We start from the raw sequence: 144179 nt of genomic DNA, 5'->3' as shown, positions 1-144179 counted from the left end.
ACAGAGGCTTACATTAATTATAAACTAGTTCGCCTATTAGCTCACTCTTCTTATTAACTCTTATATCTTACATTAACCCATAATTCTTGTCTGTGTTAGCCACATGACTTGGTCCCTTTTATTAATGAGGCATTCTCATCCTGCTTCTCCTGTGTCTGGGTGATGACTTCAGTCTGAGCCTTTCCTGACTTACTTCCTGCCTGGCTATTGGCCAATCAGCATTTTATTAGACCAGTACATGTAACAAACCTTTACAGGGTACAAGACCATTGTCCCACAGCACTATTGCTTTTTTGAAGGACTTTCTCTATCCTTTTTCTTTCCTCTCCCAAGCCTATGCATATTTCTAAACACACTGTAAATCATTTAGAGTTTTTTTTTATCATCTGAAACTATCTTTACTGTGTATCTCTCTTTTACTGACATCATAAGTCCTTAATTTATCAAGCAAGATGGCTAGGATTAAAGCTGCTACTTTGATGACTGGATCTACCTCATTCCTTGGTTTCCTGAGAGTCAAGCTTCATGGTGGAGGTACTGACAGAAGTCTAGTGTTTTTAACCATAACTCTGTGGAGTTTCTAGTTCCATGCCACCAACAAGAAGCATTCTGGTGGCTGCTCATCAACACTATTAAAGTGTTTGGTGGCAGGGTCTCGTAAAACAGCTGCAAGGTTTCTTCTAATGCTGAGTCAGGAAGCCTTTCTTAAAATAGCTATGCCTCTGCTCTCCTCTAGCAAACAGAGCCTACCTGAGACAATGCGGCTATCAAGAATCTGTGCTTGAATCTCTTTTTTTGTCTGTCTATAATCCTTTATTTCTAAGGCTTTCTCAGGTTTTATGTGGAAATTCTTGCCAAACATTGGATGTCATTTATAGATGGAAGTTTCTGTCCTGCCCAGTCCCACAGCTGTTCAGTCCCAACAAAACACAGAGAGGCTTACTATAATTATAAACTGGCTAGCTGATTATCTCAGGCTTATCATTTACTAGCTCACACAACTAAAATTAACCCATACTTTTTTTTTATGTATACAATATTCTGTCTGTGTGTATACCTGCAGGCCAGAAGAGGGCACCAGACCCCATTATAGATCGTTGTGAGCCACCATATGGTTGCTGGGACTTGAACTCAGGACCTTTGGAAGAGCAGGCAATGCTCTTAACATCTGAGCCATCTCTCCAGCCCCCCAACCCAAACTTCTTACCAATGTTTAGCCATGTGGCTTAGTATGTTACTCAGCAAGGCATTCTCATCTTGCTTCCTCTGCCTCTGGCTGCTAACTGTAGATTGAACCTTTCCTCTTCCTAGATTTCTCCTAATTGTGTTGCCCCACCTCTACTACCTGCCTGGCTACTTGACCAGTCAGTGTTTTATTAAACCAATTCAAGGGACAAATCTTTACAGAGTACAAGAGTATATCCCACAGCAGTGCTTTCTTATAACATAACAAATGGCATCATCAGCAAATAGTTAAATTGGAAATATAGTTATTGTTTTATTTCATTCCCCGTAATAATAAAAAAATGTATATTATGAAATGGAAGCATTGCTATGCAGCAGTATCCTTCAAATACATCATGAAATATTGCAATGTTTCTTCAACAAAATTAATTGAAATATCTTGTCAATAAATGATTTAAGTTGCACCAATCATATTATTTGTTCTCCATCAGATGTGGATAAATGTGTGAGGTGTCCAGAGGACCAGTATGCCAACAGAGAACAGAACCAGTGCATTCCAAAAGCTGTGGTCTTTCTGAACTACAAAGACCCCATGGGGATGGCTCTTGCCTTAATGGCCTTATTCCTCTCTGCATTCACAGCTGTGGTTCTTGGGGTCTTTGTGAAGCATCATGACACTCCCATTGTGAAGGCCAACAACTGAAATCTCACCTACATCTTGCTCATCTCACTCATCTTTTGTTTCCTCTGTACTTTGCTCTTCATTGGGCATCCCAACTCAGCTACCTGTATCCTACAGCAAGTCACATTTGGAGTTGTATTCACTGTGGCAGTTTCTACTGTGTTGGCCAAAACAGTGACTGTGCTGCTGGCTTTTAAAGTCACAGCCCCTGGAAAAAGGATAAGGTCCTTCCTGCTTCTAGGGGCGCCCAACTACATCATTGCCATCTGTACTTTCATCCAAATTATTCTCTGTGCAATCTGGCTTAGATTTTCTCCTCCCTTTATTGATAATGATGTACACTCTGAGCATGGTCAAATCATCATTGTGTGCAACAAGGGTTCAGAGACTGCATTCTACTGTGTCTTGGGATACCATGGCTCCCTTGCCTTAGCAAGCTTCATTGTGGCTTTCTTGGCCAGGAATCTTCCTGATACATTCAATGAAGCCAACTTGCTGACCTTCAGCATGCTGTTGTTCTGCAGTGTCTGGGTCACATTTATCCCAGTCTACCACAGCACCAAGGGTAAGGTCATGGTGGTTGTGGAGGTCTTATCCATTCTGATTTCCAGTGCAGGCCTACTGGGATGCATCTTTGTCCCCAAGTGCTACATAATTTTGTTAAGGCCAGAGAGAAATTCTCTTCAAAAATTAAGGGAGAAAACATCTTTCTGAACACATATCTCGTAAATTGTAACCGACAGCTGTAGTGTTGATGCAGACCCACATATTTCAATAAAATGCAAGATGCATGCATCAGCTAGTGATGGTCATTGTTTCTTCTTACGAGGATGCACGGACGTATCATGTATACTTCTTTTCTATCTTAATATTTTACTTAGCCTCTAAGACGTAATTCTTGGACATTAGTGCATAGGGGTTGTGTTCCTTACTTTCTCTAATGCACAATAAGAGTTGAAATAAACTCTGAGTAATTCTTTTGGTATCATAATGAAGGTGTGACTTTGAATGTAGGAGAAAACAGAGAAAGCTTGAAGTTGAGTTAATGAATGTTTGTGGATGATGGAACTAATTTCCCTGTGGGGGAAGAAAAGTGAATCCTGTGCATCCTGGGAGTTAGAGGAGTAGAATTTTGGAGAGAGAGAGGAATAGTTTGATAAATAAATAGAAAGAATACTGGGAACAATAAAGATATGTCTCAGAATTTAAAATCATGAATGACTTTTTCAGAGTAGATGAGTTCACTATCCAATTCACATATCTTGAAATTCATAGCTACCTATACCAATGGCTCCAATGAATCAGATGGTGTCTTCTGGTATTCAAGAAACCCCACACTCATATTTTCACATAATAACAAACTCAAAAAGCTCACATTAACATAATTGAAATTAAATGATTTTCTTACAATGAATTTTACAAAACGCGGCAATGGAACATTGGCTTTCTTTCTTTTTTATTGAAAATAGAGTTTCTGCAGACGATATCCCCTGATTATGGTTTTTCTTCTCACTGTTCTTTCCAGCTCCTCTCACTACTTCTCTTATCAGACTCCATTCCATTTCTATTTCAAATTAGAAAACAATTAGGTTTCTATAGGATAATAATAAAAATATAGTAAGGTAAAGAAAAACTAATACATTGGAATTGGTCAAAATGGGGAAACATAAGAAACAGAGCTAAAGAGACGTTATAAGAAAGTAACCATATGCTGAAACACTCACGAAATTTTGACCTGGAACCCATAGTATGCATGCAAAGAGCCATAGGTTAAGAAGTAAGAAATATATAATGATGAACCCAAAAAATTGGGGACAAGGGCTGAACTCTGCCAAAATGTTATGAGACAAGGACCTCCAAAAATTAGGTTGATTGAATTTTCTCTTTCCATCTATTTCTGGGAATGGATGTAACTAAACCTTCATTTGGTGATGAAATGCTCAGCTGAGGCTTTGTCTCCCTTAATAGTTGGTGAATTCATTTACATCTTTTCATATCTATTTATCTAACTAGAGAAACATGTATACTTAAATTATTGTTTTTGCTCCTTTGTTAAAAAGCAGGTGTTTGTAGGTGTGTGTATTGATATCCAAGTTTTCGATACAGTTACATTGGTTCTTCTCTGTGTTTATGCCAATACCTGGCTATTTTCAGAATTGTAGCTCTGTGGTAGAGTTTGAAGTCAGGGATTGTGATGCCTCAAGGAGTTTCTTTGTTGTCCAGCATTATACAAGGAAGAGAAGAGGAGGGGAGTGGAAAAAAATTATAGCTCAGTTAAAAACAACTAAAAAAGGAATAAACATTAAAAAGTTAATGTTTGACAACTTTCATGAAAGTAGAGGAAAATGAGTTTTTTTTTGGAGGGAAATTGCCTCCATCAGATTGGCTTTTAGGCATGTTGGTTGAAGGCTTTTATTGATTGATGACTGATGTATTAGAGCCCAATTCATTGTGGGCAATACCATCTCTGTGCAGATAAACCTGGGTTTATCAGTGTTTTTGATCTTGGCCATTCTTATAGGTGCCAGATGGAATCTCAGAGTTGTTTTGATTTGCATTTCTCTGATGACTAAGGATATTGAACATTTCCTTAAGTGCCTTTCAGCCATTTTAGATTCCTCTGTTGAGAGGTCTCTGTTTAGGTCTGTACTCCATTTTTTAAAATGTATTTTTGTTCTTTTGTTGACCAATTTCTTGAGCTCTTTGTATATTTTGGAAATCAGACCTCTGTCTGATCTGGGGTTGGTGAAGATCTTTTCCCAGTCTGTAGGCCGTCATTTTGTCTTGTTAACCATGTCCTTTGCTTTACAGAAGCTTTTCAGTTTCATGAAGTCCCATTTATTACTTGTTTCTCTAAGTTTCTGTGGTACTTGGATTATATTTAGGAAGAGGTCCTGTGCCAATGTGTTCAAGTGTATTTCCCACTTTCTCTTCTATGAGGTTCAGTGTAGTTGGCTTTATATTGAGGTCTTTGATCTATTTGGACTTGAGTTTTGTGCATGGTGATAGATATGAATCTATTTTTATTCTTCTAATTAAATATGCTTTTTATTCCATTTGATATTTTTTGCTTCTTTGTCAAAAATCAGGTGTTTGAAGGTGTGTGGATTAATATCTGGGTCTTCTATTTGGTTCCACAGATCCTCCTGTCTGTTCTTATGCCAATACCAGGCTGTTTTCAGTACTATAGCTCTGTAGTAGTTTGAAGTCAGGGATTGTGATGCCTCCAGAAGTTCTTTTATTGTACAAGATTTTTTGGCTATCCTGGGTTTTTTGCTTTTCCATATGAAGTTGAGAACCCTGCTCTCTTCAAGACCTTTATTAGGAAGGGATGCTGTATTTTGTCAAAAGCTTTTTCGGCATCTAATGAGATGATCATGTGGCTTTTATTTTTCAGCTTGTTTATATGGCAGATTACATTGATAGATTTTTGTATGTTGAACCATTCCTGCATCTGTGTGATGAAGCCGACTTGATCATGGTGGATGATGGTTCTGATGTGTTCTTGAATTCGATTTGCTAGTATTTTACTTAGTATTTTTGCATCAATGTTCATGAGTAACGTTGCTCTGTCATTCCCTTTCTTAGTAATGTCTTTCTGTGGTTTGGGTATCAGGGTAATTGTAGCCTCATAAAAAGTTTGGCAGTGTTCCTTCTGTTTCTATTGTGTGCAATAATATGAGGAGTATTGGTATTAGTTCTTTGAAAGTCTTGTAGCATTCTGAGCTGAAACCTTCTGGTCCTGGGATTTTTCGGTTGGGAGACTTTTGATGACTCTTTCTATTTCTTTTTTTTTTAAAAAACTTTTTTTCTGATTAATTATGCACACATATCCACATTCACACACAGACAGACACATTCACACAGCATAGACAGACACATTCACACAGACAGTCAGACACATTCACACACACAGACACTTACTTACCCAGGTGGGAATTGAACTTGGGACCTCGGGCACTGCAGGCGGCGCTCCAACCTGTGAGCCAACTCAACTGTTTCTATTTCTTCAGCAGTTATAAGTCTGTTTAATTTGCTTATCTGGTCTTGATTTAATTTTGGTAAGTGATATTTATCCAGAAAGTTTTCCATTTCTTTTATGTTTCCCAATTTTGTGGAGTACAGGTTTTGGAAATATAACCTGATGATTACCTGTATTTCCTTCATATCTGTTGTTATGTCCTCCTTTTCATTTCTGATTTTGTTAATTTGGATATTCTCTCTTTGCCTTTTAGTTAGTTTGGATAAAGGTTTGTCTATTTTGTTGATTTTCTCAAAGAACCAACTCTTTGTTTTACTTATTCTCTTTATTGTTTTCTTTGTTTCTATTTTGTTGATTTCAGATCTCAATTTGATTATTTCCTGCCATCTAGTTTTCTTACATGAGTTTGCTTCTTCTTTTTCCAAAGTTTTCAAATGTTCTGTTAATTCATTAGTGTGGGATTTTTACAGCTTCTTTATGTAGGCGTTTAGTGCTATGAACTTTTAACACTGCTTTCATTGTGTCCCATAAATTTGGGTATGTTGTGTGGTCATTTTCATTGAATTTTAGAAAGTCTTTCATTTCTCCCTTTATTTCTTCCTTGATCCATTGATGATTCTGGTGATTATTGTTTAGTTTCCATGTGTTTGTGGGCTTTCTGGAAGCAGTATTGCTGTTGAATTATAGTTTTAAACCACAGTGATCCGATAAGATACATGGGTTATTCCATTTTTTTTGGAATTTGTTTGTTGAGGTTTGTTTTGGTACTGAGTATGTGGTCAATTTTTGAGAAGGTTGCATGAGGTGCTGAGAAGAAGGTATATTCTTTTATGTTTGGATGGAATATTCCATAGATGTCTCTTAAGTCCAATTGAGTTAGTGCCTTTATTTTTCTGTTAATTTTTTGTCTGACTGACCTGTCCATTGGTGAGAGTGGAGTGTTGAAGTCTCCCACTATTTGTGTGTGGGGTTTAATATATGATTTACGCTGTGGAAGTGTTTCTTTTACATATGAGGGTGCCCTTGTATTAGGGATATAGATGTTCAGGATTGAGATTTCTTCTTGACAGATTTTCCCTGTCATTAACATGAAATGTCCTTCTTTGTCTCTTTTGATTGATTTTAGTTTGAAGTTTATTTTATTAGATATTAGGATAGCAATACTGGCTTGTAATAGGTCCATTTTATTGGAAAATTTTTTTCCAACTTTTTACTCTGAGGCAATGTTCATCTTTGAGGTTGAGGTGTGTTTCTTGTATGCAGAAGAAAGATGAATTCTGTTTTCATATCCAATCTCATAGCCTGTGTCTTCTTAGAGGTGAATTGAGTCCATTTATATTAAAAGATATTAATGACCAGTGATTGCTATCTCTTGTTATTTTAGTTTTCATTGTTGGTGATGTTATTTTGTGTGTTTTTCCATTCTTTGGGATCTGCTGCTGTGAGATCATCTCTTGTCTGTTTTTTTTTTTGTTGATGTAATCAACTTTCTTGAGTTGGAGTTTTCCTTCTTTTTTTTTTTAAATATTTATTTATTTATTTATTATATATACAATGTTCTGTCTGTGTGTATGCCTGCAAGCCAGAAGAGGGCACCAGAACTCATTACAGATGGTTGTGAGCCACCATGTGGTTGCTCGGAATTGAACTCAGGACTTTTGGAAGAGCAGGCAATGCTCTTAACCACGGAGCCATCTCTCCAGCCCGGAGTTTTCCTTCTTGTAGTTTTTGTAGGGCTGGGTTCATGACATAAAGAAAATGGAGAAAGCTCACATTAGTGACAGCAGTACACCTGAAAGCTCTAGAACAAAAACAAGTAAATTCATCAAGGAGGAGGAGAAGACAGGAAATAATAAAATTGAGGGCTGAAATCAACAAAATAGAAACAAAGAAAACAATACAAGAAAATAAATGTTACAAAGAGCTGGTTCTTTGAGAAAAATCAGCAAGATAGACAAACTCTTATTTAAACTAATCAAAAGTCATAGAGACTACATCCAAATTAACAAAATCAGAAATGAAAAGGGGATATAACAACAGACACTGAGGAGATTCAGAGAATAACTAGGTCATACTACAAAAATCTACTCCACAAAATTGGAAAATGTAAAAGAAATGGACAATTTCCTATATAGTAATCATATATCAAAATTAAATCAGAACCAGGTGATCAGTTTAAATAGACCAATAAACTGCAAGGAAATAGAAGCTGTTATCAAAACCACCCAACCACAAAAAGACCAGAGCCAGATGGTTTTAGTGCAGAATTCTACCAAAACTTCAAAGAAGAGTCTAATACCTATACTCCTCAAAGTGTTCCACATAATAGAAACATAAGATATATTGCCCATCTCTTTTTATGTGACTACAGTTACCCTGATACCAAAACCACACAAATACTAAACAAAGAATAATTACATGCCAGTATTTTTTTGTGAACATGGATGCAAAAATACTCAATAAAATACTGGCAAACTGAATCCAAGAACACCTGAAAAGAAATCATCCACCATGATCAAGTTGACTTCAGCCTAGAGATGCAGGCCTGGTTCAACTTATGAAAATCTATCAATGTAATCCAGTCATAAATAAACTGAAAGAAAAAAACCATATGATCATTTCATTAGATGCTGAAAAAAGCATTTGACACAATCCAACATCATTTCATGATAAAGATCTTGGAGACATCAGGGATACATGGAACATATCTAAATATAATAAAACCAACATACAGCAAGTCGACAGCCAACATCAAATTAAATGGAGAGAAACTTAAAGCAATTCCACTAAAATCAGGAACAAGACAAGGCTGTTCACTCTCTTTATATCTCTCAACATAATTCTTGAAGTTTTATTGATAGCAGTAAGACAACATAAGAAGACCAAGGGGATTCAAATCAGAAAAGAAGAAGTCAAAATTTGTTATTTGCAGATAATATGATAGTGTATATAAGTAACCCCCAAAACTCTATCAGAGACCTCCTATAGCTGATAAATAACTTCAATGATGTGGAAGGATGCAAGTTCAACTCAAAAAATCAGTAGCCCTTTTATACACAAAGGATAAAGAAGCTGAGAGGGAAAAAAACATCATATTTCACAATAGCCACAAATAACACAAAGTATTTTGGAGTAACAATAACTGAAGAAGTGAAAGACCTATTTGACAAGAACTAAGCCTTTGAAGAAAAAATTGAAGATACCAGAAAATGGAAAGATCTCCTATGCTCTTGGATAGGTAGGAGCAACATAGTAAAAATGGCAATCCTACCAAAAGCAATCTATAGATTCCATGCAGTCCCCTTAAAAATCCAAGCACAATTCTTCTCAGACCATGAAAGAACAATAATCAACTTCATATGGAAAAACAAAAAACCCAGGATAGTCAAAACTATCCTGTACAATAAAGGAACTTCTGGAGGCATCTCCCTTCCTGATATCAAACTCTATGACAGAGCAACAGTAATGATAACAGTTTGGTATTGGCATTATAACAGAGAGGTTGACCAATGGATGTTAATCAACACACTTATGAACACCTGATTTTCGAAAAGGAAGCTAAAATTATACAACGGAAAAAAGAAAGTATCTTTAGCAAATGGTGCTGTCATAACTGCATGTCAATATGTAGAAGAATGAAAATAGATCCATATCTATTGCCATGAACCAAACTCACTTCCAAAATCATTAAAGACCTGAATGTAAATCTGACTACACTGGTTTCTCAGAAAATTGGGAGTCAACCTACCCTAGGATCCAGCAATACCACTCTTGGGAATATACCCAAGAGATGCTCTATCATACTACAAAAACATTTGTTCAACTATGTTCATAACAGCAGTATTTTAATAGCCAGAGCCTGAAAACAACCTAGATGCCCCTCAATGGAAGAATGGATAAAGAAAGTGGGGCACATCTACACATCTACACACTCAGAGGAAAAAAAACATTGACATCTTGAATTTTGCATGCAAATGGATGAAAATAGAAAACACTATCCTGAGTGAGATAACCCAGACCCCAAAATATGAATATGGTATATAGTCACTCATTTGTGGATACTAGTCATAAACAAAGGACATTGGACCTATAGTTTATGATCCTAGAAAATATAAGTAATAAGGTAAACCCAAAGAAAAACATATATAGATCTTCCTGGAAATGGGTAGCAGACAAAATCATCTGACAAGATTTTGGAACATGGGGGAGGGAGTAGAAGGAAGGGAAGAAGAGGAAGAGAAGGGTAGAAGGAGAGGGTTGGGGAGAGCTTGAGGGAATGGGATAGTTGAGATGGAAGAACGACAGAGATTAGAGCAATGAGAGAGAGATCTTGATTAAGGGAGCCATTATGGGGTTAGCAAGAACCTGGCTCTATAAAAATTCCCAGGAATCCACAAGGATGACACCAGCAAAGACCCTAAGCAGTAGAGTGGATACTAGGTATATACAGAGGACATTGAGCCTATAGTTTGTAATACTAGAGAAGCTAAGTAATAAGGTGAGCCCAAAGAAAAAATATATAGACCCACTTTTGTTGCGGGAGGTCCTCCCACTCCTCCAGCCTATAGCCGCTGAGATACCAGCCCATTGGGGCGTGGTCTCTCTCCCTTTAAAAAAGCGGCCACTTCCCTTTCCTCTCTCTCTTCACTTCCTGCTCCACCGGCGACTAGACTCCCTTCCTGGTTGCGTAGAGGGTTGTTGGACGGTGATCTGTTAGTTTTTTCCCCTTTAAATAAATACCACCCTATTAATCATAACTCCAAACTGGTATGGCATTGTTTGTGACTTACGCCCTCACACCTTGAAATTGAAAATGGACAGGATTGACTGGCAAGGCTGGGAGCATGGTGGTGGGGGAAGAGGAGGAGATTAGGAGGAGAAGATGAGGGGAGAGAGGGAGGGTAGAGGAGAATTTGAAGGAATGTGATGGTCAAAATGGAGGAAGGGCAGAAATGAGAGCAAGGAGAGAGTTATCTTGATTGAGGAAGCCATTATAAGGGTTAGCAGAAACCTGACTCTAGAGAAATTCACAGGAATCCAAAAGGACAACCCCACCTATGACCCTTGGCAATAGAGGAGAGGGGGCCCGATCTTGACTTGCCCTGTAGTCAGACTGATGATTATCTTAAATATCACCATAGAGCCTTCATCCAGCAACTGATGGAGGCAGAAGCAGAAACCCACATTGGAGCACTGGACTAAGCTCCCAAAGTTCAGTTGAAGAGTAGAAGGAATGAGAATATGAATAAGGAAGTCAAGACTGAAACAGTTTGCCTTAGCTAATGGGAGCTCACCAACTCCAGCTGAACTGGGAAAGAGGAAGCCTAAGACCAAGCTAGTTCCTCTGAATGTGATTGACAGTTGCATGGCTTGGGAAGACTGAGGGGTTCCTGGCAGTGGCCTTAGGATTTATCTCCATTGCATGTATTGGCTTTTTTTCATCTTATTTTCTTTGGTTGTATACCTTGCTCAGCCTAGATATAGTAGGGATGGCCTTGGACTTTCACAAGGCAATGTGCCTTATGCGCTTTGAGGATTAGATGGGGGTGGGGAGGGAGGGTGTGTAGAGGGAATTGGAGGAGGGGAGGGAGTGGGTTCTTGGATTTTTGATTTTTTTAAAAAAAATCTAATAAATTAAAAAAAGAATAATGCTATACATACCACCATACCTAATTCCAGAGAGACAATGAACAACAAATGCAGCACCATGCTGGCACACACAAGTTTTTACCTCAGTGGCTCATAATTGTTCAACTTAGAAATGAAATTTGCACACATACAACTTTAGAAAACAATGGTTACTTGAGCTGATGGGATGGCCTAGTGGTCTAAGGTGATGTGTTTGAGAAACAACTGTCAGCATGTTCTCAGAATGAAATGTGTTTAGTGTCCACCTTGGTAAATTACGCAGCCATGTTTAGTGAAATTCCTGAAAGAGATGCAGAGATAAATGTAAGTATCAACGAATAAAGACTAAAGCTTAAAAACAGCAAGCACATACATCTTTTACAGATCTTTGCCAGAGGTGACTCAGTATGCTACCCTGCATCCTAGTTCTCAAATACTGTCAGCTACTACAGGCAGTACCTGCCACTCTAGCCAGTGAGAAGGGGAGCAAGCAGTCACCACAATAAGTGATGTCCTAGATTTCTCAGGACAAAAACATACCCCATGAAGTCTAGACATTCCTTCTTCACATTGAAGATAAAGGCCTGGCCTTTGAAGTCCCTAAAAGCTTGTGTCTGTGCATGTGGTCAAGTGAAGGAAAGGCAAATGGGACACCCAAGTACCTCACAGTAGACAGATCTTATATGTCTAAGTCATTGCACCTTCTGAAGTGTGGAGTGATTACAAGCAGAGTATCTGAAAGCTTAATTAATGGTTACATGGATTCTCTCCCAGTGAAGAGTAGCACAAACCTTATTGACCTTGCATCTGCACTAGGAGTCACACACTGATGGAAGTGACATCAGCAGACTCTGGAAGAGACTTGTGACTACTGAACTCACTGCAGTAGTCTGGGGCTTCTTTTTGTAGGACACCACTGGATAACTTACAATGGCACCTGTGGTAAGGAAGGCTATCTATGATGGATCAAGGTAAAGAATGCTCTTTCCACTTGGCTTTCAGCCTTGTAAATGGAGGCTCATTGGAAGAAAAATGTAAAAGTCTCACTGTTTGATAGTGGAAAAACCATGATTACTAAAATCCAAAATATTTTTTGGGTTGATTCTTGGTCATGAGGTTGGAAGAAAAGGACAGAAGGCTCATTGCATCACTTGGCTCATCCACACACCTCTCATGACATGCACATGAAAGTGCAAATGCACTTACTTCACATCCAGAGCAAAGCTGAAATGCTCTTTCTCCACTGTGCTCGGCACTGCAGAAAGGAAAAAGACACAACCTGTCACCACATCTCCATGCTTATCTTCATTCTGCTTAATTCTCCAAAAGCATTTGGGGTGAGTGAAACTGGACATGAGAAGAGATGTTCAGGAGCCAGAAAAAGAAACTCAAAGTGAGCATCAGGTCCTGCCTCCAAACTCTAAGTTGGTAGTGTGGACTCTGAATGTAGATCAGTTTATCAAATGGATAGACATGTATACACACCTGCTTTTTATGTCTGCTGCCTGCTGGAAAGGTCATCTGTGTGGCTGGGATTCTTTGCTCTACAGCTGGCTCCACTACCCAGAAGAAATGTCAAGCAATCTCTGACTTTGTGCTCTGCATTTGAGGTCCATACTGAGTATTTGAGTTATGAAGCATGAACTCCTTTTCTTTTCTTTTTTTTAAATTTTATTTTGCTTATTTTTTTAGTTGTTGAAAAAAAATTCCTCCTCCTCCCCATTTCCCATTTCCTTCCCCCTCCCCCCATTCCATTCCCCCTCCCTCTCGAGAAGAGCAGTCCAGATTCCCTGCCCTGCAGGAAGTCCAAGGTCCTCCCACTTTTATCCAGGTCCAGGAGGGTGAGCATCCAAACAGGCTAGGCTCCCACAAAGCCAGTTCATGTATTAGGATCGAAACCTAGTGCCATTGTCCTTGGCTTCTCATCAGACTTCATTGTCCGCCATGTTCAGAAAGTTCGGTTTCATTCCATGCTTATTCAGTCCCAGTCCCGCTGGCCTTGGTGAGCTCCCAATAGATCACTTCCACTGTCACAGTGGGTGGTCCTGACTTTCTTGCTCATGTTCTCCCTCCTTCTGCTCCTCATTTGGATCTTAAGAGCTCAGTCCAGTGCTCCTATTTGGGTCTCTGTCTCTATCTCGATCCATCGCCAGATGAAGGTTCTAAGATGATATGCAAGATATTCATCAGTATGGCTATAGGATAGGGTCATTTCAGGTTCCCTCTCCTCAGTTGCCCAAGGTTTTATCTGGGGACATCTCCCTGGACACCTGTGAGCCCCTCTAGAGTCAAGTCTCTTGCCAACCCTAAGGTGGCTCCCTTAATTAGGCTATATATTTCTCTGCTCCCGTGTCCACCCTTCCTTTATCCCAACCATCCCATTCCCTCAAGCTCCCTCAATCCTCCCCTTCTCACGTTTCTCACCCCAATTCCCCTTAACCCCATGCCACCTCACCCCTAAGTTCCCAGTTGTTGCCCGGCAATCTTGTCTACTTCCCATATCCAGGCTAATGACTATATGTTTTTCTTTGGCATGAACTCCTTTTCGGAAGTCAGTTTCTTCTGATGCTCCATTTCAAATTTATCCTTCATTATTTAATCACTGATTCTTATCTTAGAACCCAGTAATGACTCTGAAGCAGCACTGTATTTCGTAGCTTAGAAACCATTAGTGGGAACAAAACCCATGTTCAAAGTGTAAGTTGTTCTTATTCCATTATCCTGCTCATAAATTTTTGGCTGCATCCTAGAACATGCATTGTCAATGGGAGAGTCCACTAATGAGTGTGGGCTTAAGGACTCCTTTAGGTGATATGCACTACAGAGCAAGCAGTGTAAGCGTAGGGCAATTATTTGTTGTGGAAGGTGAGAGATGTTATTTATTATTTGAGATGAGGCACACAGAGCTTATGTTCTCTAAATCTTTTTGAACTTTTAAAAGTCATTTTTTTTAGTTATCAACTTATTGGCACATTAGCTCAGGCTTCTTATTAACTCTTATAACTTATATTATTATATTAGCCCATTATTCTTGTTTATGCTAGCCATATGACTTAGTACCTTATTCAGTCACATCTTGCTTCTTCTGTGGCTGGGTCACAGATTGCAGAAGGAACTTCCTTCCTCCCAGAACTTTCCTGGTCTCATTACCCCACTCTATTTCCTGCACAGTCATCCCACCTATACTTCCTGCCTGGCTACTAGCCAATCAGCATTTATTTAAAATATAATTGACAGAATACAGACCATTGTCCCACACCACTCCCCCCCCCTTTTTTTTTAAAAAAAAAGAACTCTGAATCTAATATTCTTTGTTTAGTTTTACTCCTGACCATTAGCCATAACAACTTGTAACCAACATTCTAAACGAAGGAAAATATCCATTGTCCATTTTTTTGGGAATATGGATGTAGTTTTCCAGGCTACTTCTTGCTGGTTGGGGGTGCTGATAATCTTATAGGGACCTACAGAAAATTTAGAATTATGGTCAAGTCCTGACTAGAGTATCCTGTGAGGCTTGATCATCTCAGGTAGCAGTCTCGAATCTCTATTGGATATAGAACTCAGACATCTGGGCCATCTGTTCCTACCAGAGATTTCTCAGGTGGTTTTCCTTGATCAAACCTGATTTTCATAACTCAGAACAAATCCACAGCCTCTCATTTCCTGTGGAAACAAGCAAATCCCATTCTCCAAAGTAACATACCTTTTCACTTCAATTTTGAAGTCAAAGTATTTTCAAAATACCTATCTTGGATTAATTCAGCAGCATTTATAAGCAAATCTCTTTTAGCAGCTCTTGCTCCTTCCTCAGCATTCAAACAATTTAAAAAGACCATAATAACATACAGTATCCAGACTGTGTATTTTTCATCTTTTTGTGACTTTATTTTAACCTCTATTTCTTTTAATTTTACTTTTAATTTTTGACTTTTTGAGACAGGTTCTCTGTCTATCTTTGACTGTTTTGGAACTCCCTCTGTAGACCAGGCTGTCCTTGAACTCACAGAGATCTGCCTGCTTTCCCTCCCAAGTGCTGGGATTAAAGACCTGTGCCCCCACCACCTTGAACTCACAGAGGTCTTCAAGCCTCTGTCTTCCAAGTTTTGGGATTAAAGGAGTATGCCACCATACCCAACTACTCGTTTTTTCCCAAGCCTACATATATTTTTAAACACACAGTAAATCATTTAGAGGTTTTTTTTTTCATCTTTGAATCTATCTTTACTGTATATCTCTCTTTTTCTGATCACGTGAGTTTTTAATTTGTTAAGCAATATGAAGAGGATTAAAGCTGTGGCTTTGATGGCTGGATCTAGCCCATTTCTTAGCTTTCTGAGATTCCAACCTCATGGCGGAGGTAACGGCTAGAACCATGCTTATTGCTACAACTCTATGGCATTTCAAGGTCCCTACCAGCAAGCAAGCTGTAGCAGTCTACTCACAAACCACACCCAAATGCTCTGTAGCTGTACCACCTGCCTGAAAGAGTCAGAGTTTGCACTGGCAAGACAGCTCAGAAAGCCAGCATTTTAAAATGGCATGGCTTTTTTCCTGGTATTGCTGAAAATCAAAAAGCATGCAGTAGCTTATCATCAACATCATTTACGTGTTTTGTGGCAGCACCTCTTAAAAGAGCTGCAAAAGCTGCAAAAGCTGAGTCAGGAAGCCTCTCTTAAATGAGAGAGTTTACCTCTAGCAAGCAGAACTCACCTGAGAAAATGCTGCTATCAATAAGCCATGCTTAAATCTTTTCTTTTTGTCTAGAATTACTTCCCAAGCTCTCTCAGGCTTTATGTGGATGCAGTTGTCCACATAGGGACCATTTGTTTTCTGAGGTTTCTGTCCCACCAAGTCCCACAGCCATTTAGCCCACCCAAAATTACACCAAGTGCCCTTTTGTCTGTGAGGTCCCTGGCCAGCAAGTGGCCCTGATCCAGTAACAGAAGATCCATCCGGAGGGGTAAGTATGTGCCCACCCTGCTGGCTGGCCACCCTGGAAACAGAGCATAGGCACCCTCCAATCCCCTAAACTTTCTGGCCATTCAGCAGGGCTTCTCCCTGGCTACTGCCTTTCTCTATTAACCCCATCCCAGCTTGTCCCCAAGCACCTCTTTCCATCTGCAGGGTCATTAGGATCCCCCAACTCAGCCTGCTTCAGGGCTAAGGGTCTGGTGACAAAGTAGTGAGTGCAACTGCTACAGGAGTTTCTTTGTTCCAATGAGCCTGCACCTAGAAAACCTGCTCTTTTGTCTGCAAGGTCCCTGGCCAGCAAGTGGCCTGATCCTGTACTCGAAGTTTCATTCCTCAGGAGGGGTAATTGAGGGCCGGACCGGCTGGTCGGACACCCTGGGAACAGAGCACATGCACCCTCCAATCCCCTAAACTTTCTTACCATTCAGTGGGGCTTCTCCTTGGCCACTGCCTTTCTCAACTTACCCCATCCCAGCTTGCCCCCAAGCACTTCTTTCCATCTGCAGGGTCCTTAGATCCACCACCACAGCCTACTCCAGGGTAGAGAGGATCTGAGAGACTCCAGTGCTGAGGGGACCTAAGAGAGGGCAGACCAAGAAAAAACCCCCTAGTACACAGGTAGCCACAGTAAAGAGCGGACCAAGCTGCCATGACTCTCCTAATAGCATTTGAAGGAAGAGATGGACAGGTACCAAAGCAAGAATTCCTCCAGCAATCTGAAAAACAACACAATAACACCAGAATACAGTGAACATACAACAGGAAGACTTGAACACCCTAATCCAGAAAAAGTAGAAGAAATAGACTTTAAATGTAACATTATGAAAGTGATAAAGTCCCTTAAACAGGATGTGAAAAACTCCCTTAAAGAAATGGATGAGAAGAATAACAAAAGGTTTTGAGAAATGAATAAATCCCTCAAAGATACCCTAGGAAACCAAGAAAAAAACAATCAAACAGGTAATGGAAACAGTTCACAACTTGAAGACTGAAATGGAGGTAATGAAGAAAACACAAATCCAGGGATGGCTGGATATGGAAAATCTGGGTAAACAAACAAACAAACAAACTACAGAGACAAGTATAACCAACAGAATACAAAACATAGAAGAAAGAATCTCAGTCACTGAAGATACTATAGAGGAAATAAACCCATTGATCAAAGAAAACAGCAACTACAACAAATACTTAACACAAAATATTCAGGAAATCTGGGACACCATGAAAAGACCAAACCTAAGAATAACAGGGATAGAAGAAGGAGAAGATTACAGCTCAAAGGCCCAGAAAATATATTCAACAAAATTATAGAAGAAAACTTTCCCAATCTAAAGAAGGATATTCCAATGAAGGTACAAGAAGCATACAGAACACCAAATAGACTGGATAAAAAAAAATCCCCTCACTATATACTAATCAAAACACAAAACATACAGAATAAAGAATATTAAGAGCTGCAAAGGAAAAAGGTTAAGTAACATATAAAGGGAAACCTATCAGAATTAGACCTGATTTCTCAATGGAAACCATGAAAGCCAGAAGGTCTTGAATAGATGTGCTGCAGAAACGAAGAGAAGATGGATTCAAGTCCAGACTACTATATTCAGCCAAGCTTTCTTTCACCATCAATGGAGAAAACAAGGTATTCCAGGATAAAAACAAACTTAAACAATACGTAGCCACAAACCCAGCCTTACAAAAAGTAATAGAAGGAAAATCACAACCCAAGGAACCCAACAACACCCACAATAACTTAGACATCTAACAACCCTCCACAAGCACAATCAAAGAAGAGAAACACACAATCTCTACCACCAAAAAAATAACCAGAGTTAAGAACCACTGGTCATTAATATCACTTAATATCAATGGACTCAATTCACCTATAAAAAGGCACAGGTTAAGAGAATGGATGCGAAAGCAGGATCCAACATTCTGCTGCTTACAAGAAACACACGTCAACCACAAAGACAGACATTTACTCAGAGTAAAGGGTTGGGAAATGGTTTTTCAATCAAACGTACCTAAGAAACAAGTGGGTGTGGCTATACTAATATCTAACAAATTTGACTTCAAACTAAAATCAATGAGAAGAGATGGAGATGGACACTTTATACTCATAACAGGAACAATTCATCAGCATGAAGTCTCAATCCTGAATATCTATGCCCCTAATATAAAAGCACCCACATATGTAAAAGAAACATTACTAGAATTCAAAGAACACATCAAACCTCACACACTAATAGTAGGAGACTTCAACACTCCGCTCTCACCAATGGACAGGTCAACCAGACAGAAACCTAACAGAGAAATAAGAAAACTACCAGATGTAATTAATCAAATGGACTTAACAGACATTTATAGAACATTCCACTCAAACAGGAAAGAATCTACCTTCTTCTCAGCACCTATTGGAACCTTCTCAAAAATTGATCACATACTGGATAACAAAGCAAACATCGACAGATACAAAAAAAAATTGGAGAACCACCTGTGTCTTATCAGATCATCACGCAGTAATGTTAGAATTTAATGACAATTCCACCCCCAGAAAGCCTACAAACTCATGAAAGCTGAACAGTCAACTACTAAACCACCCCTGGGTCAAGGAAGACATAAAAAAGAAAGTCTTCCTTGAATTTAGCGTTAATGAAGACACACATACCCAAACCTATGGGACAGTATGAAAGCAGTGCTAAGAAGGTAGTTCATAGCACTAAGTGCCCACATAAAGAAATCTGAGAAAGCACACATTAGAGATTTAACAGCAACCTAAAGGCTCTAGAAAAAAAGAAGCAGACTCACCCAGGAGGGGAAGAAGACTGGAAATAATCAAACTGAGGGCTGAAATCAACAAAATAGAAACATAGAAAACAATCCAAAGAATCAATGAAATGAAGAACTAGTTCTTTGAGAAAATCAACAAGATTGACAAACCCCTATCCAATCCTAAATAATCAAAAGTCAGAGAGAGAACACTCAAATTAACAAGATTAGAAATGAAAAGGGGAACATGACAACAGCCACTGAAGAAATTCAGAGAATCATTAGGTCATACTACAAAAACCTGTACTCTACAAAATTGGAAAATGTAAAACAAATGGTCAAGTTTTTATTTATTTATTTTATTTTATTAAAATTTCCAAATTTCATCCTCCTCCCCTCCTCCCACGTCCCTCCCCTCCCTCCATTCCTCCTCCCCATATCTCTCCAGGCCAAAGAGCAGTCAGTGTTCCCAACCCTATGGGAAGTCCAAGGTCCTCCCTACTCCCCCCATGTCCAGGAAGGTGAGCATCCAAACAGACTATGCTCCCACAAAGCCTGTCCACGAAGTAGAATCAAAGCCCAGTGTCATTGTCTTTGGCTTCTCAGTCAGCCTCCACCATCAGCCACATTCAGAGAGTCCGGTTTGATCATATGTTCCATCAGTCCCATTCCACCTGGACTTGGTGATCTCCCATTAGATCTGTCCCACTGTCTCAGTGGATGGACACACCCCTCGCGGTCCTGACTTCCTTGCTCATGTTCTCCCTCCTTCTGCTCCTCATTAGGACCTTAGGAACTCAGTCCAGTGTTCCAATGTGGGTCTCTGTCTCTATCTCCAGCCATTACCAGATGAAGGGTCTAGGGTAATATGCAAGATATTCATCAGTGTGGCTATAGGTCAAGGCCAGTTCAGGTACCCTTTCCTCTGCTGCCAAAGGAACAAGCTGGGGACATCTCCTCGGGCACCTGGGAACCCCTCTAGAGTCAAGTCTCTTGCCAACCATAAAATGGTTCCCTTAATTAAGATATCTACTTCCCTGCTCCGACATCCATCCCTCCTCCATCCCAACCATCCCATTCCCTCAAGCTCTTCCCATCATCCCTTTTTCCCTTCTCTCCCCCATCTCCCCTTATCAATGCCCCAACCCCACACCAGTGCTCACAACCCCTGCCAAGCAATTTCGTCTACTTCCAATATCCAGGAAGATAACTATACGTTTTTCTTTGGGTTCACCTTCTTACTTAGCTTCTCCAGGACCACAAATTATAGGCCCAATGTCCTTTATTTATGGGAGAAAATCTTCACCAACCCTGCATCAGACAAAGATCTGATCTTCAAAATATATAAAGAACTCAAGAAACTAGACATTAAAACTCTAATTAACCCATTTAAAAAATAGGGTACTGAACTGAACAGAGAATTCTCAACAGAAAAAGTTCAAAAGGCCAAAAGACACTTAAGGTTATGCTCATCCTCCTTGGAAATGAGGGAAATGCAAATCAAAACAACTATGAGATACCATCTTATACCTTTCAGAATGGCTAAAGTCAAAAACACCAATGATAGCCTATTCTAGAGAGGATGTGGAATAAAAGGAACACTCATCCATTGTTGGTGGGAATGCAAACTTGTGCAACCACTTTGGAAATCAGTGTGGCAGTTTCTCAGGAAACTGTGAGTCAACCTACCTCAGGACCCAGCAATTCCACTCTTGGGAATATACCCAAGAGATGCCCAATCATACTATAAAAACATTTGTTCAACTATGTTTATAGCAGCACTATTTGTAATAGCCAGAACCTGGAGACAACCTAGGTGCCCCTCAATAGAAGAATGGATAAAGAAGGTGTGGCAATATACACATTAGAGTTCTACTCATAGGTAAAAAACAATGGACAAGTTTTTAGCTAGATACCATCTACCAAAATTAATTCAAGACCAGGTGAGCAGTTTTTAATAGACCTATAAATTTCAAAGAAATAGAAGCTGTCATCAAAACCTCCCAACCAAAAAAAGCCCAAGGCTAGATGGTTTTAGTGCAGAATTCTACAGGAAGTTCCAAGAAGATCTAATACCTATACTCCTTGATGTGTTCCACATAATAGAAGCAGAAGAGTCATTGCCAAACTCTTTTTATGAATCTATAGCTACTCTGATACCAAAACCACACAAACAGTCAACCAAGAAAGAGAATTACAGACCAGTGTCACTCATGAACATCAATGCAAAAATCATCAATAAAATACTGGCAAACCGAATCCAAGAACACATCAAAAAATCATCCATTATAATCTAGTAGGTTTCATCCCAGAGATGCAGAGGTGGTTCAACATACAAGAATCTATCAATGTAATCTCAAGGTCCAAATCAGGAGCAGATGGAGAGAGAGCACGAGCAAGGAACTCAGGACCGCGAGGGGTGCACCCACACACTAAGACAATGGGGATGTTCTGTCGGGAACTCACCAAGGCCATCTGGCCCGGGTCTGAAAAATCATGGGATAAAACCGGACTCGCTGAACATAGCGGACAATGAGGACTACTGAGAACTCAAGAACAATGGCAATGGGTTTTGATCCTACTGCACGTACTGGCTTTGTGGGAGCCTAGGCAGTTTGGATGCTCACCTTACTAGACCTGGATGGAGGTGGGTGGTCCTTGGACTTCCCACAGGGCAGGGAACCCTGATTGCTCTTTGGGCTGATGAGGGAGGAGGACTTGATCGGGAAGGAGGAGGGAAATGGGAGGCGGTGGCGGGGAGGAGGCAGAAATCCTTAATAACTAACTAAATAAATAAATAAAAAAAGAAAAAATCTATCAATTTAGTCCATCATATAAATAAACTGAAAGAAAAAAACCATATGATCATCTCATTAGATGCCGAAAAAGCATTTGACAAAATTCAACACCCCTTTATGATAAAGGTCTTGGAGAGATTAGGAATACAAGAATCATACCTAAATATAATAAAAGCAATATACAGCAAGCCGACACTAATATCAAGATAAATGGAGAGAAACTCAAAGACATTCCACTTAAATCAGGAACAAGACAAGGTTTCCACTCTCACCATATCTCTTCAACATAGTACTTGAAGTTATAGCAAAAGCAATAAGACAATATAAGGAGATCAAGGGGAGTTGAATTAGAAAAGATATGAGAGTCTACAATAAGTGACCCCAAAAACTTTACCAGAGAGCTCCTAAAGCTCAGTAATGTGGCAGGATACAAGATCAACTAAAAAAAAATCAGTTGCCCCCCACCCATACACAAAAGATAAAGAAGCAGAGAGGGAAATCAGAGAAACTTCACCTTTCATGATAGCCACATTAGCTTAAAGTATCTTGGGGTAACACTAACCAAGGAAGTAAAAGATCTATTTGACAGGAACATTAAGCCTTTGAAGATAGAAATTGAAAAGGATACCCGAAAATGGAAGGATCTCCCATGCTCTTGGATTGGGAGGATCAACAGGAAAAATGGCAATTCTACCAAAGGCAATCTATAGTTCCAATGCAATCCCCATGAAAATCCCAACAAAATCCTTCACAGATGTTGAGAGAACAATAATCAACTTTATATGAAAGATAAAAAATTCAGGATAGCCAAAACAATCCTATACAATAAGGAACTTTCAGAGGCATTACCATCCCTGACATCAAACTCTATTACAGAGCTACAGTAATGAAAACAACTTGGCACTGGCATAAAAACAGAGGCATTGACCAATGGGATTGAATCAAAGACCCGGATATTAATCCACAAACGTACGCCCACCTGATTTTTGACAAAAAAGCTAAAAGTATAGAATGGAAGAAACAAAGCACCTTAACAAATGGTGCTGGCATAACTGGATGTCAACCTGTAGAAGAATAAAAATAATATCTATCACCATGCACAAAACTTAAGTCCAAATGGACTAAAGATCTCAATATAAATCTGACCACACTGAATCTGATAGAAGAGAAATTGGGAAGTCACATGCAATACATGGGCATAGACCACTTCCTATGTATAACCCTAGTAGCACAGAAATAAGAGCAACAATGAATTAATGGGACCTCCTGAAACTGAGAAGCTTCTGTAAAGCAAAGGACACAGTCATTAAGACCAAAAGGCAACCTACTTAATGGGAGAAGATCTTCATCAACCCCACATAAGAAAAAGAACCTATCTCCAAAATATATAAAGAACTCAAGAAACTAGACATTAAAATTCTAAATAACCCAATTAAAAATGGTGTACTGAACTGAACACAGAATTCTCAACAAAAAAATTTCAAAAGGCCAAAAGATATTTAAGGACATGCTCAACCTCCTTCGTGATCAGGGAAATGCAAATCAAAACAACTTTGAGATATCATCTTGCACCTGTCAGAATGGTAAAATCAAAAACACCAATGATAGCCTATGCTAGAGAGGTTGAGGAGTAAGGGATACACTCATCCATTGTTGGTGGGAATGCAAACTTGTGCAACCACTTTGGAAATCAGTGTGTTGGTTTCTCAGAAATTGAGAGTCAATCTACCTCAGGATCCAGCAATACCACTCTTGGGAATATTCCAAGACATGCCAAATCATACTACAAAAAGTATTGGTTCAACTACATTCATAGAAGTACTATTTGTAATAGCCAGAAGCTGGAAACAACATAGATGCCCCTCATTTGAAGAATGGATGAAGAAAATGTGGCACTTCTACACATCAGAGTACTACTCAGTGGTAAGAAATAATAACATCTTGAATTTTGCATGCAAATGGATGGAAATAGAAAACACTATCCTGAGTGAGATAACCCAGATCCAAAAAGATGAATATGCTGTGTACTCACTCATTAGTGGATTCTAGCCATAAACAAAGGCCTATAGTTCGTGATTTTAGAGAAGCTAACAAGAATGTCAACCCAAAGAAAAACATATTAGATCCTTCTGGAAATTGGAAGCAGACAAGTTTACCAGGCAAAAGTTGGGAGCATGAGGGTGGGGGTTCAGTAGGGGGAAGGGGAGAAGGCAAGAGAGAAGGAAAAAAAGAGGGTTAGGGTAAGCTTGGGGGACTGGGATAGTTGAGATGGAGGAAGGACTGATATGGGAGCAGGGAACGCGATATCTTAATTGAGGGAGGCATTTTGGGGTTATCAAGAAGTTTGGCTCTAGAGGGGTCCCCTGGATTCTATGGGGATGACCCCAGCTAGGACCCTGGGCAGTGGAGGAAAGGTGCTGAAACTGGTCTTGTCCCATAGTCAGACTGATTTCTATCTTGAATATCACCATAGAAGCTTCCTCAGGTGATGGAGGGAGATAGAGACAGAGACCCACATCAGAACACTGGACTGAGCTCCCAAGGTCCAGTTGAAGAGCAGAAGAAGGGAGAATATGAGCAAGGAAGTCAGGACCATGAGGGGTTGGTTCACGCACTGAGACAGTGTGCCTGATCTAATGGGAACTTAATAAATCCAGCTGGACTGGGACTGAATGAGCATGGGTTCAACCTGGACCCTCTGACAATGTGGCTGACAATGGGGACTGACTGAGAAGTGAATGATAATGGCACTGGGATTTATCTCTCCTGCATGTACTGGGATTTTGGGATCCTATTCTTTTTGGATGCAAATTTTCCTAGGCCTGGATGGAGGGGGGAGGGCTTTGGACTTCCTAAGAGAGGGCAGGGTACCCTTAGGACTGGATTTAAAGGGGTGGGATGGTGTGTGGGGGAGCTGCAGGGAAGTGGGAGGAGGGGAGGAAGTGGAAAATTTAATAGGTATTTTTTATAAAGTAATAAAAATAGAGAAAAATAATTTTACTTAGGACTGATTAATGGTTCTCAAGACTAGGGAAGCACAAGATTTGGTTAGATATTCTGTTACTGTCAGTCATATAATATAGGTGCCATTGTGCAAGCTGTGTGGAACTCAGTTTTTCTAACCATAGACCTTTTTTTCCCTAACAAGGACTTTGTGAAGGAATTCCCAGTGTGCAGCTAGGGAATTTGACTTTGTGTGTCCTTTCTGAAACATGGCTGCATGTTTCAATGTGGATCAGCTAACAAAATACACTGACATCATTTCCACAGGCATCAACATAAAATGCTTGTTCCGGCAGTCCTGGGACCAAATTTTCTCAAAATAGCATCCTCTACGGAGCCTTAATGTCTACAAAATTAAATGATGTCATGAAACTACCTGAATTATCCTCATATATATTTCTCAACCAAATTTGATCACCTGGATAGCAGGTGCACAGACACAGGGGAGGAAAGTGTCCAAGATTTCTCTAGAGGTGAGGAATCAACTGACAAATAAAGGAATCATGAATACGCAAAAGCCTCTGTTTAGGCTGCAGAAATAAAAGCCGGGGGAATATATGGGTGTTCATATAATGTGCTGATCTGAATAGCACTTCACAACACACACTGCCCAGGCTTCGAGTAAGACAAAGATGTTCAATTTGATTTTCCTCATTTTTTTCCTGTACATTCCACTTCTTGTGCCCAGGTTTACTCATTCCAGGTGCTTTTGGAGAATGAAGCCGAATAAAGAAAATGATGGAGACTTGGTGACAGGTTGTGTCTTCTTTCTTTCAACAGTGCAGTGGCCTGTGGAGAAAGATTATTTCAACCACATTCTGAATATACGGTAAGAACCTTCGAATTTTCTATGTAAATTTCATCATGAATATTTCACAGGGGCCCAGAGGATGAGAATCAGCAGTGCTTTGAATCTGTTGTTCCAATCTGCACACCAAAAAACAACTCAAATTCTTTTAGAGACCCAATGCTATTTTTCTACTTTTAATTTGTCCAGGGAATGTTCTGTTATCCTCCCAGTTACCCTCCTACTTATAAGGCTGGAAGCTCAGTGAAATGGGGACTCTATAACTTGGTCCATCATATATATCCCTCTTTTTGACCGTTTCCACAACAGAGTAGCCAGTGATGTCTTACTGAAAGAAACCCCATACTAGTCAATGAATATCAGCCTAAATAGGTGCAACTCAATTGTTATTGATTAGAGTCCATGATGGCCCTTTGATCACCATGCAGCTTCAAATGCATGTGCCAATGCAATTAATATGTGTGGCACTCCTTGCTCCAGAGTTTTTTCATGGATATTCAATTACTCTCTCAGATGCTCTGCATGTGGTCACACTGTGCCTTCTAAAGCTGCATAAAGCAAGAAAGTAAAAGTCCTGCCCACTGTAAACTTCTTATGTGATTCTGTTTCTCCATACTTCACTTTTATACATGTACAACAACTGGCCTTTATTTCCACAGTACAGTTCCTACTGTCTCTTTAGAATAAAGAAAGAAATACATGGAGTAGAAAAGATATGTTTGCATCTTCGAAAGGTGAGTTGTCACTAATGGTGTAACTGCTTACTTTCCTTACAACTTGCCTTCATGATAGCTGTGGCATGTGATACTTGGCAACACTTGAGAACAGTTACCCACTAGCTCATCTTTACAATTATTTAAGAATCATGTGCCTCTTCTCTTTGTGTTTAATCTGTTTATTTACTGTCAATTATATCTCCTTTATCTCTTACATTCCTCTTGTAATAATTTTACTAATTATAGTTCTTTTTTATTGATTTGGGCATTTTGCACATTTGAATTTGGGTACTGTTGATTGTTGATTTCAAATATAACACTTTAGATTACTAGGCCACCCTAAGAGTTCAAGTAATTGATATTTCTTAATGTTTATCATGCAGGAGTTAGTGTTTCAGTTCCATAAGATGTAATCTCTTATTCCTATATAGTGTTGGTGAAAATTTCAGTGACATTTTCCATATGGTAATAAAGAATATTTTAAGATCTTTTTATTTCAAAATGTATAAATAAGTATCTATATTTGTACATAAATATACAACAGTGGTAAGAAATCTAATTGGGAAATAGATTGTATTTAACCCTGAGTGCATCATTCAGCATGAAAGCATATGTTTGAGTTTGATGTTTATTCTTCAGGTAATACATAATGTGTAAGAAGACATAGGAGTTATTATTCTAACCTTAAACATACACATAACATGGTATTGTTCTATTCCTAGTATCTCAGTGACTATAGTATAGAAATTCATAAATATTTTCCATACATTGTATAATTTATATTATTTTACTTCACAAACATGTAATACTGTCACAAATGAATCTCATTGCAATTTCCAGATATACATAGTTCTCAAATTCATGCCAGCGTTATGAATTTGTAATTGGAAATGTAGACAAAAGGTGCCCTGTATAAGAAAATATATGTTGTTCAGATATACCAGGTACTATTACATTGAACATACCTGTTTGAATATTAAATAGGTTGACAATATCGGGGTACATGCGCTTAATCTCTGCATTGAAATGGAGCAGGTGTATCACTGTGCATTTGAGGCTAAGGCAACTAAAGCCAAGTGCTATTTAAAACCATAAAAAAATCCTTTTTTATGTCCTATGTGAGTATCTCTCATGTCCATACACACTGATTCATACAAATATTTACCAAATGTACACTGGTATTTAAGTATATTTAAAAATAAAGCATTTATAAAGCATTTTGGACCTTCAATAAATAAACTAGAAAGAAGAAAAGAAAAAAGATGAAGATGATAGACATGAGGGAATTTGTTAACTATATTTTCTACTAAATAAGATGAATTATTAGAACAGGAGCCAAACGTTGGCCAGTCATTTTTTTGAATTCCTTACCCAGTTCAGTTTGTTTCATAAAAATTACCAGAATCTTGGCTAATGCATCACATATGTGTTTTATATAGCTGAATAATTTCAAAATGAAAATATGATCATGTTTCCTGTTTCATCAATGCCTGTACCCTTGTATTTACATTCTGTGCACGCACCCAAAAACCGGAGATGGACAGCTCTTTCTTTTTTTTTTAAATTTAAAGATGTTTATTAAACATAGGATTTCTTCTTATATTCAATTTCATATAAATAACACTATGTTCTAAATATCTTCCTTTTGCAACAATCTGTTGTGCTCAAAGCATTGTTTAGCATGTTCTTGTTATTCTGTCTTCTTCAAAAATTTGTGTTTTTTCTGAAAATCCAGTAATAAAAAGCATTAAGCAACATTCCATTAAAAATAATTAATACAATAGAAATAGTGGATAGGTGATTTCACAGTAAATTCTGAACAGTTTGCTGTCTCATTAACTTCTTGTATGAATGGGAATTCTGAGTCTCTATTGATGGCCTTTTCATCAATATTTTACGAAATGAAAGTTTTGTGGATCATTTGACAAAGCCAGATAAAATGAGGTAAGAAACACTGCAATTCCTGATAATGAGTTCTTTAATATGAAATAACTGTTGTTATTCTTTTTTTTAGCTATTTTATTTTTTTTATTAAGAAAAGAAGAAAAAAAAACATAAACAAAAAACAAGTTTCCACCTCCTCCCAGCCTCCCATTTCCCTCCCCATCCTCCCACCCTTCTCCCCCTCCCCCCACTCCTCTCCCCCTCCCTCTCCAGTCCACAGAGCAGTCCGGGTTCCCTGACCTGTGGTAAGTCCTAGGTCCTCCCCCCTCCGTCCATATCTAGGAAGGTGAACATCCAAACTGGCTAGGCTTCCACAAAGCCAGCTCATTAAGTAGGATCAAAACCCCGTGCCATTGTCCTTGGCGTCTCATCAGCCCTCATTGTTCGCCATGTTCAGAGAGTCCGGTTTTATCCCATGCTTTTTCGGTCACAGTCCAGCTGGCCTTGGTGAGCTCCCAGTAGATCAGCTCCACTGTCTCAGTGGGTGGGTGCATGCCTCGTGGTCCCGACTTCTTTGCTCACGTTCTCCCTCCTTCTGCTTCTCATTGGGACCTTGGGAGTTCAGTCCAGTGCTCATGTGTGGGTCTCTGTCTCTATCTCTATCCATCACCAGATGAAGGTTCTATGATGATATGCAAGATATTCGTCAGTATTGCTCTAGGATAGGGTCATTTCAGATTCCCAATCCTCAGCTGCCCAAGGAACTAACTGGGAACCTCATCTTGGGCACTTGGGAGCCCCTCTAGGGTCAAATCTCTTGCCCACCCTAAAGTGGCTCCCTTAACTAAGAATTGTGGTTCCGTGCTCCCCTATCCACCTTTCCTTTATCCCAATTCTCCTGATTCCCCAAGTCCCCCCTCCTTCCCTTCTACCTTTTCTCTCCCCATCTCCCCTTACCCCCATCCCACCCCACCCCCAAGATCCTAATTTTCTCCCCGGCAATTTGGTCTACTTCCCTTAGCCAAGAGGATAACTATATGTTTTTCCTTGGGTTCACCTTCTTACTTAGCTTCTTTAGGTTCACCTATTGTAGACTCCGTGGCCCTTATTTATGGCTAGAAACCAATTATGAGCGAGTACATCCCATGTTCATCTTTTTGGGTCTGGGACACCTCACTCAGGATAGTGTTTTCTATTTCCATCCATTTTCATGCAAAATTCGAGAAGTCATTGTTTTTTACCGCAGCGTAGTACTCTAGCGTGTATATATTCCATACTTTCTTCATCCATTCTTCCATTGAAGGGCATCTAGGTTGTTTCCAGGTTCTGGCTATTACAAATAATACTGCTATGAACATAGTTGAACAAATGCTTTTGTCATATGATAGAGCATCTCTTGGGTATATTCCCAGGAGTGGTATTGCTGGGTCCAGGGGTAAGTTGATCCCGAATTTCCTGAGAAACCGAAACACTGACTTCCACAGTGGTTGCACAAGATTGCATTCCCACCAGCAATGGATGAGGGTACCCGTTCCTCCACAGCCTCTCCAGCAAAGGTTATCCTTGGTGTTTTTGACTTTAGCCATTCTGACAGGTGTAAGATGATATCTCAAAGTTGTTTTGATTTGCATTTCCCTGATTGCTAAGGAAGTTGAGCATGACTTTAAGTGTCTTTTGGCCATTTGAACTTCCTCTGCTGAGAATTCTCTGTTCAGTTCAGTGCCCCATTTTTTAATTGGGTAATTAGCATTTCCTTGAATGCCATATTCAGTTCAGGTTGTTTCATAAAAATTACCAGAATCTAGGCTAATGCATCACATGTATGTTTTATATTGCTTAATGATTTCCAACTGATAATTTGATCATATTTTTTATATTTATGAAAGCCTGTACCCTTGTATTTATGTTCTGTGCATGCACTCAAAAACCAGAGATGGACAGCTCTTTCTAAGAAAGTTGCAAAGGGCTCATCTTACTTGTGTGAGATTTACCCTCATGAATTTTTGAAGCCTTTTCAAACTTCCAGAAACTTCTGTCATCCCAACATCCCAACCCAGGATGTTTGTTTCAATTATTAAGGGAGGTTGGGACTACTGTCCAGTATGCTGTTCACTTTTATAGAGCACTAACTGAAAACTGCCAGTTTGCATTGGTGATTTCAGCAGGAACCCTGGTCTTTTACCAAATATGTCTCTATATGAATTCCCAGCAGAGGTGGTGTAGTCCCGTGTCACAATTACACAGTATCATTCATTTTTTTCTGAACAAAATAAAGAAACTCCCCTAATTAAGTCTATAATTTCAAGATCAGGTGTACTGTGGTGCTTAGAGGACCTTATTGGGCAACATCAGTCATAATAGGGTTAGCCTCGGACCTCTAAAAATGTCAGCAGATGAGTATTATTGGGTGTTTGCAAGAAATCCTTGCCTCTGTTTCTACCATTCCCAGATGCTAAGAAAAGTGTGAAAAGATAATGGTCACACACCTATGTCCAACTTTGTAGTTAGAGGCTACAGAGACTTGATGGGTCTTTTGCATTTTGTTGTTCAAAACAGATAAGGAAAGAAGTAACAAGTGAGAGGCTTTTCTAGAACACTTGGTAGAGCAGTGTTTATAAGTTCTTAAGAGTGCATGTTACTTCATGCTGCTTCCTGTGCCCTAGGTCATTCAGTTCACCTATGGACCCTCTCATCCTATCCTGAGTGATCGTGGTCAATTTCCCTCTCTGTATCAGGTGGTTGTCAAAGAGACATTTCTAGCTTTGGCCATGATTTCTTTCATGTTTCACTTAAATTGGAACTGGATTGGGCTGCCCATTTCAGACAATGAAGATGGTGCTCAATCTCTTCCATAATTTAGAAAAAAAAGATGGAAAAATATAGTCTGCTTTGATTTTGTGAATATAATCTGAGTCAACCTGCATTTATATTTGTCAAGACCTGAAGTATATTATAACCAAATCATGACGTCATACACAAATGTTCTTTTCATTTATGGTGACACAGACAGTACTCTAACAGTGTCCTTTTGAATGTGGAGATCACTAGGTATAGAAGGAATAGGGCTCACCACCTCACAGTGGGATTTCTCTACAAGAAATAGGGACTTCACAACTGTCTTATCCCTTGGGATGCTAGCTTTTGCACACCAACCTGGTAAGATTTCTAGTTTTCAATTTTGACGATACATTGATCCATCTCATATACTCAGATGATTACCTGGCAAGTCCAGGTGAATGAAATTTAGTAGTCCCGGCTTCTTAATGCAGACACTGAAAACTTCTCATTCATTGCCTCATTGGAATAGCTAATGGTAGACTTTTGACATGGCCTTTAGTGAGAGCAGTTATGATGTTTACAATGCTGTGTATGCTGTGGCCCATTCTGTGTATGAGAGGATTCTTCAATGAGATTATAATCAGTCACTGGACAATAGGAAAAAATCTTATATTTACTGCTTGAAGAGATAATGTTTCTTCTATTGGATGACATTTGGTGTCATCAATGTCATAGTGCTTAGAGGCTCTCAGATGCCCACATGTAGTATTTTAAGAAATATTCACCAAATAGAAAGATTTCTGAACATTTTTCTCTTTTTATTTATTTTTTAATTTCTAAAAATTTAGCTATATACTTTTCTATGCACCGCTTCCTTTCTCTCCTCTTCCCTTCTATCTTCTCCCATGGTCCCCATGCTCCAAATTTACTCAAGAAATCTTTTCTTTTTCTTTTTTTTAAATTTATTTATTTATTATGTATACAATATTCCTTCCATGTATGCTTGCATGCCAGAAGAGGGCACCAGATCTCATGGGAACTGAACTCAGGACCTCTGGAAGAGAAGTCAGTGCTCTTAACATCCGAGTCATCTCTCCAGCCCAGAGATCTTTTGTTTTTCTACTTCCCATGTAGATTAAATCCATGTATGGATCTTAGGGTCCTCATTGCTGCTGAAATTCTCTGGGATAGTAAATTGCAGGTTGGTTTTTCTTTGCTTTATGTCTAAAAGCCATTTATGAGTTAGTACATAAGTCTTTCTCGGTTTGGGTTACTTCACTCAATATGATGTTTTCTAGATCCATCCATTTGCCCTGCAAATGTCTAGATGTCATTATTTTTTTCCACTGTGTGTATTCCATTGGGTAAATGTAGCACATGTTTCTTATCCTCTCTTTGGGGAATTTATGTTGTTCCATGTTTTGGCCATGAGAAACAACGCTGCTATGAATGTAGTTGAACACATGTTCTTGTGGAATGATTGAGCATCTTTGGGTATGTATCCAAGCATGGTATTGCTGAGTCTTGAGGTAGATTGTTTTCTAATTTTTTGATAAATTGCCACATTGACATTCAAAAGGGGCAGTATCAGTTTGCATTCCCACCAGCAATAAAGGAGTGTTCCCTTTATCCTACAAGCTCTCCAGCAGAAGTTGTCGTCAGTGTTTTTGATCTTTTCCATTCTTGTAGGTGTAAGATAGAATCTCAATTGTTTTCATTTGCATTACTCTGGTGGTTAAGGATGTTGAGCATTTCCTTAAGTGTCTTTCGGCCATTTTAGATTTTTTAGTTGAGAGTTTTTTGTTTATGTCTGTACTCAATTTTTTTATTGGATAATTTGTTCATTTGATGACCAATTTCTTGAGTTCTTTTAATATTTTGGAGATCAGCCCTCTGTTCGATGTGTGTTTGATGAAAAAAAATTTTGCCATTCTGTACGCTGTCATCTTGTCTTGTTGATTATGTCCTTTGTTTACAGATGTCCTATTTATTAATTGTTTCTCTCAATGTCTGTGCTACTGGGGTTATATTTAGGAAATGATCTCCTGTGTCAATACATTCAAGTATACTTCCCACTTTCTTTTCTATGAGGTTCAGTGTGGCTGGCTTTATGTTGAGGTCTTTGATCCATTTGAACTTGAGTTTTGTGTTTGGCCATAGATATGGTTCTATTTTCATTCTTGTACACGTTGATAGCCACTTACGCTAGCACCCTTGGTTGAATATGCTTTTTTTTCCATTTTATTTTTTTTGTTTCTTTGTCAAAAATCATATGTTTGTAGGTGTGTAGATTGCTATCTGGGTCTTTAATTTAGTTCTATTTGTCTTCCTGTCTGTTTTTCTGTCAATACCAGGCTGTTTTAAGTACTGTAGTTCTGTAGCAGAGTTTGAAGTCAGGGATTGTGATGCCTCCAGAGTTCCTTGACTATCCTGGGTATTTTGCTTTTTCATCTGAAGCTGAGCACTGTTCTTTTACAGTATTTGAAGAATTTTGCTGGAATTTTGCTGGGCATTGTATTGAATCTGTAGATTGCTTTAGGTAAGATTGCCATTTTTACTATGTTAATTCTACCTACTAAGAGCATGGGAGATCTTTTCGATTTGTAGTGTCTTTTTCAATTTCTTTCTTCAAAGATTTAATGTTCTTGTCATGCAGGTCTTGCACTGTTTGGTTAGAGTTACTCTGAGATATTTTATGTTATTTGTGGCTATTGTGAAGGGTGATGTTCCTACGATTTCTTTCTCAGCCCATTTATCATGTGTGTAAAGCAGGGTTACTGATTTTTTTTTGAGTTAATCTTGTATCCTGTTACATTTCTGAAAGTGTGTTTATGTGTAGTAGAAGTTGCTTGGTAGACTTTTTAGGGCCACTTTTGTAAACTATCATGTTATCAGCAAATAGTGAGAGTTTGAATTCTGCTTTCCTGGTGTGTATATCTTTGGTCTCCTTTTGTTGTCTTATTGCTCTAGCTAGAAGCTCTAGAATTATATTGCATAGATATGGAGAGAGTAGACAACCTCACCTTGTTCCTGATTTCAGTGGGATTGCTTTGTGTTTCTCTCCATTTATTTTGATGTTGGTTGTTGGTTTGCAGTATATTCCCTTTATTATGTTTATGTATGTTCCTTGTATCTCTGCTCTCTCCAAGACCTTTAACAAGAAGGGATGTTGTATTTTGTCAAAATTCTTTTGACATCTATTGAGATGATCATGTCCCCCCCCCATTTTGTTCATATGGTGGATTACATTGACAGATTTTCTTTCTTTTTTTTTCAATATTTTTACTCTTTTTTTTCCATTATTTTATTGAGAAAAGGAGAAAAAAAAACAAGTTTCCACCTCCTCCCAGCCTCCCATTTCCCTCCCCCTCCTCCCACCCTTCTCCCCCTCCTCCCACCCTTCTCCCCCACCCCCCACTCCTCTCCCTCTCCCTCTCCAGTCCAAAGAGCAGTCAGGGTTCCCTGCCCTGTGGTAAGTCCTAGGTCCTCCCCTCTCCGTCCATTTCTAGGAAGGTGAACATCCAAACTGGCTAGGCTCCCACAAAGCCAGCACATTACGTAGGTTCAAAACCCCGTGCCATTGTCCTTGGCTTCTCATCAGCCTTCATTGTTCGCCATGCTCAGAGAGTCCAGTTTTATCCCATGCTTTTTCAGTCACAGTCCAGCTGGCCTTGGTGAGCTCCCAATAGATCAGCTCCACTGTCTCAGTGGGTGGGTGCAACCCTCGTGGTCCCGACTTCTTTGCTCATGTTCTCCCTCCTTCTGCTCCTCATTGGGACCTTGGGAGCTCAGTCCAGTGCGCCAGTGTGGGTCTCTGTCTCTACCTCCATCCATCACCAGATGAAGGTTCTATGATGATATGCAGATATTCGTCAGTATTGCTATAAGATAGGGTCATTTCAGGTTCCCTATCCTCAGCTGCCCAAGGAACTAACTGGGGACCTTGGCTTGGGTATCTGGGAGCCACTCTAGGTTCAAGTCTCTTGCCAACTCTAAGGTGGCTCCCTTAACTAAGAATTGTGCTTCCGTGCTCACCTATCCAACCCTCCTTTATCCCAATCCTCCTTTTTCCCCAAGTTCCCCATTCTCCCCTTCTCCCTTTTCTCTCCCCATCTCCCGTTACCCCATCCCACCCCACCCCCAAGATCTCAATTTTCTCCCCGGCCATTTTGTCTACTTCCCATAGCCAAGAGGACAACTATATGTTTTTCCTTTGGTTCACCTTCTTACTTAGCTTCTTTGGGATCACCAATTGTAGACTCCGTGACCCTTGTTTATGGCTAGAAACCAATTATGAGTGAGTACATCCCATATTCATCTTTTTGGGTCTGGGTTACCTCACTCAGGATAGTGTTTTCTATTTCCATCCATTTGCATGCAAAATTTGAGAAGTCATTGTTTTTTACCGCAGCGTAGTACTCTAATGTGTAGATGTTCCACACTTTCTTCATCCATTCTTCCATTGAAGGGCATCTAGGTTGTTTCCAGGTTCTGGTTATTACAAATAATACTGCTATGAACATAGTTGAACAAATGCTCTTGTCATATGATCGGGCATCTCTTGGGTATATTCCCAGGAGTGGTATTGCTGGGTCCAGGGGTAGGTTGATCCCGAATTTCCTGAGAAACCGAAACACCGATTTCCAAAGTGGTTGCACAAGATTGCATTCCCACCAGCAATGCATAAGGGTACCCCTTCCTCCACAGCCTCTCCAGCAAAGGCTATCATTGGAGTTTTTTATTTTAGCCATTCTGACAGGTGTAAGATGATATCTCAAAGTTGTTTTGATTTGCATTTCCCTGATCGCTAAAGAGGTTGAGCATGACCTTAAGTGTCTCTTGGCCATTTAAACTTCCTCTGCTGAAAATTCTCTGTTCAGTTCAGTGCCCCATTTTTTAATTGGGTTAATTAGCATTTTAAAATCTAGTTTCCTGAGTTCTCTATATATTTTGGAGATCAGACCTTTGTCTGTTGCGGGGTTGGTGAAGATCTTCTCCCAGTCAGTAGGTTGCCTTTTTTTCTTGGTGACAGTGTCCTTTGCTTTACAGAAGCTTCTCAGTTTTAGTAGGTCCCATTTATTCAATGTTGCCCTTAATGTCTGTGCTGTTGGGGTTACACATAGGAAGCGATCTCCTGTGCCCATCTGATGTAGGGTACTTCCCACTTTCTCTTCTATCAGGTTCAATGTGTTCTGACTGATAGTAAGGTCTTTAATCCATTTGGACTTGAGTTTTGTGCATGGTGATAGATATGGGTCTATTTTCATTCTTCTACAGGTTGACATCCAGTTATGCCAGCACCATTTGTTGAAGATGCTTTCTTTCTTCCATTGTATACTTTTGGTTCCTTTATCAAAAATGAGGTATTCATAGGTTTGTGGGTTAAAATCCGGGTCTTCTATACGATTCCATTGGTCGACTTCTCTGTTTTTATGCCAGTACCACACTGTTTTCATCACTGTAGCTCTGTAATAGAGTTTTTCTTTGTTAATGATAAACTGATTGGCCCATTAGCTCAGGCGTCTTATCAACTCTTTTTTTTTAAATTTATTTATTTATTAAGGATTTCTGCCTCGTCCCCGCAACTGCTTTCCATTTCCCTCCCCCTCCCCCGATCAAATCCCACTCCCTCATCTGCTCGAAGAGCATCAGGGTTCCCTGACCTGTGGGAAGCCCAAGGACTGCCCACCTCTATCCTGGTCTCATAAGGTGAGCATCCAAACTGCCTAGGCTCCCACAAAGCCAGTACGTGCAGTAGGATAAAAAACCCACTGCGATTGTTCTTGAATTCTCAGTATTCCTCATTGTCCACTATGTTCAGCTAGTCCAGATTTATCCCATGCTTTTTCAGACCTAGGCCAGCTGGCATTGGTGAGTTCCCAATAGAACATCCCCATTGTCTTAGTGTGTGGGTGCACCCCTCGTGGTCTTGAGTTCCTTGCTCGTGCTCCGTCTCCTTCTGCTCCTGATTTGGACCTTGAGATTTCTGTCCGGTGCTCCCATGTGGGTCTCTGTCTCTGTCTCCTTTCATCGCCTGATGAAGGTTAATATTCATGAGGATGCCTATGTGTTTGTCTTTGGATTCACCTTCTTATTTAGCTTCTCTAGGAACATGAATTATAAGTTCAATGTCCTTCATTTATGGCTAGAAACCAAATATGAGTGAGTACATCCCATGTTCCTCTTTTTGGGTCTGGGATACCTCACTCAGGATAGTGTTTTCTATTTCCATCCATTTGTATGCAAAATTCAAGAAGTCCTTGTTTTTTACTGCTGAGTAATACTTTAATATGTATATATTCCATACTTTCTTCATCCATTCTTCTGTTGAAGGGCATCTAGGTTGTTTCCAGGTTCTGGCTATTACAAACAATGCTGCTATGAACATAGTTGAGCATATACTTTTGTTGTATGATAGGGCCTCTCTTCGGTATATTCCCAAGAGTGGTATTGCTGGATCCAGGGGTAGGTTGATCCCGAATTTCCTGAGAAACCGAAACACTGCTTTCCAGAGTGGTTGCACAAGTTTGCATTCCCACCAGCAATGGGTGAGTGTACCCCTTTCTCCACAACCTCTCCAGCAATGGCTATCATTGGTGTTTTTTATTTTAGCCATTCTGACAGGTGTAAGGTGGTATCTTAAAGTTGTCTTGATGTGCATTTCCCTGATCGCTAAGGAAGTTGATCATGACCTTAAGTGTCTTTTGGCCATTTGAAGTTCTTCTGTTGAGAATTCTCTGTTCAGCTCAGTGCCCCATTTTATAATTGGGTTGATTAGCCTTTTGCGGTCTAGTTTCTTGAGTTCTTTATATATTTTGGAGATCAGACCTTTGTCAGTTGCGGGGTTGGTGAAGATCTTCTCCCAGTTAGTTGGTTGCCTTTTAGTCTTAGTGACAGTGTCCTTTGCTTTACAGAAGCTTCTCAGCCTCAGGAGGTCCCATTTATTCAATGATGCCCTTAGTGTCTGTGCTGCTGGGTTTATACATAGGAAGTGGTCTCCTGTGCCCATGTGCTGTAGAGTACTTCCCACTTTCTCTTCTATCAGGTTCAGTGTGTTCTGACTGATATTGAGGTCTTTAATCCATATGGACTTGAGTTTTGTGCATGGTGATAGATATGGATCTATTTTCATTCTTCTACAGATTGACATCCAGTTTTGCCAGCCCAATTTGTTGAGGATGCTTTCTTTTTTTCCATTGTATACTTTTAGCTCCTTTAACAAAAATCAGGTGTTCGTAGGTTTGTGAGTTAAAGTCAGGGTCTTCTATTCGATTCCATTGGTCGACTTCTCTGTTTTTATGCCAATACCAAGCTGTTTTCAATACTGTAGCTCTGTAATAGAGTTTGAAGTCAGGGATGGTAATGCCTCCAGACAATCCTTCATTGTATAAGATTGTTTTGGCTATCCTGGGTTTTTTGTTTTTCCATATAAAGTTGATTATTGTCTTCTCCAGATCTGTGAAGAATTTTGATGGGATTTTGATGGGGATTGCATTGAATCTATAGATTGCTTTTGGTAGAATTGCCATTTTTACTATGTTGATCCTCCCAATCCAAGAGCAAGGGAGGTCTTTCCATTTTCTGTTGTCTTCTTCAATTTCTTTCTTCAAAGACTTATAGTTCTTGTCAAATAGATCTTTCACTTCCTTGGTCAGAGTTACTCCAAGATATTTTACGCTATTTGTGGCTATTGTGAAAGGTGATGCTTCTCTGATTTCCCTCTCTGCTTCCGTATCCTTTGTGTATAAGAGGGCGACTGATTTTTTGGAGTTGATCTTGTATCCTGCCACATTACTAAATGTGTTTATCAGCTGTAAAAGTTCTTTGGTGGAGTTTTGGGGGTCGCTTATGTACACTATCATATCATCTGCAAATAACGAAAGTTTAACTTCTTCCTTTCCAATTCGAATCCCCTTGATCCCCTTATGTTGTCTTACTGCTATTGCTAGAACTTCAAGCACTATATTGAAGAGGTATGGCGAGAGTGGACAGCCTTGTCGTGTTCCTGAGTTTAGTGGGATGGCTTTAAGTTTCTCTCCATTTAATTTGATGTTAGCTGTCGGCTTGCTGTATATAGCTTTTATTATATTTAGGTATGACCCTTGTATCCCTAATCTCTCCAATACTTTTATCATAAATCGATGTTGAATTTTGTCAAAAGCTTTTTCAGCATCTAATGAAATGATCATATGGTTTTTTTCTTTCAGTTTATTTATATGCTGGATTACATTGATAGACTTTCGTATGTTGAACCAGCCCTGCATCCCTGGGATGAAGCCTACTTGATCATAATGGATAATTTTTCTAATGTGTTCTTGGATACGGTTTGCCAGTATTTTGTTGAGGATTTTTGCGTCGATGTTCATGAGTGAGATTGGCCTGTAATTCTCTTTCTTGGTTGAGTGTTTGTGTGGTTTTGGTATCAGAGTGACTGTAGCTTCATAAAAGGAATTTGGCAATGACTCTTCTGTTTCTATATTGTGAAATACATTAAGGAGTATAGGTATTAGTTCTTCTTGGAAGTTCTGGTAGAATTCCGCATTGAAACCATCTGGTCCTGGGCTTTTTTTGGTAGGGAGGTTTTTGATAACCTCTTCCAGTTCTTCGTGACTAACAGGTCTATTTAGATTGTTCACCTGGTCCTGGTTTAACTTTGGTATATGGTATTTATCTAAAAAAGTGTCCATTTCCTTTACATTTTCCAGTTTTGTGGCATATAGGTTTTTGTAGTAAGATCTAATGATTCTCTGAATTTCCTCTGTGTCTGTGGTTATGTCCCCCTTTTCATTTCTGATCTTATTAATTTGCAAATTCTCTCTCTGTCGTTTGATTAGTTTGGATAGGGGTTTATCAACCTTGTTGATTTTCTCCAGGAACCAGCTTTTTGTTTCATTGATTCTTTGGATTGTTTTCTGTGTTTCTATTTCGTTGATTGCAGCACTCAGTTTGATTATTTCCAGTCTTCTACTCCTCCTAGCTGAGTCTGCTTCTTTTTTTTCTAGAGCTTTCAGGTGGGCTGTTAAGTCTCCAATGTGAGCTTTCTCTGTTTTCTTTAAGTGGGCACTTAGTGCTATGAACTTTCCTCTTAGGACTGCTTTCATAGTGTCCCATAAATTTGATTGTGTTGTTTCTTTATTTTCATTGAATTCCAGGAAGACTTTAATTTCTTTCTTAATTTCTTCCTTAATCCAGGTATGGTTCAGTAGTTGACTGTTCAGTTTCCATGAGATTGTAGGCCTTCTGGGGTTAGCATATTTGTTGAATTCTAACTTTAATCCATGGTGATCTGATAAGACACAGGTGGTTACTAATAATTTTTTGTAACTGTGGATGTTTGCTTTGTTACCGACTATGTGGTCGATTTTTGAGAAGGTTCCATGAGCTGCAGAGAAGAAGGTATATTCTTTCCTATTTGGGTGAAAAGTTCTCTAGATGTCTGTTAAGTCCATTTGATTCATTACCTCCATTAATTCTCTTATTTCTCTGTTAGGTTTCTGTCTGATTGACCTGTCCATTGGTGAGAGAGGAGTGTTGAAGTCTCCTACTATTAGTGTGTGTGGTTTGATGGCTGCCTTGAGTTTTAGCAATGTTTCTTTTATGTACGTGGGTGCTTTTATATTAGGGGCATAGATGTTCAGGATTGAGACTTCATCCTGCTGAACTGTTCCTATTATGAGTATAAAATGCCCCTCTCCATCTCTTCTGATTGATTTAAGTTTGAAGTCAACTTTGTTAGAAATTAGTATGGCCACACCTGCTTGTTTCTTAGGTCTATTTGCTTGATAAGCCTTTTCCCAGCCCTTTACTCTGGGTAGGTGCCTGTCTTTGTGGTTGATGTGTGTTTCTTGTAAACAGCAGAATGTTGGATCCTGTTTTCGTATCCAATCTCTTAGCCTGTGCCTTTTAATAGGTGAGTTAAGTCCATTGACATTAAGTGATATTAATGACCAGTGGTTGTTAACGCCGGTCATTTTTTTAGTAGTAGAGTTTGTGTGTTTCCCTTCTTTGATTTGTGTTTGTGAAGGGTCTCTAGATGTCTGAGTTATTGTGGTCATTGTTGGACTCCTTGGTTAGTGATTTTCCTTCTATTACTTTCTGTAAGGCTGTATTTGTGGCTGCATATTGTTTAAATTTGTTTTTATCGTGGAAAATTTTATTTTCTCCATTTATAGTGAATGAAAGCTTGGCTGGGTATAGTAATCTGGGCTTGCATCCATGGTCTCTTAGTTTCTGTAGTACATCTATCCAGGACCTTCTGGCTTTCATGGTTTCCATGGAGAAGTCAGGTGTAAGTCTGATAGGTTTACCTTTATAAGTAATTTGGCCTTTTTCCTTTGCAGCTCTTAATATTCTTTCCTTATTCTGTATGCTTTGTGTTTTGATTATTATATGGCAAGGGGATGTTTTTTTTTGATCCAGCCTATTCGGTGTTCTGTATGCTTCTTGAACCTTCATAGGTATATATTTTTTTAGGTTGGGAAAGTTTTATTCTATAATTTTATTAAATATATTTTCTGGACCATTGAGCTGCACTTCTTCTCCTTCTTCTACTCCTATTATTCTTAGGTTTGGTCTTTTTATTGTATCCCATATTTCCTGAATATTTTATGATGAGAGTTTGTTGGACTTTTGTTTTCTTTGATCAGTGTGTTTATTTTCTCTATGGTATCTTCAGAATCTGAGATTCTTTCTTCTAACTCTTGTATTCTGTTGGTTATGCTTGTTTCTGTAGACTCTGTTTGTTTATTTAAATTTTCCATGTACAGCCGGCCCTCTGTTTGTGTTTTCTTATTTGCCTCCAGTTCAGTTTTCAAGTCTTGAACTGTTTCCATTATTTGTTTGATTGTTTTTCCTTGGTTTTCTAGGGTATCATTCACTGATTTATTCAATTCTTCAAACTTTCCGTTATATTTCTCATCCATTTCTATAAGGGCGTTTTTTACATGCTGTTTAAGGGCATCAATCACTTTCATGAAGTCAATCTTTTCTACTTCTTCTTGATTAAGGTGTTCATGTCCTCCCGTTGTGAGGTCGCTGGTTTCTGGTGGCTTCATGTTGCTTTTCAGCTTGTGGGCGAATTCTTGCCTTGGCGTCTGCCCATCTCTTCTTCCAAATGCTCCCTTATGAATCTTCTTTTACCGGATCAGGTCTCCTTGCCTACCCAACGCTGGCTCTCCCCAACGTTGGCTCTCCTGGCGCCAAGAGATCAGGTTTCCGTGCTGGTTGGGCAGGTTGCAAACAAAGTGCCTACCCCCAACGCTGTCTTTCCTGGTGCCGAGAGATCAGGCCTCCGTGCTGGTGGGCAGGTCGCAAACAAATCGCCTACCCTGCTTGGTGCAGGCAGGCGATAGAAACAAAGGGAGTCCTGCCCGCTTGAGTGCCCCAAGAAGTTGGACCCAGTGCCCAGACAGGCTGGGCTGGGTGATGTTATTTGCAGAAAGAGGACAGTGGGGCTGAAGTGGGGCGGGTTCTGGATGGGAGCTGGGTGGGCTAGGAAGAAAGAGGAGGTATGCAGGGAGTGGAGGCCCTGCAGAGAGCCCAAGAAGGATAGGGGACCAAGGAACCTCTGAGCACCCCTTCGGAGGCTGGCGCCCCGGGGCCAGAAACTCACCCCAACGCTGTCTCTCCTGGTGCCGAGAGATCAGGCCTCCGTGCTGGTGGGCAGGTCGCAAACAAAGCGCCTACCCTGCTTGGTGCAGGCAGGCGATAGAAACAAAGGGAGTCCCCGACAGATTTTCATATGTAGAACTATCCCTGCATCCTTGGAATGAAGCCTACTTGATTATGATCAAGATGGTTCTGATTTGGTCTGCCTGTATTTTATTAAGTGTTTTTGTATAAATGTTCATAAGTGAGATAGGTTTATAATTCTCTTTCATTGTAATTTCTTTAGGTGGTTTGGGTATCAGGGTAATTATAGCCTCATAAAAAGTGTTAGACAATGTTCTTTCTGTTTCTAATGTGTGGTACAATTTAAGGAGTATTGGTATAATACTTATTTGAAAATCTTGTAGTATCCTGTGCTGGAACCATATGGTCCTGGGCTCTTTATGTATCAGAAATTTTATTTAGTTATTTATTTACTTTTTTATTTTTTATTATTACTTAAAAATACCAATCCAAATTCCTACTCCCTTCCCTCCTCCCACTCCCCTTCCACTCCCTCCACAGACAATCCCATCCCACCCCCTCCAATCCTAAGAGAGAGCAATGCACCCCATCCTGTGGAACGTCCAAGGCCCTAACTACAATATCTATGTTGAATGATTTTTGTATGTTGAACCATCCCTGCATCTCTGATATGAAGCATACTTGATTATGATGGATGATTTTTTTTGATGTGTTCTTAGATTTGGTTTGCCAGTATTTTTGAGAACTTTTTCATCCATATTCATGAGTGAAATTGGTCTGTAATTCTCTTTCTTTGTTGAGTCTTTGCGTGGTTTCAATATCACTGTAACTGTAACCTCATAAAGAGTTTGGCAATGGCCCTTCTGTTTCTATTATGTGGAACACTTTGAAGAATATAGGTATTAGCTCTTCTTTGAAGTTCTGGTAGAATTCTGCCGTAAAACCATCTGGCTTAGGGCTTTTTTTGTTTGGGAGTTTTTTTGATGACAGCTTCTAGTTACTTGTGGCTTAGTCTATTTAAATCGCTCACCTAGTCTTGATTTAATTTTGGTAGATGGTATCTATCTAAAAAACTGTCCATATTTTTTTACATTTCTAGTTTTTCTTAGTACAGGTTTTTGTAGTATGATCTAATGATTCTCTGAATTTCCTCAGTGTCTTTCTTATTTCTCCCTTTTCATTTCTGATTTTATTAATTTGGATGTCCTCTCTCTGCTTTTTGATTAGTTTGGATAAGGGTTTGTTTATGTTGTTGATTACTAAAAGAACTCAATCTTTGTCTCATTGATTCTTTGTATTGCTTTCTTTGTTTCTATTTTCTTGATTTCAGCCCTCAATTAGATTATTTTCTGTCTTCTACTTCCCTTGGGTGAGTCTGCTTCTTTTTGTTCTAGAGCTTGCAAGTGTGTTGTTAAGTTACTGGTAAGAGTTGGCTCCTCTTTCTTTATGTGGGCACTTAGTGCTATAAACTTTCCCCTTAGCACTGCTTTTATAGTGTCCTATAGGTTTGGGTACATTGTGCTTTCATTTTCATTGAATTCTAGGAAGTCTATAATTTCTTTCTTCCTTTGTTTCTTGACCAAGGGGTGGTTCAGTTTCCATGAGTTTGTAGGCTTTCTGCAGTTAGTGTTGTTGCTAAATTTTAACTTTAAACCATAGTGATCTGATTAGATACACGGGGTTATTCCAGTTTTTTTTTTTTTGTATCTGTGGAATTTTGCTTTGTTACTGAGTATGTGGTCTATCTTAGAGAAGGTTCCATGAGGTGCTGAGAAGAAGATATATTCTTTTGTGTTTTGGTTCTATAGGTGTCTGTTAAGTTCATTTGAGTCATGACATCTGTTAGTTCTCTTATTTCTTTGTTAAGTTTCTTTCTGGTTGACCTGTCCATTGGCAAGAATGGAGTGTTGAAGTCTCCTACTATTAGTTTGTGTGGTTTGATGAGAGATTTAAGCTTTAGTAATATTTTTTTTTACATATGCGGGTGCTCTTGTATTAGGGGTATAGATGTTCAGGATTGAGACCTCATCTAGATTGATTGTTCCTGTTATGAGTACAAAGTGTCCTTTTCCATGTCTACTGATTGAGCTTAGTTTGAAATCTCTTTTGTTAGATATTAGGATTGCTACACCTGCTTGTTTCTTAGGTCCATTTGATTAGAAAACCTTTTCCCAACCCTTTCCTCTGAGGTCATATCTGTCTTTGCCTAGTCCCCACTGTATATGCTGTGTGGATTCAATTGCTCCAAATATGAAGTTGATTTCCCTGAAATGAACTTTGTGATACTATGCCCAGTGTGTAGTAATGAATTCTAAATTTGTGAATCCTCTTGAACCTGTAATACATATCTCACTTCAGATCACCTGATAAAGTCCCTGACAACATTTCTAAAGACATTAACATAAAAAGGCCAATGCAAATGTCAAGGAACCAAAATTTCCCCAAATGGCATCCTCTCATGGGCCTTAATTTTCACAAAGATGATTGATGTCATAAAACTACCTGAACTTGCCTCATATATGTTTATCATATGGAGTGCAAATATCAGATGCTGAGCCCCAGAGAATAGTTTTAAAGATTTTTCAATGTGTGAGAAAAGACCTTCAATAGAGAAGGAACCAGGATTATGCAAGTATCTATCTTTTTCTATAGACATAAAAGCATATGGGGATACATGGATGCCCATTTGATTTGCTTATATGTATGGCAGCCCACATTGTCCAGATATAAAGCTGGACATGTATTATTTTCTTCTTTTTGCTCCAAAACATTCTACTTCTGTTTGGTCAGTTTCATTCATTCCACGTGCTTTGGGAGAAGAAAGCAGAATGAAGACAAGAATGGAGTCTCGGTGGTGGCTCGTGTCTTCTCGCTTGCAGCAGTGCATTGGCCCATGGATAGAGTTTTTCATCACCATTTTGAATACGTAGTAAGTTCCTTTTTATGTTGTATGAAAATATCATCATAGATATTTCATGAGGGCTAGAAAATGAAGATAAGAACAATGGTTTGAAATTTCTGCCCTGTTTTCCCAATTTGCACATCAATAAGCACCCCAATTCTCTCTTTTAGAGAATTAATGTTATTTTTCTACTTTAATTTGTACTGAGAATGCTCTGTTTTAATACCAGTTACCCTTCAATTTACAAGGCTGAAGCTGACTGAAGAAAGGGCTCTTTAGGGGGCTTGAGAGATGGGTCGGTGGTTAAGAGCATTGACTGCTCTTCTAAAGGTTCTGAGTTTAATTCCCAGCAACCACATGGTGGCTCACAACCATCTGTAATGAGGTCTGGTGCCCTCTTCTGGCCTGCAGACATACACACAGACAGAATATTGTATACATAATAAATAAATATATTTATTTTTTATAAATAAATAAGAAAGGGCTCTCTACATTGTTCTATCCTATATAGCCATCCACTTCATATATTCTATAGCACAGTTGCAGGAGATGACTTATCAAATGAAACCCCATTCTATTTTAAATAGTATCATCCTAAGACATCCCAAGTAAATGGCTATAGATTACAGTCAACTGATGGGCATTAGTCAATGTGTAGGTCTGAATGCACATGCTAGGGCAACTAATATTTGTACCACACCCATGTGTGGAGAGTTTTCACATAGATCTACTCTCTTGAATGCTCTGCATGTGGTCCCATTATTTCTTTTGAAAGTGTATGGAGAATGGAAGTAGGAGACGTGTCCATTGTGACCATCATATGTGTTCCTATTTTTCCATAATTCACTTATAGACAAGTACAACCACTGCCCTTTAATTTCAAAGTTCATTTATTCAACTATTTTTAGTAAACTAGGAATTACAAACTGTAAGTGATATGCTTGCATTCTTTCAAGTGAGACTGTCATTTCACTTGTCACTTACCTGAGTGACAGACAGCCTTGGTGTGTAATATTAGCAACACATGCGAACAGGAATAGAGAAGTTACCTATTAGCCCATCTTTGCCATTATTTAAAAAACATGCAACTTTTCTCTTTGTATCTAAATTGTTTATTATCTGACACATAGTTTTCATTTACCTCTTATATTTGCTTTCAGTAATTTTGCTAATTATAACCACATATTTTACCAATATGGGCACTATCCACATTTTCATTTTATATGTTGTTTATATCTGTTATCAAACACAGCAATTTAGTCCACTGGGCCAATCTACCAGCTTAAGGGATTTATATTTCTTAATGTTTGTGGGGGAAGAAATTAGTGTTTGAACATCACAAGATCTAGTCTCAAATTCCTACTATGTGTTACTAAAATTTTCAATGATATTTTTTCTGTGTGGTAATAAAATTATTCCAAAATTAATTTTATTTTAAAAATGTGTAGTTAAATATATAAAGATATCACAGTGGTGCAATGTGTAAGTGGAAAACAGATTGAATTTTACTCTGAGTGAATCAATCAGAATGAGGAAATATGTTTGATGTTTATTGGTCAGATGATACAAAATGACTAGGAAGAGACAGAAGTTATTGTTCTTCCCGAAAACATAAAAATTGGTATTATTCACTCCCAACTCACTTGTTGCCCATTTTTATTACAAAATACCCCCCAAAACATTTTCCTTACATTTTATATTTTACAGTTTTCTATTTTACAAAGATGTTGTACTAGCATCTACAAATTTATGTAGGATGCAGTTGTTGTGTTATTGTAACTGGAAAGGTAGTAAAATGGTGTTTTCTAGAGTAAAAATTATGTAGCTCAGAAATACCCAGTGTGAGTATATGACATTGTGTGTAAACATAAAGTAGGTGAAAAGTACTTAGTGCATGGCCTTAATTTCTGTACTAAAGACCTGGAGCTGGAGTTTCACTGTACATTTGAGACCAGTCTAGTCTATAGTAAAATCTTGTTCAAAACCTTGGAATCAGCTGGGTGGTGATGGCACATGCCTTTAATCCTAAGACTTGGCAGGGAGATCTCTGTGAGTTCAAGGCCAACATGCTCTACAAAAGCAAGTTCCAGGACAGGCTCCAAAGGCTACAGAGAAAACCATGTCTCAAAAAACAAAAACAAAATGTAAAAAAAAAAGAAACAAAACCCCCAAACCTTGGAATCCATAAACATTAATACTGTTCATACACATGGTGAACACATACAGTTTTACAAAACACATCTCTGGCATTTGAATTCATTTAAAAACAAACATTTAAAAGAAGATTTTACACCTGCCTTATACAAACCAGAAAGAAAAAAGGAGCAACACAAAGACTGATATGATGGTATATGTTAACTGTAGTGCTCACTGATTATAATAATTGAAAGCATAAGAGCCAATCGTTGCCCAGACCATTGTGCACGCATCAGGTATTATTTCACTGCCTTAGCCAACTCAGTTAACTTCATAAGAAAATACCATAAACTCACTGGCTCATACATCACATGAATTTTTCACATTGCTCAATAATTTAAAAAAATACATGAATATATTTACTGTTTAGTTAAAGCCCCTGATGCTGTCTTTATCTTTAGAGTAAGCACTCAAAACCCAAAATGACAACATACTCTTTGGAAGATGCTGACTGCTCATCCTATTTATGGGAGATGCAATCTGATGAACTTTTAAAGCTTTTGCAAGCTTCCAGCTACTTATGTTATTCCGATCTCACAGCATGGGCTATTTCTATGAGTATTGGCAGTAGTTGGGAATACTGTCCAGCTCAGAATAGTCCATCTATTGACTATACAGGATCATATGTAGATTTCCGTCCACACTAACCACCATATCCTTTTACAGAACATCAACTGGAAACAACCAGTTTTCACTGGCCTTAGCTTTTTCCATGGATGAAGTCAACAGGAACCCTGATCTTTTACCAAATACATCATTAGTTTTTGATTTCCCAGGAGATGGTTGTAAGACTGTGCCACAATTATACAGCTTGTTGCATTTTTCTGAAGAAACCCATGATACTCATCCCAATTATAACTGTGATGAAGAGAGTATGTGTATTCTGGCACTTTCAGGACCAAACTGGGCAATATCTGAGATTGTTGGGACATTCCTAAAACTCTTTACGTTTCAAACGGTGAGATTTTGTGTTGTGGGTTTGCAAGAAATTCTTACTCTGTTGTTACAATTCTTTGATGCTAGGAATTGTGATTCAAAGTTACTATTCAGAGAGTTGAGGTGGGATCATTTTCTTCTTTGAAATTGAGATGAGGGAAGAAGCAACAGGAAAGGAGTTTTAAGGAACTCTTTGCTGAAAGTGTGTTTACAAGTTCTTATGATTGAAGGCTACCTAATGCTGTTCCTTGTATCCTAGGTTTTTCAGCTCACCTATGGACCTTTCAATCCCATCCTGAGTGATCGTGAACAGTTTCCTTCTCTTTATCAGATGGCTGCCCAGGACATATATCTAGCCCTGGCCATGGTCTCTTTGATGCTTCACTTCAACTGGAACTGGATTGGACTGGCCATCTCAGACAATGATCAGGGTATTCGATTTCTCTCATATTTGAGAAGAGAGATGGAAAAAAACACAGTCTGCTTTGCTTTTGTGAATATTATCCCAGTCATGATGCCTTCATACTTGTCAAGGGCTGAAGTGTATTATAACCAAATCATGACATCATCCACAAAAGTAGTTGTCATTTATGGTGACACAGACAGTACTCTAGCTATGGCATTTAGAATGTGGGATTCTCGAGGTATACAGAGAATATGGGTCACCACCTCACAGTGGGATGTCATTACATGGAAGAGCGACTTCACACTTAAGTCATTCCATGGGACACTAGCTTTTGCACACCACCACACTGAGATTTCTAGTTTTAAAACATTTGTCCAGACATTGAACCCTCTCAAATACTCAGATGAATACCTGGCAAAGCTGGAGTGGATGAACTTGAAGTGTGAACTCTCAGATTCTAAATGTAAGACCCTAAATAATTGCATATCCAATGCTTCATTGCAATGGCTAAAGGTACAGACTTTTGACATGACTTTTAGTGATGACAGTTATGACTTATATAATGCTGTGTATACTGTGGCTCATGCACTCCATGAGATGATTCTTCAAGAAGTCCATAATCAACCAGTGGATAATGGGGAAGGGCATTATGCTCACTGCTTAAAGGTATGTTTTTTTCTTTTTAATGAAGTTTGCTGTCATCAATGTCATAATCCATGAATTGCCCCAATGTTCTGGATTAAGAAATATTGCATAAATTAGGTATTTCTGGAATTTTTTCCCTGTAAGGATATAAATATAGAATTAGTAGCCCTCTTGTACACAGATGATAAAACCCCTGGGAAGGATATCAGAGAAACAACACCCTTCACAATAGCCACAAACAGCATAAAATATCTCAGAGTAACTCTATCCAAACAGGTGGAAGACCTGTATGATAAGAACTTTAAATCTTTGAAGAAAGAAATTGAAGAAGGAAACAGAAAGTGGAAATATCTCCCATGCTTTTGGGTAGGCAGAATGGGAGGAGGTGGAAACTTTTTTTTTCTCTTTTTCTCAATAAAAAAAAAAGTGGCAATCATACCAACAGCAATCTACAGATTCAATGCAATGCCCATCAAAATCCCAGCAAAATTCTTCACAGAGCTCGAAAGAATGGTATTCAACTTCATAAGGAAAAGCAAAAATCCCAGGAGAGCCAAAACAATCCTGTACAATAAAAGAACTTCTGGAGGCATCACAATCCCTGACTTCAAACTCTATTACAGTGCTACAGTATTGAAAATAACCTGGTATTGGCATAATAACAAACAGGAGGACCAATGGAACCAAATAAAAAGACCAGGATATTTATCCACACACCTTAGAACACCTGAGTTTTGACAAAGAAGTAAAAAATATAAAGTAAAAAAAGAAAGCATATTTGACAAATGGTGCTGGCATAACTGGATGTCAACATGTAAAAGAATTAAAATAGATCTATTACCATGCACAAAACTTAAGTCCAAATGGGTCAAAGACCTCAACATAAAGCCAGCTACACTGAACTTTATAGAATAGAAAGTGGTAAATATACTTGAATGCATTCGCACAGGAAACCACTTCCTAAATATAACCCCAGCAGCAGAGACACTGAGAGAAACAATTAAAAAATGGGGCCTCCTGAAACTAAAAAGCTTCTGTAAAGCAAAAGACATGATCAAAAAGACAAAATGACAGCATACAGAATGGGAAAAGATCTTTACTAACCCCACATCAGACAGAGGTCTGATCTCCAAAATATATAAAGAACTCAAGAAATTGGTCATCAAAAGTACAAATAATCCCTGATTGCTAAGGAAGTTGAACACGACCTTAAGTGTCTTTTGGCCATTTGAACTTCTTCTGTTGAGAATTCTCTGTTCAGTTCAGTGCCCCATTTTTTAATTGGGTTAATTAGCATTTTAAAGTCTAGTTTCTTGAGTTCTCTATATATTTTGGAGATCAAACCTTTGTCTGTTGTGGGGTTGGTGAAAATCTTCTCCCAGTCAGTAGGTTGCCTTTGTGTCTTAGTGACCATGTCCTTTGCTTTACAGAAGCTTCTCAGTTTAAGTAGGTCCCATTTATTCAATGTTGCCCTTAATGTCTGTGCTTCTGGGGTTATACATAGGAAGCGATCTCCTGTGCCCATCTGTTGTAGGGTATTTCCCACTTTCTCTTCTATCAGGTTCAGTGTGTTCAGGCTGATATTGAGGTCTTTAATCCATTTGGACTTGAGTTTTGTGCACGGTGAGAGATATGGGTCTATTTTCATTCTTCTACAGGTTGACATCCAGTTGTGCCAGCACCATTTGTTGAAGATGCTTTCTTTCTTCCATTGTATACTTTTAGCTCCTTTATCGAAATTGAGGTGTTCATAGGTTTGTGGGATAAAATCCGGGTCTTCTATACGATTCCATTGGTCGACTTCTCTGTTTTTTGCTTCCTTAGCAATCAGGGAAATGCAAATCAAAACAACTTTGAGATATCATCTTACACCTGTCAGAATGGCTAAAGTCAAAAACACCAAGGATAACCTTTGCTGGAGAGGCTGTGGAGGAACGAGTACCCTCATCCATTGCTGGTGGGAATGCAATCTTGTGCAACCACTGTGGAAGTCAGTGTTTCGGTTTCTCAGGAAATTCGGGATCAACTTACCCCTGGACCCAGCAATACCACTCTTGGGAATATACCCAAGAGATGCTTTATCAAATGACAAAAGCATTTGTTCAACTATGTTCATAGCAGTATTATTTGTAATAGCCAGAACCTGGAAACAACCTAGATGCCCTTCAATGGAAGAATGGATGAAGAAAGTATGGAATATATACACGCTAGAGTACTACGCTGCGGTAAAAAACAATGACTTCTCGAATTTTGCATGCAAATGGATGGAAATAGAAAACACTATCCTGAGTGAGGTGTCCCAGACCCAAAAAGATGAACATGGGATGTACTCACTCATAATTGGTTTCTAGCCATAAATAAGGACCACGGAGTCTACAAGAGGTGAACCTAAAGAAGCTAAGTAAGAAGGTGAACCCAAGGAAAAACATATAGTTGTCCTCTTGGCTAAGGGAAGTAGACCAAATTTCCGGGGAGAAAATGGGATCTTGGGGATGGGGTGGGATGGGGGTAACGGGAGATGGGGAGAGAAAAGGTAGAAGGGAAGGAGGGGGGACCTGGGAAACAGGAGAATTGGGATAAAGGAAAGGTGGATAGGGGAGCACGGAACCACAATTCTTAGTTAAGGGAGCCAGTTTAGGGTGGGCAAGAGACTTGACCCTAGAGGGGCTCCCTAGTGCCCAAGATGAGGTTCCCAGTTAGTTCCTTGGGCAGCTGAGGATTGGGAACCTGAAATGACCCTATCCTAGAGCAATACTGACGAATATCTTGCATATCATCATAGAATCTTCATCTGGTGATGGATAGAGATAGAGACAGAGACCCACACATGAGCACTGGACTGAGCTCCCAAGGTCCCAAGGAGGAGCAGAAGGAGGGAGAACATGAGCAAAGAAGTCGGGACCACGAGGCGTGCATCCACCCACTGAGACAGTGGAGCTGATCTACGGGGAGCTCACCAAGGCCAGCTGGACTGTGACCGAAAAAGCATGGGATAAAACCGGACTCTCTGAACATAGCGAACAATGAGGGCTGATGAGACACCAAGGACAATGGCAGGGGGTTTTGATCCTACTTAATGTGCTGGCTTTGTGGGAGCCTAGCCAGTTTGGATGTTCACCTTTCTAGATATGGACGGAGGGGGGAAGACCTAGGACTTACCACAGGGCAGGGAACCCGGACTGCTCTGTGGACTGGAGAGGGAGGGGGAGGGGAAGGAGTGGGGGGAGGGAGAGAAGGGTGGGAGGAGGGGGAGAAGGGTGGGAGGAGGGGAAGGGAAATGGGAGGCTGGGAGGAGGTGGAAACTTGTTTTTTGTTTATGTTTTTTTTCTTCTTTTCTCAATAAAAAAAAAATTAAAAAAAAAGTACAAATAATCCAATAAAAAATGGAGTACAGACCTAAACAGAGAACTCTCAATAGAGTACTCTAAAATGGCTGAAGGACACTTAAGAAAATGGCCAACATCCTTAGTCATTAGAGAAATGCAAATCAAAACAATTCTGTGTTGGAATAAGTCTTTTTTGTTGTCCAATTGTTTATTGTATAACTTTTTTTATTATTTCTTAAAAAATATCAATCCAAATTCCCACTCCATCCTACCCTCCCACTCCCCTCGCATTCCTTCTACAGACCCACCCACCCAACCACCCTCCAATCCTAAGAGAGGGCAATGCACCGCGCCCTCCCTGCAATTTCTAGATTGAGCAAGATATCAAAGAGAATAGGATCCCAAGAAGCCAGTACATGTAGTAGAGACAAATCCCAGTGTCACTATCAGTGCCCCCTCAGTCTGCCCCAACTCTCAACCCCCTTCAGAGGGTCTTGTTTGTTCCCATGCTAATTCACTCCCAGTCCAGTTGGAGTTGGTGAGCTCCCATTAGCTCATGCAAACTGTCTCATTGTGTGAACCCCTCATGATCTTCATCTCATTGATCATATTCTCACTCCTTCCACTCTTCAAGTGGACCCTGGGAGCTCAGTCCAGTGCTCCAATGTTGGTCTCTGCCTTTGTTACTATCTGTTATTGTTTGACAAAGTTCTATGGTGATATTTAATATAATCATCAGTCTTATTATAGGGCAACACCAGTTCAGACACCATCTATAGGTTCAATGTCCTTTGTTTTATAGCTAGTATCCACTTATGAGTGAGTACATACAATAATCATCTTTTTGGGTCTGGGTTACCTCACTCAGGATGGTGTTTTTTAATTCCATCCATTTGCATGCAAAATTCAAGATGTCAATTTTTTTTTTTGTGCTGAGTAGTACTCTAATGTGTAGATGTGCCACACTTTCTTATCCGTTCTTCAGTTGAGGGATATCTAGGTTGTTTACAGATCCTGGCTATTACAAATAATGCTGCTATGAACATAGTTGAACAAATGCTTTTGTAGTATTATTGAGCATTTTTTTTGGCATATTCTCAAGAGTGGTATTGCTGTATCCTGAAGTAGGTTGACTCCCAATTTTCTGAGAAACCACCCAACTGTTTTCCAAAGTGGTTGCACAAGTTTGCATTCCCACCAGCAATGGATGAGTGTTACCCTTGCTCCACATCCTCTCCAGTGTAAGCTATCATTGGTGTTTTTGATCTTAGCCATTTTGACTCGTGTAAGATGTTATCCCAGAGTTGTTTGTATTTGCATTTCCTTGTTATCTAATGAAGTTGAACATGTCCTTAAGTATCTTTTGGCAGTTTGAAATTCTTCTGTTTAGAATTATCTGTTTAGTTCAGTACACCACTTTTTAATTGGGTTATTTAGAATTTTAATGTGTAATTTCTTGAGTTATTTATATATTTTGGAGATCAGTCCTTTGTCTGATGTGGGGTTGGTGAAGATTTTTTTTCCCATTTAGTAGGCTGCCTTTTGGTTTTATTGACTGTGTCTTTTGCTTTACAGAAGCTTCTCATTTTCAGGAAGTCCAATTTAATTATTGTTGCTCTTATTGTCTGTGCTACTGGGGTTATATTTAGGAGGTGGTCTCCTGTGTCCCTGCATTGAAGGTTACTTCCCACTATCTCCTCTATCAGGTTCAGTGTGGTTCGGTTCATATTGAGGTCTTTAATCCTTAATCCATTTGGATTTGAGTTTTGTGCATGGTGAGATATGGATCTATTTTCATTCTTCTACAAGTTGACATCCAGTTATGCCAGAACCATGCTTTCTTTTTTCCATTGTATAGTTTTAGCTTCTTTGTAAAAAATCAGGTGTTCATAGGTGTGTGGATTAATATCTAGGTTTTCAATTCAATTCTATTGGTCAATGTTTCTGTTTTTATTCCAATAACAAGCTGTTTTCATTACTCTAGCTCTGTAATAGAGCTTGATTCAGTGATAGTAATGCCTCTGGCCATTCCTTTATTGTACAGGATTGTTTTGTCTATCCTGTTTTTTTTTTTTCCATACGAAGTTGATCATCGTTCTTTCAAGTTCGGAGAATTGTGTTGGGATTTTGAAGGTGATTGCATTTAATCTATAGATTGCTCTTGGCAGCATTGCCATTTTTACTATGTTGATCCGTCCTATTCAAGAACATGGGATAGCTTTCCATTTTCTGGTATCTTCTTCAATTTCTTTCCTCAAAGATTTAAAGTTCTTCTTAAATATGTCTTTCATTTTCTTTCTTTTTTTTATTGAGAAAAAAAAATTTCCGCCTCCTCCCAGCCTCCCACTCCTCCCCCCTCGCCCCACTCCTCTTCCTCTCCCCCCACTCCTCTCCTCCTCCCCCCACTTCTCTCCCCCTCCCTTTCAAGTCTGAAGAGCAGTCAGGGTTCCCTGCCCTGTGGAAAGTCCAAAGTCCTCCCCCCTCCATCCTGGTCTAGGAAGGTGAACATCCAAACTGGCTAGGCTCCCACAAAGCCAGAACATGTAGTAGGATCAAAACCCAGTGCCATTGTCCTTGGCTTCTCAGCAGCCCTCATTGTCCACCATATTCAGAGAGTCCGGTTTTATCCCCTGCTTTTTCAATCACAGTCTAGCGGCCTTGGTGAGCTCCCAATAGATCAGTCCCACTGTCTCAGTGGGTGGGTGCACCCCTCGTGGTCCTGACTTCCTTGATAATGTTCTCCCTCCTTCTGCTCCTCATTTGGACGTTGGGAGCTCAGTCCGGTGCTCTAGTGTGGGTCTCTGTCTCTATCTCCATCCCTAGCCAGATGAAGGTTCTATGGTGATATGCAAAATATTCATCAGTATGGCTATAGGATAGGGTCATTTCAGGTTCCCTATCTTCAGCTGCCCCAGGAACTATCTGGGGACCTCGCCTTGGGCACCTGGAAGCCCCTCTAGGTCCAAGTCTCTTCCCAACCCTAAGATGGCTCCCTTCATTAAGATATGTGCTTCCCTGCTCCCCTATCCAACCTTCCGTTATCCCAATCATCCCGTTGCCCCAAGTCTCCCCATCCTACCCTTCTCACTTTTCTCTCCCCATCTCCCCTTATCCCCCTCCCACACCACCCTTAAGATCCTGATTTTTTGCCTGGCAATCTTGTCTACTTTCCTTACCCAGGAGGATAGCTACATGTTTTTCTTTGGGTTCACCTTCTTATTTAGCTTCTTTAGGATATCAAATTATAGACTCATTGTTCTTTATTTATAGCTAGAAACCAATTATGAGTGAGTACATCCCATGTTCATCTTTTTGGGTCTGGGTTACCTCACTCAAGATAGTATTTTCTATTTCCATCCATTTGAATGCAAAATTTGAGAAGTCATTGTTTTTTACCACAGCGTAGTACTCTAATGTGTATATATTCCACACTTTCTTCATCCATTCTTCCATTGAAGGACATCTAGGTTGTTTCCAGGTTCTGGCTATTACAAATAATACTGCTATGAACATAGTTGAACAAATGCTTTTGTCATATGATCGGGCATCTCTTGGGTATATTCCCAAGAGTGGTATTGCTGGGTCCAGGGGTAGGTTGATCCCGAATTTCCTGAGAAACCGAAACACTGTTTTCCAAAGTGGTTGCACAAGTTTGCATTCCCACCAGCAATGGATGAGGGAACCCCTTCCTTCACAACCTCTCCAGCAAAGGCTATCATTGGTGTTTTTGATTTTAGCCAATCTGACAGGTGTTAGATGATATCTCAAAGTTGTTTTGATTTGCATTTCCCTGATCGCTAAGGAAGTTGAGCATGACCTTAAGTGTCTTTTGGCCATTTGAACTTCTTCTGTTGAGAATTCTCTGTTTAGATCAGTGGCCCATTTTTTAATTGGGTTAATTAGCATTTTAAAGTCTAGTTTCTTGAGTTCTCTATATATTTTGGAGATCAGACCTTTGTCTGTTGCGGGGTTGGTGAAGATTTTCTCCCAGTGAGCGGGTTGCCTTTTTGTCTTAGTGACAGTGTCCTTTGCTTTACAGAAGCTTCTCAGTTTTAGTAGGTCCCATTTATTCAACGTTGCCCTTAATGTCTGTGCTGCTGGGGTTATACATAGGAAGCGATCTCCTGTGCCCATTTGTTGGAGGGTACCTCAGAATTTCTCTTCTATCAGGTTCAGTGTGCTCGGACTGATATTGAGGTCTTTTATCCATTTGGACTTGAGTTTTGTGCATGGTGATAGATATGGGTCAATTTTCATTCTTCTACAGGTTGACATCCAGTTGTGCCAGCACCACTTGGTGAAGAAGCTTTCTTTCTTCCATTGTATACTTTTAGCTCCTTTATCAAAAATCAGGTGTTCATTGGTTTGTGGGTTACAATCTGGGTCTTCTATACGATTCCATTGGTTGACTTCTCTGTTTTTATACCAATACCAAGCTGTTTTCAATACTGTAGCTCTGTATTAGAGTTTGAAGTCAGGGATGGTAATGCCTCCAGAAGTTCCTTTATTATATAAGACTGTTTTGGCTATCCTGGGTTTTTTGTTTTTCCATATAAAGTTGATTATTGTTCTCTCAAGATCTGTGAAGAATTTTGATGGGACCTTGATGGGGATTGCATTGAATCTATAAATTACCTTTGGTAGAATTGCCATTTTTACTATGTTGATCCTCCCAATCCAAGAGCAAGGGCGATCTTTCCACTTTCTGGTATCCTCTTCAATTTCTTTCTTCAATTCCTTAAAGTTCTTGTCAAATAGGTCTTTCACTTCCTTGGTTAGAGTTACCCCAAGATATTTTATGCTATTTGTGGCTATTGTGAAAGGTGATGCTTCTCTGATTTCCCTCTCTGCTTCCATATCCTTTGTGTATAGGAGGGCGACTGATTTTTTAGAGTTGATCTTGTATCCTGTCACATTACTAAAGGTGTTTATCAGCTGTAGGAGTTCTTTGGTAGAGTTTTGGGGGTCACTTATGTACACTATCATATCATCTGCAAATAATGAAAGTTTAACTTCTTCCTTCCCAATTCGAATCCCCTTGATCCCCTTATGTTGTCTTATTGCTATAGCTAAAACTTCAAGCACTATATTGAAGAGGTATGGAGAGAGTGGACAGCCTTGTCGTGTTCCTGAGTTAAGCGGGATGGCTTTGAGTTTCTCTCCATTTAATTTGATGTTAGCTGTCGGCTTGCTGTATATAGCTTTTATTATATTTAGGTATGACCCTTGTATCTCTAATCTCTCCAAGACTTTTATCATAAAGGGATACTGAATTTTGTCAAAAGCTTTTTCAGCATCTAATGAAATGATCATATGATTTTTTTCTTTCAGTTTATTTATATGATGGATTACATTGATAGATTTTTGTATGTTGAACCAGCCCTGCATCTCTGGGATGAAGCCTACTTGATCATAATGGATAATTTTTCTAATGTGTTTTTGGATACGGTTTGCCAGTATTTTGTTGAGTATTTTTGCGTCGATGTTCATGAGTGAAATTGGCCTGTAATTCTCTTTCTTGGTTGAGTGTTTGTGTGGTTTTGGTTTCAGAGTGACTGTAGCTTCATAAAAGGAATTTGGCAATGACTCTTCTGTTTCTATATTGTGAAACACATTAAGAAGTACAGGTATTAGCTCTTCTTGGAAGTTCTGGTAGAATTCCGCATTGAAACCATCTGGTCCTGGGCTTTTTTCGGTAGGGAGGTTTTTTTTTTTGGTTGGTTGGTAATTTTGTTGAAATTTATTTATAAATACACTGATAATGTTATGGTTATGTTTTTTTTTAATTTTTTTTATTGAGAAAATGAGAAAAAAAAACAAGTTTCCACCTCCTCCCAGCCTCCAATTTCCCTCCCCCTCCTCCCACCCTTCTCCCCCTCCTCCCACCCTTCTCCCCTTCCCCCACTCCTTTCCCCCTCCCTCTCCAGACCAAAGAGCAGTCAGGGTTCCCTGCCCTGTGGTAAGTCCTAGGTCCTCCCCCCTCCGTCCATATCTAGGAAGGTGAATATCCAAACTGGCTAGGCTCCCACAAAGCCAGCACATTGCATAGGATCGAAACCCCTTGCCATTGTCCTTGGCGTCTCATCAGCTCTCATTGTTCGCCATGTTCAGAGAGTCCAGTTTTATCCCATGCTTTTTCAGTCACAGTCCAGCTCGCCTTGGTGAGCTCCCAATAGATCAGCTCCACTGTCTCAGTGGGTGGGTGCACCCCTCGTGGTCCCGACTTCTTTGCTCATGCTCTCCCTCCTTCTGCTCCTCATTAGGACCTTGGGAGCTCAGTCCAGTGCTCCAGTGTGGATCTCTGTCTCTATCTCCATCCATCACCAGATGAAGGTTCTATGATGATATGCAAGATATTCGTCAGTATGGCTATAGGATAGGGTCATTTCAGGTTTCCTATCTCCAGCTGCCCAAGGAATTAACTGGGGGCCTTGGCTTGGGCACCTGGGAGCCACTCTAGGTTCAAGTCTCTTGCCAACCCTAAGGTGGTTCCTGTAACTAAGAATTGTGCTTCCATGCTCCCCTATCCAACCTTCCTTTATCCCAATCCTCATTTTTTCCCCAAGTTCCCCCTTCCTCCCCTTCTCCCTTTTCTCTCCCCATCTCCCCTTACCCCCATCCCACCCCACCCCCAAGATCTCAATTTTCTCCCTGGCAACTTTGTCTACTTCCCATTGCCAAGAGGATAACTATATGTTTTTCCTTTGGTTCACCTTCTTACTTAGCTTCTTTAGGATCACCAATCGTAGGCTCCGTGTCCCTTATTTAAGGCTAGAAACCAATTATGAGTGAGTACATCCCATATTCATCTTTTTGGGTCTGGGTTACCTCACTCAGGATAGTGTTTTCTATTTCCATCCATTTGCATGCAAAATTCGAGAAGTCATTGTTTTTTACCGCAGCATAGTACTCTAATGTGTAGATATTCCACACTTTCTTCATCCATTCTTCCATTGAAGGGCATCTAGGTTGTTTCCAGGTTCTGGCTATTATAAATAATACTGCTATGAACATAGTTGAACAAATGCTTTTGTCATATGATAGGGCATCTCTTGGGTATATTCCCAAGAGTGGTATTGTCGGGTCCAGGGGTAGGTTGATCCCGAATTTCCTGAGAAACCGAAACACTGATTTCCAAAGTGGTTGCACAAGATTGCATTCCCACCAGCAATGGATGAGGGAACCCCTTCCTCCACAGCCTCTCCAGCAAAGGCTATCATTGGATTTTTTTATTTTAGCCATTCTGACAGGTGTAAGATGATATCTCAAAGTTGTTTTGATTTGCATTTCCCTGATCGCTAAGGAGGTTGACCATGGCATAAAAACAGAGAAGTCGACCAATGGAATCGTATAGAAGACCCGAATTTTAACCCACAAACCTATGAACACCTCATTTTTGATAAAGGAACCAAAAGTATACAATGGAAGAAAGAAAGCATCTTCAACACATGGTGCTGGCATAACTGGATGTCAACCTGTAGAAGAATGAAAATAGACCCATATCTATCACCATACACAAAACTCAAGTCCAAATGGATTAAAGACCGCACTATCAGTCAGAACACATTGAACCTGATAGAAGAGAAAGTGGGAAGTACCCTACATCAGATGGGCACAGGAGAACGCTTCCTATGTGTAACCCCAACAGCTCAGACATTAAGGGCAACATTGAATAAATGGGACCTACTAAAACCGAGAAGTTTCTGTAAAGCAAAGGACACTGTCACCAAGACAAAAAGGCAACCTACTGACTGGGAGAAGATCTTCACCAACCCCACAACAGACAAAGGTCTGATCTCCAAAATATATAGAGAACTCAGGAACTAGACTTTAAAATGCTAATTAACCCAATTAAAAAATGGGGCACTGAACTGAACAGAGAATTTCAGCCGAGGAAGTTCAAATGGCCAAAAGACACTTAAGGTAAGGAGGTTTTTGATAACATCTTCTAATTCTTTGCGACTAACAGGTCTATTTAGGTTGTTCACCTGGTCCTGGTTTAACTTTGGCACATGGTATTTATCTAAAAACCTGACCATTTCTTTTACATTTTCCAGTTTTGTGGCACACAGGCTTTTGTAGTAAGATCTAATGATTCTTTGAATTTCCTCTGTTTCTGTGGTTACGTCCCCCTTTTCATTTCTGATCTTATTAATTTGCATATTCTCTCTCTGCCGTTTGATTAGTTTGGATAGGGGTTTATCAATTTTGTTGATTTTCTCTAGGAACCAGCTTTTTGTTTCATTGATTCTTTGGATTGTTTTCTGTGTTTCTATTTTGTTGATTTCAGCCCTCAGTTTGATTATTTCCAGTCTTCTACTCCTCCTAGGTGTGTCTGCTTCTTTTTTTTTCTAGAGCTTTCAGGTGGGCTGTTAAGTCTCCAATGTGTGCTTTCTCTGTTTTCTTTAAGTGGGCACTTAGTGCTATGAACTTTCCTCTCCGGACTGCTTTCATAGTGTCTTATAAGTTTGAGTAGGTCGTTTCTTTATTTTCATTGAATTTGAGGAAGACTTTGATTTCTTTCTTTATTTCTTCCTTGATCCAGGTGTGGTTCAGAAGTTGACTGTTCAGTTTCCATGAGTTTGTAGGCTTTCTGGGGGTAGCATTGCTGTTGAATTCTAACTTTAATCCATGGTGATCTGATAAGATGCAGGAGGTTACGAATATTTTTTATGTAACTGTGGAAGCTTGCTTTGTTACCGAATATGTGGTCAATTTTCGAGAAGGTTCCATGAGCTGCAGAGAAGAACGTACATTCTTTCCTATTTGGGTGGAATGTTCTATAGATGTCTGTTAAGTCCACTTGCTTCATTACCTCCATTAATTCTCTAATTTCTCTGTTAGGTTTCTGTTGATTGACCTGTCCATTGGTGAGAGAGGAGTGTTGAAGTCTCCTGCTATTAGTGTGTGCCGTTTGATGGCAGCCTTGAGTTTTAGTAATGTTTCTTTTACGTACGTGGGTGCTTTTATATTAGGGGCATAGATATTCAGGATTGAGACTTCATCCTGATGAATTGTTCCTGTTATGAGTATAAAATGTCCCTCTCTTTCCTTTCTGACTGATTTAAGTTTGAAGTCAACTTTTTTAGAAATTAATATGGCCACACCTGCTTGTTTCTTAGGTCCATTTGCTTGATAAGCCTTTTCCCAGCCCTTTACTCTGAGTAGATGCCTGTCTTTGTGGTTGAGGTGTGTTTCTTGTAAACAGCAGAATGTTGGATCCTGTTTTCTTATCCAATCTTTTAGCCTTTGCCTTTTTATAGGTGAGTTGAGTCCATTGACATTAAGTGATATTAATGACCAGTGGTTGTTAACTCCGGTCACTTTTTTAGTAGTAAAGTTTGTGTGTTTCCCTTCTTCGAGTTGTGCTGGTGAAGGGTTTCTAGATGTTTGAGTTATTGTGGTCATTGTTGGACTCCTTGGTTTGTGATTTTCCTTCTATTACTTTCTGTAAGGCTGGATTTGTGGCTACGTATTGTTTAAATTTGTTTTTATCCTGGAAGATTTTGTTTTCTCCATTTATAGTGAACGAAAGCTTGGCTGGGTATAGTAGTCTGGGCTTGCATCCATGGTCTCTTACTTTCTGAAGTACCACTATCCAGGACCTTCTGGCTTTCATGGTTTCCATAGAGAAGTCAGGTGTAAGTCTGATAGGTTTACCCTTATAAGTAACTTGACCCTTTTCCTTTGCAGTTCTTAATATTCTTTCTTTATTCTGTATGTTTTGTGTTTTGATTATTATATGGCGAGGGGATTTTTTTTTTGTTCAGTCTATTCGGTGTTCTGTATGCTTCTTGAACCTTCAAAAGAATATCTTTCTTTAGGCTGGGAAAGTTTTCTTCTATAGTTTTATTAAATATATTTTCTTGACCATTGAGCTGTACTCTTTCTCCTTCTTCTACCCCTATTATTCTTAGGTTTGGTCTTTTTATTGTGTCACAGATTTCCTGAATGTTTTGTGATGAGAGTTTGTTGGACTAGCTGTTTTCTTTGATCAGTGTGTTTATTTTCTCTATGGTATCTTCAGTGTCTGACATTCTTTCTTCTATCTCTTGTAATCTGTAGTTAGTACTTGTCTCTGTAGTTCCTGTTCGTTTACCCAGATTTTCCATCTCCGTCCTTCCCCGTGTTTGTGTTTTCTTCATTGCTTCCATTTCATTCTTCTTGAACCGCTTCCCTAATCTGTTTGATTGCTTTTTCTTGTTTCTCTTGGTTTTCTTGCGTGTCTTTGAGTGATTTATTCATTTCCTCTACCTTTTTGTTTGTAATCTTTAATTGTTTATGGCAGTTTTTCACCTCCTGTTTAAGGTCCTCTATTTTTTTCATATAGTTCACTTTTGAGTCGATTTCTTCTAATTCTTCTGGAGTAGGGTGTACAATTCTTCTTATTTCGGGATCCCTGGATTCTGGTGGTGTCATGTTGCCTTTCAGGTTGTTGGAGGAATTCTTGCATTGGCGCCTTCCCATCTCTTACTTCAAATGGAGCTAGGAGAGGCCTGGTGTCTTGGTCTAGTCTTTGCTGTGATTGACTCTCTGGGTGTATCTCTTCAGTGTAGAAGCAGGAACCGTTCCCATCCAGATGAACTCCTCAGCACCAAAACATGGACGCCTGGTAGTCCAATGACCCGAGGACAAAAGGGGGAGCTTGGGGGGCAGGGTGGGGATGAGTAGAACACAGGACACCCTGCCGCACAGGCTGAAGGTGCATGTGCTCCCTTACCGGGGGTCCTTGAGGCCTGCCCCTTAGGTAGGCTCTCACCTCTCTGGGTGGGTAGCCTTCGTGTAGGAGCAGAAAACTGTTCCTGAGCAAAGGACCTTGCAGAAAATGTAGACTTGGGGGGGGGGGGCTCGTGTGTAAGAAAGACAGCCCTGCAGAATGAGCTGGGGGAGGGGGGTTTGTGCTCTCTTCTGGGACAATCCGCCCCTGGATAGCACACACTCACCCGTCCAGATGTGATTCCTCAGCAACTAAACAGGGCCGTCCGGTAGCCCAATGATCCGGGGACAAAAGGATGAACAGAGCAGTGGGGGGGCGGTACCCAGAAGAGCACAGGAGAGCCTGGTGCATGCACGAGCTGAAGGTGCCCGGGCTCCCTTACAGGGGACCCCGAGGCCTGCCCGGTAGGCAGGCACTCACTGCTCTGGGTGGGTAGCCTTAGTGTAGGAGCTTAAAACTGTTCTTGAGCACTGGTCCTAGCATACAGCAGGGCAGGGTTGGGCAGGGGTGCTGGGGGGCTGGGTCGTGCAAAAGAAAGACAGCTCTGCAGAAGGAGCTTGGGGAGGGGGGGTTTGTGTTCTCTTCCGGGACAATCCGCCCCTGGATAGCACACACTCACCCGTCCAGAAGGAATTCCTCAGCAACTCTGTCTTTCATTTTCTTGGTTAGTGTTACCCCATGATATTTTATGTAATTTGTGGCTATTGTGAATGGTGATGTTTCTCTGATTTCCCTCTCATTTTCTTTATCCCCTGTGCATAGAAGGACAACTGATTTTTTTGAGTTCATCTTGTATCCTGCCACTTCACTGAATGTATTTATCAGCTGTAGGAGTTCTCTGGTAGAGTTTTTGTGGTTACTTATGTACACTATCATAACATCTGCAAATAAGGAAAGTTGAACTTCTTTCTTTCCAATTTGAATCCCCTTGATCTCCTTATGTTGTCTTATTGCTATTGATAAAACTTCAAGAACTATGCTGAAGAGATATGGAGAGAGTGGATAGCCTTGTCTTCTTGATTTTCATGGAATCCCTTTGAGTTTTCTCCATTTAATTTGATGTTACCCATTGGCTTGTTGTATATTGCATTCATTAAATTTAGATATGATCCTTGTATCTCCAATTTCTCCAATACCTTTATCATGAAGGGGTGTTGAATTTTGGCAAATGCATTTTCAGTATCTAATGAAATGATCATATCGTTTTTTCTTTCAGTTTATTTATAGGATTGATTACATAGATAGATTTTCATATGTTGAACCAGCCCTGTATCTCTGGCATGAAGCCAACTTGGTCATGATGAATGAATTTTTTATGTGTTCTTGGATTCTGTTTGCCAGTATTTTATTGAGAATTTTTTCATCCATGTTCATGAGTGAGACTGGTCTGTAATATTCCTTCTTGTTTGAGCATTTGTGCAGTTTTGGTATTAGGGTAACTATAGCCTCATAAAAAGAGTTGGCAATGACCCTTCTGTTTCTATTATGTGGAACACTTTGAGGAGTATAGGAATTACCTCTTCTTGAAGGTTCTGGTAGAGTTCTATACTAAAGCCATCTTGCTCTGGGCTCTTTTTGTTTATGAGTTTTTTTCCCTCTCTCCTTGTGGCTTATAGGTCTATTTAAGTTGCCTTAATATTACCTGGTCTTGATTTAATTTTGGTAGATGGTATCTATCTAAAAAATTGTCCTTTTTTATTACATTTTCCAATTATGTGGAGTACAGGATTTTTAGTAAGATCTAATGGTTTTCTAAATTTCCCCAATGTTCATTGTTATGTCCCCCTTTTCATTTCTGATTTTGTTAATTTGGATATTCTCACTTCCTTCTGAATAGTTTGGATAAGGGTTTGTCAATCTTGTTGATTTTCTCAAAGAACCAGATTTTTGTTTCATTGTTTCTTTTGATTCTTTCTGTGTTTCTATTTTGTTGATTTCAGCCCTCAATCTGATTTTTTTCCTGTCATCTACTCCTCCTGGGTGACTCTGCTTTTTTTTTTTTTTTTTTTTTTTAGAGCTTTTGGGCATCCTGTAAGGTTGCTGATTTGAGCTTTTTTAATTTTCTTTATGTGGGCACTTTAGTGCCATAAATTTTCCTCTTAGCACTGCTTTCATCATGTCCCATACGTTTGGATATGTTGTGCCTTCATTTTCATTGAATTCAAGGAAGGTTTTAATTTCTTTATTTTTCGTTGACTCAGGGGTGTTTCAGTAACTGACTGTTCAGTTTCTATGAGTTTGTAGGCTTTCTCGGTGTAGTATTGTTGTTGAGTTCTAACTTTAATCCGTGGTGATCCGATAAGACACAGGGTATTACTCCATTTTTTTCTTCATCTGTGGATGTTTGCTTTGTTTTTGAGGAGGTGATCAATTTTAGAGAATGTTCGATGAGGTGCTGAGAAGGTATATTCTTTTTTGTTTGGGTGAAATGTTCTATAGATATCTGTTAAGTCCATTTGATTCATTACATCTGTTAGTTATCTTATTTCTCTTTAAGTTTCTGTCTGTTTGACCTGCCCATTGTTGAGAAAGGAGTATTGAAATCTACTATCAGTGTGTGGGTTTTGTCCTTTTTCCATTGCAGTTCTTATTATTCTTTCTTTGGTCTGTATGTTTTGTGTTTTGATTATTATATGTGATGGGATTTTTTTTATCAATTCTTTTTGGTGTTCTGTAAGCTTCTTGTACCTTTTAGGGATATTTTTCTTTAGTTTGGGAAAGTTTTCTTCTGTAATTTTGTTGAATATATTTTCTGTGCATTTGAGCTGGAGTTATTCTTCTTTTACTACCCCTATTATTCTTAGCTTTGGTCTTTTCATGGTGTCCCAGGATTCCTGAATTTTTGGGGTTAAGAATTTGTTGAATTTAATGTTTTCTTTAACCAGTGAGTCTATTTCCTCTATAGTATGTTCAGAGTCTGAGATTCATTTTTCTATCTCTTGTATTCTGTTGATTATACTTGTCTCTGTAATTCCTTTTCATTTATCCAGATTTTTTATATCCAGAATTTGCTTGATTTGTGTTTTTTTTTATTACCTCTATTTCGGCCTTCAGGATTTGAAATGTTTGCTTTACCTGTTTGATTGTTTTTTCCTGGGCTTCTTTGAAGGATTTATTAATTTCTTCCAACTTTTTGTTTGTCTTCTCTTCCATTTCTTTAAAGAAGTTTTTCACTTCTGCTTTAATTGTTTCCATTATTTTCTTTCTTTCTTTCTTTTTTTTGCTATTTACACATTTATTTTTTTTATTATTTAAAAAACCAATTCAGAGGTGGTTTGTTTACGAGCTACCCAACCAGCACGGAGATCTGATCTCGGCACCAGGAGAGCCATCATTGGGCTACCCAACCAACACGAAGATCTGATCTTGGCACCAGGAGAGATATCACTGGAGCACCAGGAGAGCCATCACTGGGGAATGCCATCACTGGGAAGGTACATCAGTAGGCAAGGAGACCTGATCCTGTAAAAGAAGATCCAGAGGGAAGCATTCACAGAAAGAGATGGGCAGGCACCAATGCAAGAATTCACCCAACAATCTGAAAAACAACATGAAACTACCAGAACTCAGCGACCTCACAACAGGAGGGCATGAACACCTTAATCAAGTAGAAGTAGAAAAAATTGACTTTATGAAAGTGATTGACACTCTTAAACAGCATGTAAAAAATGACCTTATAGAAATGGATGAGAAGTATAACAGAAAGTTTGAAGAATTGAAGAAATCAGTAAATGATACCCTGGGAAACCAAGGAAAAACAATCAAACAGATAATGGAAACAGTTCAAGACTTGAAAACCGAAATGGAGGCAAAGAAGACAACACAAACAGAGGGCCGGCTGGACATGGAAAATCTAGGTAAATGAATAGAGATTACAGAAACAAGCATAACCAACAGCATGCAAGAGATAGAAGAAAGAATCTCAGACTCTGAAGATACCATAGAGAAAATAAACGCACTGATCAAAGAAAACAGCAAGTCCAACAAACTCTCATCACAAAACGTTCAGGAAATCTGGGACACAATAAAAAGACCAAACCCAAGAATGATAGGAGTAGAAGAAGAAGACAAAGTGCAGCTCAATGGTCCAGAAAATATATTTAATAAAACTGTAGAAGAAAACTTTCCCAACCTAAAGAAAGATATACCTATGAAGGTTCAAGAAGCATACAGAACACCAAATAGGCTGGATAAAAAAAAATCCCCTCACCATATAATAATCAAAACACAAAGCATACAGAATAAAGAAAGAATATTAAGAGCTGCAAAGGAAAAAGGCCAAATTACTTATAAAGGTAAACCTATCAGACTTACACCTGACTTCTCTATAGAAACCATGAAAGCCAGAAGGTCCTGGGTAGATGTACTGCAAAAACTAAGAGACCATGGATGCAAGCCCAGACTACTCTACCCAGCCAAGCTTTCGTTCACTATAAATGGAGAAAACAAAATTTTCCAGGATAAAAACAAATTTAAACAATACGTAGCCACAAATCCAGCCTTACAGAAAGTAATAGAAGTAAAAATCACTAACCAAGGAGTCCATCAATGACCACAATAACTCAGACATCTAGAGACCCTTCACCAGCACAACTCAAAGAAGGGAAACACACAAACCCTATTACTAAAAAAGTGACCACAGTTAACAACAACTGGTCATTAATATCACTTAATGTCAATGGGCTCAACTCGCCTATAAAAAGGCACAGGCTAAGAGATTGGATAAGAAAACAGGATCCAACATTCTGCTGTTTACAAGAAACACACCTCAACCACAAAGACAGGCACCTACTCAGAGTAAAGGGATGGAAAAAGTCTTGTCAAGCAAATGGACCTAAGAAACAAGCAGGTGTGGCCATATTAATTTCTACCAAAGTTGACTTCAAACTTAAATCAATTCAAAGAGATGGAGAGGGACATTTTATACTCATAACAGGAACAATTCATCAAGATGAAGTCTCAGGCCTGAATATCTATGCCCCTAATATAAAAGCGCCCACGTACGTAAAAGAAACATTACTAAAACTCAAGGCAGCCATCAAACCACACACACTAATAGTAGGAGACTTCAACACTCCTCTCTCACCAATGGACAGGTCAATCAGACAGAAACCTAACAGAGAAATTAGAGAATTAATGGAGGTAATGAATCAAATGGACTTAACAGACATCAATAGAATATTCCACTCAAATAGGAAAATATATACCTTCTTCTCTGCAGCTCATGAAACCTTCTCGAAAATTGACCACATACTCAATAAAAAAGCAAACTTAAACAGTTACAAAAAAAATTAGTAACGACCTGTGTCTTATCAGATCACCATGGATTAAAGTTAGAATTCAGCAACAATGCTACCCTTAGAAAGTCTACAAACTCATGGAAACTGAACAGTCAACTACGGAATCATACCTGGATTAAGGAAGAAATAAAGAAAGAAATTAAAGTCTTCCTTGAAATCAATGAAAATAAAGAAACAACACAATCAAACTTATGGGACACTATAAATGCAGTACTAAGAGGAAAGTTCATAGCACAAAGTGCACACTTAAAGAAAACGGAGAATACATAGATTGGGGACTTAACAGCCCACCTAAAAGCTCTAGAAAAAAAGAGCAGACTCACCTAGTAAAAGTAGAAGACTGGAAATAATCAAACTGAGGGCTGAAATCAACAAGATAGAAACACAGAAAATAATCCAAAGAATCAATGAAACAAAAAGCTGGTTCCTGGAGAAAATCAACAAGATTGATAAACCCCTATCCAAAGTAATCAAACGGCAGAGAGAGAACATGCAAATTAATAAGATCAGAAATGAAAAGGGGGACATAACCACAGAAACAGAGGAAATTCAAAGAATCATTAGATCTTACTACAAAAGCCTGTGTGCCACAAAACTGGAAAATGTAAAAGAAATGGTCAGGTTTTTAGATAAATACCATGTGCCAAAGTTAAACCAGGACCAGGTGAACAACCTAAATAGACCTGTTAGTCGCAAAGAATTAAAAGCTGTTATCAAAAACCTCCCTACCAAAAAAAGCCCAGGACCAGATGGTTTCAATGCAGAATTCTGCCAGAACTTCCATGAAGACCTAATACCTATACTCCTTAATGTATTTCACAATATAGAAACAGAAGAGTCATTGCCAAATTCCTTTTATGAAGCTACAGTAACTCTGATACCAAAACCACACAAAGACTCAACCAAGAAAGAGAATTACAGGCCAATCTCACTCATGAACATCGAAGTGAAAATTCTCAATAAAATACTGGCAAACCGAATCCAAGAACACATCCAAAAAATTATCCATTATGATCAAGTAGGCTTCATCCCAGAGATGCAGGGTTGGTTCAACATACAAAAATCTATCAATGTATAAATAAACTGAAAGAAAAAAACCATATGATCATTTCATTAGATGCTGAAAAAGCATTTGACAAAATTCAGTATCCCTTTATGATAAAAGTCTTGGAGAGATTAGGGATACAAGGGTCATACCTAAATATAATAAAAGCTATATACAGCATGCTGACAGCTAACATCAAATTAAATGGAGAGAAACTCAAATCCATCCCATTAAAATCAGGAACACTTCAAGGCTGGCTACTCTCTCCATATCTCTTCAATATAGTGCTTGAAGTTCTAGCAATAGCAATAAGACAACATAATGGGATCAAGGGGATTCAAATTGGAAAGGAAGAATTTAAACTTTTGTTATTTGCAGATGATATGATTGTGTACATAAGCGAACCCAAAAACTCCACCCAAGAACTTCTACAGCTGATAAATACCTTTAGTAATGTGGCAGGATACAAGATCAACTCCAAAAAATCAGTTTCCCTCTTACACACAAAGGATATGGAAGCAGAGTGGGAAATCAGAGAAGCATCACCTTTCACGATAGCCACAAACAGCATAAATTATCTTGGGGTAACTCTAACCAAGGAAGTGAAAGATGTGTTTGACAAGACCTTTAAGGCATTGAAGAAAGAAATTGAAGAGGATACCAGAAAATGGAAGGCTCTCCCTTGCTCTTGGATTGGAAGGATCAACATAGTAAAAATGGAAATTCTACCAAAGGCAATTTATAGATTCAGTGCAATCCCCATCAAGGTCCATCAAAATTCTTCACAGATCTTGAGAGAACAATAATCAACTTAATATGGAAAAACAAAAAACCCAGGATAGCCTAAACAATCTTATATTATAAAGGATCTTCTGGAGGCATTACCATCCCTGACTTCAAACTCTATTACAGAGCTACAGTAATGAAAACAGTGTGGTACTGGCATAAAAACAGAGACGTCAACCAATGGAATCTTATAGAAGACCTGGTTTTTAACCCACAAACCTATGAACACCTGATTTTCGATAAAGGAGCTAAAAGTATACAATGGAAGAAAGAAAGCATCTTCAACAAATGGTGCTGGCACAACTGGATGTCAACCTGTAGAAAAATGAAAATAGACCCATATCTATCACCATGCACAAAATTTAAGTCCAAATGGATCAAAGACCTCAATATCAATCTGAACACACTGAACCTGACAGAAGAAAAAGTAGGAAGTACCGTACAACAGGTGGGCACAGGAGATCGCTTCCTGTGTATAACCCCAGCAGCACAGACATGAAGGGCAACATTGAATAAATGGGAACTCCTGAAATGGAGAAGCTTCTGTAAATCAAAGACACTGTCACTAAGACAAAAAGGTAACCTACTGACTAGGAGAAGATCTTCACCAACCCCGCAACAGACAAATGTGTGATCTCCAAAATATATAGAGAACTCAAGAAACTAGACTTTAAAATGCTAATTAACCCAATTAAAAAATGGGGCACTGAGCTGAACAGAGAATTCTCAACAGAAGAAGTTCAAATGGCCAAAAGACACTTAAGGTCATGCTCAACTTCCTTAGCGATCAGGGAAATACAAATCAAAACAACTTTGAGATATCATCTTACACCTGTCAGATTGGCTAAAATCAAAAACACCAATGATAGTCTTTGCTGGAGTGGTTGTGGAATAAGGGGTTCCCTCATCCATTCTTGGTGGGAATGCAAACTTGTGCAACCACTTTGGAAATCAGTGTGGTGTTTTCTCAGGAAATTTTGAATCTACCTACCCCTGGACCCAGCAATACCACTCCTGGGAATATACCCAAGAGATGCCCTATCATAAGACAAAAGCATTTGTTCAACGATGTTCATAGCAGCATTATTTGTAATAGCCAGAACCTGGAAACAACCTAGATGTCCTTCAATGGAAGAATGGACGAAGAAATTGTGGAATATATACACATTAGAGTACTATGCTGCGGTAAAAAACAATGACTTCTCAAATTTTGCATGCAAATGAATGGAAATAGAAAATACTATCCTGAGTGAGGTAACCCAGACCCAAAAAGATGAACATGGGATGTACTCACTCATCATTGATTTCACCATAAATAAAAGTCACGGAGTATATAATTTGTGATCCTAAAGAAGCTCAATAAGAAGGTGAACCCAAAGAAAAACATATAGTTATTTTCCTGGCTATGGGAAATAGACAAAATTGCCGGGCAAAATATTGGGATATTGGGGGTGGGGTCTGAGGGGTGTAAGGGGAGATGGGGAGAGAAAAGTGAGAAGGGGAGGATTGGAGGAACTTGGGGAAACAGGATGATTGGGATAAAGGAAGTTTGAATAGGGGAGCAGGGAAGCACATATCTTAGTTAAGGGAGCCACCTTAGGGTTGGCACGATACTTGAACCTAAAGTGGCTCCCAGGTGCCCAAGGCGATGTCTCCAGTTAGTTCCTGGGGCAACTGAGGATAGGGAACCTGAAATGACCCTATCCTATAGCCATACTGATGAATATTTTGCATATCACCATAGAACCTTCATCTGGCTAGGGATGGAGATAGAGACAGAGACCCACACTAGAGCACCGGACTGAGCTCCCAACATCCAAATGAGGAGCAGAAGGAGGGAGAACATTATCAAGGAAGTCAGGACCACGAGGGGTGCACCCACCCACTGAGACAGTGGGACTGATCTATTGGGAGCTCACCAAGGCCAGCTGGACTGTGACTGAAAAAGCAGGGGATAAAACCGGACTCTCTGAATATGGTGAACAATGAGGGCTGCTGAGAAGCCAAGGACAATGGCACTGGGTTTTGATCCTACTACATGTTCTGGCTTTGTGGGAGCCTAGCCAGTTTGGATGCTCACCTTCTTAGACCAGGACGGAAGGGCGAGGACCTTGGACTTTCCACAGGGCAGGGAACCCTGACTGATCTTTGTACTGGACAGGGAAGGGGAGAGGAGTGCGGTGAGGGGGATAGGGGAGGAAGGAGGGGGCGGGAAATGGGAGGCTGGGAGGAGGTAGAAACTTTTTTTTTCTCAATAAAAAATTAAAAATAAAAAAATAAAATAAAATAAAAAAACAATCCAAATTTCCAGTCCCTTGTTTCTTCCCTGTCCGCTCCCTCTCTTTCCATAGACCCTCCTCCTATCCCTCCAACCCTAAGGGAGTGCCATGCACCTTGCCCTGTGGAAAGTCCAAAGCCCTCCCTACTACATCTAGGTTGAGCATTGTTTACATTCAAAGAGAATAGGATCCTATGATGCCACTATATGCAAGTAGAGACACATCCCAGTGTCACTATTAGTGGCCTCTCAGTCTTCCCCAGCTGTCAACCCCCTTCAGAGGGGCTTGGTTGTTCCCATGCTTGTTTATTCCCAGCCCAGTTGGTGTTGGTGAGCTCCCATTAGCTCTAGCAAACTGTCTCAGTGGATTACCCTCTCATGGTCTTGAATGCCTTGCTCATATTCTCATTCCTTTCTTGCAAACTCAGTCCAGTACTCTGATGTGGGTCATTGCCTCTTTTCCCATCTGTTGTTGGATGAAGGTTCTATGATAATATTTAAAATAGTAATCAATCTAACTACAGGGTAAGACCAGTTCAAACACCCTCTCTCAGATTTCCTGAATGTTTTGTGTTATGAATTTGTTGGATTTAGTGTTTTCTTTGACTAATGAGTCTATTTCCTCAATAGTATCTTCAACACCTGAGATTCTTCTATTTCTTGCATTCTGTTGGTTATACTTGTCTGTGTAGTTCCTGTTTGTTTACCCAGATTTTCCATTTCCCGAGTTCATGTTTTCTTTATTACCTTTATTTTAGTCTTCAAGTCTGTTTGTTTGCTTTTTCTTGGTTTTCTTTGAGGGATTTATTAATTTCTTCCAGCTTTCTGTTTGTCTTCTCTTCTATTTCTTTTAGAAAGTTTTTCGCTTCCTCTTTAAAAGTCTCCATCGTTTTCTCAAAGTTACTTTTTATTTATTTATTTTTTTTTGTTGAAAAAATTTCTGCCTCCTCCCCACCTCCCACTCCTCTCCCCCTCCTCCCACTCCTCTCCCTTCCCCCTACTCCTCTCCCTTCCCCCTACTCCTCTCCCCTCCCCTTTCTCTCCCCCCCTCCCCACTCCTCTCCCCCTCCCACACTCTATTCCCCCTCCCTCTCGAGTCTGAAGAGCAGTCCAGATTTTCTGCCCTGTAGGAAGTCAAATGCAGTAGGATCGAAACCTAGTGCCATTGTCCTTGGCTTCTCATCAGCCCTCATTGTTCGCCATGCTCAGAGAGTACGGTTTTATCCCATGCTTTTTTAGTCATAGTCCAGCTGGCCTTGGTGAGCTCCCAATAGATCAGCCCCACTTTCTCAGTGGGTGGGTGCACCCCTCGTGGTCCTGACTTCCTTGCTCATTTTCTCCCTCCTTCCGCTCCTCATTGGGACCTTGGGAGCTCAGACCAGTGCTCCAGTGTGGGTCTCTGTCTCTGTCTCCATCCATCGCCAGATGAGGGTTCATATCCATGTGGATGACTATATGTTTTTCTCAAAGTTACTTTTAAAGTTGTTTTCTTCTACATCTTCTTGTGTTAGGATGATCAAGTGTTCCTTTTGTGTGTCCACTGGGTTCTGGTATTAGCATTTTGATTTTTATAATGTTGGAGGACTTCATGCATTAGTGCCTTCCCATCTCTTCATTCAAATGAGGCTGGTGGTGTCTTGGCTTCTTGGTCTTTTCCTTGCTGTGGCTGTCTCTTAGGTACATTCAGTATTGGAGCAGGCTCTTAGGTACACTCAGTATTGGTGCAGGTTGTTAGGTCCACCCAGAATTGGTGCAGGCTGTGTAGTGTGATTCAATGGAGCTTGCAGGGAATGGCGAGTTGGGGGCAAGGTGGAAAGAGGGCTTTGTCCAACACTTTACTGAGGTAGTGTCTGTGTTTGAGGTTGAGGTGTGTTTCTTGTAAACAGCATAATGCTGATCCTGTTTATGTATCCATTTTCTTAGCCTGTGTCTTTTTATAGGTGAATTGAGATCATTGATATTAAGCAATATTAATGACCAGTGGTTGTTAACTCTGGTTATCTTTCGGTAGTAGTGTTTGTTTGTTTCTCTTCTTTGAGTTATGCTGGTGGGTGTGGGTTATCAAATGTCTGTGTTATTGTGGGTGTTGTTAGCTTCATTTATTGTCAAATATGCAGTAATTAGTATATGAAATGGTTTTCACAAGTTTTCTCAACTTATTCTGCTCACTCTTTATGCTCTGTGGACCTCATTTCACATACATAGAGTAATTATACATTAAACAGTATTGTTCTTCAGTTAAGGACATACCTGTGTATCCATGAGTGTTAATAGATGTTTCTCAGTGTGTTTGGGTGTATGACTATATTTATGTCAGCCTAAAAGTATGTTTGTGTTGCTCTTTATATATCTGTTTCTGTCTATCTACATATCTGTCTATAAAACTAGGATATATTTGTCTCGTGCCAATGTCTTTCTGTACAGGTGCTTTTTCTGTGAATATCTTCCTGTGTATGTTTTTCTGTGCATGTGTTTTCCTGTGTCTATCTGTGTGTTGTTGTATATTGCTTGCACACACATATATCTTTGTTTCTGTGTCTGTTTATGTTTGTCTGTTTCTCCGTCAATCTGTCTTTGGATGTGAGCATAAATCTGTCTATGTCAATGTCTCCCAGTATGGTTGTTTCTCTCTGTTCATGTCTCCCTGTGTGTGTTTGTTCATGAATGTGTGCATGTGTGTTTGGGATTACATATGTGTTTTGTAGGATTCTGTTTCTGTTTGTCTATTTGGGTGCATACGTCTGTCTATGTTTGACTTTACTTTTATGTGTGTGTCTTGGCATGCATGTATGTCTGTATAAAATATATGTAACTGTATAATATATGTTTATATGGATTTGATTCTCTCTATCTCTCTGTCTCGATCTCACTCTCTATGTCTGCATATATGTCTGTGTTTCTGTTTGGTAATTTAGCCTCAAGATCTTAAATTCTAGGAATATTATGATAATTTTATTAACCTACTTTAATTATTGCTATTTCTTCCCTGGACACTTTCAATAATATTGCCTTTGAGATGAAATCAGAATACATTTTCTGTCTTCATGAAAGGGCACAGACAAGATATAATGGTGTGTCTCTTTCAGCTGCATTCCTTTCTGCGGAAGACCCAGTTCACCAATCCTGTTGGGGGCAGAGTGAATATGAACCAGAAAGAAAATCTGCGGGAAGAGTATGACATTTTCCAGATTTGGAATTTCCCTCATGGTCTTGGACTTAAGGTGAAGATAGGAGAGTTTAGCCCACATTTTCCACAAGGTCAACAGCTGCATTTATATGAAGACATGATAGCGCAGGCAACAGGAAGTAGACAGGTGGGTCTGACTTAACTGTGCTCATTTCCATTATACAGTAGCAACATAGTCAAGGGGGTCTGTTTGTGCTCACTTGTACCCTAGTGCACAGATTGTGAAATTAGAAACCATTTTCTAGCCTACTACTTTATGTTTCCACTTTCATTGTTTGATATAACGTGATATTAATTTTTGAGGGATTCAGACATGCATACTGGGAATTTTTATCATTCAAGAACAGATTACTGATTTTTAATATTAAAGAGAAGACTGTTTCCAACTTCCATATTACTTCCAGTAAAGTGAGCCATATTCTCTTGGTGCTCTTCTGTTAACTGCATATGCAGTAGAATCAAAAGCCAGTGCCATTATCATTGGCTTCTCAGCAGCCCTCATTGTCAGCCACATTCAGAGAGTCCGGTTTCATCAAATGTTTATTCAGTCCCAGTCCACCTGGCCTTGGTGAGCTTCCTTTAGATCAGTCCCACCACCTCCGTGGGTGGGCACACCCCTTGTGATCCTGACTTCCTTGCTCATGTTCTTCCTCCTTCTGCTCTCTATGTGAACCTTGGGAGCTCTGTCCAGTGCTCCAGTGTAGGTCTGACTCTTTCTCCATCCTTCACTGGATGAAGGTTCTATTGGGATATGCAAGATATTTATCAGTGTGGCTATAGGAGAAGACTAGTTCAGGCACCCTCTCTTCTGTTGCCCAAGGACCTAGCTGGGGTCATCTCCTTAAACACCTGGGAACCCCTCTAGAGCCAATTCTCTTGCCAACCCTAAAATGGCTCCCTTAATTAAGATATCTTCTCCCCTGCTCCCATATCTACCCTTTCTCAATCTCAACCATCCCATTTTCCCAAGCTCTCCCCACTCCTCCCCTTCTCCCTTCTCTCTTCCCATTTTCCATTCCCCACTTCATCCCCACCCCCATGCTCCCAACTTTGGCCATCGATCTTGTCTACTTCCAATATCCATTAGGATAACTATATGTTTTCCTTTGGGTTCACCTTTTTATTTAGCTTCTCTAGGATCACGAATTATAGGCTCAATGTTCCTTGTTGATGGCTAGAATCCACTTATGAGTGAGTACATACCATATTCATCTTTTTGAGTCTGGGATACCTCACTCAGTAAAGTGTTTTCTATTTCCATCCATTTGCATGCAAAATTCAAGATGTCATTGTTTTTTTTTTAACCGCTGAGTAGAACTCTAAATGTATATGTGCCACACCTTCTTTATCTATTCTTCTATTGAGGGGCACCTAGGTTGTGTCCAGGTTCTGGCTATTACAAATAGTTCTGCTATGAACATAGTTGAACAAATGCTTTTGTAGTATGATTGGGCATCTCTTGGGTATATTCCCAAGAGTGGTATTGCTGGATTCTGAGGTAGGTTGACTCCCAGTTTTCTGAGAAACCACTACACTGATTTCCAAAGTGGTTGCACAAATTTGCATTCCCACCAACAATGGATGAGTGTTCCCCTTACTCCACATCCTCTCCAGCACAGGACATCATTGGTGTTTTTGATTTTAGCCATTCTGACAGGTGTCAGATGATATCTCAAAGTTGTTTTGATTTGCATTTGAAGTTCTAGCAATAGCAATAAGACAACATAAGGAGATCAAGGGGATTTGAATTGGAAAGGAAGAAGTCAAACTTTTGTTATTTGCAGATGATATGATAGTGTACCTAAGCAACTCCCAAAACTCTACCAAAGAACTCATACAGCTGATAAACACCTTTCGTAACATGGCAGGATACAAGATCAACTCCAAAAAAATCAGTTGCCCTCCTATACACAGAGAACAAAGAAGCAGAGAGGGAAATCAGAGAAACATCACCTTTCATGATAGCCACAAATAGCATAAAGTATCTTGGGGTAACTCTATCCAAGGAAGTGAAAGATCTATTTGACAAGATCTCTGTTTTGTTTATGTGGGCACTTAGTGCTATGAACTTTCCTCTTAGCACTGCTTCCATAGTGTCCCATAGGTTTGGATATGTTGTGCCTTCCTCTTAATTGAATTCAAGGAAGGTTTTAATTTCTTTCTTTATTTCGTCCTTGGCATAGGGTTGTTTCAGTAGTTATCTGTTCAGTTTCCATGAGTTTGTATGCTTCCCGGGAGTAGTATTGTTGTTGAATTCTAACTTTATTCCATAGTGATCTGATAAGACACAGGGGGTTACTCCATTTTTTTGTATCTGTGGATGTTTGCTTTGTTACCGAGAATGTGATCAAGTTTAGAGAAAGTTCCATGAGGTGCTGAGAAGAAGGTTTATTCTTTTTTGTTTGGGTGGAATGTTCTATAGATGTCTGTTAAGTACATTTGATCCATTTTATCTGGTGGTTCTCTTATTTCCCTTTTAAGTTTCTGTCTGACCTGTCCATTGTTGAGTGAGGAGTGTTGAAATCTTGTACTATTAGTGTGTGGGGTTTGATGTGCGATTTAAGTTTTAATAATGTTTCTTTTACATATGTGGGTGCTCTTCTATTAGGGGCATAGATATTCAGGATTGAGACTTCATCTTGATGAATTGTTCCTGTGTATAAAGTGTCCTTCTCCATCTCTTCTGCTTGCTTTTAATTTGAAATCAATTTTGTTATATATCATGATAGCTACCTCCACTTGTTTCTTTTTTTTTTTTTGATTTTTCGAGACAGGGTTTCTCCGTAGCTTTTGGTTCCTGTCCTGGAACTAGCTCTTGTAGACCAGGCTGGCCTCGAACTCACAGAGATCCGCCTGTCTCTGCCTCCCGAGTGCTGGGATTAAAGGCGTGCGCCACAACCGCCCGGCCCTCCACTTGTTTCTTATGTCCATTTGATTGGATAACCTTTTCCCAACCCTTTCCTCTGTGGTGGTGTCTGTCTTTGAGGTTGATGTGTGTTTCTTTTAATCAGGAGAATTCTGGATCCTGTTTTCATATCCACTCTCTTACCCTGTGTCTTTTTATAGGTGAATTGAGCCCATTGATATTAAAAGATATTAATGACCAGTGATTGTTAGTTCCGGTTATCTCACGGTAGTAGTGTTTGTGTATTTCCCTTCTTTGGGTTATTCTGGTGGGGGGTTTATCAGATGTGTGTGTTATTGTGGATGCAGTTAACTTCCTTGGGGTGAGGTTTTCCTCTAGTACTTTCTGTAAGGCTGGGCTTGTGGATGCATATTGTTTAAATCTGTTTTTGTCATTGAATATCTTGTTTTTTCCATCAATGGTGAATGAAAGCTTTGCTGGGTATAGTAGTCTGGGTTTGTATACATTGTCTCTTAGTGACATCAACACATCTATCCAGGACCTTCTTGCTTTCATGTTTTCCATTGAGAAGTCAGGTGCAATTCTGATAGGTTTACCTTTATATGTTACTTGACCTTTTTTCTTTGCAGCTCTAATATTCTTTCTTTGTTTTGTATGTTTTGTGTTTTGATTATTACATGACGAGAGGATTTTGTTTTGATCCTGCCCCATTGTTGTTCTGTAGGCTTCTTTTACCTTCATTGGGTATCCTTCTGTAGGTTGGGAAAGTTTTCTCCCATAATATAGCTGAATATATTTTCTGTGCCCTTGAGCTGGAGTTCTTCTTATTCTACCCCTATTATTCTTGGGTTTGGTCTTTCCATGGTATGAATTTCATTTCCTGGACTTTTTGTATTACAAATATGTTTTAGTGTTTTCTTTGACTAATGAGTTTATTTCCTCAATAGTATCTCCAGTGCCTGAGATTCTTTCTTCTATCTCTTGTTTTCTGTTGTTTATACTTGTCTCTGTAGTTCCTGTTCATTTACCCAGATTTTCCATTTTCTGAATTCCTTCAGATTGTGTTTTATTCATTACCTCTATTTCAGTCTTCAAGTCTTTAACCGTTTTCTTCACCTGTTTGATTGCTTTTTCTTGGTTTTCTTGGGTTTTGCTTTTTGAGCGATTTATTAATTTCTTCCAGCTTTCTGTTTGCCTTTTTCTCTATTTCTTTAAGGGAGTTTTCCACTTCCTCTTTAAAGGACTCCATCATTTTCATAAAGTTACATTTAAAGTAATTTTCTTCTACATCTTCTGGCTTAGGGTTATCAAGTCTTCATGTTGTGTGTCGGCTGGGTTCTGGTGTGACCATGTTGTTTTTTAGGATGTTGGAGGAATTCTTGCAGTGGTGCCTACCCATCTCTTCCTTCAAATGAGGTCAGCATTGTCTTGGCTTTTGTGTCCAATCCTTGCTGTGGCTGTCTCTTAGGTCCACTCAGTATTGGAGCAGGCTGTGTTTCGCGTGGTTCCATGGAGCTTGCATGAAAAGGAAGGTTGGGAGAAGGGTGGAATGAGGGCTAGCAGGGAAGCTCCCTGCTGGCAGCTCCTATGTCCCTCAAATTTGGGGGCAGGATGTATGGCAGTGTTCCATGGAGCTCTTTGGGAAAGCTGAGTTGGGGGTGTGATGGATTGAGGGCTAGCCTGCAAGCTCCCTGCTCGCAGCTAGAAATGCCAAGGGACCTGGGAAGGGGCTCCTGAGTTTTCCCATGTGTAGGTCTTAGGGAGTTGTGGGTTTGGGGTCATAGGGCTGCTGCCTACTCACCTCCTATGTCCCTCAAATGGGTGCAGCACGTATGGCATATATGCTTGGTGTTTTAAAACTCATTATGTTTAAGTGGTTACTCATTTGGTACTTATAAAATAAACTTATCAATATTTCACCATGATAATATAATATAGTTATAGAAGGAGTAAGTAAAACTCCTGATACCAGCATGTGTATGATTTCCCTCAGATGCCACCCTCTGTGTGCAGTGTTGATTGTGGTCCTGGATTCAGAAAATTCTGGCAGAAGGGAATGGCAGCCTGCTGTTTTGATTGCAGCCCTTGCCCACAACATGAAGTCTCTAATGAGACAAGTAAGTGTTTGCTATTGAGATAAATCCTTCACATAAATCATCCAATCTCAAACTCACTAGAATAACCAAAGGTTCTAAATGGTCTCTACAGAAACAAAATATACCTCTTTCCCAAATTAGTTTATATAGGATTATGACCATCATCATTGTCACTTTTAGTAACCACTATATACCAGAACATACGTTTTTGACTCACTGAAAATTCATGGTAGATGTTTGTTTCTCAAGTCGTTTTGATTATCAGACTTCTGTGTGAGGGAATTCTAGACATTGTCTTTAATAGTGATTAATCTCCTCTGAAACTATATGTAGATACGTTTCCTGTCATGAATCTTCAATAATATTTTTTCTATTTGCATATTTGTTCTGTATATGTCACTGTAAAAGTTTATCAGCACCACGTACAAGCAGGAATCAATTTGGAGTAGAATATGGCATCAGATCCATTGAATTCAGTTATATATATGGTAGGAACCAAATCAAAGTCCTCTATAATATTACTGAGAAGAGGAAATCATTACTTGTAAAATTGTCAGACACTGTTGCCTATTAGACAGAAGCCTTCAAGCAATATCCAGAGATACTATTTTCAAAGGATCAAAGTGATTTGAAATCTAGGGAATTGTGAATACATGTTGACACATGACCTAGAATATATAGAGTCCTTTAATCACTAGTTTTATGCACCACATAGTTAATCATGTCAAAATTAGAAGATTAAAATGGTTTCCTAAGAAAGCAATTAGTCACATTTATCTAAATTTTGTTATCTTCTACACGACCCATATTTGTTTAGAGTTGACTACATAAACATGGCAGGTAGATCTGGGAGGTGGTGGTACAAGTCTTTAATTCTAGCATTCAGAAGACAGAGGCAGGCAGATCTCTATGAGTTCAAGCCCAGCCTTGTCTACAGAGTGAGTTCCAGAACTGGTTTCATAGCTACATAGAAACCCTATCTCAAAAAATGGAAATAGAAAGGCAGGTAGATAGTTTTTCTTTCCTATTGCCTCTCATCCCACATAATGAATATAAACTCTCTCCTGTTGCTTTTCCCTTCTCCTCCATTTCTTATTTTCTGTTTGTTTTCTCTTATTCCCTTCCTATGGTCCCCTGGGGCAAATCATTCTCCTTTTGGTTGAGACCTTGGTATTGGTGCATTATGTGCTAACTCCAAGGGTCCCTAAAGCATCTGTTTACTGTTACATTGGTGTTTAGGCTGGTGAATTCAAACTAGAAAACATATTACATGACCTGTCCCAGTAAGACACAATTTCCATCTATTTCAGGAAGAGAATTCATTTAACATACAGAACTTTGTCAGGAGGTACTAAAACCATGGGTTCTGAGACTTTTAAATGCACTCTTTGCCATAAAATGGTCAATTTTTAAACCTCTGTCAGTTCACCAAGTTAGGTCATGTCATCATAGCATTCATAATGTACTGAAAATATTTGTGCTTTGTAGTTGAAAATTTTTGCACTACCTGATTCCATAGCCACTCAGTCTCAACAAAACACACAGAGGATTATATTAATTATAAACTGGTTAGCCTTTTAGCTCAGGATTATTATTAGTTAGCTCTTACAACTTAAATTATTCAATAATTATTTATCTATGCTTGTATTGTTTTATTTTTCAAGACAGGGTTTTTCTGTGTAGCTTTGGAGCTTGGCCTGGAACTAAATTTTGTAGATGAGGCGGGCCTCAAACTCACGGAGATCCACCTGCCTCTGCCTCCCTGTTGCTAGGATTAAAGACATATGTCGCCATCACGTGGCTCATTATCTATGTTTAGCCACGAGGCTTGGTATCTTACTCAGTGAGGCATTCTCATCTTGCTTCACCTGCATCTGGCTGGTGACTGCAGAATGAGTCTTTCCTCTTTCCAGAATTTTCCTAGTCTGGTTGTCTGCCTATTCTTTTTGCCTGGATACTGGCCAATCAATATTTCATTAAACACATACAAAGAATAAATATTTACAGAGTACAAGAACATTATCCTACAATAAAGAATAAATCTTTACAGCATACAAGGGCATTATGCTACAGCAGTGTTTTCTGATAACTTAGCAAATGGCATCATCAACAAATAGTTAAATAGAAAACATAGGTATTGTTAGATATCACTCCCCAAAATGATAATGAATATTATGAAATGGAAACATTGGTGTATAGCAGTGTCCTTCAACTACATCGACAGCAACAAATGCAGATATTGCAATGTTTCTTCAACACACTTAACTGAAATACCTTGTCAATACATGGTTACAGTTGCACTAATCATACTATCCTTTCTCCATCAGATGTGGATAAATGTCTGAGGTGTCGAGAAGACCAGTATACCAACAGAGAACAGAACCAGTGCATTCCAAAAGCTGTGGTCTTTCTGAACTACAAAGACCCCATGGGGATGGCTCTTGCCTTAATGGCCTTATTCCTCTCTGCATTCACAGCTGTGGTTCTTGGGGTCTTTGTGAAGCATCGTGACACTCCCATTGTGAAGGCCAACAACCGAAATCTCACCTACATCTTGCTCATCTCACTCATCTTTAGTTTCCTGTGTCCCTTGCTCTTCATTGGGCATCCCAACTCAGCTACCTGTATCCTACAGCAAGTCACATTTGGAGTTGTATTCACTGTGGCAGTTTCTACCGTGTTGGCCAAAACAGTGACTGTGCTGCTTGCTTTCAAAGTCACAGCCCCTGGAAAAAGGATAAGGTCCTTCCTGCTTCGAGGGGCACCCAACTACATCATTGTCATCTGTACTTTCATCCAAATTATTCTCTGTGCAACCTGGCTGCAATTTTCTCCTCCTTTTATTGATAATGATGCATACTCTGAGCATGGCCAAATCATCATTGTGTGCAACAAAGGCTCAGAGACTGCATTTTACTGTGTCTTGGGATACCATGGCTCCCTCACCTTAGCGAGCTTCATTGTGGCTTTCTTGGCCAGGAATCTCCCTGATACATTCAATGAAGCCAAGTTGCTGACCTTCAGCATGCTGTTGTTCTGCAGTGTCTGGGTCACATTTATCCCAGTCTACCACGGCACTAAGGGCAAGGCCATGGTGGTTGTGGAGGTCTTATCCATTCTGATTTCCAGTGCAGGTCTACTGGGATGCATCTTTGTCCCCAAGTGTTACATAATTTTGTTAAGACCAGAGAGAAATTCTCTTCAAAAATTAAGGGAGAAAACATCTTTCTGAACACATATTTCACAAATTGTAACTGACAGCTGTAGTGTTGATGCAGATCTACATATTATAATAAAATTCAAGATATAAATTAACTAGTGATTCTCATTGTTTCTTCTTTTTTTTAAAGATTTATTTATTATGTATATAGAGTTTTCCCTACATATATGCTGCAGACCAGAAGAGGGCACCAGATCTCATTACAGATGGTTGTGAGCCACCATGTGGTTGCTGGGAATTGAACTCAGGACCTCTGGAAGAGCAGTCAGTGCTCTTAACCTCTGAGCCATCTCTCCAGCCCTCATTGTTTCTTCTTATGAAGACGTCCAGGAGTGTCACATATACCTCTTTTCTATACATTGTGACCTATAATCTTGTACTCAGACTATAAGACCTAATGCTTGGACATTAGTGCATGGGGATGTGTTCCTTACTTTCTCTAATGCACAATAAATATTGAAATAAACTCCCAGTAATTCTTTTGGTATCAAAAAGGATATTTGACTTCAAATGTAAAAGAAAACAGAGAAAGCTTGTAGTTGAGTGAATGAATGTTTGCAGATGATGGGACTAATTACCCCCTCTGAGGTAAGAAAGTAAAATCCTGGTGCATCCAGAAAGTTAGAGGAGTATAATTTAGGAGAGAGAGAGAGAAGAGAAGAGAAGAGAGGAGAGAGAGAGAGAGAGAGAGAGAGAGAGAGAAATAGAAAGAATACTGAGAAAGATTGGGAGATGTCTCAGCATTTAAAATCATGAATGACTTTTTCAGAGGAGATAAGTTCACTTTGCAATTCACACATCTTGATATTTACAATCACTTATAACAATAGCTCAGTCAATCAGATACCCTCTTCTGGATTCCAAGGAACTCAGATGTTCACATAATAACAAACTCCACAAGCTCACATACTACAATTGAAATTAAATGAGTTTCTTATATTGAATTTTAGAATGCACTACAGTCAAACATTGGCTTTTTTCATTGAAAATAGGGTTTTCCTATATGATATCCCCAGATTATTGTTTGCCTTCTCTCTATTCCTTCCAGCTCCATTTCTCTATCTCTCCTATCAGAATTCATCCCATTTAGGTTTCTATAGGATAATAATAAAAATATATTAAAATAAAGAAAAACTAACACACTGGAATTAGTAAAAATGGGGAAACATAAGGAATAGAGCAGAAGGGAAGGCATGATAAACATAACCATATGCTTAAACACTCAAAAATCACTTAAAATTTTAACCTGGCATGCATAGTCTATATGCTAAGAACCAAAAGTCAAAAAGTGAGAATCATTATATATATTTATATAATATGTGTATGTACATAAGTATATATGTATTATATAAAATATATAATATGACAAACCTAAAAGTTTGGAATCAAGGGGCTGAACTCTGCCAAAAAATTATGAGACAAGTACCACAAAAATTGAGGTTGATTGAATTTTCTGTTCCCATCTATGTCTGGGATTGCATGTAAGTAAACCTTCATTTGGTAATAAAATGTTCATCTGGGGATCTGTCTCCCTTAATAGTTGGTGAATTCATTTAGATCTGCTATCTATCTATCTATCTATCTATCTATCTATCTATCTATCTATCTATCATCTATCTATCTATAAAGGAGATGTAATATGTAATATCTATATCTATCCATATAGATATTTGGTAATTTCTTGTTTTATAATTTATTAGATTAAAAAAATACCAATCCAAATTCCCAATCCCTCCTCTCCTCCCATTCCCTTCACACACCGGTGCTTCCACCCACCCAAATCTAATCCTAAAATAGGGTAAGATACTTTGCTTTGTGGAAGGTCCAAGGCCCTTCCTACTACATCTAGACTGAGCAAGGTATACATCCAAAGAGAATAGGATTCCAGAAAGCCAGTGCATGCAGTAGAGATAAATCTTAGTGCCACTGCCAATGCAGCCTTTCAGTCTGCCCAAGCCATACAACTGTCAACCACATTCAGAGGCACTAATTTGTTCCTATTCTTGTTTCTCCCCAGTCCAGCTGAAGTTGGTGAGCTCCCATTAACTCAGGTAAGCTGTTTCAGTGGATGAACCCTTCATGCTCTTTACCATTTTGCTCATATTCTCATTCCTTCCACTCTTCAACTGGACCTTGAGAGCACAGTCCAGTACTCCAATGTGGGTCTCTGTCTCTGTTTCCATCTGTTGTTGGATGAAGGTTCTATGGCGATATTTAAGATAATCATCAGTCTGATTATAGGGGAAGGCCAGTTCAGGCACCCTCTCCTCTATTGCTTAGGGTCTTAGCTGGGGTCATCCCTGTGGTTTCCTTGAAATTCTTCTAGAGTCAGGTTTCTTGCTAATGCCATAATGGCTCCCTCAATCAAGATATCTCTTTCCTTGCTCTCATATCTGTCCTTCCTCCATCATGACTAACCCATTCCTTCAAGTTTTCCTCAACCCCCCTTCTCCCCTCATCTTCTCCCTTTATCCTTCCTTCTCCCCCTGTCTCATACTCCCAGTTTTGTCAAGTGATCTTGTCTGTTTCCAATTTCCAGGTGAGTCTATATATGTATTTCTTTGGGTTCACCTTATTACTTAGCTTCTCTGGTAATATGAACTATAGGCTCAATATCCTTTTTTTATAGAGAGTATCCACTAATGACTGAGTACATACCGTATTCATCTTTTTGGGTCTGGGCTACATCACTCAGGATAGTGTTTTCTAATTCCAGCCATTTGCATGCAAAATTCAAGTTGTCATTATTTTCTACCACTGGGTAGTACTCTAATGTATAAACATGTCAAATTTTCTTCATCCATTCATCAGTTGAAAGGCATCTAGGTTGTTTCCAGGTTCTGGCTATTACAAAAATGCTGTTATAAACATATTTGAACAAATGCTTTTGTAGTGTGATTGGGCATCTTTTGGGTATATTCCCAAGAGTGGTATTGCTGGATCCTGAGGTAGGTTGATTCCCAACTTTCTGAGAAACTGCCATACTGATATCTAAAGTAGTTGTAAAAGTTTGCATTTTCATAAGCAATGAATGAGTGTTCCCCTTACTCCACATCCTAGTCAACACAAGCTATTATTTGTGTTTTTGATCTTATCCATTCTGACAGGTGTAAGATAGTATCTCAGAGTTGTTTTGATTTGTATTTTCCTGATGGCTAACGAAGTTGAACATTTCCTTAAGTGTCTTTTGGACATATGAAATTCTTCTGTTGAGAAATATTTTTTTAGCTCAGTATACCACTTTTTAATTGGGTTATTTAGAATTTTAATGTGTAATTTCTTGAGTTATTTATATATTTTGGAGATCAGTCCTTTGTCTGATGTGGGGTTGGTGAAGATTTTTTTCCCATTTTGTAGTCTGCCTTTTTCTCTTATTGACTGTGTCTTTTGCTCTACAGAAGATTCTCGGTTTCAGGAGGTTCCATTTTTTCATTGTTGATCTTATTGTCTGTGCTACTGGGGTTCTATTTATGAAGTGGTCATCTATGCCCATGCATTGCAGACTACTTCTCACCTTCTCTTCTACAGGTTTAGTGTGGTTGATTTATACTGAGGTCTTTAATCCATTTGGACTTGAATTTTGTGCATGGGCATAGATATGGACCTATTTTCCTTCCTCTACAGGTTTACATGCAGTTATGATGTTTCACAATTTTTGAAGATGCTTTCCTTTTTTAATTGTATAATTTTAGCTTCTTTTTCAAAAATCAGGTATTCACAGGTGTGTGGATTAATATCTGGGTCTTCAATTCAATTCCATTGGTCAACATCTCTCTTTTTATGCCAATGCAAAGCTGTTTTCATTACTGTAGCTCTGTAATAGAATTTTATGTCAGGGATGATATTGCTGCCAGTAGTTGCTTTATTTTACAGGATGTTTTGCTATCCTGGGTTTTTTGTTTTTCCTTATGTTGTTGATTATTATTCCTTTAAGGTTTGTGAAGAATTGTGCTGGGATTTTTGATGGGGATTGCATTTAATCTATATATTGCTTTTGGTAGGATTGCCATTTTTACAATGTTGATCCTTCCTATCCAAGAGCATGGGATATCTTTCCATTTTCTGGTATCTTCTTCAGTTTCTTTCTTCAAATACTTAAAGTTCTTGTCAAATAGGTCTTTTACTTCTTTGGTTAGTGTTACCCCAAGATACTTTATGCTACTTTTGGATATTGTGAAAGGTGATATTTCTCTGATTTCCCTCTCAGCTTCTTTATCCTTTGTGTATAGGAGGGTTACTGATTTTTTTTTTGAGTTGATTTTGTAACCTGCCACATCACTGAATGTATTTATCAGCTGTAGGAGTTCTCTGGTAGAGTTTCTGGGGTCACTTATGTACACTATCATATCATATGCAACTAATGAAAGTTTGACTTCTTCCAATTTGAATCCTCTTGATTCCTTATTGTTGTGTTATTGCTATTGCTAAAAGTTCAAGAACTATGCTGAAGAGGCATGGAGAGAGTGGACAGCTTTGTTCCTGATTTTAGTGGAATCTCTTTGAGTTTCTCTCCATTTAATTTGATTTTTACTGTCAGCTTGCTGCATATTGCCTTTATTATATTTAGATATTTTTTTTATCCCCGATCTCTCCCAGAGTAATTATCATGAAGTTGTGTTGGATTGCGTCAAATGCTTTTTTAGCATCTAATGAAATGATCATATTTTTTTTCTTTCAGTTTATTTTTATGATGGATTACATTGATAATATATGATGGAATACATTGCATTGAACAAGCCCTGCATCTCTGGGATGATGTCAAGTTGATCATGATGGATGATTTACCTGATGTGTTCTTGGATACAGTTTGCCAGTATTTTTTTGAGTATTTTTGCATCCATGTTCATGAGTGAGATTGGTCTGTAATTCATTTTCTAGGTTGAGTCTTTGTGTAGTTTTGTTTTTTTTTAAATGCTCAATGTCCTTTATTAATGGCTAGAAACCAAATATGAGTGAGTACATCCCATGTTTCTCTTTTTGGGTCTGGCTTACCTCACTCAGGATAGTGTTTTCTTTTTCCATCCATTTGCATGCAAAATTCAAGAAGTCATTGTTTTTTACTGCTGAGTAGTACTCTAATATGTATATATTCCATACTTTCTTCATCCATTCTTCCGTTGAAGGGCATCTAGGTTGTTTCCAGGTTCTGGCTATTACAAACAATGCTGCTATGAACATAGTTGAGAATATACTTTTGTTGTATGATAGGGAATCTTTTGGGTATATTCTCAAGAGTGGCATTGCTGGGTCTAGGGGTAGGTTGATCCTAAATTTCCTGAGAAACCGCCACACTGCTTTCCAAAGTGGTTGCACAAGTTTGCATTCCCACCAGCAATGGGTGAGTGTACCCCTTTCTCCACAACCTCTCCAGCAAAGGCTATCATTGGTGTTTCTGATTTTAGCCATTCTGACAGGTGTAAGATGGTATCTTAAAGTTGTCTTGATTTGCATTTCCCTGATTGCTAAGGAAGTTGAGCATGACCTTAAGTGTCTTTTGGCCATTTGAAGTTCTTCTGTTGAGAATTCTCTGTTCAGCTCAGTGCCCCATTTTATAATTTGGTTGATTAGCATTTTACATTCTAGTTTCTTGAGTTCTTTATATATTTCGCAGATCAGACCTTTGTCCGATGCGGGGTTGGTGAAGATCTCACATTCAGTAGGATGCCTTTTTGTCTTAATGACAATGTCCTTTGCTTTACAGAAGCTTCTCAGTTTTAGGAGGTCCCATTTATTCAATGTTGCCCTTATTGCCTATGCTCCTGGGGTTATATGTAGGAAGTGATCTCCTGTGCCCATGTGTTGCAGTCTTCTTTCCATTTTCTCTTCTATCAGGTTCCATGTAGTTGGATTTATATTGAGGTCTTTAATTTATTTGGACTTGAGTTTTGTGCATGGTGATAGATATGGATCTCTTTTCATTCTTCTACAGGTTGACATCCAGTTTTGCCAGCACCATTTGTTGAAGATGCTTTCTTTCTTCCATTGTATACTTTTAGCTCCTTTATAAAAAATCAGTTGTTCATAGGTTTGTGGGTTAATATCTAGGTCTTCTATTTGATTCCATTGGTCGACATCTCTGTTTTTATGCCAATACCAAGCTGTTTCCATTATTGTAGCTCTGTAATAGAGTTTGAAGCCAGGGATGGTAATGCCTCCAGAAGTTCCTTTATTGTATAGGATTGTTTTGGCTATCCTTGGTTTTCGTTTTTCCATATAAAGTTGATTATTGTTCTCTCAAGATCTGTGAAGAATTTTGTTGGGATTTTGATGGGGATTGTGTTGAATTTATAGATTGCCTTTGGGAGAATTGCCATTTTTACTATGTTGATCCTCCCAATCCAAGAGCAAGGGAGATCCTTCCATTTTCTGGTATTCTCTCCAATTTCTTCCTTCAAAGATTTAAAGTTCTTGTCAAATAGATCTTTCACTTCCTTGTTTAGAGTTACCCCAAGATACTTTGTGCTATTTTTGGCTATCATAAAATGTGAAGTTTCTTTGATTTCCCTCTCTTCTTCTCTATCCTTTGTGTTGATCTTGTAACCTGTCACATCACTGAAGGTATTTATCAGCTGTAGGAGTTCTTTGGGAGAGTTTTTGGGATCACTAATGTACACTATCATATCATCTGCAAATAACGAAAGTTTGACTTCTTCCTTTCCAGTTTGAATTCCTTTGATCTCCTTATGTTGTCTTATTGCTAATGCTAGAACTTCAAGCACTATGTTGAAGAGATATGATGATAGTGGACAGCCTTGTTTTGTTCCTGATTTTAGTGGAATGGCTTTGAGTTTCTCTCCATTTAACCCCCTGTGTCTTATCTAGCACCATGGAGAAAAGTTAGAATTTAGCAACAATACCACCCCCAGAAAGCCTACAAATGCATGGAAACTGAACAGTCAACTACTGAACCACACCTGGGACAAGGAAGAAATACAGAATGAAATGAAAGTCTTCCTTTAATTCAAAAATAATGAAGACACAATATACCCCCAAAATGGGACACTATGAGGCAGTGCCAAGAGGAAAGTTCATAGCACTTAACAACATACATGAAAGCTCTAGAAAAAAAAGAAGCAGACTCATGAGGAGGAGTAGAAGACTGGAAAGAATCAAACTGACAGCTGAAATCAACAAAATAGAAACACAGCTAACAATTCAAAGAATCAATGAAACAAAGAGCTGGTTCTTTGAGAAAATCAATAGGAATGACAAACCTCTATTCAAACTAATCAAAAGGAAGAGAGAAAACACTCAAATTAACAAGATCAGATATGAAAAGGAGGACATAACAAGAGACACTGAGGAAATTCAGAGAATCATTAGGTCATACTACAAAAACCCATACTCTGTAAAATTGGAAAATGTAAAAGAAATGGACAAGTTTTTAGATAGATACCATCTACCAAAATTAAATCAAGACCAGGTGAACAATTTAAATAAACCTATAAACTGCAAGGAAATAGAAGCTGTCATCAAAACCCTTGAACCATAAAAAGTCCAGGTTGTAGTCTAGAATTCTCCCAGAACTTCCAAGAATATCTAATACCTATAGTCCTTAATGTGTTTCATATAATAGAAACAGAAGAGTCATTGTCAAACTCTTTTTATGAAGCTACAGTTACTCTGATACAAAAACTGCACAAAGACTCAACCAAGAAAGAGAATTATTGACCAATCTCACTTTTGAACACTGATGCAAAAATCCTCAATAAAATACTGGCAAACCAAATACAAGAGCACATCAAAAAATCATCCATTATGATCAAGTAGGCTTTATCCCGGAGATGCAGGGCTAGTTCAACATACAAAAATCAATGTAATCCATCACATAAATAATCTGAATGAAAAAACAATATGATCATTTCATTTCCCTCCAAATAAGCATTTGACAAAATTCAACACCCCTTTATGATAAAGGTCTTGGAGAGATTAGGTATATAAGGATCATACCTAATATAATAAAAGTAATATGCAGCAAGCTGACAGCTAACATCAAATTAAATGGAGAGAAACTCAAAGCCATTCCACTAAAATCAGGAACAAGACAGGCTGTTCACTTTCCCCATATCTCTTCAACATAGTTCTTGATGTTTTAGCGATAGTTATAAGACAACATAAGGCGATCAAGGGGATAAGAATTGCAAAGAAAGAAGTCAAACTTTCCTTTTTTGCAGATGATATGATAGTGTACATTAGTGCCCCTCCCCAAACTCTACCAAATAACTCTTACAGCTGATGAATACCTTCAGTGATGTTGCAGGATACAAGATCAACACAAAAGAATCCATAGCCCTCCTATATACAAAGGATAAAGAAGCAGAAAGGAAATCAGAGAAACATCACCTTTCACAATAGCCACAAATAGCATAAAGTATCTTGGGCTACAATGGAAGAAAGAAAGCATCTTTAATGAATGGCACTGGCATAACTGGATGTCAACCTGTAGAATAATGAAAATATATCCATATCTATCACCATGCACAAAAACTCAAGTCCAAATGGAGTAAATACCTCAATATCAATCTTACCACACTGAACCTGATAGAAGAGAAAGTGGAAGGTAGCCTGCAATACATGTGCACAGGAGACCACTTCTTATGTATAACCCCAGTAGCACAGACAATAAGAGCAACAACGAATAAATGGGACCTCCTGAAACTGAGAAGCTTCTGTAAGGCAAAGGACACAGTCTTTAAAACATAAAGGCAACTTACTGAATGGGAGAAGATTTTCACCAACCTCACTTCAGATGAAGGTCTGACCTCTGAAATATATAAAGAACCCAAGAAACTAGACTTTAAAACTCCAAATAACCCAATTAAAAATGGGGTACTGAACTAAACAGAGAATTCTCAACAGAAGAAATTTAAATTGCCAAAAGATACTTAAGGACATGTTCAACTTTTTTAGAGATCAGGGACATGCAATTTAAAATAACTTTGCGATACCATCTTACACCTTTCAGAATGGCTGAAATAAAAAACACCAATGATAACTTATTCTGGAGAGGATGTGGAGTAAAGGGAACACTCATCCATTGCTGGTGGGAATCCAAACTTGTGCAACCACTTTGGAAATCAGTGCGGTAATTTTTCAGAAAATTGGTGGTCAACCTACCTCAGGGTCTAGCAATATCGGTCTTGGGAATATAACCAAGAGATGCGCAATTATTCTACAAAAGCCTTTGTTCCACTATGTTCATGGCAGCATTATTTGTAATAGCCAGAACCTGGAAACAACCTAGATGCCCCTCAATAGAAGAATGGATAAAGAAAATGTGGAATATATAAGCATTAGAGTACTACTCAGCGGTAAAAAACAATGACATCTTGAATTTTGTATGCAAATAGATGGAAATAGAAAATACTATCCTGAGTGAGATAACCCAGACCCAAAAATATGAATATGGTATGTAGTCACTCATTAGTGGATTCTAGCAATAAACAACGGACATTGAGCCTATAGTTCGCGATTCCTAGAAAATCTATGTAGTAAGGTTAACCCAAAGAAAATCATATTAGATTTTCCTGGAAATTGGAAGCAGACAAAATCACCAGGCAAAAGTTTGGAGAATGGGTGTGGGTGTGGGGTGGGGGAAGGAGAGAGGGGGAGAGAGAAGGGCTAAAGGAAGAATTGGGGAGAGTTTGGGGGAATTTGATGGTTGAGATGGAGGAAGGACAGATATGGGAGCAGGGAAGGAGATATCTTATTTGGTGGGGCCATTTTGGGGTTAGCAAGAAGCTTGGTTCTAGAGGGGTTCCCAGAGTCCATGGGAATGACCCCAGCTAGGACCCTGGGCAGTGGAGGAGAGGGTGCCTGAACTGGCCTTGTCCCTTAGACTGATTTTTATCCTGACTATCACCTTAGAACCTTCCTCCTGCGATGGATGGAGATAGAGACAGAGACCCACATTGGATCACTGGACTGAGCTCCCAAGGTCCAGTTGAAGAGCAGAGGAAGGGAGAACATGAGCAAGGAAGTTAGGACCATGAGAGGTTAGTCCACTTTTTGAGACAGTGTGCTTGAGCTAATGCGAGCTCACCAAATCCAGCTGGACTGGGACTGAAAGAGCATGGGATCAAATGGACCCTCTGAATGTGGTTGACAATTGGGGCAGACTGAGATAATGGCACTGGGATTTGTCTCTACTGCATGTACTGCCATTTTGGGATCCTGTTCTATTTGGATGCAAACCTTCCTAAGCCTAGATGGAGGGAGGAGGGTCTTGGACTTCCCACAGGGCAGGGTACCCTGACTTCTCTTAGGACTGGAGGAGGAGGGATGGAGGGTGTGTGTGCTAGAGGTAGGGAAGTGAGAAGAGGGGAGGAAGTGGAAATTTTGATTGGTATTATTTATAAAGTAATAAAAAAGAAAAAAATTATTTAGTGCTGATTATTGATTCTCAAGACTATGGAAGCACAAGATTTGGTTAGATATTCTGTTACTGTCAGTCATATAATATAGGTCCCACTTTGCAAGCTGTGTGGAACTCAATTTTTCTAACCATAGCCCTTTTTTTCCCTGACAAGGACTTTGTGAAAAAATTCCCAGTGTGCAGCTAGGGAATTTGACTTTGTGTGTCCTTTCTGAAACATGGCCACATGTCTCAATATGGATCAGCAAACAAAATACACTGACAACATTTCCACAGGTGTCAACATAAAAAGATTATTCCGGCAATCCTGGGACCAAATTTGTCAAAATAGCATCCTCTAAGGAGCCTTAATTTCTACAAAATTAAATGATGTCATGGAACTACTTGAATTCTCCTCACATATATTTCTCAAACAAACTTGATCTCATGGATATCAGGTGCACAGCCCACAGGGGAATAAGGTGTCCAAGATTTCTCCAGAGGCAAGGAACTGGAAAATAAAGGAATCAGGAATACACAAAAGCCTCTCCTTTGGCTACAGAAATACAAGTAGGTGGGAATATATGGGTGCCCATATAATGTGCTGATCTGAAAAGCACTTCACAGCACACACTGCCCAGGCTTTGAGTAAGACAAAGATGTTCACTTTGATTTTCCTCATCTTTTTTCTGAACATTCCACTTCTTGTGTTCAGGTTTACTCATCCCAGGTGCTTTTGGAGAATGAAGCAGAACAAAGAAAATGATGGAGACTTGGTGACAGGTTGTGTCTTTTTTTTTTAACAGTGCAGCAGCCTGTGGAGAAAGATTATTTCAACCACATTCTGAATATACAGTAAGAACCTTCGAATTTTCTATGTAAATTTCATCATGAATATTTCACAGGGGCCCAGAGGATGAGAATCAGCAATGCTTTGAATCTGTTGTTCTCTTATTCTAATCTGCACACCAAGACACAACCCAAATTCTTTTAGAGACCCAATGTTATTTTTCTACTTTTAATTTGTCCAGGGAGTGTTCTGTTATTCTCCCAGTTACCCTCCTACTTATAAGGCTGGAAGCTGAGGGAAATGGGGACTCTGTAACTTGGTCCATCATATATATCCCTCCTTTTGACTGTTTCCACAACAGAGTAGCCAGTGATGTCTTACTGAAAGAAACCCCATACTAGTCAATGAATATCAGCCTAAATGGGTGCAACTCAATTGTTATTGATTAGAGTCTGTGATGACCGTTTGATCACCATAACAGCTTCAAATGCATGTTCCAGGGAAACTAATATATGTCACACTCCTGGCTCCAGAGAGTTTGTTCATGGATATTCAGTTACTCTCTGAGATGCTCTGCATGTGGTCACACTGTGCCTTCTAAAACTGCATAAAGAATGAAAGTAGGACACCTGCCCACTGTAAACTTTTTATGTGATTCTGCTTTTCCATTCTTCACTTTTATACAACCACAGGCCTTTATTTCTACTGTACAGTTCCTCACTGTCTCTTTAGAGTTGAGAAAAAATTCATGGAGTAGAAAAGATATGTTTGCATCTTTGAAAGGCGAGTTGTCACTAATGGTGTAACTGCTTACTTTCCTTGCCACTTGCCTTCATGATAGCTGTGGCTTGTGATACTTGGCAACACTTGAGAACAGTTACCCACTAGCTCATCTTTACAATTATTTAAGAATCATGTGCCTCTTCTCTTTGTGTTTAATCTGTTTATTCTCTGCCAATTATATCTCCTTTATCTCTTACATTCCTCTTGCAATAATTTTACTAATTATAGCTCTTTTTTCTTTACCGATTTGGGCACTATGCACATTTGACTTTGTGTATTGTTGATTTCAAATATAGCACTTTAGATTACTAGGCCACCCTAAGAGTTCAAGTAATTGATGTTTCTTAATGTTTAGCATGCAGGAGTTGGTGTTTCCATAAGTTGTAATCTCATATTCCTATGTAGTGTTGGTGAAAATTTCAGTGACATTTTCCATATGGTAATAAAGAATATTTTAAGATCTTTTTATTTCAAAATGTATAAATAAATATCTATATTTGTACATAAATATACAACAGTGGTAAGAAATCTAATTAGGAAATAGATTGTATTTAACCCTGAGTACATCATTCAGCATGAAAGCATATGTTTGAGTTTGATGTTTATTCTTCAGGTAATACATAATGTGTAAGAAGACATAGGAGTTATTATTCTAACCTTAAACATACACATAACATGGTATTGTTCTATTTCTAGTATCTTTGTGACTATAGTATAAAAATTCATAAATATTTTCCATATATTGCATACTTTATATTATTTTACTTTACAGACATATAATACTGGCACAAACGAATCATCATTTCCAGATGCACCTAGTTCTCAATTGCGTGCCAGTGTTATGAATTTGTAACTGGAAATGTAGATAAAAGGTGCTCTGTACAAGAAATTATATGTTGTTCAGATATACAAGGTACTATTACATTGAACATACCTGTTTAAATATTAAAGAGGTTGGCAATATCGGGGTACATGCTTTTAATTTCTGCATTCATGAAATGGAGCAGGTGCATTACTGTGCATTTATTTGAGGCCAGCTGCAACTAAAGCCAAGTGTTACTCAAAACCATAAATTCCGATCCCCCTTCATGCCCTATGTGAGTATCTCTCACGTCCTACACACTTATGCATACAAATATTTACCAAATGTACACTGGTATTTAAGTATATTTAAAAATAAAGCTTCTAAAAAGCATTTTGTGCCTTCAATAAATAAACTAGAAAGAAGAAAAGAAAACAAAGATGATGATGATAGACATGAGGGAATATATTAACTATATTTTATTTAAAATGAATTATTAGAACAGGAGCCAAACATTGCCCCAGACAGACTACTGTGCACTCACCAGTCATTCCTTGAATGCCATATTCAGTTCAGGTTGTTTCATAAAAATTACCAGAATCTAGGCTAATGCATCACATGTATGTTTTATATTGCTTAATGATTTCCAACTGATAATTTGATCATATTTTTTATTTTTATGAAAGCCTGTACCCTTGTATTTATGTTCTGTGCATGCACTCAAAAACCAGAGATGGACAGCTCTTTCTAAGAAAGTTGCAAAGGGCTCATCTTATTTATGTGAGATTTACTCTCATGAATTTTTGAAGATATTTCAAGTTTCCAGAAACTTCTGTCATCCCAACTCACAACCCAGGATGTTTGTTTCAATCATTAAGGGAGGTTGGGACTACTGTCCAGTACACTGTTCCCTTTTACAGAGCACTAACTGAAAACTGCCAGTTTGCATTGGTGATTTCAGCAGGAGCCCTGGTCTTTTTCCAAATGTCATTGTATGAATTCCTAGCAGAGGTGGTGTAGTCCCGTCTCATAATTACACAGTATCATTCATTTTTTTCTGAACAAAAATAAAAAGACTCCCCCCAATTAAGTCTGTAATAAGTAGATCAGGTGTAATGTGGTGTTTAGAGGACCTTATTGGGCAACATCAGTCACAATAGGGTTAGTCTCGGACCTCTAATAATGTCAGCAGATGAGTATTATTGGGTGTTTGCAAAAAATTCTTGCCTCTGTTTCTACCATTCCCAGATGCTAAGAAAAGTGTGAAAAAATAATGGTCACACACCTATGTCAAACTGTGTAGTTAAAGGCTACTATTCAGAGACTTGATGGGGCTTTTGCATTTTGTTGTTCAAAACAGATAAGGAAAGAAGTAACAAGTGAGGGGCTTTTCTAGAACACTTGGTAAAGCAGTGTTTATAAGTTCTTAAGAGTGCATGTTACTTCATGCTGCTCCCCGTGCCCTAAGTCGTTCAGCTCTCCTATGGACCCTCTCATCCTATCCTGAGTGATCGTGGTCAGTTTTCATATCTGTATTAAGTGGCCCACAAAGATACATTCCTAGCTCTGGCCATGATTTCTTTCATGTTTCACTTAAACTGGAACTGGGTTGGGATGCCCATCTCAGACAATGAAGACGATCTTTTGTTGTGGCTGTGTGGGTACTTGGGAGTTTTTCTTGGTCTGCCCTCTCTTTGGTCCCCTCAGTATTGGAGCAAGCTCTGTTGTAGGGTTCTCTCTGGTCCTCTCAGCACTGGAGCAGGCTATGTTGCAGAGTTCCAAGGACTTTGCAGGTGAATTGGTGTTATTGGGGGCCGGTTGGGTTGTGGGAAAGAAAGTCTAGCCCCAGGAACACTCACTGCTAGCTGGCTAGAAAAGGTTAGGGAGTTCTGAAGGGGCCCTGGATTCTGTCCAACTGTAAAGTGCCCAGAGAGTGGCGCTTCTGGCCCCACTGACTCACTTCTCAGGTCCTCTTTGCATTAGAGCAGGCTGTGTTGCAGGGTTCCAAGGACCTCATAGGCGACAGGGTGGGCTTGGGAACAGAGTGACTTGTGGGAAAGAAAGCACAGCCGCAGGAACACTCCTGCTAGCTCTCTGGTCCCCTCAGCACTGGAGCAGGCTGTGTTGCAGGCTTACAAGGACCTCACAGGCAAAAAGTACCAGTATTATTTTTAAGATTTATTATGTATGCGCTGTTTTGCCTGAACTCCAGAAGACGGCACCAGATCCCATCATAGATGACTGTGAGCCACCATATGGTTGCTGGGAATTGAACTCAGGACCTCTGGAAGAGCAGCCAGTAATCTTAACTTCTGACCCATCTCTTCAACCTCGCAACCAGTATTTTTTACTTCCCCTTTTTAGTTATTTAAGACAATGTAAGTATGAAAGTACACTGAAATATTTTAGCTCGAATAATGGAAACCTTTGGTTAAGGCAGAATTCCCACATCACCATGGGTATGAAAAACTAAATATGAGCAAATATTAATGAGCATGTATGAGTTGTGTGAATTGCCATCAATGTTTCTTGTGTGAATAAGAATTAAAAATTCCACTGTGGTAAATACATACAACTAATTCAGTCATTAAATATAGGAATATCTTATGACTAATCTATACCCTCTATAGATCTCTTTAAAGTATATAATTTGGCACAACACATAGACACTCGTCTTCCCATATTTATTTAATCATTATAGAAATAGTAAAGACATGAAATCAACTTTGATGTGTCTCAACAGAAGAGGAGATGGAAATATTTCTTATAAAATTTTGTGATTTTATTTTCATAAAAAGATTCATTATTGCTATTTACAGTCCATTCTTAGAATTTTGAAAGATTCATTTCACTAATTACCATATACATATCAATGTCTATATATCTTTTTTCATTTAATTTTTAGAGATCGTTTCTTTTTGTAGCTGTCCTGGATGTCCAGGATCTCATTATGTAGAAAAGGCTGACATCAAACCTGCTTCCTAAGTGCAGAGATTAAATCCATGTACCACCACTTTCTAGCCATAGTGATTTTTAGTTAATCCATATAAATAGAATTAAAGAAGATTGAATAAATAATTTGTATATAATTCATAAATAATTGAACACAGCAGCAAAATTAGTTAAGATTACTAGGTAGAGAATTCTCTTAGTCATATTGGAATACAGATGAAAGGCTCACTGATTTCATAAGGTGAAAACAAAGCTGTTAGAATTAAGACATGGAATTAGTAGTTAGATAATCATTTGTGGGCAAGAGAGAGTTATATCCCAATGAAGGATGAGCAACACATGTGTGAACTGATATAATAACACAATTTATGCAGAGATAATTAAAAAATAATTACTACACACAAAACAAAAGTGGATACCATTCTGAATCTGGACCACTGGAGTTTTTATTTGCACTCTCTAAGAAAGGTGGATTTGCTGTCTTCCTATGAAAGAATCTCCTTCTCACATTCCTCTATAACCACATTGTGGGCCCACAGGATAGCTCATCACAGAACCAGAAGTCATGCACTTTTTACATGTTTATTTTGATTTTCCTCTTGTTCCATTTGTTTATTTATTTTTCTAAAAGAAAACAAACTATCTTTTTTCTTTATACATACCAAACCAAGCTCCTATTTCCTCCCCTCCTCCCATTCCTTCCACATACACTCCCACCCTATTCCCATACACTCATCAAAGAGGGAAAGGCACATTGCTTCGGGAAGGACCAAGGCTCCCCCTACTACATCCAGGTTGAGCAAGGTATCCATCCAAAGAGAATGGTACCAAAGTGCTGTGGCCAGCACAGCCTGGATAGCCAAGACTGGCGGTGTGTGTGTGTGTGTGTGTGTGTGTGTGTGTGTGTGTGTGTGTGTGTTTGTGCCAGGATTGAGACACAGAGGCTTCTTTTCAGGTGGAAGAACAGCAACCTTTATTTTGCTCAACAACCATTTCTACCTCTACTCCTTCTGTGGAGACCCACAGGCCAGAAAGAACACAAACATCCTTGTCAATTACAGACCACAAAGAAGTTCCGCTGTCAGTCAGGGGAGAGTAGTGAGGGCAGCTAGATCACAACACCAAAGAACCAGTGTAAGCTGTAGGGATAAATCCTGGTGCCACTGCTAGTGGCCCCTCAGTCTGCCCCAGCCATGCAACTGTCAACCACATTCAGAGGGACTAGTTTGGTCCTATTCTTGTTCCTTTCCAGTCTGGCTAGTGTTGATGAGCTCCTATTAATTCAGAGAGACTGCTTCAGTGGGTGTACCCATCACAGTCTTGACCTCTTTGCTCATAATCTCATTCCTCCTACTATTCAACTGGACATTGGGAGTCCTGTGCTGCAATATGGGTCTCTGCCTCTGTTTCCATCAGTTGCTAGATGAATATTCTATGGTGATATTGAAGATATTTATCAGTCTGACTACAGGGCAAGACCAGTTCAGGTCCCACCTCCACTATTGTTCAATGTCTTAGCTGAGATCATTCTTGTGGATTCCTAGGAATTTCTCTAGAGCCATGCTTCTTGCTAATTCCATAATGGTATCCCCAATCAAGATATCTCTTTTCTTGCTCCTATCTCTGTCGTTCCTCCATATCGACCAACCCGTTCCCTCAAGTTCTCATAGCCTCTCTCCTTCGACACTCCTCCTCACCTTTCCAACTTCCCTTCTCACCCCACCCTATGCTTCCAATTTTGTTAGGCTATCTTGTCTATTTCCCCTTTCAGGTGAATTTATGTTTGTTTTTCTTAGGGTTCACTATGTTACTGAGCTTTTCTAGGATCACGGACTATAGGCTTGTTATCCTTTGCTTTACAGCTAGTATCTACTTTTTGTGTCTGGGTTACCTAACTCAGGATAGTGTTCTCTAGTTTCATCCATTTCCATGCAAAATTTTTAGATTCTCTGTCAAAAATCAGGTGTTTATAGGTGTGCAGATTAGTATTCGGGTCTTTGATTCAATTTCATTTGTCAACCTCTCTGTTTTTATGCCAATACCAAGCTGTTTTCATTACTGTAGCTCTGTAATAGAGCTTGATGCCAGGGATAGTGATGCCTCTGGAAATTCCTTTATTGTATAGGATTATTTTAGAAATCCTAGTTTTTTTCCATATAAATTTGATTATCATTCTTAAAGATCTTTGAAGAATTGTGTTGAGATTTTGATGGGGATTGCACTGAATATATAGATTGCATTTGGTAGGATTGGCATTTTTATTATGTTGATCCTACATATCCAAGAACATGGAACACCTTTGTCATGAAGGGGTGTTGGTTTTGTTTAATGCTTTTTCAGCATCTAATGAGATAGTCATATGGTTTTATCTTTCAGTTTATTTATGTGATGGATTATATTGATAGATATTTGTATGTTGAACCAATTCTGCATCTCTGGTATGAAGCTGACTTGATTATGAAGGATGATTTGTTTTTGATGTGTTCTTGACTTTGGTTTGCCAGTATTTTATTGAGTATTTTTACATCGATGTTCATGAGTGAGATTGGTCTGTAATTCTCTTTCTTGGGTGAGCCTTTGTGTGGTTTTAGTATCAGGGTAACTACAGCCTCATAAAAAGAGTGTGGTAAGCTTCCTAATGCTTGTATTATTTGGAACAATTTGAGGAGTTTAGGTATTAGCTCTTCTTGGAAGTTCTGATAGAATTCAGCACCGAAACCACCTGGCCCTGGGCTTTTTTTAGTTGGGAGGTTTTTGATGACAGCTTCTATTTCCTTGCAGTTTATTGGTCTATTAAATTGTTCAACTGGTCCTGATTTAATTTTGGTGTATAGATTCTATATAGGAAATTGTCCATTTCTTTTACATTTTCAAATTTTGTGGCGTACAGGTTTTTGTAGTATGACCTAATGATTCTCTAATGTGTCTCAGTGTCTGTTGTTATGTCCCCTTTTCATTTCTGATTTTGTTAATTTGGATGTTCTCTCTCTGACTTTTGATTAGTTTGGATAAGGGTTTGTCAATCTTGTTGATTTTCTAAAAGAACAAGCTCTTTGTCTCATTGATTCTTTGTATTGTTTTCTTTGTTTCTATTTTTTTGATTTCAGCCCTCAATTTGATTATTTCTTGTCTTCGACTCCTCCTGGGTGCATCTCCTTCATTTTGTTCTAGAGCATTCAAGTGTGTTGTTAAGTCACCGGTGTGAGCTTGCTCCACTTTCTTTTTGTGGGCAGTTTGTGCTATCAACTTACCCAAAAGCACTGATTTCATTGTGTCCCATAGGTTTGGATACATTGTTCTTTCATTTTCATTGAATTCTAGGAAGTCTTTAATTTCTTTCTTGACTCAGAGGTATTTCAATTGAGCATTGTTCAATTTCCATGAGTTTGTAGGCTTTTTTTTTGTTTTGTTTTTCGAGACAGGGTTTCTCTGTGGCTTTGGAGCCTGTCCTGGAACTAACTCTGTAGACCAGGCTGGTCTCGAACTCACAGAGATCCACCTGCCTCTGCCTCCCGAGTGCTGGGATTAAAGGCGTGCGCCACAATCGCCCAGCTTAGGCTTTTTATTTTTTGACCTGTCCATTGGAAAGAGTGGAGTGTTGAAGTCTCCTACTCTTAGTTTGTATGGTTTGATATGAGATTTAGCAATATTTCTTTTACATATGTGGTTTCTCTTGTATTAGGGGTATAGATGTTCAGGATTGAGACCTCATCTAGATTGATTGTTCCTTTTATGAGTACAAAGTGTCCTTCTCCATGTCTTCTGATTGAGCTTAGTTTGAAATCTCTTTTGTTAGATATTAGGATAGCTGTACCCTTTTGCTTCTTAGGTCCATATGATTAGAAAACCTTTTCTTAACCCTTTCCTCTGATGTAATGTCTGTCTTTGAGATTGAGGTGTGTTTCTTGTATACAGCAGAAGGCTGGATCCTGTTTTTGTATCCATTCTCTTAGCCTGTGTCTTTTTATAGATGAATTGAGTCCATTGATATTAAGAGATATTAATGACCAGTGGTTGTTAATTCCTGTTATTTTTTTGGTAGTAGTGTTTGTGTGTTTCCCTTCTTTAGGTTTTGCTGGTGAGAGGATATCTGTTGCCTGTGTTTCATAGATGCAGTCGTCTTCCTTTGGTTGGGGTTTTGTTCTAGTACTTTCTATAGGGCTGGGTTTGTGAATATGTATTCTTTAAATTTGGTTGTGTCATGAAATATCTTTCTGCCTCCATTGATGGTGATTGAAAGCTTTGGTGGTATAGTAGTCTGGGCTTGCATCCCTGGTCTTGTCATGTCTGCAGCACATCTGCTTAGGATCTTCTAGCTTTCATAGTTTCCATTGAGACATTGGGCGTAATTATGATAGGCCTACATTTATATGTCACTTGACCTTTATCTTTGCAGAAATATTCTTTGTTTATTTTGTATTTTGTTGCGTTTTGATTATTATTTTTTGATCCTGTCTATTTGCTATTCTGAAAGCTTCTTGTACTTTCATATATATTCATATATATAATATATATATATTAGGATGGAAAAGTTTTCTTTTGTGATTTTTGTTGAATTTATTTTTCGTGCCTTTTAGCTGGAGTTCTTCTCATTCTTTTTTTTTGTTTTGTTTTTTGTTTTGTTTTTTTTTTTTTGCTTTTTTTTATTGAGAAAAGAAGAAAAAAAACATAAACAAAAAAAAACAAGTTTCCACCTCCTCCCAGCCTCCCATTTCCCTCCCCCTCCTCCCACCCTTCTCTCCCTCCTCCCACCCTTCTCCCCCTCCCCCCACTCCTCTCCCCCTCCCTCTCCAGTTCACAGAGCAGTCCGGGTTCCCTGACTGTGGTAAGTCCTAGGTCCTCCCCCCTCCGTCCATATCTAGGAAGGTGAACATCCAAACTGGCTAGGCTCCCACAAAGCCAGCACATTAAGTAGGATCAAAACCCCGTGCCATTGTCTTTGGTGTCTCATCAGCCCTCATTGTTCGCCATGTTCAGAGAGTCCGGTTTTATCCCATGCTTTTTCGGTCACAGTCCAGCTGGCCTTGGTGAGCTCCGCGTAGATCAGCTCCACTGTCTCAGTGGGTGGATGCACGGAGTCATTAGATCTTACTACAAAAGCCTGTATGCCACAAAACTGGAAAATGTAAAAGAAATGGACGCTTTTTTAGATAAATACCATTTACCAAAACTAAACCAGGACCAGGTGAACAATCTAAACAGACCTGTCAGTCGCGAAGAATTAGAAGCTGTTATAAAAAACCTTCCTACCAAAAATAGCCCAGGTCCAGATGGTTTCAATGCAGAATTCTACCAGAACTTCCAAGAAGACCTAATACCTATACTCCTTAATGTATTCCACAATATAGAAACAGAAGGGTCATTACCAAATTCCTTTTATGAAGCCACAATTACTCTTCTCATTCTTCTACTCCTACTATTCTTAGGTTTGGTCTTTTAATTGTGTCCGAGATTTCCTGAATATTTTTGTTTTAAGAAGTTGTTGGATTTAATGTTTTCTTTGACCAATGAATCATTTTCCTCTATAGTATCTTTAGCACCTGAGATTCTCTCTGCTATCTATTGTATTCTGCTCATTATACTAGCCTCTGTAGTTCCTGTTCATTTACCCAGATTTTTCATATCCATACTTCCTTAAGTTTGTGTTTTCTTTTATTTATTTATTTATTTATTTATTTATTTATTTATTCATTTATTAAATATTTCTGCTTCCTCCCCCCACCGCCTGCCATTTCCCTCCCCCTCCCCCGATCAAGTCCCCCTCCCTCATCAGCCCGAAGAGCAATCAGGGTTCCCTGACCTGTGGGAAGTCCAAGGACCACCTACCTCCATCCAGGTCTAGTAAGGTTTGCATTTCCCTGATGGCCAAGGAGGTTGAGCATGACCTTAAGTGTCTTTTGGCCATTTAAATTTCTTCTGTTGAGAATTCTCTGTTCAGTTCAGTGCCCCATTTTTTAATTGGGTTAATTAACATTTTAAAGTCTAGTTTCTTGAGTTCTTTATATATTTTGGAGATCAGACCTTTGTATGATTCAGGGTTGGTGAAGATCTCACATTCAGTAGGATGCCTTTTTGTCTTAATGACAGTATCCTTTGCTTTACAGAAGCTTCTCAGTTTTAGGAGGTCCCATTTATTCAATGTTTTCCTTAATGTCTGTGCTGCTGGGGTTATACATAGGAAGCGATCGCCTGTGCTCATGTGTTGTAGAGTACTTCCCACTTTCTCTTCTATCAGGTTTAGTGTGGTCAGATTTATATTGAGGTCTTTAATCCATTTGGACTTGAGTTTTGTGCATGGATCTATTTTTATTCTTCTACAGGTTGACATCCAGTTATGCCAGCACCATTTGTTGAAGATGCTTTCTTTCTTCCATTGTATACTTTTAGCTCCTTTGTTGAAAATCAGGTGTTCATATGTTTGTGGGTTAATATCCAGGTCTTCTATTTGATTCTACTGGTCGATTTCTCTGTTTTTATGCCAGCCATGCTGTTTTCATTACTGTAGCTCTGTAATAGGGTTTGAAGTCAGGGATCGTAATGTCCCTAGAAGTTCCTTTATTGTATAGGATTGTTTTGGCTATCCTGGGTTTTTGTTTTTCCGTATAAAGTTGATTATTGTTCTCTCAAGATCTGTGAAGAATTTTGTTGGGATTTTGATGGGGATTGTGTTGAATTTATAGATTGCCTTTGGGAGAATTGCCATTTTTACTATGTTGATCCTACCCATCCAAGAGCATGGGATATCCTTCCATTTTCTGGTATACTCCTCAGTTTCTTTCTTCAATGCCTTAAAGTTCTTGTCAAATAGATCTTTCACTTCCTTGGTTAGAGTTACCCCAAGGTACTTTATGCTATTTGTGACTATCGTAGAAGGTGAAGTTTCTCTGGTTTTCCACTCTGCTTCGCTATCCTTTCTGTATAGGAGGGCTACTGATTTTGTTGAGTTGATCTTGTAACCTGTCACATCACTGAAGGTATTTATCAGCTGTAGGAGTTCTTTGGTAGAGATTTTGGGGGTTGCTTATGTATACTATCATATCATCTGCAAATAACGAAAGTTTGACTTCTTCCTTTCCAGTTTGAATTCCCTTGATCTCCTTATGTTGTCTTATTGCTAATGCTAGAAGTTCAAGCACTATGTTGAAGAGATATGATGATAGTGGACAGCCTTGTCTTGTTCCTGATTTTAGTGGAAATGTTTTTGAGTTTCTCTCCACTTATTTTGATATTAGCTGTCGGCTTGCTATATGTTCCTTTTATTATATTTAGGTATGATTCTTGTATCCCTAATCTCTCCAAAACATTTATCATAAAGGGGTGTTAAATTTTGTCAAATGTTTTTTCAGCATCTAATGAAATGATCATATGGTTTTTTTCTTTCAGTTTATTTATATGATGGATTTCATTGATAGATTTGCATATGTTGAACTAGCCCTGCATCTCTGGGATGAAGCCTACTTGATCATAATGGATAATTTTTTTGATGTGTTCTTGGATTCTGCTTGCCAGAATTTTATTGAGAATTTTTGCATCGATGTCCATGAGTGAGATTGGTCTGTAATTCTCTCTCTTGGTGGGGTCTTTGTGTGGTGTTGGGAATCAAGGTGACTGTAGCTTTATAAGAAGTGTTTGGCAAAGATCCTTCTGTTTCTATTATGCAAAACACATTAAAGAGTATAGGTATCAGCTCTTCTTGGAAGTTCTTATAAAATTCTGCATCATAACCATCTACTTCTGGGCCTTTTTGGTAGCGAGGTTTTTTATGACAGCTTCTATTTCCTTACGACCTATAGGTCTATTTCAGTGGTTCACCTGGTCAATTTAATTTTGGTAAATGGTACTTATCTAAAAACAACTCCATTTCTCTTACATTTTCCAACTTTGTGGAATACAACCTTTTATAGTAAGACCTAAAGATTCTCTGAATTTCCTCAGTGTCTGTTGTTATGTTCCCCTTTTCATTTCTGATCTTGTTAATTTGCTACTTCTCTCTCTGCCTTTTGATTAGTTTGGATAAAGGTTTGTCAATTTTGCTGTCTTTCTCAAAGAACCAGCTCTTTGTTTCATTGTTTCTTTGGATTGTTTTCTGTCTTTCTCTTTGATTATTTTCAGTCTTCTACTCCTCCTGGATGAGTCTGCTTCTTTTTTTTTCTAGAGCTTTCAGCTGTGCTATTAAGTCTCTAATGTGAACTTTCTCCGTTTTTTAATTTGGGCACTTAGAGCTCTGAACTTTCCTCTTAGCACTGCTTTCATAGTGTTCCATAGGTTTGGGTATGTTGTGTCTTTATTTTCATTGAATTCAAGGAAGACTTTAATTTCTTTCTTTATTTCTTCCCTGACCCAAGGGTGGTTCGGTAGTTGACTCTTCAGCTTTCATGAGTTTGTAGGCTCTCTGGGGGTAGAATTATTGTTAAATTCTAACTTTATTCCATGGTGATCCGATAAGACACAGGTGGTTACTAATATTTTTTGTATCTGTGGAAGTTTGCTTTTTTACCGAGTATGTGGTCAATTTTCAAGAAGGTCCCATGAGATGCTGAGAAGAAGGTATATTCTTTCCTATTTGGTGCGAATGTTCTATAGATGTCTGTTAAGCCCATTTGGTTCATTACCTCCATTAATTCTCTTATTTCTCTGTTAGGTTTCTGTCTGATTGATCTGTCCATTGCTGAGAGAGGAGTGTTGAAGTCTCCTAATCTTTGTGTGTGGGGTTTGATGTCTGCTTTGAGTACTAGTAATGTTTCTTTTATATAAGTTGGTGCTTTCATATTAGGGTCAGAGATATTCACAACTGAGACTTTATCCTAATGAATTGTTCCTGTTATGAGTCTAAAGTTTCTATCTCTATCTCTTCTGATTGATTTTAGTTTGAAGTCAATTTTGTTAGATATTAGTATAGCCACACCCTCTTGTTTCTTAGAACCGTTTGATCGAAAAACCTTTTCCCAACCCTTTACTCTGAGTAGATGTCTGTCTTTGTGGTTGAGGTGTGTTTCTTCTAAACAGCAGAATTTTGGATTCTGTTTTCATATCCAATCTCTTAGCTTGTGCCTTTTTATAGGTGAATTGAGTCCATTGATGTTAAGTGATATTAATGACCAGTGGTTGTTAACTCTGGTTATTTATTTATTTATTTTTGGTGGTAGAATTTGTGTGTTTCCCTTCTTTGAGTTGTGCTGGTGAAGGGTTGTTAGATGTCTGAGTTATTGTGGGCATTGTTGGATTCCTCGTGTAGTGATATGCCTTCTATTACTTTCTGTGTGGGTACGTATTGTTTTTATTTTGGGATATTTTGTTTGCTCCATTGATGGTGAATGAAATTTTGGCTGGGTATAGTAGTCTGGGCTTGCATCCATGGTCTCTTAGTTTTTGGAGTACATCTATCCAGGACCTTCTGGCTTTCATGGTTTCCATAGAGAAGTCAGGTGTAAGTCTGATAAGTTTACTTGACCTTTTCCCTTTGCATCTCTTTCTTTATTCTGTATGTTTTGTGTTTTGATTATTATACGGTGAGGGGATTTTTTTTTTGATCCAGTCTATTCAGTATTCTATATGCTTCTTGTACTCTCATAAGAATATCTTTCTTTAGGTTGGGAAAGTTTTTTTCTATAATTTGTTGAATATATTTTCTGGGCTTTTGAAAAAGAGTTCTTCTACCCCTATTATTGTTAGGTTTGATCTTTTTATGGTGTCCCAGATTTTCTGGAAGTTTTGTGATGAGAATTTGTTGGATTTGCTGTTTTCTTTGATCAGTGTGTTTATTTTCTCTAGAGTGTCTTCAGCATGTGAGATTCTTTCTTCTATCTCTTGTATTCTGTTGGTTATGCTTGTCTTTGTAGTTCCTCTTCATTTGCCTTGATTTTCCCTATCCAGCCATCATCCCTCAGTTTGTGTTTTCTTCATTACCTCCATTTCAGTTTTCAAGTCTTGAACTGTTTCCATTATCTGTTTGCTTGTTTTTTCTTGGTTTCCTAGGGTATCTTTTAGGGATTTATTCACTTCTTCAAACTTTAAGGGAGTTTTTCACATCCTCTTTAAGGGACTCTATCACTTTCATAATGTCTATTTTTTTCTACTTCTTTTGGATTGTGGTATTCAAGTCTTCATGTTGTATGTTCGCTGGGTTCTGGTGTTAATCATGTTGTTTTTCAGATTGTTGGAGGAATTCTTGCATTGGCACCTGCTTGCCTCTTCCTTCAAATGCTCTCTGATGGATCTTCTGGTACAGGATCAGGGCCACTTGCTGGTGAGGGACCTCTCAGACAAAAGAACTAGCTTGCTGTGTGCAGGCTCTCCAATGGATCTTCTGGTACAGGATTGGGACCACTTGCTGGCCAGGGCCGTTGCGAACTAAAGGGCAAGCTTGCTGTTTACAGGCTCAGTGAGACAAAAGAACTCCTGCCGGGTTTCACACACTACTTTGTTCACAGAGCCTCAGCCCTAAAACAGGCTGAGTTGGGGGATCTTATGACCCCACAGAAGGGAAGGGGTGCCTGGGAGCAAACTGGGATGGGATAGGAAGAGAGAGGTAGTAGCCAGGGAGAAAAGTCCCTGAAGGATGACCAGAAAGTTTAGAGGGTTGAAGGGTGTCTGTGCTCCCTTCCCGGTGGTGTCTTCCTGCTGGTCAGGAACACATTCACCTCTCTGATGGATCTTCTGGTACAGGATCATGATCATTTGCTGGCCAGGGCCCTCGCCGACAAAAGGGCCAATCTTGAACTGTTTGTGTCCTCTGTGTGATTGCTTTTTCTCAGTTTTCTTGGGTTTCTTTGACAGATTTACTAATTTCTTCCAACTTTTGTTTCTCTTTTCCTTCATTTCTTTAAGAGAGTTTTTCATTTCCTCTTTAAGGTTCTCCATGATTTTCAGAATGTTCCATTTAAAAATAGTTTTCTTCTGCTTTTCCTGGGTTAGTATGATCACGTCTTCCTGTTGTGTGACCACTGGGTTCTTGTATTACCATGCAGCTATTTAGGTAGTTGGGTGAATTCTTGCATTGGTGCATACCCATTTCTTCCTTCAGTTGATGCCGGCAGTGTCTTTTCATCTTAGTCCAATCATTGCAGTGGCCGTCTGATTCTTTGGGTATTGTTCTTGGTCTGTTCTGTACTGTCAATGTCTGTGTCTCAGGGAGCCACTGAGGTCTCTCTTAACCTGCTCTCTTGATCTTGTCTCCTGGTTCTCTCTCTTGGTTCACTCTGTGCAGTCACAGCTTGTGCTTTACAGTTCCTCTTTTGGTCTTTTCAGCAGGAAATTCTGCTGGCTGGTTAGATAAGCTGAGGCAGGTGGGGGAGGAGCCCGGGGCTTTGCCCTATTTTGGAGGTCCTAGAGAGTGGGGTGTCCTGCTATGTGTCTGGTCACTCACCTCTTGGTCCCTTCAGTATTGTATCAAACTGTGTTTCAGAATTCCACTGAAGGTGCAGGGTGATAGGCAAGTTTGGGGGCAGGATGGGGCTAGAAGCTTATGTCTTCTGGAGGATTGGGGCGGGGTATTAGGGAAGACTACCTGCAGGAAACTTTCCTGCTGGCACCATGTTTATTTTTAAATATACAAATAAGATCTCTGGAGAGCATTGGCTCTGTTTCCCTGATCACAATTACTAAATAAGGCATGTCAGTACCCACAGCAAAGACTTGCCTCATAATTTCCTATATTCTCCACAGTTCATATCCACTAAAAGAAGTTCATTAACCCACACTCATAAGAACACTAGTGCACTGGCAGTGCAGGGTCTAGGGAGCAAACTAAATCCAAGACTCGAAAAATGGTATAAGAATGTCACTTCTGATAAGGAAGTGACTCCTGGTGGAACAGGCTTTAACCAGAGACCTCAGTGAGACTGGGTATGAGTCAGGGATCTTAAAGGGACAGGCCCAAGTCAGAGACCTCTGTGGGACTGAGTCAACCAAGAAACTTCCATGGTATCAGGCCCAAGCCAGGGACATCTACAGGAACAGGCCTGAGCCAGTGACTTCTGCTGGAGCAGACCTGAGGTAGAAAAACATTACCCCTCACAATAGCCACTAATAGAATAACATATTTCAGAGTAACTCTACCCAAACAAGTGGAAGACCTGATTGACAAAACTTTAAATCTTTGAAGAAAGAAGTTGAAGAAGATACCAGAAAATTGAAAGATCTCCCATATTTTTGGGTAGGCAGAATTAGCATAGTAAAAATGGCAATCATACCCAAAGCAATCTACAGATTCAACCTAATGCCCATCAAAATCCCAGAAAAATTCTTCACAGACCTCAAAAGAACAGTATTCAACTTCATATGGAAAGACAAAAACCAGGATAGCCAAAACAGTTGTGTACAATAAAAGAACTTCTGAAGGCATCACAATCCCTGAAATCAAACTCTACTGAAAACAGCCTGGTACTAGCATAAAAACAGTCAGTAAGACCAATGGAACCAAATCCAAGACCCAGATATCAATCCATACAACTACAAACACCTGATTTTTGACAAATAATAAAAATTATCAAATGGAAATAAGAAAGCATATTCAACAAATGGTGCTGGCATAGCTGGATGTAGAAGAATGAAATAGATTCATATCCATCACCATGTACAAAACTCAAGTCCAAATGTTTCAAAGACCTCAACATAAAACCAATCACACTGCATCTCATAGAAGAGCAAGTGGGAAGTACACTTGAACACCTTGGCATAGGAGACTACTTCTTAAATATAACCCCAGTGATGGAGGAGTTACTTTCATTGGTTAATAAAGGAACTGCCTTGGCCCATTTGATAGGCCAGCCCTTAGGTGGGTGGAGTAGACAGAACAGAATGCTGGGAAGAAGGGAAGTGAGGCAGACACCATGCCTCTCCTCTCTGGTCAGACGCGATGAAGCTCTAGCCCAAGATGGTTGTACACTAGAATCCTTTCTGGTAAGCCACCACTTCGTGGTGCTACACAGGTTATTAAAAATGGATTAGACAAGATGTGAGAGTTAGCCAAGAAGAGGCTGAAACTAATGGGCCAGGCAGTGTTTAAATGAATACAATTTGTGTGTTGTTATTTCGGGTGTAAAGCTAACCAAGCAGGGGCTGGGCGGGACAAAAAGCAGGCCCGCCACTCCTTCAACACCCCAGTAGCACAGACACTGAGAGAAGCAATTAATAAATGGGACCTTTTAAAACTGAGAAGCTTCTGTAAAGCAAATGACATTGTCAGCAAGACAAAACAGCTATCTATAAAATGAAAAAAGTTCACCACCAACCCCACATTGGAGAGAGGTTTGATTTCCAAAATATACAAAGAACTCAAGAAATGGGTCATCAAAGAACAAATAATCCAATGAAAAAATGAAAGAAAGAAAAAAACTTTCTTTCAAAAGTGAAACTGTCATTTCCCTTGTCACTTACCTGAGTGACAGACAGCCTTGGTATGCAATATTAGCAACACATGCGAACAGGAATAGAGGAGTTACGTGTTAGCTCATCTTCACCATTATTTAAAAAAACATGTGTCTTCTTTCTTTGTATCTAAATTGTTTATTATCCAACACTTATGTCCCATTTACCTCTTATATTTACTTTCAGTAATTTTGCTAATAATAACTGTATATTTTGCCAATATTTGCATTATACAAATTTTGATTTTATGAGTTGTTTATATCTGTTATCAAACACAGCAATTTAGTTCGTGGGACTAATCTACCAGCTTAAGGGATTCATATTTCTTAATGTTTGTGGGGGAAGAAATTAGTGTTTGAACATCACAAGATCTAGTCTCAAATTCCTACTATGTGTTACTAAAATTTTCAATGATATTTTTTCTGTGTGGTAATAAAATTATTCTAAAATTAATTTTATTTTAAAAATGTGTAGGTAAATATATAAAGAGATCACAGTGGTGCAACAGATTGAATTTTACTCTGAGTGAATCAATCAGAATGAGGAGGTATGTTTGATGTTTATTTGTCAGATGATATGAATTGACTAGGAAGAGACAGAAGTTATTGTTCTTCCCGAAAACATAAAAATTGGTATTATTCACTCCCAATGAGTTGTTATCCATTTTTATTACAAAAATACCCTAATAAACATTTTCCTTACATTTTATATTTTATAGTATTTTATTTTACAAAGATGTTAGACTGGCATATACAAATTTTTGTAGAATGCTATTGTTGTGCTGCTATAACTGGAAAGGTAGTCCAAAGCTGTTTTCTAGAGTAAAAATTGTGTTGGTGAGATATACCCAGTGTGAATATGTGGCAGTCTGTGAATTAGGTGAATGGTACTTAGGGGGTAGTACATGGTCTTAATCTCTGTACTAAGGACCTGGAGCTGGACTTTCACTGTATATTTGAGAACAGTCTAGTCTATAGCAAAGTATTGTTCAAAACCTTGGAATCAGCCGGGGGTTGGTGGCACATGCCTTTAATCCTAGGACTTGGGAGGCAGAGGTAGGCAGATCTCTGTGAGTTCAAGGCCAACATGCTCTACAAAAGCAAGTTCCAGGACAGGCTCCAAAGGCTACAGAGAAACCCTGTCTCAAAAACCAAAAACAAAACAAAAGTCAAAACCTTGGAATCCATTTTCTTTTTATGGCCCACATAAACATTAATACTGTTTATACACATGGTGAACACATACAGTTTTACAAAATACATCTCTTTCATTTGAATTCAATTAAAAATAAACATTTAAAAGCAGGTTTTACTCCTGGATAAACCAGAAGGAAAAAAGGAGCAACACAAAGACCGATATGATGGTATATGTTAACTGTAGTGCTCGCTGATTATAAATAATTGAAAGCATAAGAGCCAATCGTTGCCCAGACCATTGTGCACGCATCAGGTATTATTTCACTGCCTTAGCCAACTCAGTTAACTTCATAAGAAAATACCATAAACTCACTGGCTCATATGTCACACGAACTTTTCACATTGCTTAATGACTTCAAAAGGAATACATGAATATATTTACTGTTTAGTTAAAGCCCCTGCTGCTGTCTTTATCTTTAGAGTAAGCACTCAAAAACCAAAAATTGATGACACACTCTTTGGAAGATGCTCAAGGCTCGTCTTATTCATGGGAGATGCACTCTGATGAACTTTTAAAGCTTTTGCAAGCTTCCAGCTTATGTCATGCCAATCTCACAGCATAGGCCATTTGTATGAGTATTGGTTGGGAGTACTGTCCGGCTCAGAATAGTCCATCTATTGACTACACAGGATAATCTGTAGATCTCGGTCCACACTAACCACCATATCCTTTTACAGAACACCAACTGAACGCAACCAGTTTTCTTTGGCCTTAGCTTTTTCCATGGATGAAGTCAACAGGAACCCTGATCTTTTACCAAATTTATCATTAGAATTTCATTTCCCAGAAGGTGGTTGTAAGACTGTGCCAAAATTATACAGCTTGTTGCATTTTTCTAAAGAGAACCATGATGCTCTTCCCAATTATAACTGTGGAAAAGAGAGTGAGTGTGTATTGATACTTTCAGGACCAAACTGGGCGATATCTGAGATGGTTGGGACATTCCTAAACCTCTTCATGTTTCAGACGGTGAGATTTTTTGTGTTTTGTTTTGCAAGAAGTTGTTACTCAGTTTTTACAATTCCTTGATGCTAGGAATTGTGATTGAAAGTTACTATTAAGAGAGTTAATGTGGAGTAATTTTCTTGTTTGAAATTGAGATGAGGGAAGAAGCAACAGGAAAGGAGTTTTAAGGAACTCTTTGCTGAAAGTGTGTTTACAAGTTTTTATGATTGAAGTCTACCTAATGCTGTTCCTTGTGTCCTAGGTTTTTCAGCTTACCTATGGACCTTTCAATCCCATCCTGAGTGATCGTGAACAGTTTCCTTCTCTTTATCAGATGGCTGCCCAGGACATATATCTAGCCCTGGCCATGGTCTCTTTGATGCTTCACTTCAGCTGGAACTGGATTGGACTGGCCATCTCAGACAATGATCAGGGTATTCGATTTCTCTCATATTTGAGAAGAGAGATGGAAAAAAACACAGTCTGCTTTGCTTTTGTGAATATTATCCCAGTCATGATGCCTTCATACTTGTCAAGGGCTGAAGTGTATTATAACCAAATCATGACATCATCCACAAAAGTAGTTGTCATTTATGGTGACACAGACAGTACTCTAGCTATGGCATTTAGAATGTGGGATTCTCGAGGTATACAGAGAATATGGGTCACCACCTCACAGTGGGATGTCATTACATGGAAGAGCGACTTCACACTTAAGTCATTCCATGGGACACTAGCTTTTGCACACCACCACACTGAGATTTCTAGTTTTAAAACATTTGTCCAGACATTGAACCCTCTCAATTACTCAGATGAATACCTGGCAAAACTGGAATGGATGAACTTGAACTGCGAACTCTCAGATTCTAAGTGTAAGACCCTGAAGAATTGCATATCCAATGCCTCATTGCAATGGTTAGAGTTACAGACTTTTGACATGGCCTTTAGTGATGACAGTTATGACATATATAATGCTGTGTATGCTATGGCTCATGCCCTCCATGAGATGATTCTTCAAGGAGTCTATAATCAACCAGTGGATAATGGGAAAGGAGACTATCCTCAGTGCTTAAAGGTAGTGTTTCTTCTTTTTGATGATGTTTGCTGTCATCAATGTCATAGTCTTTGAAGTGCCCCAATGTACTGGATTAAGAAATATTTAATAAAATAGAGGGATCTGGAAATTTTTCCTGGTAAGAATGTAAATATAGAAGTTGGAATAAGTCTTAATGCAAAAGAATTAAAGTTGAAGACATATTTTATCAAGATTATCACTGATTTTGTTACAGAGCACCTGAATATTACCACACATATTCTAATACTGTAAACATAACAGTCCTTCTTCATTAATCCTCTCCATGATGAGAAGATGAATCCTTGATCATTTATTGTCAAATATGTGATAATCTGTGTATGAAACGATTTTTACAACTTATTCTGCTCACTCTGTATGCTCTGGGGACCTCATTTCACATACATAGAGTAATTACACACTAAACAGTATTATTCTTCAGTTAAGGACATACAAGTGTATCCATGTCTGTGAATAGATAGTCATTACTGTGTATGGGTGTGTGACTGTATTTCTATGTGTCTCTGTGTATGTCTGTGATGCTCTTTATATATGTGTTCCTGTCTATCTACATATCTGTCTATAAAACTGAGGATACATTTGTCTTGTGCCAATGTCTTTCTGTACAGGTGCTTTTTCTGTGAATATCTTCCTGTGTATGTTTTTCTGTGCATGTGTTTTCCTGTGTCTGTCTGTGTGTTGTTGTATATTGCTTGCACACACATATATCTTTGTTTCTGTGTCTGTTTATGTTTGTCTGTCTCTCTGTCAATCTGTCTTTGGATGTGAGCATAAATCTGTCTATGTCAATGTCTCCCAGTGTGGTTGTTTCTATCTGTTCATGTCTCCCTGTGTGTGTTTGTCCATGAATGTGTGCATGTGTGTGGGGGACTGTATATGTGTTTTGCAGAATTCTGTTTCTGTGTGTCTATTTGGGTGCATAGGTCTGTCTATGTGTGACTTTATTTTTATGTGTATGTCTTGGTATGCATGTGTATGTCTGTATAAAATATATATAACTGTATAATGTATGTTTATATGGATGTGAGTCTCTCTATCTCTCTGTGTCTATCTCACTCTCTATGTCTGTATATATGTCTGTGTTTCTGTTTGGTAGTTTCCTCCTAAAGATCTTAAATTCTAGTAACATTATGATCATTTTATTAACCTACTAGATTTATTGCTATTTCTTCCCCGGACACCTTTAATAATATTGCCTTTGAGATGAAATCAGAATACATTTTCTGTCTTCACGAAAGGGCACAGACATGATATAATGGTGTGTCTCTTTCAGCTGCACTCCTTTCTGAGGAAGACTCAGTTCACTAATCCTGTTGGTGACAGAGTGAATATGAATCAGAAAGAAAATCTGCAGGAAGAGTATGACATTTTCCAGATTTGGAATTTCCCTTATGGTCTCGGACTTAAGGTGAAGATAGGAGAGTTTAGCCCACATTTTCCACAAGGTCAACAGCTGCATTTATATGAAGACATGATAGAGCATGCAACAGGAAGTAGACAGGTGGGTCTGACTTAACTGTGCTCATTTCCATTGCACAGCAGTAACATAGTCAAGGGGGTCCTTTTGTGCTGCCTTGTAACCTAGTGCACAGATTGTAAAATTAGAAACAATTTTCTAGCTTCCTACTTTGTTTCTATTTTCATTTATTGATATGACATTTTATCAGCTTTTGAGGGTTTCAGATAAGCATACAGCAAATTTTTATCATTCAAGGACAGATTGCTGATTTTTAATATAAAAAAAACTTTCCAAGTTCCATATTACTTCCAGTAAAGTGAGCCATATTCTCTTGGTGCTTTTCTGTTAACTGCACAGTGTTTTTCCTCTTTGCTGTTGAGCCTTTGACACAGTTCCTGAAAGACTGAGGCTAATTTTAAGTGAGGAGCAACGTAAACACATGCAAATCATTGATTTGTCTTATTTGGATCATTGCATTAGCCGAGAAGTTTATTGGGGTGCAGAAACTTTTCATTATCCTCTTTTGTTTACAGATAGATAGATTTTATTTTCATAAATAAAAATGAGTTAATAGAGTTAAGAACAGAATTAATCAATATTATATATGGAAATACATTAGAACAATGGTTCCAGTCCAGCCACAAATGCCCAAGCAATTATATCCACTCCAAATCAGTAGAAGATAGATGTATTCTGTAGAGTTATGGCTCTTCAATAGTCATTAAGTCCCTGAATTCCATCTGTGATGTCTGCGAGACAAAACTACTTTGATAATAATAGTAAGATGCCAACTGCATCTTTCTTCTTATTTTCTTGAGAATTATGGAACATTCAGGAACATGTGGTATATAACCTAGAAACAGACTGGACACATAAGGAGATATGGAGATGAAGCTATACTCTAAATACAGACTTGAAGGAGACTTGCAAAATTTTACAAGGCTATTTTATCACTATTTTGTTTTAGATATCCTATTATTTTTAGTAATGTATATGTAGGCAGTGTGGGAACAAGTATGCACACTGGGGACATTTTGTCTACAGAAGCCATGGACTGTCAGTTAAAGGTGGCTGGGAGCCACCTGATGAGGCTGCTGGGGATCGACCATAGGTCCTCTGGAAGAGCAATGTACGGTCTTCACCACTAAGCAACCTCTTCAGACCCCAATTTTATATTTCTATACTTCAATGTTAATCCTGTTATAATAAGATTTTTTCTTTTTTTGTTTATTTTTTTAGTTGTTGAAAAAAAAATTACCGCCTCCTCCCCATTTCCCATTTCCCTCCCCCTCCTAGCACACAAAGCCCCCTCCACTTCCCTACCCCTCTCCCCCTCCATTCCACTCCATTCCCCCTCCCTCTCGGGAATGAAGAGCAGTCCAGATTCCCTGCCCTGCAGGAAGTCCAATGTCCTCCTACTTCTATCCAGGACCAGGAAGGTGAGCATCCAAACAGGGTAGGCTCCCACAAAGCCAGTTCATGTATTAGGATCGAAACCTAGTGCCATTGTCCTTGGCTTCTCATCAGCCTTCATTGTCTGCCACGTTCAGAAAGTCCGGTTTCATCCCATGCTTATTCAGTCCCAGTCCAGCTGACCTTGGTGAGCTCCCAATAGATCAGTTCCACTGTCACAGTGGGTGGGTGCACCCCTCGTGGTCTTGACTTCCTTGCTCATGTTCTCCCTCCTTCTTCTCCTCATTTGGATCTTAAGAGCTCAGTCCGATGCTCCAATTTGGGTCTCTGTCTCTATCTCGATCCATCGCCAGATGAAGGTTCTATGGTGATATGCAAGATATTCATCAGTATGGCTATAGGATAGGGTCATTTCAGGTTCCCTCTCCTCAGTTCCTCAAGGTACTAGCTGGGGACATCTCCCTGGACACCTGCGAACCCCTCTAGGGTCAAGTCTCTTGCCAACCCTAAGATGGCTCCCTTAATTAGGATATATATTTCTCTGCTCACGAGTCCACCCTTCCTTTATCCCAACCATCCCATTCTCCCAAACTCCCCCCATTCTCCCCTTCTCACGTTTCTTACCCCATTTCCTTTTAGCCCCATGCCACCTCACCCCCAAGTTCCCAGTTTTGGCAGAGCAATCTTGTCTACTTCCCATATCCAGGCGGATGACAATATGTTTTTCTTTGTGTTCACTTCTTATTTAGGTTCTCTAGGATCACAAATTATATGCTCAATGTCCTTTATTTATGGCTAGAAACCAATTATGAGTGAGTACATCCCAAGTTCATCTTTTTTGGGTCTGGGATACCTCACTCAGGATAGTGTTTTCTATTTCCATCCATTTGCATGCAAAATTCACGAAGTCATTGTTTTTACCGCTGAGTAGTACTCTAATATGTATATATTCCACACTTTCTTCATCCATTCTTCCATTGAAGGGCATCTAGGTTGTTTCCAGGTTCTGGTTATTACAAATAATGCTGCTATGAACATAGTTGAACAAATGCTTTTGTCATATGATAGGGCATCTCTTGGGTATATTCCCAAGAGTGGTATTACTGGATCTTGGGGTAGGTTGATCTCGAATTTCCTGAGAAATCGCCACACTGATTTGCAAAGTGGTTGCACAAGTTTGCATTCCCACCAGCAATGGATGAGTGTGCCCCTTACTCCACAACCTCTCCAGCAAAGGCTATCATTAGTGTTTTTGATTTAGGCCAAAAGATGGTATCGCATTGTTGTTTTAATTTGCATTTCCCTGATCACCAAGGAGGATGAGCATGACCTTAAGTGTCTTTTGGCCATTTGAATTTCTTCTGTTGAGAATTCTCTGTTCAGTTCAGTGCCCCATTTTTTAATTGGGTTAGTTAGTGATGGAGGAAGGTCATTGGCTAATAAAGGAACTGCCTTGGCCCATTTTATTGGTTAGGACATAGGTAGGTGGAGTAAACAGAACAGAACGCTGGGAGGAAGAGGAAGTGAGCTCAGTCTCGACAGCTCTCCACTCGGGAGCAGACGCCTGAGAGAGATGCCATGCCCTGCTCCCGGGATGAAGCTCTGACCCAGGATGGACATAGGCTAGAATCTTCCCGGTAAGCGCACCTTGGGGTGCTACACACAGATGATTAGAAATGGGCTCAATTAACATGTGAGAATTAGCCTAGAAGAGAATGGGCCAAGCAGTGTTTAAATGAATACAGTTTGTGTGTTGTTATTTCGGGCATAAGCTAGCCGTGCAGGAGGCTGGGGTGCTGGGGATGCAGCCCCGCTGCCCTAATTACTACAAATTAGCATTTTAAAGTCTAGTTTCCTGAGTTCTTTATATATTTTGGAGTTCAGACATTTGTCTGTCGCAGGGTTGGTGAAGATCTTCTCCAAGTCAGTGGGTTGCCGTTTTGTCTTAGTGACAGTGTCCTTTGCTTTACAGAAGCTTCTCAGTTTCAGGAGGTCCCATTTATTCAATGTTGTCCTTAATGTCTATGCTGCTGGGGATATACGTAGGAAGTGATCTCCTGTGCCCATATGTTGTAGAGTACTTCCCACTTCTCTTCTATCAGGTTCAGTGTGTTCAGACTGATATTGAGGTCTTTAATCCGTTTGGACTTGAGTTTTGTGCATGGCGATAGATATGGATCTATTTTCATTCTTCTACAGGTTGACAACCAGTTGTGCCAGCACCATTTGTTGAAGATGCTTTCTTTCTTCCATTGTATACTTTTAGCTCCTTTATCAAATATCAGGTAGTCATATATTGTGGGTTAAAATCTGGGTCTTCTACTCTATTCCATTGATCGACGTCTCTATTTTTATGTCAATACCAAGCTGTTTTTAATACTGAAGCTCTGTAATAGAGTTTGAAGTCAGGGATGGTAATGCCTCCAGAAGTTCCTTTATTGTATAAGATTGTTTTGGCTATCCTGGGTTTTTTGTTTTTCCATATAAAGTTGATTATTGTCCTCTCAAGATCTGTGAAGAATTTCGATGGGATTTTAATGTGGATTGCATTGAATCTATAAATTGCCCTTGGTAGAATTGCCATTTTTACTATGTTGATCCTCCCAATCCAAGAGCAAGGGAGAGCCTTCCATTTTCTGGTATCCTCCTCAATTTCTTTCTTCAAGGACTTAAAGTTCTTGTCAAATAGATCCCTCACATCCTTGGTTAGAGTAACTCCAAGATATTTTATGCTATTTGTGGCTATCGTGAAAGGTGATGCTTCTCTGATTTCCCTCTCTGCTTCCTTATCCTTTGTGTATAAAAGGGCAACTGATTTTTTGGAATTGTTCTTGTATCCTGCCATGCTACTAAAGGTGTTTATCACCTGTAGGAGTTCTTTGGTAGTGTTTTAGGGGTCGCTCATGTACACTATCATATCATCTGCAAATAACAAAAGTTTAACTTCTTCCTTTCCAATTCGAATCCCCTTCATCCCCTTATGTTATCTTATTGTTATTGCTAGAACTTCAAGCACTATATTGAAGAGGTATGGTGAGAGTGGACAGCCTTGTAGTGTTCCTGATTTTAGTGGGATGGCTTTGAGTTTCTCTCTGTTTAATTTGATGTTAGCTGTTGGCTTGCTGTAAATAGCTTTTATTATTTTTACGTATGAATCTTGTATCCCTAATCTCTCCAAGACCTTTATCATAAAGGGATGTTGTATTTTGTCGAGTCCTTTTTCAGCATCTAATGAAATGATCATGTGTTTTTTTTCTTTCAGTTTATTTATATGATGGATTACATTGATGTATTTTTATATGTTGAACTAGCCCTGCATCTCTGGGATGAAGCCTACTTGATCATAATGGATAATTTTTCTAATGTGTTCTTGGATTTAGTTGGCCAGTATTTTATTGAGGATTTTCACTTAGATGTTCATGAGTGAGATTGGCCAGTAATTCTCTTTCTTGGTTGAGTCTTTGTGTGGTTTTGGTATCAGAGTAACTGTAGCTTCATAAAAGGAATTTGGCAATGACTTTTCTGTTTCTATGTTGTGAAATACGTTAAGGAGTATAGGTTTTAGCTCTTCTTGGAAGTTCTGGTAGAATTCTGCATTGAAACCATCTGGACCTGGGCTATTTTTGGTAGGAAGGTTTTTTATAACAGCTTCTAATTCTTCGCGACTAACAGGTCTATTTATATTGTTCAACTGGTCCTGGTCTAACTTTGGTATATTGTATTTATCTAAAAAAGTGTCCATTCCTTTAACATTTTCCAATTGTGTGGGATATAGGGTTTTGTAGTAAGATCCAATGATTCTCTGAATTTCCTCTGTGTCTGTGGTTATGTCTCCCTTTTCATTTCTGATCTTGTTAATTTGTGTATTCTCTCTCTGCCATTTGATTAGTTTGGATCGGGTTTTATCAATCTTGTTGATTTACTCCAAGAACCAGCTTTTTGTTTCATTGATTCTTTGGATTATTTTCTGTGTTTCCAATTTGTTGATTTCAGCCCTCAGTTTGATAATTTCCAGTCTTCTACTCCTCCTGGGTGAGTCTGTTTTTTTTTCTAGAGCTTTCAGGTGGGCTGTTAAGTCTCCAATGTGTGCTTTCTCTGTTTTCTTTAAGTGGGCACTTAGTGCTATGAACTTTCCTCTTCGCACTGCTTTCATGGTGTCCCGTAGGTTTGAGTAGGTTGTTTCTTTATTTTCATTGAATTTGAGGAAGACTTTAATTTTTTTCTTTATTTCTTCCTTGATCCAGGTGTGGTTCAGTAGTTGACTGTCCAGTTTCCATGATTTCGTAAGGTTTCTAGGGGTAGCATTGTTGTTGAATTCTAACTTTAATCCATGGTGATCTGATAAGACACAGGTGGTTACTAATATTTTTTTTTTGTAACTGGGTAAGTTTGCTTTGTTACTGAGTATGTGGTCAATTTTCGAGAAGGTTCCATGAGCTGCAGAGAAGAAGGTATATTCTTTCCTATTTGGGTGGAATGATCTACAGGTATCTGTTAAGTCCATTTAATTCATTACTTCTCCTTATCCTCTTATATCTCTGTTAGGTTTCTGTTGATTGACCTGTCCTTTGGTGAGAGAGGAGTGTTGAAGTCTCCTACTATTAGTGTGTGCGGTTTGATGATTGCCTTGAGTTTTAGTAATGTTTCTTTTACGTACGTGGGTGCTTTTATATTAGGGCCATAGTTATTCAGGATTGAGACTTCTTCCTGATAAATTGTTCCTGTTATGAGTTAAAAATGTTCCTCTCCATCTCTTCTGATTGAGTTTAGTTTCAAGTCAAGTTTGTTAGAAATTAGTATGGCCACACCTGCTTGTTTCTTAGGTCCATTTGCTTCATCAACCTTTTCCCAGCCCTTTACTCTGGGTTCATGTCTGTGTTTTTGGTTGAGGTGTGTTTCTTGTAAAGAGCAGAATGTTGGATCCTGTTTTTGTATCCAATCTCTTAGCCTGTGCCTCTTTATAGGTGAGTTGAGTCCATTGCTATTAAGTGATATTAATGACCAGTGGTTGTTCACTCTGGTCATTTTTCTTTTTCTTTTTTGGTAGTAGTGTTTGTGTGTTTCCCTTCTTTGAGTTGTGCTGGTGAAGGGTCATTAGATGTCTGAGTTATTGTGGGCACTGTTGGACTCCTTGGGTTGTGATTTCTTTTTATTACTTTCTGTAAGGCTGGATTTGTGGCTACGTATTGTTTAAATTTTTTTTTATCCTGGAAAATTTTGTTTTCTCCATTTATAGTGAACGAAAGCTTGGCTGGGTATAGTATTCTGGGCTTGCATCCACGGTCTCTTAGTTTCTGCAGTACATCTACCCAGGACTTTCTGGCTTTCATGGTTTCCATAGAGAAGTCAGGTGTAAGTCTGATAGGTTTACCTTTATAAGTAACTTGGCCCTTTTCCTTTGCAGCTCTTAATATTCTTTCTTTATTCTGTATGTTTTGTGTTTTGATTATTATATGTCGATGAGATGGTTTTTTTGGTCCAGTCTATTCGGTGTTCTGTATGCTTCTTGAACCTTCAAAGGAATATCTTTCTTTAGGTTGGGAAAGTTTTCTTCTATAATTTTATTAAATATATTTTCTGGACCGTTGAGCTGTACTTCTCCTTCTTCTACCCCTATAATTTTTAGGTTTGGTCTTTTATTGTGTTTCAGATTTCCTGAATGTTTTGTTGTAGTAGGAGCTGTGGGTTGCATTCCACCACCCAGCTCCCACCACTGGCTATCTTTACCCGAAATAACAACACACAAACTGTATTCAACACTGTTTGGCCCATTATATCTAGCCTCTTCTCAGCTAACTCTCGCACCTGGACTAGCCGATTTCTAATAATCTGTGTAGCACCACTAGTTGCGCTTACCGAGAAAGATTCAGTATGTCTGACCTGGAGGCTTGCTTCATTGCGTCTGGCTCTGATAGGAGCTGCATGATTTCTGAGCTCACTTCCTCTTCCTCCCAGCATTCTGTTCTGTTTACTCCACCTATCTAAATTCTGCCCTATCAGATGGGCTAAGGCAGTTTTTTTATTAGCCAATGACCTTCCTCCATCATTTTGTGATCAGAGTTTATTGGTTTTGCTGTTTTTTTTATCAGTGTGTTTATTTTCTCTATGGTATCTTCAGTGTCTGACATTTTTTCTTCTATCTCTTGTAATCTATTGGTAGTACTTGTCCTGCAGTTCCTGTTCGTTTACCCAGATTTTCCATCTCCATCCTTCCTTCGGTTTGTGTTTTCTTCATTACTTCCATTTCATTCTTCAAGTCTTGAACAGCTTCCCTAACCTGTTTGATTGCTTTTTCTTGTTTCTCTTGGTTTTCTTGGGTATCTTTGAGCAATTTATTCATTTCCTCTACCTTTTTGTTTGTAATCTCTAATTGTTTATGACAGTTTTTCACCTCCTGTTTAAGGTCCTCTATTATTTTCATATAATTCACGTTTGAATCGATTTCTTCTAATTCTTCTGGAGTAGGGTGTACAATTCTTCTTAGTTCGGGATCCCTGGATTCTGGTGATGTCATGTTGCCTTTCAGGTTGTTGGAGGAATTCTTGCATTGGCACCTTCCCATCTTTTCCCTCAAATGGAGCCAGGAGAGGCCTGGTGTCTTGGTCCAGACTTTGCTGTGACTGACTCTCTCGGTGTATCTCCTCAGTGTAGAAGCAGAAACTGTTCCCATCCAGATGGAACTCCTCAGCACCTAAACAGGCACAGCTAGTAGCCCAATGAGCCAGGGACAAAAGGGAGAACGTGGCGGGCAGGGCGGGGTCCAGTAGAGCACTGGAGACCCTGCAGCACAGGCTGAAGGTGCCTAGGCTCCCTTGTTGGGGTGGGGATCTTGAGGCCTGCCAGGTAGGCAGGCACTCACCGCTCTGGGTCATTAGCCTTAGTGTAGGAGCGAAAAGTTGTTCTTGAGCATAGGCTTCATTATCCTCTGTTGAAAGGCAGAAATTTCTCCATTATAAGTTCCTTGACTCATAGGCCAAATAACTTCAGGCATTTCTATTGAATGGCTCTGGGTGCTGGCTTGGGAGGTATAGCCCTTTAACTTATTTGTCTCCTGCCCTTTGTGGCTCCATTGCAGAGGGAGGGTCAGTCTTAGCTGGCTATAATGTGTGTGCCTGAACTGCCACAATTTAAATGGTAACCTAGGCCATTTCTAGTGTAATAATCTGTTCTGTTTTTTTTTTTAGAAACAAGCCACACCCACTCCCTCCTCTGTCTTCTGAGATCTTCATCCCACAGCCTGACTCTCTCTCTTTTCTATCTCCCTCTCAAAGAGGCAGTTTCTGCTTCTACCCACTTCTTCCCTCCCCACTTCTGTCTCCTTCTTCTTTCCCATTTCTCCCTCTCTCCTTCTCTCTCTGCTCTTCTCCTTCTCCCCCTTCCTTTCCACCACCCACTTAGTAAATATACAACTTCACTCTGCATGGTGTGCCTATCCATGTCTCTTTCTCTTGCCCACCACTGCATGGTGTCTCCCTGCTGTGGACTAGCCACCACTTGGGGACCTGCAGCCATCCCTGCCTGGGACTGGCTGCTCTCAGGGCCCATTGCCTGCCGCCACATGACCCGCTGCAACTGCTTGGGGATCTGCAGCATTTTTAATTTTTTCTATTACAGTTGGTGCCATGACTCAGGCTCTCCCACCATAAGTTCCTCTCCTCGGGTCAGGGTCCTGAACCAGATATTTTTTTTCCACAAGAACCACGTGTTCCATATGCCTGAGCGTGATTTCTACAGTGTGACTTCTACTCACACAGCCAGCTTTAATTGGTGATTTTCCCCCATTGTGGTCAGCTTAACTATTTCTCTGAACCCAAGGAATTGACCATTGAGCTCCTCCAATCCTCTCGTGTTCCTAGAAATGGGGACTGCCTTATACCATGATCTTCAAGGCTGTGATTGTGCCCTTCACTTATATGCATCTCTGGAGCTTTCCTCAGCTAAAATCCTGACTGCACTGACCCGGGGTCAGTCCTCCCATGCTAGCACTGCACACTCTGTGTGGTGCATTCAACTCAAGGTCCAGGGTCCCTTAGTTTTTTAATATTTTTCCTTTTTCTTTTTTTCCTTTTTTTCCCTCACCATAAAAGGCTGCTCAGAGTGGCCTCTGGCTTCCCTGGCTTCTGAGTCACCCTGACCGGATCCAGTTAGGCAATTGTACCCCACTCCAGGGTCAGGGGATGCCCTCCCATGGTTCCTGCAGTGTTTGCGCTGATTTACTCCCCACATATAGGGGGAGATGTCCCATTATAGGTCTTGTGGTGTTGCTGTTTTGTGGGTTTTCATGGTTTCAGCTGTGAGTAGCAAGTCATCCATGTCCACCTCCCCTTGTATAGATGCCTTTTAGAGGCCCTTAAACAACAAGCCTTAATGTCCTACTTCTTCATCTCTTACCCTCACTTGCTGGTGTTCCACCAGCTCCACTTTTATGGGAGCTTTCTAACTACAGTCAGCGGGAGCATTCTAACTACTGTTAGCACACAGGCAAATGAAAAGAGTTTCCTCAGACTGTCCCTGCCACTGCTAGTGCTGCCAACTATCAATGGTTGAATCAATGAGGCAGCTTTTTCAATTCCAGCCTTTTGTTCCCCTCTGCAGCTTGTGGCATGGTGGGTCAGCCACAGGGCAGGTCATGCCTCTAGGTCTCTCTTATTAAGCTTAAAATTTTTACAGCTCAAAAATTGTGGCTTTTCCATACAACATGTGGCTACTTCCATTTTGCCTAAGGTCAGATGACTTCACCACCATTATAACTGAGTGGCTTTTCCATATAACATGTGACTACTTCCATTTTGACTAACGTCAGATGACTTCACCACCATTATAACTGAGTGGCTTTTCCATACAACATGTGACTGTTGTCATTTTGACTGGGATCAGGTGACTTTGTTGCCATCTTGGCAAAGAGCCAGGTCAGGTAATTAAGTTCTGTCATCTTTACTGAGGAATTCCCTGCCTGGTTTCCCAGTGTTAACGCTGTTACATGGGTGACCCTACCACAATCTTAACTGAGAGCCAGTTCAGGTGACCAAGTCCTGCCATCTTTACTGAGGTATACCCTACCTTGTCCTCCAGTTTACATATGTTTTTGTCTCTGAATTCCTCATGCTGGCTCTGTTATATGTGTGTTTTGTGCAGTGGCATGCCTTTGGTAGGGCCAACCAAAAGTATCCACTTTGCCCAATTCCTGTTTACTCTCTGTGTATGTTCATACATGTAACTTACATTCACCTATGCTTAATGTTATAATTGTTTGTTGCATCTCATTTTAGACTACAAAAACAATGTCTCATGTTTTAAACTGGCATGTACTTTTAAGTCTCTTACAAAAATACTTTATATTTAATCCAACCCTCATTTAAAATATATTAAGCTGTTCTCTACTATTGTCAGTTCTGCCATTAACCTTCTATTGTAAGCAGCTTTTTCTTCTTTCTGTCTTTTTATGAGTGTCAATCTAACCTGTTAAGTTGAGAGCCAGTACAGTCAAGCTCAGACCCAGCCCTCCAGGCAGATTCTATACTGTAATTATACTGCTCAGAGATTTGGAGAAGATGGTATTTAAATATTTGACTATTAAAAAACTTTTTGTAACAAAAAGAGACAGTTTGGCTCCTAGAAGCACTCTGTTTCCTCCAAAGAAGACAGAAGACAAATGGGCACACAACAACGTCCATCCGCAATTTACTGCAACAACCACTGGGCAATACTGCCTTTCATATAAACTGAAAATCACCTGACATCAAGAGAATCGCTGGAATCGACAGCCTAGCTGCTTAGGTAAAGGTAGGCTTGTCTTCCTACAGATTTCTTAGTCCACAGGATCTTCTGGAGCCTGGTAGGTCCTGTGATAAACAGCAAAAGGTAAATATGACCCTCAGAAACCACAGAGGACCCTGAAGGGTAGCTCTAGGTGCCAACCAAGTAAGTTCTCTGTTTTTTTTAAAGCCACTTTAGGGTTGGCAAGTTCTCTGTTTTTAAATCAATAACTTAAGCAAAATTTTATCCTTCTCAAAGATCTCCAATGTAGTTTGAAAGCTGAGAAGTTTTGTAAGTTTAAAAGAACAAATTTCAGCAAATCACAAATATAAGTTATCAAATTTCTCTCTCATGCTGCCTTCCATAGTCTTAAAAATACTTTTCATTGTGCAAAAATAACTGCCATAGTCATTCTGACATAAACATGCTACTGTTTATACAATGTATATGTCTAAAAAGTTCTGTTTTCACAAGCCTAAAGAACTTTTGTGAGTTCCAGGGAGCCAAATTGAAAGATCCACCTTAAAAATGTCAGATACATCCCCTTCAATTCCCTGTTCCTAAAATTTTTATCCCCAACTCCTTAAGCTTTTCTGGCCATCCAGCAGGCTGTGTTCCTGCTGTTGGGCTTTTTTTAAAAACCCTAACGCACCCTGCTCCCAAGCCAGCCTTTTTGCCCACAAGGTCCTTGGAACCCTGCAACACAGCCTGCTCCAATGCTAAGGGTCCAGAGAGGTGAATAAGCAGCCACAAAGCCAGACAGCTGGAAGCCCCACTCTCTAGGACATTACCAGTTGGGCAGAACCCAGGGGCTCCTCCCAAATTCCCTGGTTTTTCTGGCCTGCCAGCAAGGAATGCTCCTGCTGGTGGGATTTCCCCAAACCACCCTGCCCCCAAGCCTGCCTTTTTGCCTGAAAGGTTCTTGGAATCCTGCAACACTGCCTGCTGGCCTCATTTGAAGGAAGAGATGGGTGGGTGTCAATGCAAGAATTTCTCAAACATTCTAAAAAACAATATGATAACACCAGAATCCAGTGGACACTCAACAAGAGGACTTGATCATCCTAACCCAGAAGAAGTAGAAGAAAACAACTTTAAAAGTAACTTTGTGAAAATGATGGAGATTTTTAAAGAGAAAATGAAAAACTCCCTTAAAGAAATGGAAGAGAAGATAAGCAAAAAGTTAGAAGAAATTAATAAATCCCTCAAAGATACCCAAGAAAAGCAAGAAAAAGCAATCAAACAGGTGAAGGAAACAGTTCAACACTTGAAGACCAAAATAGATGTAATAAAGAAACACAAACTGAAGGAAAGCTGGATATGGAAAATCTGGGTAAACAAACAGGAACTGCAGAGACAAGAATAACCAACAGAATACAAGAGACAGAAGAAAGAAACTCAGGCACTGAAGATACTGTAGAAGAAATAGACTCACTGGTCAAAGAAAACATTAAATCCAACAAACATTCTGCAAATCTGAGATACCATGAAAAGACCAAATTTAAGAATTATAGGGGTAGAAGAAGGAAAACAGCTTCAACTCAAAGGCATAGAAAATATATTCAACAATATTATAGAAGAAAACTTTCCTAACCTTATGAAGGATATCCCTCTGAAGGTACAAGAAGATTACAGAACACCAAATAGGCTGGATCAAAAAATTCCCCTCATCATATCATAATCAAAACACAAAACATACAGAATAAAGAAAGAATTTTAAGAGTTACAAAGGAAAAAGGTCAAGTAACATAGAAAGGTAAACCTATCAAAATTACACCCGACTTCTCAATGGAAACCATGAAAGCCAGAAGGTCTTGGATAGATGTGTTGCAGACACTAAGAGACCATAGATGCAAGCACAGACTACTATACCCAGCAAAGCTTTCATTTACCCTTGATGGAGAAAAGAAGATATTCCATAACAAAAACAGATTTAAACAGTATGTATCCACAAACCCACCCTTACAGAAAGTACTAGAAGGAAAACTTCAACCCAAGGAAGCTAACAGCACCCACAATAACACAAAAATCTGGTAACCCTCCACCAACACAACCCTAGAAGGGAAACACACACACTACTACTGAAAGATAACTGGAGTTAACAACCACTGGTTTTAATATCACTTAATATCAATGGACTCAATTCACATATAAAAAGGCACAGGTTAAAAGAATGGATACATAAACAGGATCCAGCATTCTGCTGTTTACAAGAAACTCACCTCAATCTCAAAGACACTACCTCAGAGTAAAGGGTTGGGAAAATCTTTGCCTATCAAATGAACCTAAGAAACAAGTGGGTGTGGCTATTCTAATACCTAACAAAATTGATTTCAATCTAAAATCAACCAGAAGAAATGGAGACGGACACTTTATACTCATAAGAGGAACAATTCATAAAGATAAAGGCTCAATCCTGACTATCTCTGCCCCTAATACAAGAGTACTCATATATGTAAAAGAAACATTACTAAAACTTAAATCATACATCAAACCCCACAAACTAATAGTAGGAGATTTCAACACTCCTCTGTCACCAATGAACAGGACAAACAGACAGAAACTTAACACAAAAATAAGAGAACTAACAGATGTAATGATTCAAATGGATTTAACAGACATCCATAGAACATTCCACCCAAATAGGAAAGTATATACCTTTTTCTTTGCACCTCATGTAACCTTCTCTAAAATTGATCACATACTCGGTAACAAAGCAAGCCTCCACAGATACAAAAATTTTGAGTAGTCACCTGTGTCTTATCAGATCACCATGGAGTAATGTTAGAATTTAACAACAATACTACTCCCAGAAAGCCTATAAACTCATGGAAACTGAACCCCCTCTCCCCGGGCCAAGGAAGAAATAAACAAATAAGGGAAGAAATTAATGTCTTCCTTGAATTTAATGAAAATGCACACACAACATATCCAAACCTATGGGACACTATGAAAACTGTGTTAATAGGAAAGTTCATAGAACTATGTGCCCACATAAAGAAAATGTAAAAAGCTCACATTAGCAAATTAACAGCACATCTGAAAGTTCTAGGCAAAGAAAGGAGACTCACTCAGGAGCAGTAGAGGACTGGAAATAATAAAACTGAACACTGAAATCACCAAAATAGAAACACAGAATACAAACAATCAATGAAAAATTGAGAAAATCGACAAGATTGACAAACCTTTATCCAAAGTAATAAAAAGGCAAGGAGAGAACATCCAAATTAACAAAATTAGAAATGAAAATGAAGACATAACAACAGACACTGATGAAAGTCAGACAAACATGAGGTCTTAATAGAAAAGCCTGTTCTCCACAAAACTGAAAAATGTAAAAGAAGTGGACTTTTTTTTAAAAAAAAAAGATACCATATGCCAAAATTAAATCAAGAACAGATGAGCAAAGTAAGAGAAGCTGTAGTCACAAGGAAGTAGATGTCCTCAAAAACTTCCCAACCAAAAAAAAGTGCAGGGCTGGATAGTTTAGGACAGAATTCTACCAGAACTTCCAAGAAGAGCTAATAACTATACTGCTCAATGTGTTCCACATAACAGAAACAGAAGAATCATTGCCAAACTCTTTTTATGAAGCTACTGTTACCCTGATACCAAAACCACACAAAGACTAAACCAAGGACAATCTCACTCATGAACATTGATGCAAAAATTCTCAATAAAATACTGACAAACTGAATCCAACTATACATCAAAAAGTTATCCATTATAATCAAGTAGGCTTTATCCCAGAGATGCAGGGCTAGTTCAACATATGAAAATCTATCAATGTAATCCATCATATAAATAAACTGAAAGAAAAAATATATGATCATTTCATTAGATGCCAAAAAAGCATTTGACAAAATTCAACCCATCCCTTCATGATAAAGGTCTTGGAGAGATTAGGGATAAAAGGATCATATCTAAATATAATAAAAGCAATACACAACAAGCCAACAGATAACATAAAATTTAATGGAGAGAAATATCATAGCAATTCCACAAAAATCAGGAACAAGACAAGGCTGTCCACTGTCTGTGTATTCCTTTAACATAGTGCTTGAAGTTTGATTAATAGCAACAAGACAACATAAGGAGATTAAGGGTATTCAAACTGTAAAGGAAGAAGTCAAACTTTTGTTATTTGCAGATGATATGATAGTGTACATAAGTGACACCAAAAACCCTACAAGAGAACTCCAGAGCTGATAAATACATTCAGTGGTGTGGCAGGATACAAGATCAACTCCAAAAAATCAGTAGCCCTCTTATATACAAAGAATAAAGAAGTCGAGAGGGATAAGAAGTGGAGAGGGAAATCAGAAACCTCATCTTTCACAATAGCCACAAATCACATAAAGTGTCTTAGTGTAACACTAACCAAATTTTCTCAATTAAAAAAAAAGAAGTGAAAGACCTATTTGACAAGAACTTTAAGTCTTTGAAGAAAGAAATTGAAGAAGATACCAGAAAATGGAATGATCTCCCATAAGGATCAACATAGTAAAAATGGCAATCCTACCAAAAGCAATCTATACATTCAATGCAATCCCTATCAAAATCCCAACAAATTTCTTCACAGATTTTGAGAGATATAGTTAACTTCATATGGAAAAACAAAAAACCCTAGGATAGCCAAAACAATCCTATACAATAAAGGAACTTCCAGAGGCATTACAATCGTAGACATCAAACTCTATTACAGAGCTGCAGTAATGAAAACAGTTTGGTATTGGCATAAAAGCAGAGCTGTTGACCAATGAAATTGAATTGAAGACCCAGATATTACTCCAGACATCTATGAACACCTAATTTTTGACAAAGGAGCTAAAATTATACAATGGAAAAAAGAAAGCATCTTCAACAAATGGTGCTGGCATAACTGGATGTCAACCTGTAGAAGAATGAAAATAGATCCTTATCTATCACTATGCACAAAACTCACATCCAAATGGATTAAAGACCTCAATATAAATCTGACCACACTGAACCTGATAGAAGAGAACGTGGGAAAGTAGCCTGCAATGCATGGGCACAGGAGACAACTTCCCAAGTATAACCCTGTAGCACATACAATAAGAGTAATGATGAATAAATGGGACCTCCTGAAACTGAGAAGCTTCCAAAAAGCAAAGGACACAGTCAATAAGACAAAAAGACAACCTACTGAATGGGAGAAGATCTTCACCTCCCACATCAGACGAAGGAGTGTTCTCCAAAATATATAAAGAACTCAAGAAATTAGACATTAATTAAAAATGGGGTACTGAATTAAACAGAGAATTCTCAACAGAGGAATTTCAATTGGTCAAAAGATCCTTAATGTTCAACTTCCTTAGCTATCAGAAAAATACTCTGAGATATCATTTTACAACTATCAGAATGGGTAAGATCAAAAACAGCAATGATAGCTTATGCTGGAGAGGATGTGGAATAAGGGGAACACTCATCCATTGCTTGTGGGAATGCAAACCTGTCCAACCACTTGGAAATCAATTTGGCAGTTTCTCAGAAAATTGGAAGTCAAACTACCTCAGGATCCAGTAATACCACTCTTGGGAATATATCCAAAAGATGCTCAATCATACTACATATGCATTTGTTCAACTATGTTCATAGCAGCATTATTTGTAATAGCCAGAACCTGGAAACAACCTGGATGCCCCTCAACTGAAGAATGGATAAAGAAAGTATGGCATATTAGAGTACTACTCAGTGGCAAAAACAATGACATCTTAAATTTTGCATGCAAATGGACAGAATTAGAAAACACTATCTTGAGTGAGATAACCCATACCCCCAAAATGAATATGGTATGTTACTCACTCATTAGTAGATACTAGCCGTAAACAATGGACATTGAGCCTATAGTTCATGATCCTAGAGAAGCTAAGTAATAAGGTGAATCAAAAGTGAAACATATATAGATCCACCTGGAAATTGGAAGCATTGCCTGACAAAATTTGGGGGCAGGGGGGAAGGTGGTAGAAGCAAGCGGAGGAGGGCTGGGGAAAACTTGGGGGAATGGGATAGACAAAATGGAGGAAGGATAGTGAGAGAAAGGAAAGAGATATCTTGATTGAGGGAGCCTTTTTGGGGTTAGCAATAAACCTGTAAAAATGCCCAGGAATCTACAAGGATGACCCCAGCTAAGACACTAAGCAATAGAGAGGATGTCTGAACTGGTCTTGCCCTGTAGTCAGACTGATGATTATCCTAAATATCATCATAGTACCTTCATCTAATAACAGATGGAAACAAAGACAAAGTCCCACATTGGAGCATTGAACTGAGCTCCCAAGATCCAGTTGAATATTGGAAGGAATGAGAGTATGAGCAAGGAAGTCAAGACCATAAGTGGTTCACCCACTGAGACATTGTGTCTGAGGTAATGGGAACCTACTAACTCCAATTGGACTGTGAATGAATGAGCATGTGTTCAAACTAGTCCCTCTGAATGTGGTTGACAGTTGGGGCAGACTGAGGGGCCAATGACAAAGGCACTGGAATTATTTCTACTGCATGTACTGGCTTTTTGTGATTCTACTCTATTTGGATGTATGCCTTGCTCAGCCTGGATCTAGTGGGGAGGGCCTTGGACTTCCTACAGGGCAGGGTGCCTTGCCCTCTCCTAAGATGAAGAGGGGTGGCAGGGAGATTGTGTTTGAGGGTATGGGAGGAGGAGAGGAAGTGGGAAATTGGATAAGTATTTTTTTAATTAATAAAATAATAATAATAAAAAAGGTTATTTGCCACACCATCTCCAGTGTCATCTGTGTGATATGACATACGTCATTATGCTGGATGGGAGCTATGTGTCCTATGGGACTAGGCTTCCTGGAGGTCAATGGCAGATGGCCAGGTATTAGCCACCGCTGAGGCATAGATGGGTTTTTTGATTAGCTGGCTATGCAGGATATAGGCTTTGCACAATCTCTTTTAATAATGATATTCTATATATCTACAAAACGAGGATTATCTCTTCAGGAACAGCTCTGGGATAGGGAACTACAGTATGGGAATGTATGAGACTACAGCAGAACCCTTTTCATACACAGGGTGTATGATGAACAAGGGAATATATGGGTTAATTTTGATGGACAAAGAGTGTTATATTATATTTTGAACTTTATGTACAAGTTTGCTAGATCTCAACCCCCATGGTGTCTGCTGCATAAGAAGGTACCAAAAAGTATATTTCAGCAGGTGCAGAGAGCTGATTAGGCATATTTGTTCACTAGATGAGATAAAGGAAGGGTTAGAAAGATGAAGGGCCATGATAGCAATAATGAGACAATAACTTTCTATTGTTAGATAAGATTAAACCACTTGTCTGAGGTTTACGTTCCCAGGGACAAGAGTTCCTCTTCAAAGGATGTTTTTTGTCTAACATCTGTTCCTGATAATATGCTTTTCTTAAAAATCACCGATGTGACTAAAAAAAGCTTTCTTTGTGCCAAATGATGGTATATGACCTTCTGATTTGTTCTTTGTTTGAATACTATATAATGAAAACATGAATTCAGTAAAATCGCAGCAGATTCCAACCACTCTTGTGTTTTGTCTGTCTGTCATTCACTGACCTCATGCCTTCCTGATTACCAAGACCCTGCTTCTCCCACAGTCTGAGTGGCTCCCCTGAGCTGGTCCATGGCAGTTATTCTCTTTCTGATGCAAGAAGGAAATAATTTCTGTGACTTCACTTACTCATAAAATCCAATATCTTCTATTACCCCTGTACTTGAGAAAACATCTCTTTCTGCAGAGAAACCCTGCACATACATACTTTGGTGCAATGTGGTATCTGTAAGCATCAGCTGTCTGAAGAAGTGAACAAACAAACAGAAACTGGGCAGCCTTCCTGCATTTATTCTGGCGATTTCCATATGTTCCAATTATAGCATCTTGTAATTCTACTCAGTTATAAGACACTGTGGAAACTCCTTCAGCCAGTAGCCTTTAAGATACCAGCCCACTTGGTACTCTTGTACTATAAGTGTAGACATAAAGCCTGTGCAGTCCCCCCCTCTCAGATGATGGTTTCAGTTTCTATTCCCTGCTTGTGCAGTTATCTAGTCTACCGCTAGATAAAGAACCCATTATTATACTAAAAAAAAGTAAAGAAGGGAAGAAATGTGCCCACTGGTAGCATGACCCTTCATTCCCTGCATTCAGAAGGGAGGAGAGGAAGATCTCTGTGTGCAAAGTTAAAATATACTATATAGGGAGTTGAGGTCTACTAACACTACAAATTGAGACCCAGTTTCAAGAAAAAGTAGGATTTGTAGTTAATCATACTATGGAGACCATGAAGGAGCCCACACATAGGAGACAATGTGATTTTCAAACAGAACTTAATATTGAACAAAGTATGCAAAGTGAGTCCCCAACCATTGGCAGCTATCTAAAGCAGTATATAGATCTCTATCACCAGGCTTTTGATTATACAAAGGTTTCTATTTTAATATTTAAGAAATCCCCCAATTAACTTTAAAATAATCTAACCTTTACTCAGATGGCCCGAGTATTTGCAGTCTTTGTAAAGCAGTTTCACATCAGGAAACACTCCACCTTCCAGCTCAATACACATGAGTTCAGCACGTCCTCACCACACATGCACAATGCTCTTCCTATGAGGCTCTGTTTCTCTTTACACTCTGTCATGCTTTGTTGTGCTACTTTTTGAGTTCATGTGTGCTATCTGAGATTTGAAGAGCTAGCGACCCTGCTTCAGGTCTCCATTCATCCTAACTTTCAGTGCTGTTGCTGTGATTAAACACTAACCATAGTCAAAGTGAGGAGCAGATTTGATTTAGCTCACAGGTTACAGTAAAGGGATGACAAGGCAGGAACTTGGAGTCTGCAAGTAAAGGATAGAGTGTGACGATACATTGCTTACTGGCTTTCTGTGCTTGAATTCTCATCCAGCCCTGTCTAGGACAGCACTGCCTGCAGTGGGCCAGGCAGTCCTACATCAATTACCCATTAATAAAATGCTTAAATAATTTGACAGCAGGCTAGACTAATGGAGAGAAATATTTCAGTTAAGGTTCACTTTAACTTTATAATGTACTTTTATTAAAGGTGATAAAAAATAAGTTGAAAAACCAGTTTGCAAGCTCCATGGTGTTTGCCCACAGCAAATAACCACCCATTCTTCTTCCTAAATTTCTAAGATTGAGAAGCTACTTAACTTTACATCAGTTTGTTTGTATGCATTCACATGCCTGGTGTTTTAAATCTCATTAATGTGGTTACTCATTTGGTGCTTATAAAATAATCATCAATATTTCAACATGATAGTATAATATAGTTATAGGAGTAGATAAAATTCCTGATACCAGCATGTGCCTGTTTTCCTCAGATGCCACCCTCTGTGTGCAGTACTGATTGTGGCTCTGGATTCAGAAAATTCCGGCAGGAGGGAATGGAAGCCTGCTGTTTTGATTGTAGCTCTTGCCCACAAAATGAAGTTTCTAATGAGACAAGTAAGTGTTTGCTATTGAGATAAATCCTTCACATAGATCATTCTCTCCCAAACACACTAGAATAACCAAAGGTTCTAAAAGGTCACTGCAGAAATAAAATATACCACTTGTCCAAATTAGTTTATATAGGACTATGACCATAACCAATGTCACTTTTGGTAACCACGTTATACTAGTACATAATTTTTGACTCAGTGAAAATTCATGGTAGATGGTTGTTTCTCAAAGAAACAGTTTTGATTATCAAACTACAGTGTGAGGGAATTCTAGACATTGTCTTTAATAGTGATTAATCTCCTCTGAAACAACATGTAGATTTGATTCCTGTTGTGAATCTTCAATAATTTTTTTCTATTTATATATCTGTACTGTATGTGTCATTGTATGTGTGAGTTTATAGGCATCATGTACAAGCAGGAATCAATTTGGAGCAGAATATGGCATCAGATCCATTAAATTCAGTTATGTATATGGTAGGATTCACATCCAAGTCCTCTGTAAGATTAATGAGGAGGGGAAACCATTACTTGTAAAATTATCAGACACTGTTACCTAGTAAACAGAAGCCTTAAAGCAATATCCAGAGACACTGTTTTCAAAGAATCAAAGTGATTTGAGATCGAGGGAAGTGTGGATACATGTGGCACATGATCTAGAATATACACAGTCCTTTAAATCAATATTTTTATATTTATCACACAGTTAATAGTGTTAGAATTAGAAGATTAAAATGGTTTCCTATGAAAGCAATTAGCCATATTTACCCAAATTTGTGTTGTCTTCTACACAGCCCATATTAGTCAAATGATTATTTGTTTAGAGTTGGCTACATAAAAATGGCAGGTAGAGCTGACCCGTAGTGGTACAAGTCTTTAATTTAAGCACTCAGGAGGCAGAGGCAGGCAGATCTGTATGAGTTCAAGCTCAGCCTTGTCTCCACAGTGAACTCCAGAACTGGCTTCATAGCTACTTAGAAACCCTGTCTCAAAAAATTAAAATAAAAATGAAGTTAGATAATTTTTCTTTCCTATTGCCTCTCATCCTACATAATAAAAATAGACTCTCTCTTGTTGCTTTCCCCTTCTCCATTTTCCATTTTCTGTTTGTTTTCTCTCATGCCCTACCTACGGTCCCCTGGGGCAAATCATTCTCCTTTTGGTTGAGTACTTGGTATTGGTGTGTTATGTGCTAACTCCAAGGGTCCTTACAGAGTCTGTTTAGTGTTGTTTCTATGTCAATGTGTTTGGGCTGGTGAATTCAAACTAGAAAACATATCACATGACTTGTCCCAAGAGAAGACACAGTCTCCATCTATTTCAGGCAGAGTATTCATTCAAATACTCTCTATGCCATACAATGGTTAATTTTTTAACCTCTGTCTATTAACCAGTTTAAGTCATTTCATCATAGCATTCAAAATGTGTTGTCAGGGTTTCTGTCCTGCTGGTTTCTCACAGTCATTAAGTCCCAAGGTAGTTCACACAGAGGTCTACATTAGTTATATACTTATTAACTCATTAGCGCAGGCTTCTTATTAAATCTTATAACTTGTATTAGCCTATTATTCTTGTCTATATTAGTCACAAGGCTCAGTACCTTTTTCAGTGAGGCAGTCACATCTTTCTTTTTCTCTGGTCAGGGAAAGGACTACAGAGGAATGGGCTTCCTTCTTCCCAGAATTCCTTGACCTACCTCTACTTTCTCTCTAGTTGTCCTGCCCATACTTCCTGCATGGCTACTGGCCAAACAGCATTTATTTAAAATATAATTGACAGAATTCAGACTATTCTTTCATGCTAATAATGTACTGAAAATATTTGTGATTTGTAGATGGAAGTTTCTGTACTACCTGGTCACGTAGCCATTCATTCCCAATAAAACACACAGAGGCTTATATTAATTATAAACTGGTTGGCCTATTAGCTCAGGCTTATTATTAGCTAGCTTTTACAACTTAAATTAACCTATAATTTTAGTCTATGCTTGTTTTGTCTTGTTTTTAAAGACAGGGTTTTTCTGTGTAGCTTTGGAGTATGATCTGGAACTAGCTTTTGTAGATGTGGTGGGCCTCAAACTCACAGAGATCCACCTGCCTCTGCCTCCCCATTGCTAGGATTAAAGGCATATGTCACCATCATCTGGCCATTATCTATGTTTAACCATTAGGTTTGGTATCTTATTCAGGAAAGCATTCTCATCTTGCTTCATCTGTGTCTGGCTGGTGACTGCAGAATGAGTCTTTCCTCAAGTATAGGTAGGTTGCCTACCTATACTTTCTGCCTGGCTACTGATCAATCAATGTTTCATTAAATCCATAGAAAGAACAAATCTTTACACAGTACAAGAGCATTACCCTACAGCAGTGTTTTCTGATAACTTAACAAATGGCATCATCAACAATTAGTTAAATAGAAAACATAGGTATTGCTTGATATCACTCCCCAAAATGATAATGCATATTATGAAATGGAAACATTGCTATTTAGCAGTGTCCTTCAACTATATCATCAGCAAGAAATACAGATATTGCAATGTTTCTTCAACACACTTAACTGAAATACCTTGTCAATAAATGGTTACAGTTGCACTAATCATACTATCCTTTCTCCATCAGATGTGGATAAATGTCTGAGGTGTCCAGAGGACCAGTATGCCAACAGAGAACAGAACCAGTGCATTCCAAAAGCTGTGGTCTTTCTGAACTACAAAGACCCCATGGGGATGGCTCTTGCCTTAATGGCCTTATTTCTCTCTGCATTCACAGCTGTGGTTCTTAGGGTCTTTGTGAAGCATCGTGACACTCCCATTGTGAAGGCCAACAACCGAAATCTCACCTACATCTTGCTTATCTCACTCATCTTTAGTTTCCTGTGTCCCTTGCTCTTCATTGGGCATCCCAACTCAGCTACCTGTATCCTACAGCAAGTCACATTTGGAGTTGTATTCACTGTGGCAGTTTCTACCGTGTTGGCCAAAACAGTGACTGTGCTGCTTGCTTTCAAAGTCACAGCCCCTGAAAAAAGGATAAGATCCTTCCTGCTTCGAGGGGCACCCAACTACATCATTGCCATCTGTACTTTCATCCAAATTATTCTCTGTGCAATCTGGCTGCAACTTTCTCCTCCCTTTATTGATAATGATGCAAACTCTGAGCATGGCCAAATCATCATTGTGTGCAACAAGGGCTCAGAGACTGCATTCTACTGTGTCTTGGGATACCATGGCTCCCTTGCCTTAGCAAGCTTCATTGTGGCTTTCTTGGCCAGGAATCTCCCTGATACATTCAATGAAGCCAAGTTGCTGACCTTCAGCATGCTGTTGTTCTGCAGTGTCTGGGTCACATTTATCCCAGTCTACCACAGCACCAAGGGCAAGGTCATGGTGGTTGTGGAGGTCTTATCCATTCTGATTTCCAGTGCAGGCCTACTGGGATGCATCTTTGTTCCCAAGTGCTACATAATTTTGTTAAGACCAGAGAGAAATTCTCTTCAAAAATTAAGGGAGAAAACATTTTTTCCCGAATACACATTTCATAAATTCTAACTGACAGCTGTAGTGTTGATGCAGATCTACATATTACAATAAAATGCAAGCTATATACATTAGCTAGTGATTCTCATTGTTTCTTCTTATGAAGATGCCCAGAAGTATCACATATACCTCTTTTCTATACATTGTGACCTATAATATTCTACTCAGACTATAAGACCTTATGCATGGACATTAGTACAAAGGGGATGTGTTCCTTACTTTCTCTAATGTACAATAACAGTTGAAATAAAGTCCCAGCAATTCTTTTGGTATCATAAAGAATGTTTGACTTCAAATGTAAGAGAAAAGAGAAAGCTTGTAGTTAAGTGAGTGAATGTTTGCAGATGATCAAACTAATTTCCCTCTCTGGGGGCAGAAAAGAGAATCCTGGTACATCTGGGGAGTGAGAAAAGTAGAATTTAGGAGAGAGAGAGAGAAAGAGAGAGGAATAGAAAGACTACTGAGTAAGATGGAGAGATATCTCAGCATTTAAAATCATGAATGAATATCTCAGAAAAGATAAGTTCACTTTCCAATCCACATATCTTGAAATTTACACCAGCTAATAACAATAACTAAATGAATTAGATGCCCTTTTCTGGCTTCCAAGAAACTCAGATGGTCACATAATAAGAAACCCCAAAAACTCACGTAGTATAAAATAAATAAATTTCTTTTTTTTTATTGCGAAAAGAAGAAAAAAAAACATAAACAAAAAAACAAGTTTCCACCTCCTCCCAGCCTCCCATTTCCCTTCCCCTCCTCCCACCCTTCTCCCCCTCCTCCCACCCTTCTCCCCCTCCCCCCACTCCTCCCCCCCCCTCTCCAGTCCACAGAACAGTCCGGGTTCCCTGCCCTGTGGTAAGTCCTAGGTCCTCCCCCCTCCATCCATATCTAGGAAGGTGAACATCCAAACTGGCTAGGCTCCCACAAAGCCAGCACATTAAGTAGGATCAAAACCCCCTGCCATTGTCCTTGGTGTCTCATCAGCCCTCATTGTTCGCCATGTTCAGAGAGTCCGGTTTTATCCCATGCTTTTTCGGTCACAGTCCAGCTGGCCTTCGTGAGCTCCCCGTAGATCAGCTCCACTGTCTCAGTGGGTGGATGCACGGCTCGTGGTCCCGAATTCTTTGCTCATGTTCTCCCTCCTTCTGCTCCTCCTTGGGACCTTGGGAGCTCAGTCCAGTACTCCTGTGTGGGTCTCTGTCTCTATCTCTATCCATCACCAGATGAAGATTCTATGATGATATGCAAGATATTCGTCATTATTGCTCTAGGATAGGGTCATTTCAGGTTCCCAATCCTCAGCTGCCCAAGGAACTAACTGGGAACCTCATCTTGGGCACTAGGGAGCACCTCTAGGGTCAAGTCTCTTGCCCACCCTAAAGTGGCTCCCTTAACGAAGAAATGTGGTTCCGTGCTCCCCTATCCACCTTTCCTTTATCCCAATTCTCCTGTTTCCCAAGTCCCCCCTCCTTCCCTTCTACCTTTTCTCTCCCCATCT

General features: G+C 39.1%; 3 protein-coding genes across 7 annotated transcripts in view; all 3 read left to right on the top strand.

Annotated features, from left to right (window-relative positions):
• Positions 1 to 2581, top strand: part of LOC121449796 (vomeronasal type-2 receptor 116-like) — a 14217-nt gene extending 11636 nt beyond the window's left edge. Inside the window, 1 exon segment of the mRNA XM_041654472.1 lies at positions 1677 to 2581. Coding sequence (XP_041510406.1) covers positions 1677 to 2581 — 905 coding nt within the window.
• Positions 2582 to 25653: 23072 nt separating this feature from the next.
• On the top strand, positions 25654 to 84756 carry LOC121449433 (vomeronasal type-2 receptor 116-like). Of its 5 annotated transcripts, none has more exons than XM_041653851.1 (6): positions 25654 to 25850; positions 48603 to 48858; positions 49132 to 49944; positions 76462 to 76689; positions 81422 to 81545; positions 83852 to 84756. In XM_041653851.1, the coding sequence occupies exons 1-6, from the start codon at positions 25654 to 25656 to the stop codon at positions 84754 to 84756; spliced, it is 2523 nt and encodes an 840-aa protein (XP_041509785.1). The 5 variants fall into 5 exon arrangements, with proteins under 5 accessions (XP_041509785.1, XP_041509786.1, XP_041509783.1 ...); XM_041653852.1 differs by having other exon boundaries at positions 48603 to 48894; positions 84002 to 84756; XM_041653849.1 differs by having other exon boundaries at positions 48603 to 48894.
• An 11001-nt stretch (positions 84757 to 95757) lies between these two features.
• LOC121449795 (vomeronasal type-2 receptor 116-like) lies at positions 95758 to 142687 on the top strand. Its single transcript, XM_041654471.1, is given in 7 exon segments — positions 95758 to 95893; positions 95896 to 95953; positions 115668 to 115959; positions 116198 to 117010; positions 118302 to 118529; positions 139021 to 139144; positions 141759 to 142687. Coding segments are annotated over 7 exon segments (2580 nt in total).
• The last annotated feature ends 1492 nt before the right edge of the window (positions 142688 to 144179 follow it).

Source organism: Microtus oregoni, unplaced genomic scaffold (genome assembly GCF_018167655.1).
Source record: "Microtus oregoni isolate MIOR12 unplaced genomic scaffold, Mior012 000006F_ref0000085, whole genome shotgun sequence".
Taxonomy (NCBI): Eukaryota; Metazoa; Chordata; class Mammalia; order Rodentia; family Cricetidae; genus Microtus; species Microtus oregoni.
This window is presented reverse-complemented; position numbering and strand designations above follow the sequence as displayed.

Bases quoted from the DNA above. Each gene is read 5' to 3' on its own strand.
- LOC121449433 (XM_041653848.1), top strand. From the start codon at position 25,654: ATGTTCAATTTGATTTTCCTCATTTTTTTCCTGTACATTCCACTTCTT. The intron at 48,910-49,140 runs GTGGGTTTGCAA...TAGGTTTTTCAG, and splicing joins AAACGGTGAGATTTTGTGTT to CTCACCTATGGACCTTTCAA. The intron at 49,945-76,461 runs GTATGTTTTTTT...TGTCTCTTTCAG, and splicing joins ATTATGCTCACTGCTTAAAG to CTGCATTCCTTTCTGCGGAA.